We start from the raw sequence: 144,179 nt of genomic DNA, 5'->3' as shown, positions 1-144,179 counted from the left end.
TAACTATCCTACAGAAATAATGCTTGGGAGGAGTTCCTGTTTCTCAGATTAAGAAGCCTCCCCAGCAAAACCCACCCAGGAAGGAGAGGAGAGCCCTAGACGATTGTCCACAAAGCACCAACTCAACGGTTCCATCTCAAGTTTCTTTTCCAGTGGGCCACTGATTGGCTGCCCAAGGGATAAAATGCATATGATTTGGCAAAAGACACAAACCCACTTCTGAAAAATAAAGACAAAAAAAAACAACCTTAAAAGCAGCCAGAGAAAACTGACACTTTATCTTTAGGGAGGAAATAATTAGGATGACAGCACACATTTCTCTCTTCAAAAATCATGGAGGCCAGAAGAAAGTGTTACAATATATTTCAAGTGTAGAAAGAAAAGAATTGTTGACACAGAATCCTATATCCAATGAAGATGTCTTTCAGGAATGAAGGGAAAAATAAGACACTCTCAGATGAAGGAAAACAGAATTTGTTGCTGAAAGACCTATACTAATGGCTAGATAAAGGAAGTCTTCTAAACAAAAGGGAAATGGGGAAAAAAAGGAAACTTGGAACATCAGGAAGGCAGGAAGAACTCAGTAAGTAAAAATGTGGGTAAATATAATAGATTTTCCTTCTTTTGAGTTTTCTAAATTGTTTGATATTTGGAGAAAAATTATAACACTGTCTGATGAGGTTCTAGATGTACATACAGAAAATATTTAAGACAATTATAAGAAGGTAAAGGGACATAAATGGAAGTAAAGTTTCAATACTTCACTCAAACTGGTAAGATGACACTAGTAGCCTGTGATGCGTTATAGATACATAATGGAACACCTAGAACAAGCCACTTTAAAAGAGATATACTTTAAAATACTACATATAAATCAATATAGAATTCTTTAGAATAGTCAAGCATTTCATAATAAGGCAGGAAAATGAAAACAAAGACATGAAAAACAGAGAGAATAAGCAGAAAACAAAATGGCACATTTAAGCCCTAAAACATCAATAATTCCATGAAATGTAAACGGTTTAAATACACCGATTAAAAGAGATTGGCAGAGTAGATTAAAAAACATGACCCAACTGTAATCTGTCTACAAGAAACTCACTTCAAACATCCTATAGGCAGGTTGAAAGTAAATCACACATGGGGTGTCACTACACGCCTATCAGAATGGCTAACATAAAAAACAGTAATGATGCCAAACGCTGGCAAGCACGTGGAGAAACTAGATGACTCAGACACTTGTGGTGGGAACGTAAAATGGTACAGCGACTCTGGAAAACAACTGGACAGTTTCTAAGAAACTAAACACTTAGTTTTCTTGTAAAACTAATCTATCATACACCTCAGCAATCGCACTCTTGGGCATTTATCCCAAAGAAAGGAAGGCTTATGTTCACACAAAGGCCTGTATACAAGTGTTTATAGTAGCTTTATTCATAATAGCCCCAAACTGGAAACAACTCAGATATCCTTCAATGGATGACTGCTTTAAAAAAAACAACAACTGTGGTACATTCATATGATGGAATACTACTCAGCAATAAAAAAATAATACACTACTGATACCCACAACAACCTGGATGAATCCCCAGAGAATCATGTTAAGTGGGAAAAGCCAATCCCTAAAAGTTACATTCTGTGTGATTCCATTTATATACCATTCTGAAACTACAAAATTATAGAAATGGTGAACAAATTAGTGGTTGCCTGGGACTAAGGAGGGGGTGAGGGTGAGAGGGAAGTGTGTGTGGCTATAAAGGGGCAACATGAGGGATCCTCGTGGTGATGGAAATGTTCTGCATCTTGACTGTATCACTGTCAGTGTCCTGGTAATAGGATTGCTTTATAGTTTTCAAGATGTTACCTTTGGGAGAAACTGAGGAAAGGGCACATGGGATCTCTCAGTATTATTTCTTACAAGAGCATGTGAATCAATAATTCTCTTAAAAAGTGTTTCTTATGTCACACTCTTTTTTGTAACAAACACTTGATACTGAGAATAACATATCCAAACCTTCAAGAATCCCCAAATATCAGAAAATGGATGTGCACCTACAGGCCTGCTCCCACATCACACTTCCTCTGGAATCACAGCTCCACTGGAACATCTTCAGTTCACCTCACTACATTTTCAACTTTTGCTGGAGTTTTATCCTTCCCTTTATGTTTATTTCCACAGAGCCATCCTTATTTCCCAGAGTCACTGCACCCAAGGACGAATCAAGAGTCATGGATCTGCTTCAGGGGGCAGCAGATGCCAGGTCTCGGGATGCTCAAATCTTGGCAGAAAAATGCCAGATTGCTGCAAGCATTAGTGAGGACCATAGTGCCAAATCTGGAGATGTCTAGGGCATGCCACGCCACTTTCTCTTTTCTGCATGAAAAAGAGGGGTCATTAATATCTATTCAGAAGTGCCAAAAACATATATGATGGCAGAGAGCAATTATTCAAAGGTGAAGACAATGAAGGCCTTCTGTTTATGGCATGATTCTCTCAATCTGAAGTTTGAATATTTCAGGGTAGAGCTACATCCTAGACCTTCATCTCACACCATTCAACCTGCAAGTTAAACATTAATCACACCCTGCTGAAAGCTCCTTACATTTATGTAAGGTGTTGTCTTAGTCAGCTCGGGTTGCTAGAACAAAAATACCATAGACTTGCAATCTTATCCACAAGAGAAATTTATTTCTCACAGTTCTAGAGACAGGAATTCCAAGATCACGGTGCCAGCATGGTTTGGTTCTGGTGAGAGCCCATTTCCTGGGTTATAAACAGCTGTCTTCTCACTGTAGCTTCACGTGGTAGAAGCGGCTAGAGAGCTCTCTGGGGTCTCTTTTATAAGGGCACTAATCTCAGCCGCTTTCTAGATATTTATTTTTATACGAGAAAAACCAGGATCTGCGCCTTGCTGCTGTCAGAACCTCACCACAGCATCCAGAGGGGTGGTACTTGCTGGTGGCAACAGGGAAAAAGATGAATGTTTCTCCCTCCTGACTCACACTGACTGGGGGTGGGGTTCTCAGCAGGAGCAGCTCAGAAAGACTGCTTAGCGGGCACCCAGGGCAGCTGTTCATAGGGCCCCATGGCTGTTTCTGAAGGCCCTCTGAGCACCTCCCCAGCTGAAGTCCCAGCTGGACGCCAGAGCTGTTTTTTTAACCCTAACAAGATCTGTCATTAAACGTTACCCGAGCCTGACTTCGCCTCTTTCCCTCCGGGCCTTGCTAGTGGAGGTCAAAGGTCACATCATCCTTCCACACAGGCTCCTGGGCCTCCGGCTTTTGTTTGCCAGACCTCATAGTGATGATGAGCAAGCATCTTGGTCCTTGGAAGACACACAAGAAACCAGCGAACCATGGTCTTTAACGAACGGGGCCCCTCCAAAGCCAGCCGGTAACAACCACTTATGATATTTACAGCTTTCTGTCCGTGCAGATTAAACATAGGGAACGAAAAATGGAACTCTTTTGTCTGGTAAACTTACGTCATTCCTTGTTAAGACAAATTGCGAACAAACCTAGATTTTGTTGGGAAACAACTTTTGCTTCTAAAGACAGTCTTGGATGATGATGGGAGTGTTTCTGGGGACAAGGACATCCTGTACAATATTATTCTTAAGTGACAGTGTTCTATGATAATTTCATAAACGCTTTAGCTGTATTGTTTTCTAGCAACAGACTATATTTTGGCCAAGAGCAATATTTCTCACTCGTTCATTGGCAATTATTGTTGAAACAGATACCTTGTGGGTGCATTCCTCAGCAGAGAAACAACACCAAAGCAACAAGAGCTTGGCAGCCTGAGTTATCACTTTTTATTTGAATTATGGACATTTTTCTAAAGATAAATCAGCACTTTGGGTGCTGAGGTCGAGGAAAGTGTTCAGTTTACTGTCTTTGCAATCTGAGAACCATGGCGTTAAGGGCAATGGATTTTGGCAGAGAAACTTTTTTTTTTTCAAAGAAGGCATATGTGCAAGCCCAATATGTCAATTTAAACCCAGAAGTGCTTTGATTCAAACCAAGTAGGAGACTCGAGCTCACCTGACCAGCAACCCTACTCCTCATGCCCACCCTAACCCACTGCCCCCCCCAATGGGGTCCCCCAAAGAGGCTCTGTAGAGTATGGCTTGAAAACCACAGGTCTGTCAAATGTGCTTGCACTGGTTGCTAGAAGACCTTGATGCCTAATAGACCTGCAAAGCCGTGTGAGCTTGGGGAGGCTCCATGGTCTCACTGTGTCTGGCTTTCTCATCTGGTAAATATGGATCCCTTATTCCACCTGCCCAGTGGGGCTGGAATGGATTCGGAATAGTGAGGAAAATCTGCCCATAAGCCCATGGCATCCCACCACTGCCCATAGGGTTGTTTCCTTTTTTTCTTTTAATTTTTTTTTTTGGCCACAGCAATCGAACCCATGCCCCCTGCAGTGAAAGCACGGAGTCCCAACCACTGGACCACCAGTGAAGTCCCCTAATGGTTGTTTCTTAAAATAACTTTATATAAGTCACCCATTGAAAGAATACAGCTCAATGGTTTTAATATATTCACAGAGGTTTATGACTATCACCACAGTCAATATTAAAACATTTTCATCTTTGCTGTGCAAAAGCTTTTAAGTTTCATTAGGTCCCATTTGTTTATTTTTGGTTTTATTTCCATTTCTCTAGGACATGGGTCAAAAAGGATCTTGCTGTGATTTATGTCATAGAGTGTTCTGCCTATGTTTTCCCCTAAGAGATTTATAGTGTCTGGCCTTACATTTAGGTCTCTAATCCATTTTGAGTTTATTTTTGTGTATGGTGTTAGGGAGTGTTCTAATTTCATTCTTTTACATGTAGCTGTCCAGTTTTCCCAACACCACTTACTGAAGAGGCTGTCTTTTCTCCATTGTATATTCTTGCCTCCTTGGAATCTAAAAAAAAATAAACGGTTCTGAAGAATCTAGGGGCAGGACAGGAATAAAGACACAGACATAGAGAATGGACTTGAGGACACGGGGAGGGGGAAGGGTAAGCTGGGACGAAGTGAGAGAGTAGCATTGACATATATACACTACCAAATGTAAAATAGATAGCTAGTGGAAAGCAGCTGCATAGCACAGGGATATCAGCTCGGTGCTTTGTGACCACCTACAGGGGTGGGATAGGGAGGGTGGGAGGGAGATACAAGAGGCAGGGGATATAGGGATATATGTATACATATAGCTGATTCACTGTGTTATACAGCAGAAACTAACACAACATTGTAAACCAATTATACTCCAATAAAGACGTTAAAAAAAAGAAAATATTTTTAAAGGAAAAAATAAATAAATTTTAAAAAATAAAACATTTTCATCACCCCGAAAAGAAACCCTGTTCTCATTAGCAGTCACTCACCATTTCTCCCCACCTCACATGCAGCCTCAGGCAACCACCAATCTAATTTCTGTCTGCACAGATTTACCTATTCTGGACATTTCATATAAATGGAATCACATAATATAGAATCCTTTGTGACTAGCTTTTTCCACTTAACATGTTTTCGGGGTTCATCATTAGTTCATTTCTTTTTATTGCAGAATAATATTCCATTGTATAGATATACCATGTTTTGTTTAGCCATTCATCAGTTGAAGGACACTTAGATTGTGCCCATGTTTCAGCTATTTTGAATAATGCTGCTCCGAACATAATTGAACATTAAAAACATGTACAAGTTTTTTGGTTTTTGTTTTTTGTGTTTTTTGTGGACATGTATTTTCATTTCTTCTGGATATGTACCTGGGAGTAGTTCTATGTTTAACCTATGGTAACTCTATATTTAACCTTTTGAGGAGCTGCCAGACTTTTCCAAAACAGCTACACCATTTCACATTCCCACCAGCAGTATATGAGGGTTCCAATCTCTCCACATTTTTGCCAACACTTGTTATTATTTGTCTTTTTGATCATAGCAGTCCTAATGGATACAAAGTAGTACCTCATTGTGATTTTGATTTGCCTTTCCCTGATGGCTAGTAATGTTGAACATCTTTTCATGTGCTCACAATTAGTCTTTATTTTTTAAGATAGTGGCAGGAAATTTAATAGTGTAAGATGTCAAGATAGATGAAACTCTGTAAGCATCAATTGTTTGCTATGTCTGTCAAGTATACTTCTCAGAGTTTTGAAGACCTGAAAATATTTTTACTTAAGTTATGGGAACTATCTATCTCCCCCAGCGCTCCCCGCAATTCACCTAACTTCATTACTATGCCCTGAACTGAACCAAACTCTATTGCAAAACATGTATTTCTACAAAACTCTGAAAAACAGATGAACTCCAAAATCGTGCCAATAATTCACTTTCTCAATAAATCCTAGCATGCCAGGTGACCTGAATTTCACAAGGCTGACACTCTGCAAAGCCCTAGAGTGCCATTCACAATGTCAGCTATGTGCCTGGAGCCCCCTGGAGCTGGGCAGTGCCCACCTTGTGAGGCAGCCTTTCCCAACACACCTCTAACAGGAAGTGTCCTTGAGAGTTACTCTTTAGTCAAACATGGGAGTGATTTGCACTGACCTAAGGGGCATCTGCAAAATGGCCAAGTCGGGTGAAGGGCGGAGTGAGATCTGTTTTGTTCATCTAACTGTTGATTTCACAGCCTTGCTTGGAGCAATGGCCACCCCAGCATCCTCAGAAAGCTCTTTCTCAGCCACAGCCAGTTACTAAAGGCAGCTCTGTACAGAGGTTAGGAGAGAGCACTGGCTCTGGTACCCAACGAGTCTTGATGAAAGCACCTACCACCACCCGTCAGCTCTGCGATCTTACAAAGATTCCTTCATCATTCTGAGTCTCAGTTTCTTTATCTGTACAACTAATAATACATTGCTCAAAGAGCTGTGAGAATGAATAACACAGTGTATATACAGAATTTTGCAGCGTGCTTAGGACACAGTAGGTCCACAACAAATGTTGCTATTATTGTTATTTTTATTACCAACCGTCCACTAATGCATAAGGATTTCTCACTTCCAGGTACTTACACTTATGGTTTCCTCTGCCCAATATACTGTCCCATACGCTTTGCCCAAGTAATTCGTGTTAATCCTCTGACCTAGGTTTATAGGTACCTTCCCTGTACCACCAAGAGTAGGTGCCCCTTCCATGACCTCACAAGCACCCAATCTTACTCATAATATGGTCACTATTACCCTGTCTCTAATTGCCTGTGTGCTTGTCTGCACCCTCCAGCAGACCCTGGGCTCCTGTACTTGCTGGGAATTTCATAAATATTTGTCCAGTTTCTGCCTGTGCCTGACTCTGAGTTACAGTCTCTTTGCCATCCTCAGTACCTCCATGAAAGGAAAAGAAAATAACAGTGATTGAGTTCACCACGTGCCAGTACTGTCCCTATGTTAGTTCATATAATCCTAACAGAAGACTAGGTGAGGCAGGTATTCCTTGCTCTAAGGATAAGAAACGGTTGGCATGGGAGTTTAATTAACTTGATTAACTCACCTTAACTTGTCTAAGGTCCCACAGGCACCGGGCTGGGGTTGGCATCCAGAGTAGGTGCTTCCTGCACTATCCCCACAAAGATTCTCCCTGTCTTCTTTAAGATCTAGTTCCCAGTACTCCACAGGGCTCAACTCAGCTACTGCTGGTTTGGTGATGAGGAACCAGGAACCATGTTGTGGGGTGGGTGGAAGAACACATTTTTTCCCTTTATCCTTTATTACAAAAACACTCAGTTATTTATTAATATCTGTTCCATTTGTTTAACTGATTTTGAATGTTTAGAAGGAGGTGGAGCAAATCCTTTCTGGGGCCCTTTCTCAGGGAGGAGAGTTCGGGTAGGGTTAGAAACGGGGCTGAAGTCTGGAGATCAGGGATGGGTGCCTGGAGGCCAAAGATGGGGTGGACTGGCCAGAGGAAGGCAAAAGTTTGGCAGGAGACTGAAGACAAAAGCTCTGGTTGTGCATCTGACCAACCCTGCAAACCCCACACCCATTTTCTGAGAGGCTTCGTGGTTTGAGACGATCGCACATCTGTGGGTCTGCATGCCACAGCATCCTGGGACCTTCTCTGTGCTGTCCCAGCCCTGCTCAGCAGACAGGACTGTGCATGCAAAATTGCATGGAATTGTAAAAGCCTGGGGTTCATGGGCAACCTTCCCTCCTTATCTGGAGACCCTTGTAGAGGTGGCTCCTCCCAGGGAAAGACTGTGGATATAAACAAGGACTCTTTTTTTTTTTTTTTTTTGGTCAAAATGAAGGACTCCAGAAGCAGCACATCAGCACATCTGTATTGGCAGTGCATCTGCTATGAGCCAGCATCTGCTTTGTGCAATGTGATTGTTAACGAACTGAAAAGGATCCCGCTGCTCTTATTTCCAGGGCACAGGAAGCAAAGTGAGGAATTTATTTGTTCCTTAGTTATTTTTTCAACAAATCCATATTGAGCACCTCCTCTGTGCAAAGTAGAGTAGAAAAGTGGAATTAAGTTACGGTCTGTACTCTCTAGACAACGTGGGAGAAAAGGCAGTGTGGTTGAGGAATTATACCGTTGATGTGTCTCATGCATGTTGAACACTCGGCAGGGGAACTTATATTCTGCAAACTATAAGACATTGTTGAGAGAGTTTATAAGATCTAAATCAATGAGAAAACATCCATGTTTATGGACTGGAAGACTGAATATGGTTAAGACAGCAATACTCCCCAAAATGATCTACAGATTCAATGCAATCTCTATCAGAATCCCAGCTGAATGCTAAAAATTCACATGGAAACAAAGGAAACCAGAACAGCCAAGACAAACTTAAAAGAGAACAAATTTGGAGGACTTACACATCCTGATTTTTTACACATCCAGAATTAAACCCATGTATCTACACAAAAACTTGTACATAAATGTTTATAGTGGCATTATTTACAATAGCCAAAAGGTGGAAACAACCCAAATGTCCACCAAGTGATGAATGGATAAACAAAATGAGTTATATCCATACAATGGAATTTTATTTGGCCATACAGAAGAATGAAGTACTGATACATACTATAACATAGATGAACCTTGAAAACAATATGCTAAGTGAAAGAGAGCAGTCACACATAACAAAACACATAATATTCCATTTATATGAATTGTCCAGAATAAGCAAATACAGAGAGACAAAAGTAAATTAGCTTAGTGTCAAGAGAAATGGAGAAACTGAAGTATGACAGCTAATGGGTATGGAATTTAGTTTTGAGTTGATGAAATGCTTCAAAATTGATTGTGGTGATGCACAACTCTGTGAATATACTAAAACCATTGAATTGTACACTTTAATTGAGTCTGTGAATTATATCTCAATAAAGCTGTAACAAAAAAAGCCAGAAATGAACATTGCCTTAGAGCACTTTATGCTCTTTTTAAAAAATGTCTTCTAATCGCATCTAGCTAAATTGTACATTAGACCCCTTACATCCCACAGAAGGACAGAAGCGCACAACTGACTTCTCCTGGCTTCTGTACCTGTAAAAGGGGTGAGAAGAATGTCTGCACTATCTCTGACTTCAATACTCAGAGTCTTACACAGGGTTTATCCATCATACGCAGTGGACTCCTGAGAGTCCCTGTTGCCTTGGGTGAAAAATGTAACAGGGTATTTTTGTTGCGTAACAAGGACTGCTGTTTCCAAAACACACTGCTTGGTACAGAACTCTGGGGGAAGGAGATGGAAAATGTTAATGGGCTCAAGATACTTCTAAGGAGGAAACTGACCAAGACTTACACCTTTTCCCTCGAGAAGATCAATGATATTAGACCTGTGTAACACAATGGGTTTTAGCAGAGGTTCTCAGGCAAGAAAGGACACCAAAAAGAATCTCAACAAGAAGGAAGGAGAGTCTAGAACAGAGACTGCCTCAGGGGCAGACTCTTGGTTAGGGTAGGGGTAGGGGTGCTTGTAGAGCCCATCCAGGTATCCCTCATGGCCCCAAGACAGGAGCAGGCAGAATGATAAAGAACACCCAGGGTCATGGGCCTATAAGGTAGAGGGAGAGTGTGAAATTCCTTGAGAGGGGGAGTCTGGAATTCCTGCCCAGAATACACATAAGTATATTGTACAAAATGGTATGACTGGTTTAGGATATGGTAAGTGGTATGACTGGCTTAGGATATGGTATTGCTGGTTTAGGATACTGAGATCTCACACTTAAGGAAAACTCTGTCAGCAGGCAATTCTCCAATGCTGATTTTAATAAGGTGTTACCTCCTAATTATGTAAAGATGATTATCTTCCATTGAAGACAAATTAGCATTGTGATATTACTGGAAGCAGCATGAAATGGATATCAACTTCATTATTTCTGGGACAGAAATTAGAAATGGAATTAAAAGGGTTTTTTAATGTGGTCATTGCCATGACCACTACAGTTGTCATTATTAAGCTGCAGCAAGTCAGCACATACACAGACACACACATGGGCCCACAACATGAATCCGGTTCTGCCTACTTCAGGGCAGGTTCTTTTGCACGTTGCATGATTTGTTCTCAAATTTCTCATGTGCTTACTCAATTCACTCTCCACTTTTTTACTTTCAAATTCCCAAAAAACCTAATTTGAAATCTTCATTTGACCTCATGAGCGTAGACACAAACACTGATGCTGATATCACGTGATCATAATCAACTAAAGATCTTCTAGAGCAAAGGTAGTGAACTCTTTCTGTAAAGTACCAGATGGTAAATATTTTAGGCATCGTGGGCCATACACTTTCTCCACTATTTTCAGCTCCACCATTGTAGCATGAAAACAGCCATAAACATTACATAAACAAATCAGTATAGCTGTGCTTCAATAAAACTTGCTATACAGGGACTTCCCTGGTGGCGCAGTGGATAAGACTCTGCGCTCCCAATGCAGGGGGCCTGGGTTCGATCCCTAGTCAGGGAACTAGATCCCACATGCGTGCCTCAACTAATAGTTCGCATGCCACAACTAAGGAACCCACATGCTGCAACTAAGACCTGGTGCAACCAAATAAATAAATATTTTTAAAAATAAGTAAAAATAAAACTTGTTATACAAATAAACAGGTAGTGGGCTGGATTTAGTCCATGAGCCATAATTTGCTAACCCCTGTTCTAGAATATCCTTAAACTACCCTAAATTTTATGTTGTAATTAAAATGGTAACATGAAATTTTAAAGTGTTCTTGGAGAACTGTTGAACTCTTGAGAATGTGGACCTATGGACTTGTTTGAGAAAAACTTGCCTGAGGAAGCCAGAATATAAACACACAGACCAGGAATGGGGAACCTTGGCCCAGTTTGAGAGACAAAGTATACACCATGAAAATAACCTCAGGGACTTCTCTGGTGGCGCAGTGGTTAAGAATCTGTCTGCCAGTGCAGGGGACGTGGGTTCGACCCCTGGTCTGGGAAGATCCCACGTGCCGAGGAGCAGCTAAGCCCCTGCACCCCAACTACTGAGCCTGCACTCTAGAGCCCACAAGCCACAACTACTGAAGCCCACGTGCCTAGAGCCCATGCTCCGCAACAAGAGGAGCCACCGCAATGAGAAGCCCATGCACCACAACGAAGAGTAGCCCCCGCTCGCCGCAACTAGAGAAAGCCCGTGCATGGCAACAAAGACCCAATGCAGCCAATAAAATAAAATAATAAATAAATAAATTTATTAAAAAAAGAAAGAAAGAAAATAACCTCAGATGGTCCCTGAGGATAGAGGCTTGGACTGGCTATGCCTGTGTCCCACACTAGATTAAGTATAATGTCCTAGCAACAGATAGTGCTCAATAAATGACCATTAAGTGAATCAAGTGAAAATCTATAGAGGACCTTCTGGTTCAAACGCTGACATTTAAAGAGGTTGGAAGTCATCAGTCCTGTACTCACAACAAGAAAAAAAACTAAGCAAATTGAAAACCAACAACCTTTCTTAGGAACATCAGAGAATTTAAATCACAGGACAAACCATCATCTTGAAATCTGGAGAGACAGGTGCATATGCAAAATGAAAGCTGAGATCAGCTTACCTGAAGCAGAAGCCACTAGAAGCAGTGACCAGTAGGAACACTTTAATGGTAATTTTGAGGAATTAATGGAGGCTTGAGTGTGGACAATTTGAGATTTAAAGACCCTGGTGGGGGTTGGGGGCAGATTTTGGGGGAAGGAGGTTAGGCTACCTTTTCATGGTTTTTACTTCAAAGATTCCTACCAGGTTCTCACAGTGAAGATTGGAGGACAATTCCCTCCTGTTTCCAGGAGAGGGAGGAGGGAAGTAACGATTTTTAATTATACCAGGGGAAAAGTAACACTTGTGACGTAAGTCCAGAGCATTCTCCATAAGTAAGACCTGTACTCTAACAGAAATTGACCTAAGAGGGCTTCCCTCATGATGCAGTAGTTAAGAATCTGCCTGCCAATGCAGGGGACACGGGTTCGAGCCCTGGTCCGGGAAGATCCCACATGCCGTGGAGCAACTAAGCCCGTGCGCCACAACTACTGAGCCTGCGCTCTAGAGCCCGTGAGCCACAACTACTGAGCCCACGTGCCACAACTACTGAAACCCACGTGCCTAGAGCCCGTGCTCCACAACAAGAGAAGCCACCGCAATGAGAAGCCCACGCACTGCAACAAAGAGTAGCCCCACTCACCACAACTAGAGAAAGCCCACACACAGTAACGAAGACCCAATGCAGCCAAAAATAAATAAAAATTAAAAAGAAATTAATTTTAAAAAAAGAAGAAATCGACCTAAGAAAAGGGAAATTAGCCACCTCTAACCCCCTCTAGTCTTCTTGTCTCATATAAGGGGAGGGAGAAGGCTAAGGAACATTTCTGAAGGCCACAGCCCAGGGACTCAGGCCCACTAAAAACCTGACATTTAATCACAAAATTATAAAACACCTCCTCCCACCCACATCCAATCACCACACCAGCAGGGGTCCACTACAATTACAGTGGCATACAACCGAGAGCTGCAAGACACAGATTCTATTTAAGAAGTGTTTAGGGAGACATAAAAACAACACAAGAAGGAAAAAAAAAACAAGGAAACCAGAAGAAAATGGAGCCTCTGGCACCTACAGCGGCAGAAGACATTAAACATAGCACAGCTCATGCTAAAAGCCTAATTATCTCAGTTTCTTTACCCAATATATCATGTCCAGCTTTCAGCAAAAAAAGGAGATGACATTCTAGAAAGCAAGGAAAAACACAGCCTGAAGAGACAAAAGAAGCATAAGAGACTTAGGCATAACATAGCTTTTGGAATTATCAGATAGGGAGTTTAAAACAACTATGATTAATATGTTAAGGGCTCTCAAGGAAAATGAGACAACATGCAAGAACAGATGGGTAATGTAAACAGAGCAATGGAAACTCTAAAAGGAATCAGTGAGCTTGAAGATATGTCATCTCTAAAAAGAAATGCAAAGAGAAAGAATGATTTTTTTAAATGGAACAGAATATCAAGGAACTGTGGAACAAGTACAAAAGGTAGAACAAATGTGAAGTGGAAATACTAGAAGAAGAAGAAAGAGAGAAAGGAACAGAAGATATATTTGAAGTAATAATGGCTGAAAAAGTCTCAAAATTAATGACAGACAGCAAACCACAGATGCAGAGAAGCTCAGAGAATACCAAGGAGAATAAATACCCAAAAAATCTATATCAAACTACAGAAAGCCAAAGACAAAGAGAAAAAAAAATTTTAAGAAAAATAGAAACCTGATCTGTAGAAGATCAAAGATAAAAATTACACTGGACTTCTCTTCAGAATACATGCAAGCAAAAAGAGAATGGAGTGAAATATGTAAAGTATTGAAGGAAAAGCCATCAACCTAGAGTTCTGTATCCAGTAAAATTATCACTGGATATACAAAGAACACAAAAAACTCAACAATAAGAAATGAACAACCCAATTAAAAAATAGGCAAAATATCTGAACACACCCCTCACTAAATAAAAATACAGACTTTAAATAAGTACATGAAAAGATGACATCATATATCATTAGGGAATTGCAAATTAAAACAACAGTGAGCTACTAATGCACATCTATTAGAATGGTTAAAAACAAAACAAAACAAAAAAGAACCGACAGTACCAAACGTTCCACACTAATGCAAGATGTTAATAATAGGCAAACTGTTTTGGTGGGGAGGGACTGCATATGGGGACTCTCTGTATTATCTGCCCAATTTTTGTGTAAATTGAAAACTGTTCTAAAAACTGAAGTCTCCTAATTTTTAAAAAACCAGTACAGGGTAAATTGAGGATGCATGGAAGATTCACAGAGTAAAAGAATGACAAAGATCAAATGGGTTCAGAGCTAGAAGAGACCTTAGGATTGGTCATTTGTTCATCGCATATTTATTGGACACTTACAGAGTGTCACTCTCTGTGTGAGGCACGGCAAGTACAATGAGAACAAGACAGCCCCATCGCAGTAGAGTACGAAGTGAACAAGGTCAAATTATCCCACTTTTGATACGTGTGTGTGTGTGTATGTGTCAGGGTTGGAGGATAACTTTGAGAGGATTGTCACTAAGACATTAACAGTAGTTATTTCTGGATGGGCTTTATTTCCTTTTACTGGTTCATATCATTTCATAGTGTTTCTATGATACGCATGCTTTGCCATTGTAATAAGAAAATAAAATAATAAAAGTAATTTTTCTTTTATTCTAAAGATGCCACTTTACAGAATACTCCCAGGCAAAGGTGAATTTGGAGCCAGGATTGTGAAAACATACGAATTGGAGTGGGGTGAGTGGGTGGGTGGAGAAAGGTCATTTCTTGCAGGGAAAGTACACAGAGAGAGCCCTGGGTATTGCACAGAATTGTCTTTGGTGGCCCCAGAGGACACGCCCAGTGGTTTCTGCAGTGGATTTCACTCAATGGCAGCAACCCTTGACCACCACTAACCACGGCCAGTTTTGTGATCCTGAGAGTTTTTAACACTTGCTAATTTCCACTGAGTTTCCTCTACCCGTGTTTTCCAAAGGGTGTTTCACAGAAGACTAGTCCCCCAGGTATCAGTAGGTGGATTTCCATGGTAAGATGCTTTTGATAAATGCTAGATCGAACAAAGAAGAGCACAATTATTGAGAGCAGAACGTATCAAAGCCCTTTTTATTCTATGATACAATATGTAACTCCAAAACAGAGTATACAGTATTTCCCAAATTTATTTGAGAAAAAAATCACCCTCTCTACTTTGTTTGTTTGGGTGGGGGCAAGAGAATTTTACAGAATGGGTGTCATCATTTGTTACACACTTTGAGAAGTGTTACTCTGCCATACGTCATAGCAGTGATTCATGCGCCATGATTTATCTTCTTTGTCACTATAACCCCTAGTACCTTTAGCACCAAGCACAGCAGCTAGTACACAGAAGACTCTCAAATATTTGTTAAGTAAGTGAATGAATGAAGTTCATTAAGAAAAATTGACTTAACGACACTCTACACCTTCTGTTTCCCTTCCAGATTTTACTTACACTTCCCTACAGAGACCATCCCAACTTGAGCAATCCACATAGGCGTGGAAGAATTAAAAATCTAGACCCTTTCACCAGGACTGTCTTTCCCAAGGGTTTCTGTCACTGACGAATGAAATTCTCTTCCCAGCTGAGAGTCAGGGACAAATCAAGGAAGATGGGTCTGTGGTTCATCTTACTGCTCCCCCTTCAACAAATTCAACTTGCTTCACAACAGTCAGCTGGGAATGGCCTCCAAAGAAAACAACCAGTTGGATTATATGAATGCGTGACTGTCAGAGCAATAAAGCCTTGCTCTTTCCCCTTCCCCTTCAAAAGTTTAGCAAGGACACGCTTTCCCCCACATAGCCTGCATAGCCTGATAACAGCTGTCCCAGAGGATGGATTGCATATGGATTACAACTAATTGGGGTCAAGAAGAGATTGCCCACAGTTTTGCCCAGAGCTCTTCTTGGGCTGAGAAAGTGTGTGCTCCCTCAGATATTTTCCTACCCCCTATGGTACTAGTTCCTACCTTCTACGGATTTCTGTCATTGAACAACTAAGAAGCTATTAATTTCATTTCTTCTAAGGACTGAAGGAGCTCCTTAGTCCCTCAAAATACAACAGAGGAAAAATCTGTTCAGCCAAAATTCAAGCCTAAATTTAAAATCCAAATATTTGAAGTGATCATGATGTCCACATGCTACAAAATACAACTTTCTTTTAAAAAGAAAATCCTGGTGATTGTACTATTTTATGTAGAATGCTGTTCAGTCTAGAGCCATTTCACACCCTCAAAACTTTATACATGCAAGGAAAGCAAACAAAGTGAAAGTCACTCAGTTTACTCTTATTTCTAAGATGAGTTTCAACCTCCCTGGTTTTCAACACTCTTGCCAGTGTCCAGACTACTAGATGCAGCCACAGCAAGGGATTTCCTCAGTCACATAGAGAACCTGGAATAAATTACTCTGGAGGAATGGGTGCCATTTCTAAGTTTGTGGTCGGCTTCACTGTATTTAAAGCAAAGGTTATTAGACACTAATGCTGCACAGATTTCCTAAATATTCTGTATTGCCAATGGCAGAGCCAGATGTGAACCATATCAGGAGAGACATGCATGACAGCGTTTTCCTAAATGCCCGTGATGAATTATAATTTGCAAAGGGGAAAATTGCAGCTGTGTGGTGCCAGGGTAATTTCCTCCAAATACCACTCCCATCAGGTCATTTTCTCATCAGGGAGAGCTAGGGCTCTCTTTTGTGTGAAATCTAAAGGCTGGTATTAAAGACCTCAGTCGTCTGCCTGCCCTACCTTGAGACCAGCCAAAAGGATCCCTACACCCCAGGACGACCTCTTTATTCTCCTCCTATATACTTTGCTTGGGTGGCTCCCTCTGGAATCCAGAGCTCCAATGTCCATCAAAACCTGGCTCAAACCTCATTAATGTCAAGGCGCCTTCCCTATCCAGCCCCTCTCCGTGCTGATCCTTCTCCTGTATTTGGTATTCCCCGTAGTTATCCATAAGTCGTCACTATGACTATTGGTGGGGCCGCTGGAAAGCTTAGCATGGAATATGTGCCCCCTTAAGTCAAGCGTGTGGAATGGACTCCCTGGTGTGCATTTTCTGCACTTCCTCCTTACCACCTTCACTGTAAGCCTCACCCTTGATTTTGCTTTGCTTTTTCATCACTTCTAAGTTGTTACTTTGCTTTCATTTATCTATTTTATGTGGTATCTTCAATCTTTTCTGGATCAAAGCAGAGTGTCAACGTGATTTTTTGGACCTTATTAGCATGTGCTTTTCCCTTAGTACATGTCCTGTTGGAGGGTCTTACCTCCCACTACTTCATATGCTCCTCTGAGGAAAAAATTATCTCAGAAGCAAGTTATCATCTTGTTCTAGATTTTTTGTTTGTTTTTTTTGTTTTTTTTCTAAGCATGTTAAACACGAGGTTTATTTTAAGTACGAGTCCACTGTGTGCTACACTGACAATAGATACAGGGCCAGAATAAGTTTGTAAGTATTCATACACGTGTAAAAAAGACTACAACTTACACATACTTTATTTACTTGATTGAAAGCCTTATGGTACATAAAATGCTTTCTATAGTTGATCTCAGCTTTGTTCACACCGAAGTGAGTTGTGTCTGGGTTTTCTGTGCTCAAGACTACTCAACTGCTGCTCTGCCGCTGTTGGTTTGTTTTCTTTCAGGATCAAGGTGGGTACTTTCATATAAAATCTTGTTTTTAATTCCTTCTCTGGCAAGTCTTTCCTGGACTCTTAGGTTTGCATAATTATACCTACAATGGAACCAGCGTCCTAAAGTCACCAAGATAAATCCTCCTACTCCAACGTCACATGACCTAACTCTACCTTCCCCGTCCGGGGCTCCCCGGGCTCCCGCGCAGCCGCCATGGGGATAAGTCGGCGCCTCCGCCCCGCCCCAGCACCGCAGTTCTGTTCTAGTTTTTTGAAAGTAACATTTTTTTTTTGTTCTTCCTTTGATTAAAATATTATATGTACAAGATCCTTTAAATATATTATCTGAACCCAGAATTATCATCTTTTGTTATACCCGAAGAACCACGTAATCAGGAAAATTAAATGGTTGGCCCAAGGTCACCCAGCTAATAAAGACCCAAGACTCAAACCCAGGTCTGCCTGACCCCATATCCCTTGGCTCTGCATGCCCTGAAACTGCCTAGCCCCACAATAGGCACTCGGTGCTCTGTACTAATTGATTTTTTTTTTAATTTATTTATGTATTTATTTATTTTTGGCTGTGTTGGGTCTTCGTTTCTGTGCGAGGGCTTTCTCTAGTTGCAGCAAGCGGGGGCCACTCTTCATCACGGTGCGCGGGCCTCTCACTATCGTGGCCTCTCTTGTTGCGGAGCACAGGCTCCAGACGCGCAGGCTCAGTAATTGTGGCTCACAGGCCTAGTTGCTCCGCGGCATGTGGGATCTTCCCAGACCAGGGCTCGAACCCGTGTCCCCCTGCATTGGCAGGCAGATTCTCAACCACTGTGCCACCAGGGAAGCCCACTAATTGATTTTTGAAGTACCACCAGGAAAACATGGTCTAGAAAGCAAAGCTATGGAAAGTTGAACTTGTAAAACTGAGTTGTAAAACAAATTGGCTTCATAAAAAGACTGAAGAGACCCTAAGCAGGTCTCTCTGGGAAAGACAAGTCAGACCTATGAAGGTAACCAACATATAGGCTGTGGGGTGAACATAATACTGAAAGAGATACCATGTGCTGATGTCCAGGTTTGGATACAGAGAAAAGAATGGATGGGGCATACTCGTTTGGGTTTAGGTCCAGGGCAAACTGATCCCGCTGTGCAACCATCACAAAATTTCTAGGGTTTCAATGAGGGTAACCTTGGTGGTTATCTCCTGAGGGGGTCTGACAAAATGGTATAGACAGACTTTTTACATCTGAAGCCAGAATACAGAATCTTTGTTCACTGAGAGCCTTCACATATGTTATCTTCTCTATAACTCTTTCCCTAGCTCCTCCTCTGTTTCATGTTTATATAATATTTACCACATGGTATTATACCAATGTGTCTGTATCTGTCTTCCCCACTAGACCATCAGCTATTCAAGGACCATAATATAATCTTTTGGAAACCTCATACATATGCACTTCTCCCCAAACTGATCTAATGATTGGATACAATTCCTATAAAAAAGTCAAATAGAATTGTTGAGGAATTTGACCAATAATTCTCAAATTTATGTGGAGAAGCCAAGATCTAAGAGTAAACAAGGCACTCCTGAAGAGGAATATCAAGACTTATTACAAAGCTGAAGTAATGAAGACAGTGTTTGCTGGCACAGATATAGACAAACTGCTCACTGGAATAGACTAGAGAACCCAGAAACAGCGACAGAAAGAGGAGATGGGGGTGGGTGCTTGAGATATGATGGAGAAGGCACTGCAGATCACTAAGGAAACAACGAATTCTTCAGTAAATGGTACAGGATCCACTGGTAACTATATGGAAAAAAAAAAACAAAAAACTGTAATCAGATCCTGCTTCATACTATACAGAAAAATCAAATCCTGGTGGGTCTTCAGACTCAGATGTAAAAGGCAAAACTCTAAAATATTTGAAAAAAATGTAGGAGAGTATCTTTAGGACCTCACGGTGGCAAAGATTTCTTAAACAAAACATGAAAGTACAAACTACAAAATAAAAAATATTATAAATTTGGCCTCTTTCAAATTAAGAACTTCTGTTTCACAATAGATCACGTGATGAAAGTGATCAGAAAAGCCACAAACCAGGAGAAGATATCTGCAATATGTATAACCAATAAAACATATGTAAAGAGGATTTCTTTTAATCTTCAAAAAGTCCAATAATTAAATGAATAAATACAAAGCCAACAGCCCAGTAGAAAAATGGGCAAAAGACAGGAACAGGCAGTTTACAGAGTAGTAAACTTGAGTCGTCCATAAATACATCAAAGAACACTCAATCTCATTAGTAATCAGGGAGACAAATTAAGACACCAGTGAGATACCACTTTTCGCCCACTGGATTGGCAAAAATTAAGAAGTCGGACACTGTCAAAATCTTGGAGAGGGTGTGAGTCAATCGGAATTTTTATACACTGTTGACAGGAGTCTAAACTAGACCAACTCCCTTGGAAAACATAAATTGAACGTTCACATACTTTATAGCCTAGTAATTCTACCCTAGAGAAACCCTTGCACATGTGCCTAAGGGTCATTTGATTCTACTTCTTTCTCAGTATAAACTCTAGAGAAGCTTTTGCACAGCATTTATGTATAGGAACATTCACAGCAACATTGTAATAACAACCAGACAACCCTTGTCCAAAGTAGCTAGAGAATGAGAACAATTATTTATTCATAGTTGTGCAATAAAATGTTACATACCATAGCAAAAGTAATGAACTCCTTGCCACATGGATGAACCTTAGAAACATTAATACTGAGTGAAAAAAAGCAAATGAAAAGAAGACTGGGTATGGTATAGTGTAATACCATTTTTATAAAGCAAGCAAAATTAAATAGTATATTATTTGATGTTGTATACGTATGGGCTTACTTACTTTTTAAAACCAGGGGTTTATAGAAATAAAATTCAGAATTCTGGTCACTTCTTGAGGTAGGCAGGACGTGGTACAGGAAAGGAGCCCACAAGCTGAAGCAATGGTATTGGCTGTGATCTCTAAGGCCCACAGATCTTCCTGTTGCTATTCTTGTTCATCATTACCTGTGTGATAGTTACATTCTTTTGCCAATATCAACTATGACAAAATAATTATAAAAGGAAAAATCAGGTGGCCAGGCTTTTCTGAGAACACGGAAACAAGACTCTTCCAGTAACTGATGATTTTGCCGGTGCCCACGGGCTTGCCAACATCTAACGTTAGAGGTGCACAGGGCAGCGAGGTCATCTAGGCCCATCACTAACTTTACAGATGAGGAAACTGAGGCTCAGCAACCACAGGCGACTGTTCCGTGATCACCTGGCAGAGGCAGGAGCCACATCCAGGTCTTCTGACACTTCCTGCCTTGCACCAAGTCCCCAGGCCATTCCTTTGGTCTGGTGGATAATAAAAAGAAAAGGAAGCTCTGATCTTCTTTATCTTTGCCTCTCTAAGACCTGAAACACGGCCTGACAATTTGTTGGCTCTCAAAATATCTGTTCACTGGATGTTATGGAATTCTTGATGCATTGTCCACAAGGTGTCCCTCAAGTGGTAAAAGGTAATTCTCTCTCCTGGTTCAAGAGCTTCAAACCAAAAAAAAAAGATTCCTGGAAGCAAAACAGAAGAAACTATCAGTCCTGTCATTAGCAGGCATTCCCAGAACTCACACGTGTGGGCACACGGGAGGAGGCATCTGAGGGAAGGGAGGCCAGAGATCTCAGCAGTAGCCGTGGATGGATTTCCCAGCTGGTCCCAGCAGGCCAGCCTCGCGTGACTGACTTCTGTAGCTTGAGGTGTAGATTTCGGAAGAAAGAAGCCAAGCCCTGTGAATGTGTCTTTGTTGCCTCAGAGGCGAGGAGTTGCCAGGATCTGTGGTTTGGCTGTGGAATGAGCAGTGGAAGCACTTTCTCTTCCACTAGATCTGCAATAACAGGCTGGCTGCTCCCAGTCATGTACGTTCCTGGCGAGGCAGGCGGTTTCCATCTTACTTCACTGATGGCTTCCCTGAACCTCGGGTTTCCCCAGTCCCAGAAGTCTGTGTGGTGAAAGTCCCCTCAGGTATCATCATCATTATACTTTTTTTTTTTTTTGGAAAAGGTTTATTGAATACTCACCTTTTATTCATTCACTTTTAAAATATTTGTTGGAACCCTACTATGTTCTATACGTTTTAAACGTTCGTTTGTTAATATGATTACAACCTCAAGTTGATTTTATCCACACATTACAGATGAAAAGGCTGGAAGCCATGTGAGTTTTGATAAGAAGTCCGCAGTTGCAGAGTTGAATCGGTTAACTCTTGCTGGGGAATAAACTGCCCCGAAATACAGAGTGTTAAGATAATAGAAACACGTTAAGCTTAAAATTCTGTGCATCGACAATTTAGGACGGTTCTGCAGCGTTGGCGAAGTTATGTTGTACATTGGTGGTCAGCTCTGGGTTGGCAAGAAGCTGAACGGTTGACCGGCTGGTAACTGGAGTCCCTCGGGCCTCCTCCACAGAATCGCCCATCTTCCAGGACACTGACGTGGCCTTGTTTTCACTGTGGATGCAAGAATCCAAAAGCAAATCAGACTAATTCAAGTATCATTATTCTTCCTCCCCTGGTGTTTCCAGACCTTTCCTATCACCAGAAGGCTGAGCCAGGATCCTCGTTTGTGGGGACTTGGCAGCCTCCTTCTCTAACTCAGCAAAGGCTCTTAAAGGCTCTAACTTCCCGTGAATTTTATTTGGTCACTAATATTATACCTGTTTACATTTCAGCAACTTTTGTCATTGCAGCATATTTCCCCCGATATTTTGTATCTCTACCTTGGGCTCTTGATTACTCTTGAAATTAATTCCAAAATGTTTTGTCATAATTGTTTAAGATAGACTCTGTTTTTTAGAGAAGTTTTAGGTCCACAGCAAAATCGAGTGGAAAGTACAGAGAGTTCCCTTATAACCCCCTGCGCTCACACATGCGTGGCCTCCCCACTGTCAACATCCCCAACCAGAGTGGCACATTTGTTACAGTTGATGAACCCACCCTGATACATCATTATCACTCAACGTCCTTAGTTTACATTAGGGGTCACTGTTGGTGTTGTACGTTCTGTGTGTTTTGACAAATGATGGCATGTATCCACCATAATAGTATCATACAGAATAGTTCCACCACCCTAGAAATCCACTGTGCTCCATCTATTTGTCCCTCCCTCCTCACTAGCCCCCGGCAACCACAGATCTATTTTTTACTCTCACCATAGTTCTGCATTTTCCAGAATGTCATAGTTGGAATCATACAATATGTAGCCTTTTCAGATTGACTTCTTTCACTAAGTAATAATATGCATTTAAGGTTCCTCTAAATCTCTTCATAGCTTAATTGTCCATTTCCTTTTAGCATGAATAACATTCCATTGCTGGGGTGCACCACATCCATTCACCTACTGAAGGATGTCTTCATTGCTCCCAAGTTTCGGCAATTATGAAAAAATCTTCTATAAACATCAGTGTGCAGGTTTTTGTGTAGACATACGTTTTCAGCTCATTTGGGTACATACCAAGGAGCACAATTGCTGAATCGTGTGAAACTGCCAAAGTGTCTTCCAAAGTGGCTGTACCTAACTGAGTCACTTTGCTGTACAGCAGAAATTAGCACAACATTGTAAATTAACTATACTTCAATTTTTTTTTAAAATGGCTGTACCACTTTGCATTCCCATCAGCAGTGAATGAGAGTTCCTGTTGCTCCACACCCTGGTCAGCATTCTGTACTGTCAGTGTTTCGAATTTTGGCCATTCTAATGAGTGTGTAATGTTGTTTTAATGTCAAAATTTTATCAGCTAGACTGTAACATTTTTCTGGAGCTTGTACTTTCCTTGATATTTGTTTTTCCTGTTCCTTTCCTTCTTTCCTCTTATAATATCTTTGTACATTACAAGATGTTATGGTGGTTCCTTTTTAATTTCTTTTTATAGAAGCAGGTGAGATTTTCCTGTATTAGATTTTTGCTTTCTTATATATGTTACTTGCCTGTGTTAGTCCACCATTTACACTGAAAATTGTGACGTGGAAGGAAGGGGAGAGATAAGGCACTTCCATAGTTCTTTGCCTTTCAGTCCTTCCTTACTCATCAGGAAGTTGAGAGTGTAGGTAGAATGTGTGCATATCAGAAGTAAAGTGGGGGACTTCCCTGGTGGCACAATGGTTAAGAATCCACCTGCCAATGCAGGGGACACGGGTTCGAGCCCTGGTCCAGGAAGATCCCACATGCCACAGAGCAACTAAGCCCGTGCGCCACAACTACTGAGCCCACGTGCCTAGAGCCCGTGTTCCACAACAAGAGAAGCCACCGCAATGAGAAGCCCTCACACCACAACAAAGAGTAGCCCCTGCTCACCACAACTAGAGAAAACCTGCGTGCAGCAACTAAGACCCAACGCAGCCAAAAATAAATAAATAGATAAATAAATTTATTTTTAAAAAAAGAAGAAGAAGTAAAGTGAAAAGAGCTGAGCTCATTGTGTGCAGTGTTTCTACTGTTCTGGTAAAGACCAAATATATCTGCATGTGTGAGCGACAAAATATGAATTGTGTAATTTCAGTGATTGTGCATATAAGTTAAATGCTCTTATATTTAATAACTTAAAACAGGCATTGCACAATATAAGGATGAATGGTAAAATTCACGCTAATAATATTAAATTTTAACTTTACTTACAAAAACATTAACTAGTAAATAAAAAAATCATAAGTCGAAAGAGAGAGAACACAGGAGAAAGGAAAAGCTTTATATTTTAGGACCTTTAATGGCACTTTTCCCCTGATTTTTGAACAAAGGTCTTGCATTTTCACTTTGCACTTGGCCCAACAAATTAGGTAGCCAGTCCTGCATAGGAGGTTAGTGCTGAAAAGACGCTACAGATTATCTAGCTCAATCCCTTCACTGGACAAGGAAGATGAGGCCCAGAGAAGTGAAGTGACATCTTGCTCAGGAAATGAAAAGGGAAGGGTAGGTTGGGAGGAACTTCATCCATCTTCAGACCTTGAGGAGTGAGCTAGGGGTTTACTGAAACAGGCTAAATCCAGAGGGACCCCCATCTCCCGATCTGTCCTTGTCCAGGTTTCCTGGTGCCCACTGGCTCCCATGATGATCCGAGAGTTCCCAGAGCCAGCCTTGTCTCCAGGGTTCAAGGGCAGTGGAGCCAAGCTCCCAGAATTCTTTGCAGCTCTGTGTATTTTGGCCACATTCTGACCATCCTGGATTCCCCCACTAGGCATCACTCCCACACATTTAACGGCCAGACAATATCTTACACCACCAATTGTGTCCCGCCAGCCCTGGGCACCTGGGGACTTTCAACAGACATGTGTTCTGTTCTTGGGAATGTTAGGCTTCTAGTAAGTCCATAAGGCTTTTAAAAGTTCGGGAAATGCTGTATAGCACAAGGAACTCTTCTCAATACTCTGTAATGACCTATATGGGAAAAGAAGCTTTAAAAAGAGTGGATATATGTATATTTATAACTGCTTCACTTTGCTGTACAGCAGAAACACAACATTGTAAATCAACTATATTCCAATAAAATTTTTTTAACATCTTTATTCGAGTATAATTACTTTACAATGGTGAGTTAGTTTCTGCTGTATAACAAAGTGAATCAGCTATACGAATACATATATCCCCATATCTACTCCCTCTTGCGTTTCCCTCCCACCCTCCCTATCCCACCCCTCTAGGTGGTCACAAAGCACCTAGCTGATCTCCCTGTGCTATGTGGCTCCTTCCCACTAGCTATCAATAAATTTTTTTTTAAAAATAAAATAAAATAAAATGGATACTTAAAAAAAAGTTTGGGAAATGAATTGTTCAAGGTGGGGTTTAGGGGGAACAGGGAGTCATGGTGCAGTGTCCTGAATCTTCCTCCCTTGGACAAATGTCTTCTTTTCTATGAAGAAAAAACAGTAGGGGAATGAAGAGAGTGCTAGGAGGACTGAATTGGGAAAGATGTGATGTCTTTTCCTGTTTTTCTGGTAAAATCCTTGTTGTGAGGCTTGGAAATGCTGATTTTGAAAGATTTAACAATTTCTTTGCTGGCAACTGATTGAGTAACACATGTAACAGTAGTCTTTTATCAGATGTCATGTCATATGATATTCAAGCCGGCACCACATACACACACACACACACACACACACACACACACAAATTTTGTTTTCACTTCTACAGGGAATAAGAAAAAACTGGACACTTTTCCTCAAATTACAGTGAGATATTTTTACCCTCCCCTACGTCCCTAGAGCCCACGTCATTCCCAAAACACAGCAATGTTTGAAAGGACACCATGTACCATTTCATTCCTTTGGATGGAAACATGATTTTGAACTCCACCCGGCCTTCCCTCCACCTTCATTAAAATTCTAGAAGTACATTTTCTTCGAATGATATGTTTTCTGGGATTTCTTGATGTTGCCTGAAAACTATTTCTTTCAAAACGCTTTGGCCCAGGCCATGGCTAGCATGCAGTGACAAAGCCGATTGGGACCGGGGTTGCGTAGAAGGGAAAAGGGCCTCCTCAGGGGCCACCACACCCTCTCTCAGCTTTCAGGCTGCTCATACTTTCTTGGGGAACATCCTTTCCAGCCACCACCAGCCACAGGGTTTACAAACAAGCTCACAGCCTCTGGCTTCCATGCTGTGGGGATAGTTTCAGGCTCCACCCCTGACCCTCTGGTCCTCCTGGATCGCACCTCTCCCACGCAGCCCTCCCACCAGACCCTTCACTTTGGTCGGGCTCTTTCTGTCCACTGACTCCTGTGTGCTGGACTTCAGGATTCTCATTCACTTCCTGAGCTTCCTCACCAGGACTCAGAATTCAGTCCTCCCGCCCCGTTCTCTTCATGCTCTTGCAAGAACCAGTTCAAGGGAATTCCCTGGCTGTCCAGTAATTAGGACTCGGCGCTTTCACTGAAGGAGGCCCAGGTTCGATCCTGGTTGGGGAACTAACATCCCAAAAGCCTCCCAGCATGGCCAAAAAAAAAAAAAGAACCAGTTCAAATGCAATGGCCCCTCCAGGCCTCCCTCATTGCTCCAGAACATCCTAGAGCATCTGAGCAAGGCCAGGATTCTAGCAATTATCTTCGCCTCATCTTTGCTTCTCCCACTCAGGAACAAGGACATATTTTTCTATGCCTCCCCGTCCTCCCCAATGCCTAGCTCAGAATATGTATGTAGGTGTTCAATAAAGATTAGCTGTACACTACCAAATGTAAAATAGATAGCTAGTGGGAAGCAGCTGCATCGCATGGGGAGATCAGCTCGGTGCTTTGTGACCACCTAGAGGGGTGGGATAGGGAGGGTGGGAGGGAGACACAAGAGGGAGGAGATATGGGGATATATGTATACATATAGCTGATTCACTTTGTTATACAGCAGAAATTAACACACCACTGTAAAGCAATTATACTCCAATAAAGATGTTAAAAAAATAAATATAAAAAAGATAAAATAAAATAAAATAGAAAGATTAGCTGTACAAATTATAAGTTCTCCACTGCAAGCACAGAGTTCTTTAACATACCTGCACAAAAACTCAGTAAACATACGTGGTGGGAACTTCGATTTCAGTTCGATAAATGTCTCTCAGTTGTGTTCTCAAACGCACCCACCCACTCCCCCCGGCATCACTGCAAAGGCCATAAGGGAGGTTGTCACACCCCTGAGATCTGAAAAGTCACGTGGGCTGCTCTGCCCAGCTGTAGGGCACTCAGGGCTGCTGTTGAGCTTTGAATAAATCCTGGGATTATTTATAATTGAACATCAGTCTCGGCGAGCCTTCGGAGCCATGAAGGAGTTTATTATTCGCCATCCCACATGCTTCCCTCTGTCCTCTCGCCTCCCCCTCCGGCCTGACATCCTCCCACACTCACAGCAGGCTCTCCGGCTTGCGGGGGCCTCAGGGCACCTGCGCTGGCCAGCGGCCACCTTCCCGCCGGATTGTTCCAGGAGTCCGGAATCACAGACCACCCTGAACGCCCACACATACCCTTCCGACTGGGATGGAGCATCCAAGGGTGAGAATGGCCAGCTGAGGCGGAAACTCCACAAGACTGACTTACTCCAGGCTTATCTCAGCGGGGGCCTGCAGAGTCCGGACAGAAACGGACGCCACTGGGAGGGCCTGGGTGGGAGCTCGGTCCTGTCTCCACCCACGTGACCACCTCCCTCCGCATCCCCTGGGCCTGGGCCTACCCCGCCCATGAACATAGCAAGCTCTTAGGCCTCTAACGTGAATCATGCCCAGGCCAGGTGACTAGGAAAGTGAAACCATAAAGAACATTAGCCCTGGAGAGGCAGGTAAAGATCCTCTAAGAGGGTGAACGTAAAACTATTCTAGCTGCAGAGCCCTTTCTTCAAAAGAATCTTACCAGAAAACCCAATGAGCAAAACGGCTGAAACCCCAGGAAGAAAAGCCCTTCGCTTTCGCATCTATGGAGCCAAGGTGTTTTGATTTTATCTCCCTTCCATCTTGACCAGCTGGGGCCCGTGACATCTTGGAGCCCACCTACGGTGTGCCCTCAGAGACTCTAAAGCCAGGCCAGCAGGCAGCCTTCTCTTGCCCGTGCAGGAATGGTGTTTATGGAAAGCCGTAGAAGATGGGCACATTGATGAAAGCGTTAGAATGTTCTCTCTTGAGAGTGGTAGAAGCCCAGTACAAACAAGCTTAATTAAGATGCGGCTTCGTTGTAAAGATCCTGGAGCAGGGCTTCCCTGGTGGCGCAGTGGTTGAGAATCTGCCTGCCAGTGCAGCGGACATGGGTTCGAGCCCTGGTCTGGGAAGATCCCACATGCCGCGGAGCAACTAGGCCCGTGAGCCACAATTGCTGAGCCTGCGCATCTGGAGCCTGTGCTCCGCAACAAGAGAGGCCGCGATAGTGAGAGGCCCGCGCACCGCGATGAAGAGTGGCCCCCACTTGCCGCAGCTAGAGAAAGCCCTCGCACAGAAACGAAGACCCAACACAGCCAAAAATAAATTAATTAATTAATTAAATTAAAAAAAAAAAAAGATCCTGGAGCATCCAAACAAACACATGTCTGGTCTCAATGCCTAGAATTGGGCCTCGACGCCATGAAGACCCCTCTCTCTCCGCCTCCCCTCTCTCCCCGCCTCCCCTCTCTCCTTACCACTACTTGGCTTCATTACTCCAGTGAAGATGGGTTTTCTCTGAGTGACTGAAAACATAGCCTGGGGGGCTCTAGATTCCCAAACATCCCTCCAACCTCCCTGAGTTAGGATGACTTCACCACTAGCTCTTAGAACAGGGCCTCCGATTGGCCCAGATTCTGTCATGTGCCCATCCCTGAACCAATCACTGTGGCCCAAGGGATGGGTACATGCCTAAGTCCTGGCCAAGAGCGTGGAGTTCTGGGATTGGCAGCCCCTCAGAACCACAGGGAAGCGGGACTGGGAGAAATAGTTCCCCAAAGAAAGTGGGGGCCCCTGTTAGGTTAATGATCATAAACAGCCCAGATTCTCAACATTAGTGCCAAAGACTCTCTTGGAAACAGGGCCCTAACCCCAAGGAATGATCCCCATGAGTTCAACTTCAAGCATTAGAGACTGGGGCAAAGAGGGCCTTGCAGAGCCCCCGGGACCACCCACAGAGGGAGCCCTCTACCCTCCCTGCCCACACCACCAGAGCTAAACCCAAGCATTAGCTGGGAGCATGTGTGTTACTTTTCCATTTAAACTTAATTCAACTTGAAAGGACTCTTCATCGTATCTTGTGCAAGTGAGCAAGGGAGAGTGTTGGTTCAGTGGTGCAATAAATAACCTCTCGTTATGAGAAACATGATGCCTCAGTCCCTAAGCCATTTGGTAACCATAATCTGATATTACAGAAGCTTTTCTTGTGAGACCAGAGATATCTGAGCCACTTCCCTTTTCAAACAACTTCAGCTAATGGCTTTCCATGCTATTAGTGGAATGAGTCCAAGCCCTCTTTGATTTGTGGTCACTTGATTGGATCCTGAAAGGGGAGGCTCAGATTTGCAAGCAGGAATAATTGCCTGGGAACACTGCAGAGTTATACAATTCCTGTGGAGTTGGAGGAACCACTCATTTGGAGAAACTTGACTCCTCTACAGAGATGAAAATATTTGTCAAGGTTTCTCACTCCCATGCTGGCCCCTTCCGCACTCTGACCGCTCACTTCAGCCCTCTCTGCCTCCCCAATGTTCCTGATGCTGAGAATGTTTTTCTTAGAAAGGAGGGGGCTCTTCTTGGATCCTACTACACAATGCCAGAAGCCATTTAGAAAGTGATGCAGCCGTACAGCATGGCTGGCAGGTCCAACCACCGTATCCTTAGGCAAATGTCAGTCCTGGGAGTGCAGCTAGAACTCTGCCTCTGAATTTCAAACTCCAGTCACTGTAGGGCAGGTAGAGTGGAAGCACAGCAGTGTGTGTGGCCATGAAACAGAGCTTCTCTTTCTAGTAGAAAGAGAGACACCATTTTGTAAAGTTGCCTGACCACCTGCATGCTTCTGGGCTAACCCGCAGGCCCATTTTAGGAGTCCTTGGTCCCATTTGATCTAAAAGAAAATGATAGTAGATCTTGACACTGTACTAAGTACACTTCACAGGGTGGGAGGGAGAACACCAGTGGGACAGCATTTGTTTTGACATTAGAAACCTGGCTTCATTTTCTGAACCATAACAACCAGAGGTTATCTCAGGCTTGGAAGGGACTTTTTCTTTCTCATAAGCTTTTGATTTTGGAATAAATTTAGATTTACAGAAAAGTTGCAAACGTAGTGCCAACATTTCCCATATACCCTTCGCCCAGTGTCCACTAATGATAACATCTTTCCTGACAGCGCTGCCTTTGTCCAAGTTAAGAAATTAACATTGGTACCCTGACATCAGCTATACTCCGGACAGTCAGATTTCACCCATTTCTCCATTAACGTTCCAGAATCCCACATGGCATGCAGTCATCATGTCTCCTTCGTCTCTTCCAATCTGTGACCGTTTTTCTGTGTTTCCTTGTTTATCATGACCTTGACCATTGTGAAAATTACTGGTCAGGTATGTCATACACTGTCCCTCGATTCAGGTTGTCTGATGTTGTCTCCTAATAGACTAAAATTATGGGTTTTGAGGAAGAAGACCCAGAGGTGAAATACCTGGGAGGAATTTTTTTTAAACAGGTAGCTCAGAAGTTACAAACGAACCCGCCTTCAAGTCAAATCATGTTTTGTTCGTTCTATCTGTATCTTTGAGAAATTCTGTGCCAATTTTGTGCTGAAGTTTTTCAATTTAGATTTTCAGCTTCTCTTAAAAAAGTAGAAAGAGCTGGTGACTGCAGGCTTCCATGACGGTTAGAGGTGGGCGCCAGGAAGCTATGGCCCGCCGTGGGATGCGCCCTCTTCAGGCGCCATCGGTCCTGTGGCCTCCCCAGCTCTGAGCCTCAGCATCAGCTGCCATTAGTCTTCATGTCCACGGTGTTGACTTTCTTACAGTAAAGAGGTGGCGTCTATGTTTCTATCACAGCAGAAGTGAACCCAGACGGCCCCACGCTTCAAGAGAAAGAAAGCAAGAGCAAGAAACATGGTGAGTCGAATCTCAAAGAAACTGCATGTTTCCTAATGACAGGAAAGGGTGTGAATGCACACCCTGAAAACTGCCTGTGATCCTCTGTGACTATCGTTCACATGACACAGCCCTCGCCACTCATTTGGCAGCAAAAAGAGGGGTTGTGGGTCAAGAGGGAAGCCAATCAAAAGGGAAGTAGATGTATGAAGGGAAAAGATGCTGCCCTGGGTTCCCTTCCCCAAGGTCAAATTCATGTCACTGCCCGGGGATGGCCCTGTCACCTACTGGACACGGCCATCCAGTAGGGTCTACGCAGCTGGGCCTACCCTGGGCAGGAATTTCCAGCACTGCCAATGCCACCTCAGAAGAGGTCCTGCTAGCAGAGAGAGGATCTTCCACATCTGTTGTACCCTCCCTAACCTACGGGCCTGCTGGAGGCACAGTGAGGGTCTGTCTGATTATCCTCTACACCCCACCCTGCTGTCTGTGAGTCAGACATCCTCTGGCACATGAGCTTGAATTCTGAGTCCCAGCCTTCCCCGCTCCCTGACAGGTCCCCCAATCCCTCCTGCTTCTCCTCCTCCCCTTTCCTGTCCCACCCCATCACCCCAGCCTTGAAGGCTTTAGGATCTGAAGAGTGTGACCACACCAGGTGTTGAGGTGGTGACCAAACCAAGTCTCCAAGCGCCCAACTAATGTGCTGAGTCCTACCTGCTGCATCACCAAAGCAAACCTGGGGGGAGCAGGACCTTGAGTGGAAGGAGTGAGCACTGGACCAGGAGTCAGAGGATCTGGATCCAGTCTTGATTCCAGTGCTGTGCAGTGTTGGGCAAATCACCTAACCCCTCTGAGCCTGAGCTATCTCAGCTATCAAGTCCAGTGACATTTCTGTGATGTATAAATATGATCGAGGGACTTCCCTGGTAGTCCAGTGGTTAAGACTCTGTGCTCCCAATGCAGGGGGCCCGGGTTCGATCCCTGGCCAGGGAACTAGATCCTGCATGCCACAACTAAGAGTCCTCATGCCACAGCTAAAGATTCCGCATGCCACAACTAAAAGACATCTTGCATGCTGCAACTAAAGATCCCACATGCTACAACTAAGACCCGGCGCAGCCAAATACATAAATAAACAAACAAACAAACAAATAAATAAAGATGATCGAGCCACAGAGTCAGTTTCATGACTTGTTTCCTTCGCTCTCAAGCCCGAGTTATACCCTTCTCTACATGCCCAGAGCAGCCCAACTTTCTCCACCAGTGCCCCAACCTCACATTCCCTGCACCCCTACTCCTAATAGAACTGCCCTGAGGACAACATACTCAGATTGGAACATGGGGCCCAGCTCACACATGAGGACTTGCCTGAGGCAGGGGTAGGTCTGAGGGCTCTTTTGTGGCCCAGGACAGACCCTAAATCCCAGAGTTGACAGTGGGAGTGGTGTCTCCTTAAGCTGACTCAAAGATACTTCTCTCAGATGAACAGAGGAGGCTGAGCCATAGGCTTTAAAAATGTTCCAGAAAAATAAACCTTCATTGTTATCGCTGGAGCTGAGGCCCAATAGTTAGTGGTCAGATCAGGAGGCCTCCCAGGACCCTCCGTGGACATGGGCTGCCTCTGAAGTGCTGGGAACTTACCAAACCAGGAGATGGCCAAGCTCACAATAGGCAAAAGGGCAAACAAATCATATGGGCAAAGTGACAAAACCAAGAGAGGGAGACAAAGCCCACTTTGGGACTGGCCAGTGGGATCCTGGTAAGAAAAGATTCCTCATCCAGGAACTCGGATGGTGTTTGTCATAAGATTATGAAACACTGTGGAACTTGTTGTTCCTGTAATTTGTCTGCTTCAGAGGAGCTAATGTTTATTGATTTTCTTCTCTAAGAGGCAGAATCATCAATTTGGGTTGCCACTGTTGAAAGTTCTCAGGTTTCTGGAAGAAGCTTGAACAAAAAGAATTAGGCATCTCTATACTTGTTTTATTCTTAATCACAGAGGTTGCTACCGTGACAGGCTTCGCAGACATCCAAATCCTTATTCTTTTTCAAACTCTCAGAGGTTGAAAGTGTCAGAAGGAATTAACATTTGCGGAACACCGAACATGTGTCAGGCACTGAGCTGGGCCCTTTAACAAGACCACAGGAGGACTTCCCTGGTGGTCCAGTGGGTAAGAAGCCGCACTCCCAATGCAGGGGGCCCGGGTTCGATCCCTGGTCAGGGGCCTAGATCCCAAGTGCTGCAACTAAGACCTGGCACAGCCTAAATAAATAAATATTTAGGCACTTGGGATCTTCATTGAGACATGTTTAGTTGCAGCATGCGGACTTTTAGTTGCAGCATGCATGTGGGATCTAGTTCCCCGACCAGGGATCAAACCTAGGCCCCCTGCATTGGGAGTGCAGATTCTTACCCACTGGACCACCAGGGAAGTCCCAGTAAATAAATATTAAAAAAAAAAAAAAAGCAAGACAGCAGGGAATTTAATCTGTGCAGGATCTCCAAAAATTATTATTATGCCCATTTCACTGAAGAGAAAACTGAATCGTAAAAAATTAAATAGCTTGCCCAAAGTTCCACAGATAAAATGGGGCCAAAGTGAGATTCTGATCCATGTCTGTGCGTCTCAAGTTCCTAATCTTTCCTTGGCTCATACCGCCTCTTTGTGACTGGTTTTTCTCCAACATTTTACATATTTTGTTGTCCTATTGCCTTATTTGAAACTTCCAAAACAATACTAAATAACGATACAAGTGGTCAATGCTATTCGTTCCAGATTTTAAAATGGCTTCTCTATTTCATAGTTTGATACAGTCATCAGCATGTTTAAAAAGTTTTATTCTATCCCTAACTTACATGGAATTTTTATTAGTAATTGTTGCTAGATTTTATCAAATGCTTTTACTTTCTACTGCTATAATAACACAGGTTTTTTCTCTTTTAATCTAACACAGTAAATTTTTTGATGAATTTCCAAATTTTAAACTATCTTTATAAACCTGAAATAAATATGGTCTTAATTTCCTTTCATTCTTTTTGTAACTTTCCACTGGATTGTGCTTACTAATTTTTGTTTAGTATCTTAGCTTCTACATTCATAAGTGAAATTTTCTAGTTTTCTTTTTCTATCCTTATCAAGTTTTAATATTAATATTACCTGGGAGCTATTTCCACCTGTTTCTCTGGCCTATGATAGTTTAAATAGTAACCTACCACAGTTTCATGGATGCTGGCACAAAACTCCTGGATCAGAGACAAAAGGCAGTTTGTTACCCACAGCAATAGCAGTAGTGACAGATCAGCATTTTGGTGCCAATTTCCTAAGGGCAATGTGAAGAGGACCAGATGACACCTGCACATGCAGTGGTTGGAGTACAGGAGAGAAGAACCCTGGGTTTAAGGAACCTGATAATTTTATAATGGGCACTAAGCATACCTGCCATTTGCTCCATTGCGAGACACACTCTGTCTTCCAAGGTCATAAGTAACCTGCCCTTTATTCTGAAGGGAACCACCATCTCTACCTTCCACAGTCGTTCACTGTCCAAACATCCTGGAAAAGATGGCCCAGTAGTTCACTCACAAATGCACAAAAAGGTGAGAGACCCATGGAGAACTATTTCCCAACAGTGGACAGCTGAGGCCAAAAGGACAAAACATTAGGACTTGTTTATTCTTAGACTGTGGGCATATGAAAGCCATTACCTTCTTTTCTGTCTTTTTCTATATTTTTTTAAACACCCCTTGCCAAAAAAAAAAAAAAAAAAAAAAAAAAAAAACAAGGAAAGAAAGAAAGAAAAAAAGGAAGAAGAGCTTTCTCGTAATGGAATCACTACTTCAAGATTTGGTGAGTGTTCCAGCAGAATATGGTGACTTCCCTTTAGGGACATTGCAGAATTCCTGAATTGGATGGGTGGGGCAGGGTAAGGCCCTTCTAATTCAAAGAATCTACAATATTATGTCAACTTTGAAGGCATTTCAGAACTCCTTAGCTATTCTTACTCAGTACCTCTGCATTTCATCATATTCATAGGTGAACAGGGACAGATGATTGGAAATCTCACACACACACAATTTCCAAATAACTCATGGCTGGGATTATCCACATTTCTTAATCTCTTTAGTCTTTTCTTAATGAGGTCAGTGGGAGGGCTGTTATTTTTGCTCCTAAAGCACTGGTGTATGAAAAATGTCATGGTCACAGGAAAGTCAGTGGTGAACAAGATAAACATGACCCTGTCCCACAGAACTTACTATGTACAGGAGAAGAGAAATAATTCAACAGAATAATAAGATTTGATTGGCTCTCAGATTCACTAGAAATTGATTTAGCCCTCTCCCCTTCCACCTCTACTCACCCACTCGGTCTCTAAGGAGCCTTTGCCAGAGGGAGTTGGTGTAGTTTTCCTGTGTTTGCCCCATAGAGAGTAATAGAACAGGAGGCCCAGGGAAACCATGGATTAATAAAAGATCCAGTCAGGTGCTGGTTGATAAAAGGTATCTGCTCAGGTAACTCTCCTCTCTTTAGCTCAGATTTTCCTTTTCATAGGAAATTCCAATGTCTAGCTTCACAGCTCGATTGAATACTTATTGCTTTAAAGGACCCAGCAAACCTAACATACCATTAAAAAGTCCAAAATTAGGATATTCTCTCGAGGTCTTTGCCCAAAATGCAACACCCCACATCCTTGGTCCTTTCCTTTCTTCTGCCCCTCTGATGCCATTCTCGTGGCCATAACAGTATGTCAAACACACACACACACACACACACGTGTGCATTTGCTTTCTCTACATTTCTAAAATTTCCTCTTATTCACTCCAAAAGGATGTAGGAGTGGCTACTACTTCTGAAATAGGAATAAGATTAGCTAATGAGGATGGTCTTTTTACCCATCCTCTCAGCAAAAATCAAAACACAGCTACAGTTCAATTTAAGCAAATACTTACATGAAAATTCAGATTTATAGAAAATATTAAATTGAATTAATGTTAAATCCATTGAATAGCCTTTATTTTTGAAAGCATTCAGAGTAGAATTCCTTTACTTAGCAAGCGTCCCTCACAACTATTTCCCCAAAATATTTACTCTGAAAGAGAAAATGTACCTGCAGTTTGGCTTTTTCCCAGATTTGATACCAGAGATACCGAAAGTCAGATAAGCAATGAGCAAAATGCAAAACCAGATTCTAGTTTCCTTCAAAAACTGAAGTGACAATTCTAATCTGCTGCCATCTAAAATGCTGGGCTGCCGCAAATGATTTTGAAAGATGGACTTTATCTGCCCCCTGCTGTACTCTGGGTAAATGACAGGACATCCTAATTTAGCAGCAGGAGACAGAGCCAGACATGGTGTGTACTAGCACCCCTTACTAGAATAGAAAGGCTATGGCAAAAAGACGGTGCCTGGGCTTCACCACTATGTCTCCAGCATGAATTGTAGCTGGAATGTAGCAGGCATGACATTAATATGTGCCAAATGCTTGTACATACAGGAAAGGAAGCTGTGCTTACATACTCTGTTTGCATAAGCATAATACCAAGCGCATATAAGCCCAAGGGGGGAAAAAAATGTTTTGCAATTCTCTGTTCATAAGTGTTTGAAATAAACTGGTGGCAACTGGGCATGACTGATGTCCTCTAATAATTCCACTGGGCTAAACAAAATAATAAATTGGAATATTCAAGCTTAACAATAAAGATAGATTTTCTAAATGTTGCTTACTGCCAAGAAATAAATCTTTGAGAGCTTAGGATCTGAAAGCCACAAGGTTAAAAGACCATATGATTATTTCCAAGATGGAGAACTGGTTGAGATATCATAAAATTCGCTGTGTTATCCCTTTCATCCCTTTCTCCTGCTGCTACCAGCCCTCTTAGTCATTATCCGTGTATCTCTCAAACACTAGTGAAGGCAAGGACAAAAATAATAGGCATCTTCCTTAGTTGGGGGTGGATTTATTGAATACGAAAGAATCACATTAGGGCTAAGATTTAGACATTTGATATACCTCCATACCTACCCTGAAGGTTAGGCTTCTCCGATGAGTCAAAAAATCAGTGTATGCAGAACAGTTCTAAAGGGAAGATAATTAAGTGCCAATGGATGTGATATAGAAAATGTCGAGGGGCTTCCCTGGTGGCGCAGTGGTTGAGAATCTGCCTGCCAATGTAGGGGACACGGGTTCGAGCCCTGGTCTGGGAAGATCCCACATGCCGCGGAGCAACTAGCTCCGTGAGCCACAACTACTGAGCCTGCGCGTCTGGAGCCTGTGCTCCGCAACAAGAGAGGCCACGATAGTGAGAGGCCCGCGCACCGCGATGAGGAGTGGCCCCCGCTTGCCACAACTAGAGAAAGCCCTCGCACAGAAACGAAGACCCAACACAGCCAGAAATAAACAATAAATAAATAATAATAAATAAAAAATTAAAAAAAAAAAAAGAAAATGTCTAAAGAGAAATGTTTCCACCAGGGGAATCTTTCTACCAGTTGAGACTGACACTTGGCCATTTCAGGTTCCTTGCACGACGCCACTAAACCAGCAAATAAGATGGGGTGCAGTGGGGAGTGCTGACCATTTCAGCTGAGGCCTTTGATCTTGGGGGTTAGGGAAAATAGGAGTGCTTCCTTAGACATGCCGGAGCAATGTACACAAACTGAGGGGTCCTCCTTGTACCTCCCCACGGAATGCTGCAAGTTAGCAGGACTAGAGCAACCTTAGGGAAGTAGAGGGCCACCAAGAACTCAGATGCTCAGGAATAAAGGTTAGGGTCACTCCACCAGGTAAAGGCAGACCAAGTTGTGGCTGAGGGCAAAGGTAACATGGAGTGGGTAAATATCAACTGTAGCCTTATATTTCCCCTTGCAGGTGAGTTACGTTATATAAGAATATATGTTAAATTTTTCCCCTCTCCCTTCCCCAGATATATAGTGTATATAGCCTCTGTGGATTTATTTTACAATTTATCCATGGCTAACAGGGCATTAAGTAAAGAGTGTATTTAAATTAGAAGAATGAACATCAAAATTCTGAATATGGAGCTGAATGCAATCAACTGAAATTTGGGGCTTCCCCTTTTGAGGAGAGAGTAGCATATTTTGTATAAGGGATTGTTGCATTGTGTTCTGCAGGCTGGAGACTTAAGGATGGAGGGAGGGTGTACACTGATGTTGGGCCTCCAGAGGGTGACCGCGGTGGACATCTGTCCCTACCCCGAATCTTTCAAACAGCTTCTTCTCGCTTGGATAATTCTCCAAGTATAAATCCTACCTCCCTCATCTGGAATAACTTTTTAAAACTACATTGAAATTTTGAAATTAATACAACAGGTGTGTTAGAGTCTACCAATCAGATATACATGTGTAAGACTTTGTTTTGAAAGTGAATTTTCTGAGAAAACAGAGAAGGTCCAGGCCAGCAAAGGCAGCCAGTTCTGAAGTCAAGTGGTGACGGGACTGTCTTCACCGTCCACAGCAGAGTCCATGTGTTTTGGCTGGGCTCTGTTACATTGTCAAATCTGAGGTGTGGTTCTGAGAGTTGTTCCTAGAAGCTCAACCTAGCTTCTCCAGAAATTCCACAAATTTCTAATAGCCTTTGTGAATCCCTTCCCACGTAGACTAGCTAGAGAGGATTCTATCGTTAGAACTAAGACATCTGATTAGGATAGAAAAAGTTAGTAGCTACGTGCCCAAGGCAGTTTGCTTTGCCTCTCTCAGCCTCAGGTTTGTGATCCTTGAAAACTTTCAAGCACTGTTGTAAAGACCAGAAATAATACAAAATGTCTTATATGTAAAAAAAACTCTATGGAGAACAGTATGGAGGTTGCTTTAAAAACTAAAAATAGAACTACCATGTGACCCAGCAATCCCACTCCCGGGCTTAATTCAAAAACACACATGCACTCCAATGTTCATTGCAGCACTATTTACAATAGCCAGGACATGGAAGCAACCTAAATGCCCATCAACAGAGGAATGGATAAAGAAGATGTGGCACATATATACAATGGAATATTACTCAGCCATAAAAAGAAACGAAATTGAGTTATTTATAGTGAGGTGGACGGACCTAGAGTCTGTCATACAGAGTGAAGTAAGTCAGAAAGAGAAAAACAAATACCGTATGCTGACACATATAAATGGAATCTAAAAAAAAAACCAAAAAGGTTCTGAAGAACCTAGGGGCAGGACAGGAATAAAGACGCAGACGTAGAGAATGGACTTGAGGACACGGGGAGGGGGAAGGGTAAGCTGGGACGCAGTGAGAGAGTAGCAGCTGCATAGCACAGGGAGATCAGTTCGGTGCTTTGTGACCACCTAGAGGGGTGGGATAGGGAGGGTGGGAGGGACAGGCAAGAGGGAGGGGATATGGGGATATATGTATACGTATAGCTGATTCACTTTGTTATACAGCAGAAACTAACACAACATTGTAAAGCAATTATACTCCAATAAAGATGTTAAAAAAAGAGAAAAAGAAAATGGAGTTAGAGTAGGTAGTGGTTCTCAGTCCTAAGTGCACAATAGAATCACCTGGGGAACTTTTAGAAAATGGATAACCAACAAGGACCTACTGTATAGCACAGGGAACTCTTGTCAATGTTATGTGGCAGCCTGGATGGGAGGGGAGTCTGGGGGTGAATGGATACGTGTCTATGTATGGCTGAGTCCCTTTGCTGTGCGCCTGAAACTATCACAACGTTGTTGATTGGCGATACTCCAATATAAAATAAAAAGTTAAAAAAAAAAAGGAAGAAGGTATCAGTGTTTATCTCCAACAAGTTCAAAGTATTCAAGGTAATTGGTTTTTATATTTTCTAAATTTCTTGCATTTTATAATGAAAGGAAAAAAAAGATGTTTTTATTTGAGGGGATTGTTTAAAGAAATGAGTTAACAATATAGTCCCAATTCCCACTGTTCACAAGTGGAATTTGGTCTGTCTGACCCAGTCTGTTTCTGGTGACAGGAGCATGACATAGGCCTTGAAGTATTAAAAAAAATCATCCAAAACTTGGAAATAACCAAAAGACAGTTACAGCATGTCCTTTCAAGGTCATCCTGGTGCGTTGTTTAACATGCCTGCCAGGGTATTTCTTAATCTAGGGCAATGGTTCTCAAAGTGTAATCTAAGGACCCCTGAGGGTTCCCAAGACAGTTTAGGGATTTTGTAAGGTCCTCCCTTTCCAACTACATAACTGTGTGAGGCCAAATTTTCCTCATATACTTCAACCAAAACAACATATTGCAACATATGAATGCAGAAATTGATATAAGGATTCAGCTGTCTTCTGATAAGCCAATTAAGTGTTCTGTTTGCAAAAGTGTAAAACAATGCCTTTTTTCTCAAAATATATCTGAAGTTATCTTTCATTAAAAAAATGTTAACATATAATGGGCTTGTTATTTTTATTTTTAAAATACAGTTGACCTTTGAACACGCGGGTTCGAACCGCGCAGGTCAACTTATAAACGGATATTTTTCCGTAGATACCAACTGCTGTGCTACATGATCCATGGTTGGTTGAACCCAGAGATGTAGAACCCAAGACGAAGGGTGGACTGTAAAGCTACTCCTGGATTTTTGACGGTGGGACGGGTGGGTAACCCTAACCCTCACCTTGTTCAAGGCTCCACTATTACTAACATTTAAACATTTGCGTTTTGGTTTCTAATAAGGTGAATATTGATAGATTACTGGGATCCTCAGTTTTTAGGAGTATTAAGGGATACTGAGAACAAAAGTTTGAGACTCGCTGAGCTACATGTTTGACTTTGCTGTTCACCTTGGAGGGCTCAGATCACTCAGCACACTCATTTCAAAACACCCTTCCTGGCAGACCGCATAACTCCTGTTCCTCCAATTCTGCTTCAGACCAGCTTTGCCATCTTAACGGTTTCCTCATTAAGGAGGTGAATACATTTGACTAATACTCATTATATATGTACGACAGTCGAGTTTGATCTTTTGAAGATTATACTTTGATAGGAGGTGTAATCTCTGCTGATTCATAAAGACATTTACGATTTAGCCCTGGGGTTCTTTGCTTTGCATTCAAAGGTGGATGAAGCAAGGAACACTATGAAAATCTCTTGTTCTTAAACATTTCCCTAATGAAATGAAATAAGACAACTGCGATGATCAGCTGTGCCTAAAACTACTTTGTTCCTCGAGGAAAGTATTTAAGAGAGAACCAATCCAAAGCTTGGGAAGCAGAGTGGCAGTTTTAAAAGAATGTCTAAGGTTAAAAATGTGTCTGTAATTTGGGAGAGACAATATTCACTTTAATATGGAAGAATATACTTTTTTTTAAAATTTATTTTATTTTTGGCTGTGTTGGGTCTTTGTTGCTGTGCATGGGCTTTCTCTAGTTGCGGTGAGCGGGGGCTACTCTTCATTGCGGTGCACAGGCTTCTCATTGCGGTGGCTTCTCTTGTTGTGGAGCACGGGCTCTCGGTGGGCGGGCTTCAGTAGTTGTGGCTCATGGGCTCTAGAGCGCAGGCTCCATAGTTGTGGCTCACGGGCTTAGTTGCTCTGCAGCATGTGGGATCTTCCCGGACCAGGGCTCGAACCCGTGTCCCCTGCATTGGTAGGCGGATTCTTAACCACTGCGCCACCAGGGAAGCCCTGGAAGAATATACTTTTAATCTACTGTTAATAGCTGTCCTTTCCAACACAGGCTCCACCTCCCTCTCAGGTAAACAACATAAGAACATAATTTCAGCTGTCTGCAGAAAACTTTCCTAGTCAGTATAAAATCAGCAGAAATTGATTACCCTACTACCCATTAGGAAACACTTCTCAAATCCTTCAGCTCCAGTGTGCATCAGAATGATCTGAGAGGCCTATCAGACATACAGATTTGAGTTCATTGTACAGTGTGGGGTTCGGCAATACTGTGCACTTAAAACAAGCACTCCGGGTGATTGATTTAAAAATACATAAAACCACACTTTGAGAAATTATCTAGACAATTAAAACCTGCTGAACTGATCTCTTCCATTTTTCTAAGAATCACCGTGTATCCTTAACATCTACATGCCAAGTCTGTCTACATGGTCCGTAAGGCACTTCACAATCTGACTGGTGTCTCACAACTTCCTCTCCCACCACTCCATCCATCTCTGCCCTACAACCACCTCCTATCCTGGAGCCCAACTGGCCCACTGCTGCATTCCTCCTTGCTGTTGACCTCTTTCCCTCTCCCTTCCCCTGCCTGTGCAGGACTGTTGATTTTTCACAGCAGTGCAATAGTGTGGACAGTTCCTGGCTATTTGGATTCTAAAGCCAGTAGACCTGGCTTCCAATCCCAGTACCCTTTAGTAAAAGTGGCCGACCCTGGGGGGGCCTGTCCCTACATACCCATCGAGTCCCTGTACAGGAAGCACTGTCTTGAAGAGGGGAAGCAGCAGCTGGAGCCACAGGCGGCAGACCTGGCTGAGGAGCTCCTGCTCACTGACAGCAGCACCATGTGGCAGACGGTGGAAGAAATGGGCTGCTTAGAAGTGGAGGCCAAGGCCAGGATGGAGAACTTGCAAGTGGCAGTTCCAGGTCGGGCCCTAGCTCTGACTGCTGCTGGTGGCCCAAAAGCCAGCCAGCCAGCTTATCACCATGGCAACGGACCCTACAATGATGTGGATATCCCCGGCTGCTGGTTCTTCAAGCTGCCTCACAAGGATGGTAACAGCTGCAATGCTGGCAGCCCCTTTGCCAAAGACTTCCTGCCCAAGATGGAGGACGGCACCCTGCAGGCTGGCCCAGGAGGTGCCAGTGGGCCCCGTGCCTTGGAAATCAACAAAATGATTTCTTTTTGGAGGAATGCCCATAAACGTATCAGGTCCCAGATGGTGGTGTGGCTGCCCAGGTCAGCTCTGCCCCGTGCTGTGACCAGGCACCCAAACTATGATGAGGAAGGTCGCTATGGGGCCATCTTGCCCCAGGGGGTGACCGCTGGCACCATCACTTAATGGACTGTAGAGCCCACGTGGCTCATTGCCAGCAACGCCCGACCTGACCGAGTAGGCAGTGAGTTGAAGGCCATGGTGCAGGCCTCACCCGGCTACATCCTCGTGGATGCTGACGTGGACGCACAGGAGCTGTGGATTGCAGCTGTGCTTAGAGATGCCCACTTTGCTGGCATGCATGGCTGCACGGCCTTCGGGTGGATGACACTGCAGGGCAGGAAGAGCAGGGGCACCGATCTACACAGTAAGAGAGCTGCCACAGTGGGCATCACCCGTGAGCACACCAAGGTCTTCAACGATGGCTGCATCTATGGGGCGGGGCAGCCCTTCGCTGAGCGCCTCCTAATGCAGTTCAACCACTGGCTCACGCGGCAGGAGGCAGCTGAGAAGGTCCAACAGATGTATGCAGTCACCAAGGGCCTCCGCAGGTATCGGCTGTTAGATGAGGGCGAGTGGCTGGTGACGGAGTTGGACCTCCCTGTGGACAGGATGGAGGATGGCTTGGTTTCCCTACAGAATCTACGCAGGATCCAGAGTGAAGCTTCTAGGAAATCACAATGGAAGAAGTGGGAGGTGGTTGCTGAACAAGCCTGGATGGGGGACACAGAGTCAGAAATGTTCAATAAGCTGGAGAGCATTGCGATGTCTGACACACCACGTAACCCGGTGCTGGGCCGCTGCATCAGCCGAGCCCTGGAGCCCTCTGCTGTCCAGGGGGAGTTTATGACCCGCCGTGTGAATTGAGCGGTGCAAAGCTCCGCTGCGGACTACTTACACCTCATGCTTGTGGCCATGAAGTGGCTGTTTGAGGCGTTTGCCATTGATGGGCGCTTCTGCATCAGCATCCACGATGAGGTTCGCTACTTGGTGTGGGAGGACTGCTACCGTGCTGCCCTCACCCTGCAGATCGCCAACCTCTTGACCAGGTGCACGTTTGCCTACAAGCTGGGTCTGAATGACTTGCCCCAGTCAGTCGCCTTTTTCAGTACAGCCAATATTGACCAGTGCCTCAGGAAGGAAGTGACCATGGAATTGTAAAACCCCTTCCAACCCAACTGGGATGGAAAGCAGATACGGGATTCCCAAGGGTGAAGCACTGGATAGTTACCAGATAATTGAACTCACCAAAGGCTCCCTGGAAAACTGAAGCCAGCCTGGACGGTAGCTCTGCCTGGAGGCTCTGTATTTGCTCCCCGGAGCTTCATCGGGGCGGTGCAGGCTCCTAAACTCAGGCTTTCAGCTGTGCTTTTTGCAAAAGGGCTTGCCTAAGGCCAGCCATTTTTCAGTAGCAGGACCTGCCAAGAATGATTGCCTCTAATTGACGGTGCAATTGAGTTCAGAACCAAGATGCCAACGTTGGTGCAGGCTGTAGGACAAGGGAGCATTGTTGCTTGTTGGGTAAAAAGAAAGCAGAAGCACCAAAGTTCACATTAACTCAGGCATTTCACTTCTTTTTCCCTTTCTTCTTGGCTGGTTCTTTGTTCTGTCCCTCATGCTCTGATGCAGTGCCCTAGAAGGGGAGAGAAGTAACGCTCTAAATGTGATAAGCCTGCTCAGAGGCAGTGGAAATAAAAACAAAGATCCTTTATCTTCTCACCAAAAAAAAAAAAAAAGTGGCCAACCTCTGTGAGCCTCAGATGACTCGTCTATCAAAACAGAGGTTAAAATACCCACCGCAAGGCTATTATTACACCAGCACTGGCGGTATATTTCGTTTAGGTGCTAAATGTGTTAGTTTGGGGGTTTTGCCTCCTGTAAAACCGTCAATCCTCCCTGGAAGAACTAACTGCTCTCTCCTCTGTTCTAAGCAGTGCTAGCATTCCTAGAGATACTCGATGTATATACAAACCCTTATCTCCTTACTGCACAGGTCTGTAAACCCAATTCTGTTAAGGACTTAAGAGCAGATACTTAAGAAGCTGCATTAGATCAAATCAGTATACTAAAGTTCTAAAGATAATCCAAATCCTTCAGGGTAACCTAACCTCACTCTACCCCAAAGTTATTATACCAGATATTTTTTACTTAATAATCACGTTCCTTAGCATTTTGAGGCCAAGGGGAAAGAATGCAAACACTGATACTTTCGGGCCCATAGCTGTCACGTAACCACCTCGCTCATGTATAGCGGACGGTATGTGTTTAAATACAGAAGGTGGGTGAAGCGGATGAAGTTGAACAGTCCAGCCCATGTTAAAATACTCTGAGCATTTACCATATACAAAAATACCAGATAATATGAACGATTAAAAGATGCATGAAGTATGGTTTCTTCTTTCCAAGGAGCTTAATTCAGTTGAGGAAAAAAGAACTTACTGATACTGCTTTTCTCCATAGACAAAATAACAATGACCACCACCCTCCAAGATTCATCATGTTTTTTCTCTTCAGGAAGCAGAGGCTGTAAAATTAAGAGTAGGTATGGTTTGGAAGATAGGTGCACGTTTCACAAATATCATCCCCATAGAAGGGATTCAGAAGAATGTCCACCAGGATTTTGATATATGTTCTCATCTCATCCTCCTCACAACCCTGAGAGGTAGGTATTACCTCCATTTTATAGATGAAGAAGGTGAGGCTCAGCTGTTAACCTAAGTGTTTGCCCAAGTTCCCAAAGCTTGGAAGTGGTGGTGCTGGGAACAAAGCTCCATTTTAACTCCAAGGTCCATCTCCTTTTCCTGGAGTTGAAATTCAAGTATTCTTCCAGTTCTAGGTTACATGAGTGTTTAGGGGGTCTTCACATTTTGTGTTTGGGAAATCTAAACTATGCCATTTTAGATGACCTTTCTTGCTTGCTGTCAGTAGCTATAGACCCATTTTCCTCCACAATGGCCATGTTGTTTGCCATATAAACATATTTGTCGGAAAGTTTAAAATTAACTGTTATTTAAATAACAGCCCAAATTACTCCCATGCCCCACCAAAAAAAAAAAAAAAAAATCGTTATGGACAAGCTTCAGGAAGTAGTTATCAGACAGACTATTGGCCAAATAGAGCCAGCAGATGGAGCCTTAAGACAAGCAAAACTGAGTACAAATTTTCTATGCTACCTGCTTCTCTTCATATTTGATTCACCAATCCTGTGAGAGGGCAGGAATTGCCATAAAAAGTAAGGAAACTGTTAGCAGAGATCCAAGGTCTAGTGCTCTCTCCTCGAAACCCCACTTACCCTCAGAAGGGTCAAAGCAACCATGTGAGCATTAAAGAATTACTTAATCAGGCTTCCCTGGTGGCACAGTGGTTGAGAATCTGCCTGCCAATGCAGGGGACACGGGTTCGAGCCCTGGTCTGGGAAGATCCCACATGCCGCGGAGCAACTAGGCCCATGAGCCACAGCTACTGCGCCTGCGCGTCTGGAGCCTGTGCTCCGCAGCAAGAGAGGCCGCGATAGTGAGAGGCCCGCGCACCACGATGAAGAGTGGCCCCCGCTTGCCACAACTAGAGAAAGCCCTCGCACAGAAACGAAGACCCAACACAGCCAAAAAATAATTAATTAATTTATTTATTTATTTTAAAAAAGAATTACTTAATGGCCTAGAATAATGTCAGTTATATGAAAAAAATATATCATGTAGAGGGTAATTCTATTTTTGTGTAAAATAAAAATTGAGTATGTTTTATGCAATATAGCGACATGTCAATAAGCACAGGGAAAGATTTCCACAGCACACACACCAAATATATGGTTACCTCTGGGGTGTATAATCAAAAGGACCGGAAGATTTTTACTTCTCGCCTCATGTGACTTGTTTTTTTAATGTAGTATTATGGGTAATTTTCACCTTGTTTCAGTATTAACAGAATCTTTTTTCTCCACCTTTAGTACCTTTCGGAATGCAGCTAAGACAGAGCTTTGAGTTAGGAACGTTATTCATCTGTATCTGAAACCTTCCACTGACTCAAACCCTTGGAGGTATGGAGTTGCAGAATCCTGGTTTGCAAGCCTGAGATACCCGAGACACCTTTTTTGATAAAGTGGTTTCCTACCACACGACTGTTGTACAAAAAGTGCTAATGTCTATTTAAGTGCTTGATTGAGCTATGCAAAGGCTATGATCCCCTCTTCTCCTAAGCTTTTTTACACTCATCTTTAGGCACTTTTAACCTGGTCAACTGCTAGCTTTGGCACTGAAGAATCGAAAAAGTCACAAACCTAAAGAGAACATAATAGGAGCTGTATCGCACTCAAGTATGTCAAGGGTAGATCAATTCTTCAGCCTAAATTCCAGCAAACTGCAAATCTGGAGAGAAAAATTCCTAGGATCTAATAGAAGACTTAGGTAGAGAAGGTGGCATTTCTCTGTCCTGCTTGGGAAAGCTCTAATGTAGCTTTGTTTGCCCAAAAGCCAAGTGGAAGGATTCTCTCTGACAGAGGCTCCAGACTGAATCCAAGTAAGACAGTCATTTGCTTAGTAAACTCTGGCCAAGTAAGATGGCTGCCTGAAACAGCTGCCAGCTCTCCAAGCTGATTCTCACCATCACCCCACAACTAGGACACAAAGGGAAAAACATTTAGGCGCACAGATCAATTATGGTCAAAGTACGGGAAAATTCAAGCCAGGAATGAAGCTGCTGAAACCTAAGAGCGTGCGCAACAGACCCAAGCGACCCGCACTAGCAGAGAAGCAGCCCGTCAGAAAGTTTTCCGTAAGGTCTTTTGACCTCAGTGGACCATTAACAGCAACGTCAGTGTTTTCTGAAATTTCATGCTATATTTTAATAGGTTCTTAACCAAGTTAAGACAAAAAAAAAATTTTTTTAACCCCACAATAATGAAACAATGTAACTAGCACAGGCAGCACCCACACCTACAGCAAGGGTCAAGTCCCTAGCCAGCCCAATTCCGGAAGTAAAACAACTAAAGGAAGCCCTGCTCAAAGTTCACCGAAAATATAAACCCTCAAAAATTAAATACTGCTCTTCAGTTTCACAAGCAGAATATGTTCAGTGAAGCAAGGATGACTAGCTATCTTCATGAGAGACATCTAAGACATACTCAATAGTAGGGGCACAAATGATTGTCCCTTCCACAAAAGTAAATTATTTATGTCTTAATTAGGAAGATAGACTGTGTGTTATTAAGTTTCTTTTTTAAAAACCTACCTTATAATATAAATTACTAAAAAATTATACCACAGAAAATATACTAACACAAAACTTATTTCAGCAAACAGTTTTGAGTTTGTCTTTAGTCCCTTTTATTGCTTCTTGCTTAGCAATGTTCAGAGTCTTCCAGCTGAAACCAAAGTACTTTCTTAGAATCCTTTATATAGAATTGTATCTTTGGGGAAAACGCTCTTTCCAACAAGAACTATTAAGAAATCCAATGGTTTAGATTTCACAACTCTTTTGCTTAAAAATAAATAAATAAATAACCAACCTGTCTGTAATTTCAGAAGAATTGCTATTATACAACGAACTTTTTATTTTTTCCATTCATAAAAACAGTCCATGGCATTCATAAAACAGGGTGGTAAAAGAAATAAAAAGAGACACATTTCAGGTGGATTCTGTTTAAGAACAGATGAGTTGGTAGCAGTTTAATACAGATGGAAACAAATACAGTCCATATAAAAACAGGATTTGCAGCAGGAGGCGGACAGATCAACCAAAGCAAAGTTAGAGCTTTCCGCCATGCAACTCAACATCTGAGTTCTGTTCACTTAAAAACCAAACTAGACGCTTTAATAGGTGTTCATAGAGAAAAAGTATTACAAAATGTTAGCCTTACATACACCACAAAAAAGAGAGAAACAAAATTAATAAATCCCCTAGGCTAATCACAACAAGTTTTCCCTAACAGAGACAGACACAGAAAAATAACTTTTTACAAGCTTAGATTCGAGGTATGAGGTACGATACCTTACAGCTCTCACTTGGGTGTTTCCCACTCATGCTCTTTTCAGTATAAACAAATAGGTTTATGTAACGGAATACATATTTGAAGAATTCCTTAAAAAAAAAAAATCACAAGTTCCATTTTATATATACAAATTTTTAATTATGTACTGAAAATAAATTACAGGAAGGAACTTTAAAATGCAACAGAGGACAAAGTCACAATAAACATTCCCATTGAATTCCCTTGGGGGGAGGGGGTGGGGGGGAGGGTGGTGAGATTGCAGTGCTCAAGAAGATAAATATCACAAATATATCAAAAACTTCAAATTGTCTATGCATTCACACACTGACATGAGCCACAAACATTCCTTCACAGGGACTGTACTCATTAGCCTACCACAGAACCAGATTTTGTCATAAACTACAAAACTTTTAATACAAAATCGTATTTATATATTTATAATTCATATACATGCCCCCTACCTGTGATTTTAGAAAATAAAAGCTACACACTGTATAGACACTCTTAACTCATAGCTGTAGGCAACATTTTTGGATGGAATTTCTCCCCCAATAAATTAACGGCATATTTTATGTACATGAAGGCTAAACTGCATAAAGACAGTTCAGTTTCCCAGATATGCATCTCCTTTTAGGGCAGGTTTATAAATTTTAAAAGGCAAGACAAATGTACACCTCAGAATCACTTTCTTAGCTACAAGAGTTGTCATGTAATTTCTGTGAAGTTTCTGATACATGCATTTATGTAATACTGGTATTGAAGGCAGTGAAGCAATATATACTTTTAATGTCGTGGCTCAATAAAGGCTTCATTGTCATTCCAAACTGATTCTTGATACAGTGATTCATAACTTCTCTAAAAATTAAAATTTCAATGGGACACTGTGTTAAAGAGACTCTAAATAGATTTCTTAAAATATTTCCCTGAAATATCCTTTACATAAGACAAATTTCACTAACATTAGATTAAGTAAAAAGGGAAAAAAAAGAATTAAACATGGTACAAGTGTGCATGAAAACTAATGCTCCTCAGCCCATCTTCATGCCTTAGGAGCCATGAACAGAATGCTTAAAACCAACAAACAATTTCACACTCTGTGGCAGCCATCTGTGAAGCCAGTTATACTAAACTACTTCTACAGTTGATTGTAAACTTTGGTTTATTTTTATTTGAGTTCTCATTGTACAGCAAGCGTGAAAAAAAGAAAGAGTGGAGTCCATGAGTAGATGAACTGTCAGTCTGTCTTTAATCTGGCATGATGAGACACCTGGTCAGTCAGGCCTGCTTTGATAGAGTTTGTTACAGACTGCCTTATGTTTTCCTCCATCAAATTATCACCCAGGGGCTTCAATACCTGTGGTATGAGAAATGTGCAAAACAAATAAAAACATGAGGTAAAAAAAGGGTTACATATAAAAATAGATATAAAAATTCAATTCAAAGCAATGAAGAAAATAACCAGGAATGTGGGAAATAAAAAGGTGCTTCTCCCAAAAAAAGTTATGATGCTACAAATAATGCAGTTAGACATTTTATAATGCAAGAAAAATTACTTTCCTCCTATTCAAACCATTTACAACTCCTATGAGATGGATGTGCAATTCCATACCCTATATGCAGCATCAAATCTGGTATGTATACAGCATTTATGCAGACCGGCCCAGACGGTCCTGCTTATTGTCCTACATGTATAAGTGTGAACACTTCGGATAGAGAAAAAAGTTAAAAATACTGTCTAATTTTTCTTCTTGTTATTGTTGGATGACAGTCTCTGTCGCTGTGCTGATGAAAGAGCACGATGAACCATTCGACGTCTAGTAACTTCAAACAGTTTGGAAAACACCTAAAACATGGAGTGATTCGTTAGGAGAATGACTCAGAGTGCCTTGAAGTTAAAGAACTTAAGACTACAAGAATTTGAGACTTTGTAGGTTTCTCACCTTCCTGGGACTCCTCTGAAGCAAAAGAAAAGAGAAATGCAAAAAAATTTAGACAGGTGTTGACACAGCACAGATCTTCTGACTAGTGATCATCTTACCTCAACTATACTGAAAATAATTTTACACACTTTAGATTCTTCCATTTACTTGTTTTGTAATAATGGCACCTCTAAAATCCTAGAATCAATGCTGTACGGGAGATGAGTGGTTTTCAAAAGAAGACAATGTACAACTATCGAAATTCATGTTGCAGAAAATTAGTAATGGTCCAACATTTTTAAAGTAGGTAATATTTTAAGTGACATTGTGATAGCTTTTTTTTTTTGAGGTTGTGATAGCTTTTAATCCATCTTCTGTCAGAAGATATCAAAGGAATATAAAGAATGAGATTATTTTTAAGATATAAAAATTTAAATTTTACAAATATCCAGACACAAGCTTCCAAATCAGATCTGAATAAATAGAGCATTTCTATAAAGAAGAAATATAAAATCCAAATTAATATAGTGGGTCACTGTATAAAATAATAATGACATTATTAATAGAAAAGTCAACATCCAATCAACTTTTCTTTAGTCTTTGAATTTAAAGCCAAAACCAACATGGACCTGCATATCTTAGATCTTCAAATAAGCCCAATACTTCATCAGCCCAGAAATGGTATCTGAAAACACCTTTTATAACTGTCCATCAGTAATAACTGTAGTTTTCACTCTGGTCCTTGACATGATGCTCAAGTATTTCACGATGATCATTTTAATGACAACATCCTTAAATGAAATTTTCTGAACACAGGCAATTCCAGACAACAGTTGGCTGATATACAACAAGGCTTTCCTTAGTAGATACTTGTCAGGCCCAACTTTGAATTCTGGCTTGAGGTAAAAAAATCATGATTTGAATTCTGGTTGAGATAACGGATTATGATTAAGAAAAGCTGGTTCTCTGTTTGTGGTGCTTTGCTTTGTTCATTAGTATTTCCATAGTATAGAGGTCAAACAAAGTTTCTTGGATGTAAGAATTCCCTATAAGATCGTTCCTTGTAGTACATCAGTAAATCACTACTAACTTCATGGAAGGCAATGAAGACTCAATATTTTTCCTGGAATATAAGCATGCCTTGGTTCTTGCCAATATTAGAAACTTCTTTTGCTTTCCTAAAGCAAAAGAATTACACTTCTAAACTTCTTTCCTTACCTTCATAACTCTTGCACTAATTATATTTTCTTTTCTTAAAAAAAAAAAAAAAATCCTTAAAGACTCTGGCCCTGCCCACTTGTCTGGTATAATCAGGCCTATGACTAAGAATCTATCCAAAGGATATTACAGATGTAAGCCAACCAAAGCACACTATAATTACAACTTTAAAGGGGAAAAAAAACAGTTCATACTTTATATTCAAATTATGCATCTAAACAAAAAGGAAAATATACTTTTACCATTCTCCATATAAAGGAAAAGTAGGTATGCAAATACTGGGGGTGGGGAATGGGGCACTGGAAGGAGGGGTGGGGAGTCACAGGGATAAGATTAGTCACTGAAAAACCAAAAGACAGATACCAACCTGTTCCCATAGTGTTTCAGCAATCTGATCAATCATTGTTCCAATTTCTCTGAACTCCCCAGAGTATTTAACATATGCCCAAGTACAAAGAGACGTCAGTGCTAACCCCATGACAAGGTTACACAAGACGGCTATAGAGTTTAGGCCAACGAAGCCAGTCAGTCCTGAGATTATATACATAGCAAACATGACTGCAAACAGTGTGGCAGGGGTACGAGCAGCATAGAAGATATTTTTGCCATCATTGTGCTTTATAAAATTTGCATAGGTTTCTTCTATTTCAGCCTCAAGCTGGTCCTGATAACGACGGCAGAATTCATCTCCACCCATTTTTTTTACTGAACGAAACTGTTTAATCGCCACTTCCTTGAGATCCAGGTGTCTTCGCTCCAGATCTGAAGGTGCAATGTAAGGCTTGTCCCCACCACATACCTGTACAGGCAGGGTTACATTAGGACAAATTACATGCTGGAAATAATTCACACTTGAAAGAAATTCCCTGATCATAATTTTTAATCTCAAAAAGTCAAACCACCTACGTGGTTTAGTTTTAAATCTGTTCATAATACTTCACACATTATCATAACCTACTTATTTCTTATATGTTTAACTGACTCAAGCAAAATAAACTTTCCAAAATTAATTATATTGGTATTAATTATATAGCAATAAAGACAAAAAGAATTATACTGCAATCTGTACCTGACTTCACCTGATCCAGCAATACACCAAAAGCGTACAGAAGATTGCTGGCAAGAAAGTGGGTAAAAGATAACATAAAAGGGAACACTCTTGCACTGTTGGTGGGAATGTAAATTGATACAGCCACTATGGAGAACAGTATGGGGGTTCCTTAAAAAACTAAAAATAGAACTACCATACAACCCAGCAATCCCACTACTGGGCATATACCCTGAGAAAACCATAATTCAAAAAGAGTCATGTACCAAAATGTTCATTGCAGCTCTATTTACAATAGCCAGGACATGGAAGCAACCTAAGTGTCCATCATCGGATGAATGGATAAAGAAGATGTGGCACATATATACAATGGAATATTACTCAGCCATAAAAAAAAAAACGAAATGGAGTTATTTGTAGTGAGGTGGATGGACCTAGAGTCTGTCATACCGAGTGAAGTAAGTCAGAAAGAGAAAAACAAACAAATACCGTACGCTAACACATATATATGGAATCTAAGGAAAAAAAAAAAAAAAGGTCATGAAGAACCTAGTGGCAAGACAGGAATAAAGACACAGACCTACTAGAGAATGGACTTGAGGATATGGGGAGGGGGAAGGGTAAGATGTGACAGGGTGAGAGAGTGGCATGGACATATATACACTACCAAACATAAAATAGATAGCCAGTGGGAAGCAACCGCATAGCACAGGGAGATCAGCTCTGTGCTTTGTGACCTCTAGAGGGGTGGGATAGGGAGGGTGGGAGGGAGGGAGATGCAAGAGGGAAGAGATATGGGAACATATGTATATGTATAACTGATTCACTTTGTTATAAAGCAGAAACTAACACACCATTGTAAAGCAATTATACTCCAATAAAGATGTTAAAAAAAAATCAAAAAAAAAAAAGGGATAACATAAAAAAGGTACTTTAGTGTTTGAGTTAGCAAGCTTAGCATAGAAATTGCTATTGCCCTTCAGCTGATGTTGCTTGCATCAGAAGCTACTAATAGCAGCACTCTGAATCATGTGTCAGGAAATATTTCAGTGTGGTCTGTGTAATAACTTACTACCCGTATCCTGCACTCTAACCATGAGAATTATATTCTTAGTTTATTTCCAGCAGAGATGATAAAGGGAAATTTGGGAATGATGTAACCTGACAATGTATAAGGAGCACAAATTGGTTCAATTATTTTAAATATAAAAATCTTCTATCTTACTCTAGTGTCAAATTTAAATTTGTTACAAACCTGCTCCATACTTTTGCAATAGATCTCTCTTGCTCCTGCTACTGCAGCAAGATTATTAGCTTCAGCTGTTGCCTAAGAAATAAAATAAAATGTGCCAATTTTATGTGAAATACCTGATAACTATAAATTCTGATTAAGACAATAAATTATGTACAATGACCAAGTCTGAAAATGAATCAGAGAAAATATTATCAACTTCCAGTTTTCCTTTCTAATGGAAGGAAACACCAGTATAAAGGATATAATAATTGCTTCTAATAGGACTACCTGCTTAATTTTGTTTTGCTTAGGTTTGTTAAAGTGGGTTTGTAGAAAATACCACATATGCCCAGGGAATTATAGAGAATTAAACTGATACAACCCTAAAATGTGTCAAGTCCCCAGGTGCAAAGAATCAAGAATTACTCATATGGTCCTCTCTCTCATAATCAGTATTATACACAAGATACATTTTTAGATCCACAAAACTGCTCATTGTATGGGTTTTATGAAAAAAGTTTAATCCACTATAAAACTGAGAAACTGCCCAAAGTAGCAAATTTTTTAAAAAATGAATTAGGTTAAAATAACACTGTCCCTAAAGAACACCTTTTTAAAAAAAAGGAAAACAAAATCTATATTCACCAGAACCAGACGTCTATCATTAATATCAAGAGAAAATAAGCCTTATTTCAAACAACATTCATTGTCAAAGACTCAGAGAGCAGAAGCAAGGCCCTTGCTTTGGCAAGGCCCATATGAAGCTATCTTCTGAAGCAGAAATTCTCCTACACTTTTTGAGCAACTGAAGAGAAGACACCGAGGACCCTCATTTCTGGTGTGCAAGGTGTGCAACCTGTAGTCACAAAAACTCATTAAAACTTCAGGACCCATGCCTTAAGTATCTAAAATGTATTTGCACGGAAAGAAACACTACCCCATTTCCAGCATTTATCTCTAAAGCAAAGATTTTTTTTTCTCCTTCGTAAATAAATGTATGTACAACACACACACTACCTGAAGCATGGACTTTGGATGTGGAAGTTCCTCTCCTTGATAAATTTTAATGTAAGCCTAAAAATACAGAAGACTCATTATATTCATAGGTTATGCAATTTGGCTCCACATCCCCAAAGAAAGAAAAATCATTAAATAGAAAAATGATTCACACTATTATAAGGAAAGTCTAGGCTTTAAAAATCATACACTCTCATTCCAACAGTTACCCCTATTCTCAACATTATTAAGTGTGTATGTTGCTAAATAATATCCTAGAGAAATGTCTCCAAATATAACTCCAACTTGGCATAAATGTCTCATATTTAAAAGTTATATATAAAATGCCATCTACTCTATGAAAAGAAATCCATAATTCTCCCCTACTGCCAACATTTCAAATAAATATGTAAGAAAATATTTTAACTCAGTATTTTACTTTGACCAGCTTAAAGTATATTTCAGTTCAAAGGAAAAGAAATTACTGAATTTGTGGTTTAAGAGTAAGAAAGAAAGATGAAAGTTTTTAAGTAAGTTCCATATAGGAACCTTTCACCTCAACTTTCTACTGACTCTAAATTAACACATAACTGAACAAAGATAGTATGAAAGTGATCAAGTGTCCATTAAATAATACAAAAATACACTCTTAGTTAACTGTATTTCCCTTCCGCCTATTTACAACTACAATGAATAAATACAAACCTCTACAATAGCCTTGCTCTGGCAAGCAAAAGCTATAAAGATTAGAGAACAGCAGAGGGGGGAAAAAAAATCTATGCATAATTTACTTGAGCTCAAACCCAGTCTGGATACTTTCAGCTGCTCTTATCAAGTCCCAGACTCTGAGAGAAGGCTTTTGTGAGAACTCAGGATACAGAATTATGCTCCCAATACCTAATTATCATTCTCAAATGATAGAGTGGTATCATAATATTACGGTGAATGGTTCTTCTTTCCATATCAGAGCTGGAGAAAAAGTAGGATAACTCTACAAAGATATAAAATCACTGTCTAGAAGATACATGTTGTCTGTTACAATCTTAAATATTCTTAAATACTGATACATCCAATTCAAGGCAAAAAAATATAAATTTTACTTTTTTGCTTTAAAATAAAGATAAGAAATTTCTTGTACATACAGATGAGTTTTAAGTCAGCTATATTTCTAACTTAGACAAAGCCATTTAATGTAAGAATTTTCCTACCTTAAAGTATTCTACAAGATCTCTACAAGTGACTTTAGATCCACTTATCTCTTTTTCTACCAAATTTTCTGGGGCAAGCAGCAATGGAACCAGATTTCGAAGCTCTCGTTTAAACTCTTCATCAATATCTAGTGGACATGAAATTAGTCAACATGTTAGTAAAAAAAAAAAAAAAAAAGTAAAGTCTCCATTGGTAAGAGTTAATAAAATTCTATTTCATAAAATAAAAATACGCTACTTAAGTGTAGATTCATTTCAAAAAACTCATCCAAACACATCACACTGTCACATCTCCTAGGAAAAAATATAACCACCCCTCCACTCTACTACCGCACTTCCCTCATCTCCCAATAATTCTTTCAGCCCAAATAATAAATGAAACTGTGGCCTACCAGAACAAATTCCACATCAAGTATTTTAACTAAACTATCCTTTCCAAATGGCAAGCAATTCATGAAATTGTATTAAATTTTAATACTAAATTTTGTTTCTCCAGCCATACTGTTAAAAGTTTTGTCAATCCTCATGCCTTTTGCCATCATGCTCAAAATAATCCTAAAACATACACAAAAAAATTACACCATCACCCCCAAACAGACTTAAATCTAATTACATCAATATAATACATTGGTAATGCTTTCTAGCAGACTGCAATCAGATGAAATACTGAAATGTTCTTAGCCTTCAGTATTTTTAGGACATCACTGCTGAGCAACAGACCACATTATAAAATGTTAATCAATATGCCAGGTGTTTGCAACAAACCAATACATTACAATCACACCATTAATAATGCATCAAAATGTCCTCCAGTATAAAAGAGAAAATTTAATGAACCATGTATTGTTTTTAACTTTCAGCCTCTAAAACTTAAGTTCTGATTTTAGCAAGAATGGGAATTCCCACCTTTCAATCTCCCATCAAAACTAGGATTAGTTGCAACTTTAAGACCAGGATGTGGCAAAAGGAAGCAACCAAGATTTGAGAAACAATTGTGAATGTGCTTCCTTACATTCTGTAGCTCTTCATGTTGATTTTGTTTTACCTGGGGACATAAGGAGACAAGGTGAAGGTGCAAACAAGAGAAAAACACATTTTTTTAAGAAAACACACATACGTGGAACACCCTAAATAAATGTTCCATTGTTAAAATAAAAAAAAAAAAGAAAACACACATACGTACTCACATGCATGCACACTAACTCAGATGCTAGTCTAGATGGGTGTTTCTTGACAATAAAATTTTACTAAAGACCCATTTCTAACCATTTGATAAGACCCCACTCTGTCTTAAACCAAAAAAGATTTTTTCTTCCCATGTTAGCTGCCAAGGATATGAATAAATACAAATAATAATTAATCATAATATCTAACACCAGAACAACAGGTGTGGTTGTGATTTATAAACCAGTAAATAAATTAAGAATTTGCCTTTAGGGCTTCCCTGGTGGCGCAGTGGTTGAGAATCTGCCTGCCAATGCAGGGGACACGGGTTCGAGCCCTGGTCTGGGAAGATCCCACATGCCGCGGAGCAACTGGGCCCGTGAGCCACAACTACTGAGCCTGCGCGTCTGGAGTCCGTGCTCCGCAACAAGAGAGGCCGCGATAATGAGAGGCCCGCGCACCGTGATGAAGAGTGGCCCCCCACTTGCCGCAACTAGAGAAAGCCCTCGCACAGAAACGAAGACCTGACACAGCCATAAATAAATAAAAATAAATAAATAAAAATTAAAAAAAAAAAGAATTTGCCTTTAAAGTACTTATAATGGCAAAGAGAAAAACAAAGTACTAATTTGCCTACAAATAAAAAGGTCAGCCCCTGAGCAAAACAACAGATAAGGCGAAAAGCTCCAACGCAGTCCAAAGAGCCTTAAAAATTTATTAGGATTTCAGCACTCACTCCAAGTGATTATTTATGATTTATGCTAGTTTATCAGAGTTTTGCAGAAGAGAGAACTGCTATGCATTTTCTGGAAGGAAATCTTAATGTTAGATTTTTACTAACTACTTATCCCAATATAACTCACATATTCTCCCAAACTCTTCTCAAAAACCATTCTAAAAAACATGCACCATTCGTAATCAAAAAAATCTGGAAACTACTTAAATCTCCATCAAGAGTAGAATGGAAAACCTGTTGCCTGTTCATACAATGGAATACTGCATAGCAATGAGAGTAAGTGAACTAAACTACATGCAACAATATGGATTAATCTCAGAAATGTAATACTGGGCAAAAGAAGCTGGACACAAAAGAATACATACTGTATATGATTCCTTTCATAAAAAGTCCAAAAACAAAGCCTGTTGGAGGTCAAAAGAGTAATGAAGGATTTGGGGGGGGAGGGGGCGGGAGTTAGTGGATACAGGCAGCCGCTTCTGGGTGGTTACATGGCTATGTTCAATTTGTACAAACTCCTCAAGCTGCACACTTATGATCTGAGCACTTTTCTGTATCGCTTCAATAATATATTTAAAAACCTCCTTATCTTTGAAGTACATAATTCTGAATTTAGTTAGCATGCCTGATGTGCTGTGGGTTAATTTCTTCTGAACAAACCAGAGAAAATGCTGATGAATGAAATTATCTCCGACAAGTCTAGAAATGCCTTTCAAATAATCCAAGAAATGAGGAGTTGGTTTTGATCTCATTTTAGGATTAAGAAAAATTACATTATACCTTAAGTCTTTGAATGTGGCTGCGAAATTAAATGCATTTTTCCATAGGAAACAAACGAAATTTTATTACCCCAAAGAGCTAAACCTTCTACTTATGAATAAAGGTATTTTTATGTATCTTTTGTGGACATCAGTAGGTAGGTAGTATCTGACCTGAGGGTTTCCCAAAGTACTTCCATAGGAGGGTACCTTTAGGAATAAAGGATCCTGTCGGTGATGTTATTGTCCAGGAATGACTTGCTGTGGCATTTTGCATCGGCCAGGCCAGGGGTTTGGATATTTGGGCCCTACTCCCAGTTATCAATAATTAGTTAAGTGACCAAAGGCAAGTCACTTTTCTGGGTCCCAGTTTTGGGGTGTGTGTGTGTGTGTGTAAAGGCTATACTAGATAATGTTTAAGATCCCTTTTTTCTCTATATGCTGCCACTCTACGAGATAGTATTCCTTGGAAAGAGAGTCTCACATCATCTGTATTCAATGCATCCACACTAGATGATCCAGCCTGTCCCAAATGCTCAGAAGCTCAGCTGGGCCAGAAAGAGACATGCATGCAACCTGAGCAGATCAAAAAGTTAGTCTACTTCAAACTTTTATCCTTTGAATATTGATTTACTGAAGGGGCAGTTGGCTCTGGAGAGAAATATCCATTCCTTAACTTCTACTTGAGGGCATTTCTATTGTCCTCTTTCACAGGAGTGCTACCAATTTACTTCTCATCAATTATGTATGCAGTTATCTGGGTTAACCTGGGATACTCAATTTGTTCCAATGACACTTAGAGGTTGGTAGTCTAAGCAGCAGTCCAGACAGGCCACACCTTCCCCTGGGGCTTGGTGCTTATGCTCTCCTCTCTAAGAAATGGGGGCTTACCTGCAATCTCTTTTCAAGGAATTGTTTTCCACCTTCCAAACCATATGAATGTTCATAAGGATAACTCCAGTCTCGAATCAAAAACATTAATGTCTACAGAAAGAAGGGAAACAAATTGAAATCATTTCTTATAAAATTTTACCAAAAATTACTACTTTAATAACTGAAGCACCCCTTACTCCCCAAAATCAATCCTTATCAAAAGTTACAGTAACCAAATGGCTTAATACTACTCATAGTTATATCAAGAGCCTACATAAGCCAACAATACTCCCAGCTCCTATACCAAGAAACTACCTCCATTTGAGAACCTCACTGTGTATAAGGAGTCACCACAAGCAATAATACAGGATATTTAAAAAAGAAACAAAAGACATATCAGGGTATACAGATCATAATTTTAAGTCAAGATTGTGTAACTAGAAGACCAACTAACCTAATTCTAGACCAATTAGTTCTTTTCACAGAATTTTTTATTCCCATATGCTTAAGTTCCTCAACTCAGCACTACTAACACTTTGGGTCAGATAATTCTTATTATCACGGCTGTCCTACATTTTGTAGGATGTTGAACAGCATGTCTGGCCTCTATAAACTAGATGCCAATGGCATGAACTTCCTCCCCAAAACTGTGACAACCAAAAATGTCTCCAGACACTGGCAAATGCCCTCCGGGTGGCAAAATTACCCCAGTTCAGAAAAACTGATATAGGCCAAATAGAGTATATTTCATCATATACACAAAATGACACCATAACCTGCCCAAATATTTCGTAGAAGTGATCACCTGAGCCAGACAAGACGGAGGCAGAATCAATGTAACCCACTAACAGAATCACCAGTGACGCTATCACACAGGAAGGACTTCACACACTGATGAGCAAACGGGGTGGAGTCATTCTCACCTACTATAACACAACTAGCCAAATAGTACAATGTCTACTTACAAATTACACTTATTTCAAAAAAGAATCTATCTGAAATTAGCTCTGTTTTTTTTTTAAATCTCTAATGATAAGACTCCACAGAAGCAAGCAGAGCATATGCTTCTCAAATCAAGGTTAATTTCTGACTTAATATTCTGTACCTAGCATTTAAAAGTAATGAAAAAACACATGGGGGAGAGATATAATAAGTTCTGAAATTTTTCTATTTGAAACAAAAATAAAGAATAACAGGTCTAACCTCAACTTGTAATATACCACACACACACACACACACACACACACACACACACACACACACGCACATGTACAACCAATAACATTTTCTAGTAGTTTATCACATATAAAAGAAATTTACATGACTGTCTCAAGTTTTGGAAGTAATATCCAGTTAAGAGAAATATTATTAACCTCTTTAAGTAAAAGTATTAAGAACCAGTCTATATTCATTTGTTCTATTTCCTATCCTGTAAGCTGCTACTGATAAGATGGTGATGACATTACCATAAGTTAGTTTCAATTCCACTAGATCTGTTGTTAAAAATTAGTTTCGCATAATGTCCTCATATCTCCAGAGATACAAGATGATAGCTTTTCATAGATAAATTTTTTTTTAATGATAAAATATTTATTTACCTGAAATGGCTTCTGGTAGATTTCTTCCATAGCAAGTCTGCCGTATTCTGTAAATAACTATTAAATCAAATTATTTAAAATAATGCCCCCGAAGAGGTTGAAAGAAGACATCTGTAAAGCTATTCTGTATCAGACGACTAGATGTCAGAGCCTTTAAAATCATTTGAAAGCCAAGCATTTAATTTTTTAAGACTGCGTATACTTTAAAATTTCTTCTAGTTAAGAAGTCGTACGTCTGTTTAAAACCGTATAATAGTCAATCTTCTTACAATATTACAGGTTCTTGGTGTAAAGTCACAACAAAGTGGGAATTAAATTTTCAATACTTTGGCATACATTCTTTGAGACATACATACTTGCAAGTGCTGAAGATCATCTTCTTGAATATTTTGAGACAAATTATACACCTGTTAAAACAAATTTTTGTTTTTATTAGTGTTTTACTTTGAATACCCAGCTGTGTATAACTTTACTTGTGGAAATGAAGGCTATTTTACACCTGAGCACGAATGAATGACTCAGTCACTATCTTAACCAGTGGTCCATGAAAAGAATTTTCTTTTTTCCTAACAGTCAGGATAAAACATTAAGGGGGAAGCAGTGGTGGTAAACTATGTAAAAATCATGAATATACGCATATGGGGCCAAGAAGGCAGCAGACATTTAAAAAAAAAAAGTATATTACATAGTAAGTTTCTTTAATGTTATGACATGATTTTTTTTTTTAAGTGAAGAGTTTCCCCAACTACCCAACTGTTTTTCTAAGTCAATGAATGTGAAGGGCATAGTTCTATTGGTTTGGCCCAAAAGTTCGTTCGGGTTTTTCTCTGTAAGATGTTACAGAAAACCCAAACGAACTTTTTGGCCAACACAATACAAAGATAAATTCCGCCTTGGAGCATTCATAGTATATAGTTTATGGTTTATTCAGTGGGTGCCTCAACTAACTTGACTCTAATATTATGGTTATCGTTTTACTTAAGCAAACTCAATCTAAATAACTTAACATGAAAATTTTACCAGACTGTGGTAGCTAAAATACACACACACACACACACACACACACACACACACCCGTAGGTAGCACTCTTCCACTTTCCAAGGCCCATAGACCAGAGCTGATAACGGAAACTTAAGTACTCTCAAGAAACAGCAATTGGAGAAAAGATTCACTAGGTCCAATCCTTCTGAGTCAGGTCTTTAAAAGATGACCTAGACCACCAAAGGAGAAAAGTGGGTGTCCAAAGTTGTCGCCTCTGCTAGGAAATAACTTATATCTAAGAAAACAGGGTTACTCCAAATATAGAACAATTTGTTCTAACAGCAAATAAGTGATAATCTAACTTAATCACTTGGAGGTCAAGAATATAAACAGCCAATATAGCCCAGCAAACCTAAAATGATATTCTCAGTTGACTAATTCCAAACAGGTTCTTAAAAAGTAATTAATGATGAGGTGATTAAGCTCTAGATTTAAACTTAAAAACTGAAAGCATAACCAACCTATTCTCACCCATATGGGCCTTAGCTTTTAGAAAATAGGACCAGATCCTTTCATTGTCAGGGCCAGGTTGTAAATAGCAAACAGAAAAGAAGATTTGTTTATTGTGGATCATTACTACTTAGCATACTGTGTTGTACTTAATAGATGCTCAGTAATTATTTTTTGAAAGAATAAATGACAAAGGGATCAATTTGTCATTGATCTATCAGCCAGATAACTTACATAAGGAAGGAGAGAAATCTAGCCTCAAGAATCAGGAAAGAAGCAATAATAAAAACTAATTTTAGGGACTTCCCTGGTGGTCCAATGGTTAAGGCTCTGCACTCCTGGGACTTCCCTGGTGGCGCAGTGGTTAAGAATCCTCCTGCCAACGCAGGGGACACAGGTTCGAGCCCTGGTCCGGGAAGATGCCACATACATACATTTATTTATTTAAAAAAAAAAAAAAAAGACTCCGCACTTCCAATGCATGCGGGCACGGGTTCGATCCCTGGTTGGGGAACTAAGATCCCATATGCCGCACAGTGCGGCCTTAAAAAAGAAAAAAAAATTATCTTCTTGATTATTTAGTTTACAAACCGCTTTCTTATGCATTATCTCATTTGGACCTCATTTCTGACTGCACACAAAACCACATATGAGATAGGCAAGATGGGCAAAATCTTTGTTTTACGATAAGGAAGTGGCTGAATGGCTTTATGTGGTTGTCCAAAACCAGTTCTCTTGCTATCATAAAGTTGAATAAACAAGAGAATACCATGGTATAAGTTTTAGGACAGAGAACTTATAATTTAATGCAAGCCACAGAGCCAGCTAATCTGAAGGGCTATAATGTGATAATATAAACACAAAGATGTGGCTCCTGCTTGCCTCAAGAAAATGGCAGTTGTGCTGCCCTGCAAGATCAGAGAAAAAGAGGTAGGACAAACCGAAAAAAAGAGACCCTGAGGGTCCCCAATAACATCACTTAGTTTGTAGTGACAGATATTCCCATCCCTATAATAAAAAGAAGCCACTTCTCTTTTATCTCATAATAATTCCAAAACTTGTTTCCACTCTGACAGCTAGATACTTCGAATTGAAGAAGAAAGGAAATGGGAACTTTAATAGAAACTGGTCATACATTCCAGATATTAATGGAAAGCACAAAAATTCCAAGACACTGTGACAGTATCACCTATAATCTACCATCCATAAGAAATATTTCTTATCTCAGGAGAAGCACATACTTTTTAAAATATCTGCAAATATTCATCTTGATACATCACCAGCTGGACCTAACCACCATACTTCAATAATTCATTTTTCAGCCAGAGAAGTATCAACCACAGATGAGCTCAGGAAACAGAAAGTAAAGAAATAAAAAATGACCTGTGGTGGTTTAACTCAGTGCAATTAGTCTAAATTATACAGAAAAGAGATGGCCTAGCTTGAAGAGACTAGAACTTGATAGAACACCAAACATAACTAGGGTATAGCATAAGTGAAAAAACAGAAAGGATTTTACCCCTTTCTAAATGAAACAGGTACTTTAAGTCCTTAGTTTATTATATAAACATCATTAAGGTTTCCTCAATACGAATTAATTATTATGTCTCTACCTCCATTAGTTCAAATAATCATGTACTAGTTGTCATACATATCGAGTAGAAAACTAAATTTAATTACTTGTTTTTGTTGTTTGTTTGGTTGGTTTAGCCAAAAAATAAAGAAACACTCTATATTTTACTGTATATGACATTGAATTCAATATCAACTGAATATCCTTGAATTCAATTAAGGATAACATGCAATAATATATATTCCTTTAAAAAGAAAAAAGCATAGATGCTATGATGAAATACCAAAGGGATTGGCTATTGGTTCACTGCTTCCCTGGTAAGCACTAAAAGTATGAAATTTCACATTGTAAGCCAGAACAGCAAGCATAGAAATGTAAATGACCAATACTAAATGTAAATAGTTTCTCTAATTTTAATCCTTTTTTTTCTTCAATCAAAAGGCATTTTGAGGAGGAGCAAAGGTATTAGGATTGTCTGACCTGATCATACCACAGCTCTCTGTATCTCACCTGGACAGAGCTAGTCATAGTGCTCAGAGCAAACACTGTTGCACAATCTTTGATAGTTGACTGGCTATCAAAGGCACCCTGGGTATCCATTAGCAGCACAGCCACCTAGGAATTTAAAAGTTTAAAATACTAAGTAAAAAATTCACCAATAGTGACTATAAAAGTCAAATATAAAATGGTTAATATCAAAATCAGTAACTAAGTCAAGAAAAGTACTCTAAGTATCTCACACATTTTGACATAATAATCCACATATGTTAAAGTTATCAGATATTAATAGTTCTGTGTTGTTTTGCTCAAGAAAGAATATGGAAGAAAAAAATAGTAAAAAACTACAAAGAGAATCTTACTTTTGTTCCGTTAGGTCTGTCGATCACAAACACTTCATTCCAGACTTGTATGCCTGTTGTTTCTCTTTCACAACCACCTCGCCATGTAAAGCCAGTCAATGGTTCATTGTTTCCACCAATCCAACTTTGAGAATCCTGTTAAAGTCAAGCATAGATAGAAAATAAAACACACAAAAATAAGAACTCAAAAGGAATATAAGAAATCACCCACTCGTCACAACATTGTAAATCAACTACACTTCAATAAAAATTAAAAAAAAAAAAGAAACCATCCACTCATTTTATAGATGAGGAAGGTACATCCAGGGAGATAAAATATACTGTAACATTACACAAGTAGTTACAAAAACAGTCCCAAATCCCATCTAGGGTGTTTTGACTAAGAGAGATGTGGTCTTCCTCCAAACCTGAACCTTCTTGAATAGCTCACGTTTTCATACTCTAGGTTTCTAGATAAGTGGGGTCACACCCACTTCCTCCATTTTGGAAAGATTTCCTATGTTTAAAAATCATAAAAAATAGATACTAGCTATTTCGATACCTCCTTGTACAAAACTAAGTTCCAGACAGAATGGCTGTCAAAACAGCGTTGCTCTCTTAGAATAGCTTATACTAAAATGTTTTCACACTGCCTTAATTTTCTCTTTAAAAAATATCAACTTTTGGGCTTCCCTGGTGGCACAGTGGTTACGAATCCACCTGCCAATGCAGGGGACACGGGTTCGAGCCCTGGTCCGGGAAGATCCCACATGCCGCAGAGCAACTAAGCCCGTGCACCACAACTACTGAGCCTGCGCTCTAGAGCCCAGGAGCCACAACTACTGAGCCCACGTGCCACAACTACTGAAGCCTGTGCGCCTAGAGCCCATGCTCCGCAACAAGCCACCCCAATGAGAAGACCACGCACCACAACAAAGAGTAGCCCCTGCTCGCCGCAACTAGAGAAAGCCTGTGTGCAGCAACAAAGACCCAACGCAACCAAAAATAAATAAATTTATTAAAAAAAAATATCAACTTTAGGGCTTCCCTGGTGGTGCAGTGGTTAAGAATCTGCCTGCCAATGCAGGGGACACGGGTTCGAGCCCTGGTCCGGGAAGATCCCACATGCTGCGGAGCAACTAAGCCCGTGCGCCACAACTACTGAACCCCGCGTGCCACAACTACTGAAGCCTGTGCACCTAGAGCCCATTCTCTGCAACAAGAGAAGCCACAGCAATGAGAAGCCCTCACACTGAAACAAAGAGTAGCCCCCACTTGCCGCAACTAGAGAAAGCCCATGCGCAGCAACGAAGACCCCAAGCAGCCAAAAATAATAAATAAATAAAATAAATTTATAAAAAAAAAAAATATATATCAACTTTAAAAATAACCACAAGACTTGTTTGAAACCTGATTCAAACAACCCAGCTATAAAACTCTTTTTCGAAACCAAAAGGGAAATCTGAATCCAGACTGGGTATATTAGATGGTGTTAAGTTGGGGTAAAGACGATTGCTTGGTGTGATAATGGTTTTGTGGTTGTATTAATAACAATAATAAAGTCCTTAACTGTTAAATATTCAAGTATTTATGGTGAAAGAATATGCCTAGCATTTGCTTTAAAATATTTCAACAAAAAAAAAGAATAAAAGGGCAGAGAGAAAAACAGATGAAACAAGACCAGCAAAATGCTGATAGGTATACTGGGGTTCATAATACTCTACTATTTTGGGGTATATTTAAATTTTTCCATAATAAAATGCTTTAACGTATCTCACAGGGCTAGACTGTTATAATTAAATATTATAAAATTATATAAAAGTTACTATACCATAAGGTAATTTATCTAGAAAATTAAATCTGGAATATAATAAATGAGTTAACTTTGACATATATTAAGAGCCCTAGGGACTTCCCTGGTGGCACAGTGGTTAAGAATCTGCCTGCCAATGCAAGGGACGCGGGTTTGAGCCCTGGTCTGGGAAGATCCCACATGCCGCGGAGCAACTAATCCCGTGTGCCACAACTACTGAGCCTGTGCTCTAGAGCCAGCGAGTCGCAACTTCTGAAGTCTGCACGCCTAGAGCCCATGTTCCGCAACAAGAGAAGCCACAACAACGAGAAGCCCGTGCACCACAACGAAGAGTAGCCCCCGCTCGTCACAACTAGAGAAAGCCTGCGTGCAGCAACAAAGACCCAACACGGCCAAAAGTAAATAAATAAAATAAATAATTTTCTTTTAAAAAGAGCCCTATACTTTAAGTATACGTAAAGCCCATATACCCTTTTCTCAAAGTACCTCCCCCCACAGGAAAAAGTCCTTTGTTTCAGAAATACTTCTAATAAGCTTCACTATATAGTCCAAAACAGATATCAAAGCTCAAATTAGGGGTGGAAAAAAGATGGGTATGGTAGGCTCAATGAGGGATGAAGCAATTTATGAAAATGATACAAGGTGGGGAAAAAAAGTGTAGTCCAAACCATCACTACCTAATGTGAAGATCCATCTTAAACTTCAAACCATCTATAATTATTATTATCCCACAAAACCCCCATCCCCAGTAGGTTACCAATCCTATTAACTACAAAATTCTCTTGGATTCTCTTCCTCACTTTCAGTATCTTCAACTTTTGACCCTCATCCCTCTGTTGGTCACAAGGCTGCCTGCCACATGGCACAATTCTATTCACATTATATACTATGGACAAGCCCAACAATGGTCTTGCCCCTGGGCTATATTTTAGATGCCCCAAATAGCCTGGAACCTCCCTGTCGTACTCTCCAACCCATCCTTCCCATAGTCACTTAATTTTCTCAACAAGAAACGTAATCTTGCCATTGTCCTACTAAAAAGTCATCTGTGGCTCCCCATTTATTTACAGGACCATCTAGAGACCTGTTGCATACAATCCACCTTTAATTTACTTTTTCTATCTCTGCTCCTGATAGTACTCATTAGTTCCCCAAACACACACACACACACACACACACACACACACACACACACACACCCCTCTTCCAGTTTCTACCACTCCAAAAAGGTCACTATTCCCAAAAACGTATGTTGTTTAGCATCTCTATACCTTTGTTCCACCTGCTGTCTGCCAAGACTGAGCCAGCTGTCAAGAAACTCTGACTTTTGTGAACTCTTAAAGCATATTACCGACACTGCAGGTGGTTATCTTTAAATAGCTTTGCAATGCAGTTCTTGTGTGAATACTGAGAGCACGGGCTGTAAACTTCATTTTTGTTTACAGAACTGTTCCTACCAAAATGCCTTGCCCTATTCTAGGCTCTCATATGTGGCATCTCATTCCCCAACAATGTCAAAGTGGTAGGTATTTAATGAACTGATTATTTTTAAAAGGTCCAACCTACACAAGTAACTTAAAAGAATCTACCCTATTAGAGAAATCTGTTTTTATTCTACATCTTGTTTCCCTATCTCTCCTATGAGAATGTAAGTTCCATGAAGAAAGAAAGTTTTGTCTTTTTTTTCTCTCAAAACATAGAATAGTACTCCCAGAAGACAGAATAGTGCCTGGCTTGCAGTAGGCACTCAAAATATTTGCTCAATAAATAAATACATTAAAATTTTTAATTATTAAGCTTCAATGTGTTCCCTTTTGAGCATGTGTAAGAGATACCTAAGAAATATGATCCTTTTAGGGACTTCCCTGGTGGTGCAGTGGTTAAGAATCCGCCTGCCAATGCGGGGGACATGGGTTCGAGCCCTGGTCCGGGAAGATCCCACATGCCTCAGAGCAACTAAGCCCGTGCGCCACAACTAGCCCGTGTGCAGCAACAAAGACCCAATGCAGCCATACATACATAAATACGTTTACTAAAAAAAAAGAAATATGATCCTTTTAATTATTCCTAGAAACAATTACACGAACAAGAGAGTAAAAATAAATTTTAAAAAGTATAGATGACTGATATCATAGGCTAAGATGTTTGTTAACCTTACCCTCTCCAAAGAAACTTTAAAAAGAACTGGTGTCTCATTTAAAAAATCTATTGACTATATATCATCTCTTCTTAGTTTACCCTGTAATGGAAATGTTTATTAAACTGATTAGTCAATAAAAGGACGAAAGAAAAGGTAAGTCAGAGAACCTAGCTAATTAAAACCACTAAGTTTTGATATTTCAAAACATGAAATTAAGAAGTCCTGCTATTTCTCTAACATATTGAATACTGATAAATTTAATATATTCATATATACTCATTCAACAAATATTTACTGCACCCCTACCATGTGCCAGCCACTGTTTTAGGTTCTAGGGACACAGCACTGAAAAAGAACAAACATTCCTGCCCTCAAGGAGCATTCTAATGAATTCTAGAAGCAGTCTTGCTGATAACAGATACTATTTGCTGTCATAAGTTAGTAAAAGCAAACTTAAGAAGTTGAAAAACAGTAATCTGATACCATTTACTACTGTAGGGACAAAAAGGCCTTAAAACTCGAAATTTCTAAAATGATTTTAATCCTCCAGTAAAATTAAAAAATCTTATTGAATAAATCTCAGTTGCAAAAGGCAATATGAAAACACCTGAACTTTAAATGTAGTCAAATATTACAGTGAATAAACATAAACCCTTGCCAAGAAGACTTACCAGTGTAATATAATTATCAACAATAAAGAACCCAGGCTTCCCTGGTGGCACAGTGGTTAAGAATCCACCTACCAATGCAGGGGACACAGGTTAGAGCCCTGGTCCGGGAAGATCCCACATGCCACGGAGCAACTAAGCCTGTGAGCCACAACTACTGAACCCGCATGCTGCAACTACTGAAGGCTGTGCCCCTAAAGCCCGTGCTCCACAACAAGGGAAGCCACCACAATGAGAAGCCTGCACACTGCAACGAAGAGTAGTCCCCACTCACCGCAACTAGAGAAAGCCTGCGTGCATCAACGAAGACAACGAAGACCCAACACAGCCAAAAATAAAATAAACAAATTTAAAAAAAAACAAAACAAAAAAAAAACAATAAAGAACCCCTACCTACTCTAAATAATAAGAAACAAATTCTTATTTCACCATAGGAAAGATAACATTCTCTAGCAACAAAGTGAAACAATAGCTGGTAAACTTGAAACACAGACTTGGTAGTCCAACCAGGTCTATATGTATCAGACCATACACCCTGTTCCCAGTCTTACTGACTCCAACAATGGGCAGGCCAGAAGAATAAAGGCCCATTCAAAAGCCACAGTAACTCATCACAGCGAGGAGGAAAAGGGATAAAAAGGATGAAATTAAAGACCCAAGTAACTGTACAATAAAAGAGCAGACCCTTCCTAGTTATGAAGTATTCCCCATAAAAACATAACAGATGGGACTTCCCTGGTGGCGCAATGGTTAAGAATCTGCCTGCCAACGCAGGGGACACAGGTTCAAGTCCTGGTCTGGGAAGATTCCACATGCTGCGGAGCAACTAAGCCCGTGTGCCACAACTATTGAGCCTGTGCTCTAGAGCCCATGAGCCACAACTACTGAAGGCTGTGTGCCTAGAGCCCGTGCTCCACAACAAGAGAAGACACCGCAATGAGAAGTCCACGGACCGCAACAAAGAGTAGCCCCCGCTCGATGCAACTAGAGAAAGCCCGCAGCACCAAAGACCCAACACAGCCAAAAATAAAATAAATAAATAAATTTTAAAAACATAACAGATGAAAATCTTAATCTGTATAAAACTAGTGCCTGGGCTTCCCTGGTGGCACAGTGGTTAGAAATCCGCCTGCCAATGCAGGGCACACGGGTTCGTGCCCCGGTCCGGGAAGATCCCACATGCCGCGGAGCGGCTAGGCCCGTGAGCCACAACTACTGAGCCTGCGCGTCTGGAGCCTGTGCTCCGCAACGGGAGAGGCCGCGACAGTGAGAGGCCCGCGCACCGCGATGAAGAGTGGCCCCCGCTCGCCGCAACTGGAGAAAGCCCTTGCACAGAAACTAAGACCCAACACATCCACAAATAAATAAATAAATAAATTTATAAAAAAAAAAAATAAAAAAAAAAAAAACTAGTGCCTAATTCTGGAGATAGGTTATTAACACTAAACACACAAATCAGTGGATAGAATGAGTTAATATAAATATTCTGACCACCAAACATAATTTACAGTTTTCATTTGAATATGTAAGAATACTCTGCAAGTCCTGGAACAAATTAAGCAACATTAGACTCTTAAAACAGTTTTAAAACTGTCTAACATCTTAACCACCTCCATGTCCAACTCCTCCCTTTTGGGGCTGGACAAACAAATGACATTATGACTGACCCAAGGCACTAGCTCAAACAAGGACAACTATATCAACTTAGGTACACACCAAAGAAGTTTAAATAACCTTTTTTTTAAGGTTCTGATTAAAAGGTGACCTTGACCTGGATGACATTATGCTAAGTAAAATAAGCCAGATACAAAATAACAAAATAGTATGATTCTACTTATATGAGGTACCTAGAGTAGTCAAACTCATACAGAAGGTAGAAAAGTGGTTATCAAGGGCTGGAGGAAGGGGAGGAATGAGTAGTTTAATGTGCACAGAGTTTCAGTTTGGGAAGGAAAAAGTTCTGGAGATGCACTGGTGATGATGATTGCACAATAATATGAATATACTTAATGCCACTAAACTGTACACTTAAAAATGATTAAAATGGTAAATTTTGCTATGCCTTTTTTAACCAGTTTTTTTTAAGTGTACTTGAGTGCTACTAGAACAGAAAGGCGAAACACCTCTATTTATTAAATTAAGGTTTGGCATGGAGATTTGACTTCACAGTCTTCCACTGGACTTCCAGCCTCAGTGCTCCCATATATAAAGCTAATGTAAAAAGCACACCAGCCTCACAACAAGAAAAAAGCTCAATACGAAAATCAACAAACTTTCTTTCTTAGATCAGAGAATTGAGGTCACAGGGCAAATTGCAAACCAAAATCTGAGAGACAGGCAAATACAAAGAATCACAAGCTGAGGTCAGTTACCAAGGAGCAGAAGCTACTGGAGCAACTGGAAGAAACATTTAAATGGTAATTTGGACAAACTGCTGGAAGCTAAGAGTAGACTAGCTTGAGACCTAAGTCCTCTCGTGGAGGTTCAGGCTTCATAGGCCCCCACCTTCTTGGGTTTTACCTCAAGGAGCTCCCTGAGGTTTTTTTTTTTTTTTTTCTTTTCTGGCCGTGCCGCACAGCTTGCAGGATCTTAGTTCCCTGACCAGGGATTGAACCTGGGCCACCAGCGGTGAAAGCACTGAGTCCTAACCACTGGACTGCCAGGGAATTCCCTGCAACCATTTTCAAATACACTCAGGAAAGTAAGCACTGATAGCAGTCCCCATTAACAAAGGCCTGCCCTCCAAGACAAACTACCTTATCAGAGCTTTATCTAAGCCTGGGAAAGGGCAATTCATCAACTCCAGCCCCCTCTATCTTTCCTGTCTCAAGTAAGGGGAGAAAAAAAATTGTTAAGGCTAAGAAACACTGCTGAAGGTCACAGCCCAGGGACTCAGGCCCACTTACAAAACTGAGATTTAATCATAAAATGATATAGCTTTCCTCACCCACACCTTACCACCACATCAACCAGGCTCCACTACGATGACAGTGGATTACAACTGAGAGAGCTGCAAGACACATTCTATTTAAGGAGTTCTTAGAGAAACCCAAGGATAATGGGGGAGGGGGAGAAAACTGAAGTCTCTGGGACCTAAAGCAGCAGAAAACATTAAACACATCTCTGAGCTAGAGCTAGATTAACATAACTCCTCACACTAAAAACTTAACTGTCAGTTCCTATTTTCTGATATTTCATGCCTGACTTTTAACAAAAAAATTACAAGCCATGCCAAAAGGTAAGGAAAAACAGACTGATGAGACAAAGCAACCATCAGAACCAAACTCAGATATGATGCAGATTTTGAAATATGAGATAGTAAATTTAAAGTAACTAGGATTAATATCTTAAGGGCTCTAATGAGAAAAGTAGAAAATGTGCAAAAACAAGTAACGTTAAGCAGAGAGATGGAAACTCAAAGAATTAAAAGAAAATGCTAGATATAAAAAACACTGTAATAGAAATAAAGAATGCCTTTAATATACTTATCCACAGACTGGACACGGCCAAGGAAAGAATCAGTGAACATGAACATATATCAATAGAAACTTCCCAAATTGAAATGCATAGACAAAAAAGGATAAGAATAACAGAACAGACCACTCAAGGACTGTGGGACAATTGCAAAAGGTGTAATATAGATGTAATGGAAATACCAGAAGGAGAAGGCAGAAAAGCATAAAAGAAACATCAGAAGTAATAATGGCTGAGAATTTTATAAAATTAATGACAGATACTAAAAAACAGATCCAAGAAAGTCAGAGAACACCAAATAGGATAAATACTAAAAGATCTATACCAGGCATATCACAGTCTAACTGCAAAAGAACAAAGACAAAAAGGAAATCCTGAAAGAAAACAGAGACAAAAAACACTTTACCTGTAGAGGAACAAGGAAGGATAAGAATCACTTTGGACTTCTCACACACAAACAGGAAGAGAATGGAGTGAAATATTTCAAGTGCTGAAAGAAAAAAGCCACCAACCTAGAATTCTGTATCCAGCAAAGTTATCCTACAAAAGTGAAGGAGAAATAGTCTTCCTTAGACAAAAACTGAGGGAGGTTGTCACCAGCACACCCGCCTTGAAAGAAATGTTAAAAGTTCTTCCAAGGGAAAGAAAATAATATAGGTCAGAAACTCAGACATATATATAAAAGAATGTCAAAGAAAGACAAGAAAGTAAATCTTTTATTCTTCTTTCTCTTAATTCATCTAATAGACAACTATGTGTATGAAGTGCTAATAGCAACAATGTATTGGATGATTATGGTACATAACACAGAGGAAATTAACAACAACATCATAAGGCATAGGAGGGAGGCATTGGGAATACTGTCATAATGTACCTGCTCTACCCATGAAGCAGTATAGTAATATTCTAAAGCAGACTTAGACTAGTAGTAAATGTATATTGCAAACTCCAGGCAACCAGTTTTTTTTTAAAATGTTTAAATAAGTATAATAGATATACTAAGAAAGAATAGAATGTGGAATCATACAAAATAGTCAATTAAAGCTAGAGAAGGCAGAAAAAATTAAAAAAGAACAAACAAGTACAACAAATAGAAAATTACAAACATAAGAAATAACAATCCAATCCTATCAAAAATCATTTAGATGTGCATGATTGAAATAAACCAATTAGATGACAGAAACTGTCACTGTGGATTAAAAAAAAAGACCCAAATATTTGTTGTCCACAAAAAACCCAGTTTAAACATAAAGAAAAGGAATGGAGGAAGATATACCATACTGACACTGATCAAACAAAAGCTAGAGTAGTTATACTAATTTCCGACCGAGCTGACTTAAGAACAAGGAAATTATCAGGATAAAGAGTGCTACTACATAATAATAAAGGGGTCAATTCTCCAGAAAAACTTAACAGTTATCTTTAATGTGTATGCAGTTAACAACAAAGCATCAAAATACGTGAGGCAAGAACTGAACTGCAAGAAGAAACAAGACAAATCCACTATTATACTTGGAGACTTCAACACCCTTCAATCAGTAACTGACAGACCCAGAAGACAGAGTATCAGTAAGGATATAGTTGAACTGAACAGCACCAACAATCAAGTGGATCTAATTGACATTATATTGGGTTGGCCAAAAGGTTCATTTGGTTTCTTCCATAAGATGGCTCTAGTAGCGCTTAGTTGTCTTTAACTTCATTCGAAACAATTTTGTTAGACTGTATTGTGACAGCTGTCATACCAGCACGCCTTTAAAAAAAACTTATCAAAGTTGGTGAATTTTTGTGTACCCAATTTTAATACTGAAGATGGAAGAAAAAAAGCCACATTTTTGGCATATTATGCTTTATTATTTCAAGAAACGTAAAAATGCAGCTGAAACACGAAAAAAGATATGTGCAGTGTATGGAGAAGGTGCTGTGACTGATCCGACGTGTCAAAAGTGGTTTGCGAAGTTTCGTGCTGGAGATTTCTCTCTGGACGATGCTCCACGTTCGGGTGGACCAGTTGAAGTTGATAGCGATCAAAACGAGACATTAATTGAGAACCATCAACGTTATACCATGCGGGAGATAGCCGACATACTCAAAATATCCAAATCAAGCGATGAAAATCATTTGCACCACCTTAGTTATGTTCACCTCTTTGATGTTTCGGTTCCACATAAGTTAAGCAAAAAAAAAACCTTCTTGACCATATTTCTGACGTGATTCTCTACTTAAACATAAGGAAAATGTTCCGTTTTTAAAACAAATTGTGACAGGTGATGAAAAGTGGATACTGTACAATAATGTGGAACAGAAGAGATTGTGGGGCAAGCGAAATGAACCACCATGAACCACATCAAACACCATTCTTCATCCAAAGAAGGTGATGTTATGTATATGGTGGGATTGGAAGGGAGTCCTCTATTATGAGCTACTTCCAGAAAACCAAACAAAAATTCCAACAAGTACTGCTCCCAATTAGACCAAATGAAAGCAGCACTCGACGAAAAGCGTCCAGAATTAGTCAACAGAAAATGCATACTCTTCCATCAGGATAACGCAAGACCGCATGTTTCTTTGATGACCAGGCAAAAATTGTTACAGCTTGGCTGGGAGGTTCTGATTCACCCGCCGTATTCACCAGACATTGCACCTTCGGATTTCCATTTATTTCGGTCTTTACAAAATTCTCTTAATGGAAAAAATTTCAATTCCCTGGAAGACTGTAAAAGGCACCTGGAACAGTTCTTTGCTCAAAAAGATAAGAAGTTTTGGGTGGATGGAATTGTGAAGTTGCCTGAAAAATGGCAGAAGGTAGTGGAACAAAACGGGGAATACATTGTTCAATAAAGTTCTTGGTGAAAATGAAAACTGTGTCTTTTATTTTTTACTTTAAAACCGAAGGAACTTTTTGGCCAACCCAACAGAATCCTTCATCCAACAACAAGAGAATACACATTCCTCTCAAACTCATACAGAACATTCCCCAAAATAGGACATATACGGGGCCTTAAAACACACCTTAAAATAAATTTTAAAGAAAAGATCATACAAAGTATGCTCTCAGACCACAATTGAATTAAACTAGAAACCAGTAATAGAAACATAGCTGGAAAACCCCATAATACTTGGAGTTTACACAACACACTTCTAAGTAACACATGGGCCAACACACTTCTAAATAACACATGGATCAAATATTTTGAACTAAATGAAAATGAAAATACAACCCATGAAAATATGTAAAATGCAGTGAAAGCAATAGTTAGAGGAGAATTTATAGCATTGGGTGTATATATTAGGAAAAAAGATCTAAAATCAATCATTTAAACTTCCACCTTAGGAAACTAGAAGAGTAATATAACCTAAAGAAGCAGAATAAAAAATACAGCAGACACCAATAAAGCTGAACACAAGAAAACAGGATAACAACACAACAGGGAAAAGAAATTAATGGAACCAAAGCTGGTCCTTTGAAAAGATCAATAAAATCAATTTGAGAGATATCAGAAATCAAAGAGGAGTCAAAACTACTACTTTCATGGACATTAGAAAGATAGTAAAAGAATATTAAGAACAATTCTATGCCCACAATTTTGATAGCTTAGTTGAAATGGACCAATTATTTGAAACACACAACCTACCAAACCCACATGAGAAAAAAATAGATCATCTGAATAGACCTGTATCTACTAAAGAAATTTAATCAATAATTAATAACCTTCAAAAAAGAATGAACCAAATTTAGACAGTTTCACTGGTAAGTTCTACCAAACATTTAAGGAAGAAATGATACCAGTTCTCTATAAGCTCTTCCAGGAAATAGAAGCAGAGGGAACACTTCCTAACTCATTCTATGAGGCCAGTGTTATCTTAATACCAAAACCAAATAGAGACATAACAAGAAAGGAAAACTAAAGATCAATATATCTCATGAACATAGATATAAAAATACTCAACAAAATATTAGCAAATTGGGGGCTTCCTTGGTGGCGCAGTGGTTGAGGGTCTGCCTGCCAATGCAGGGGACACGGGTTCGAGCCCTGGTCTGGGAAGATCCCACATGCCACGGAGCAGCTGGGTCCGTGGGCCACAACTGCTGAGCCTGCACGTCTGGAGCCTGTGCTCCACAACAAGAGAGGCCACGACAGTGAGAGGCCCGCGCACCGCGATGAGGAGTGGCCCCCGCTTGTCGCAACTAGAGGAAGCCCTCACACAGAAACGAAGACCCAACGCACCCAATAAATAAATAAATAAATAAATTTATTAAAAAAAATATATATATATATATTAGCAAATTGAATCCAACATTGTATAAAAAGAATTATACACCACAACTAACTATTCCAGGGACACAAGGCTAACTCAACATTCAAAAAATTAATAATGTGATCCAACACATCAACAGGCTAAAGAAAAATCATATGATCACATCAATAGATGCAGAAAAAGCATTTGACAAAAGCCAACATCCATTCATGATTAAGAAAACAAAAACCCTCTCAGCATGCTAGAAATACAGAACTTCCTGAACTTGATTTTAAAACATCTACAAAAATATTCTACAGCTAACAACATACATAGTGTGAAAACCTAGATGCTTCTCCCTAAAGATTAGGAAAGAGATAAGGATATTTGCTCTTATCACTTTGTACTCAACATTGTACTGGAGATTCTAGCCAGGACAATTAGCTAAGAAAGAGAGAGATAAGAGGTACTCAGATTGGAAAGGAAAAAGGAAAACTGTATTTACAGGTGACATGATCTTATATATAGAAAACATTAAAAAGTCCACTAAAAAACTATTGGAACGGGTACTTCCCTGGTGGTGCAGTAGTTAAGAATCCACCTGCCAATGCAGGGGACACGGGTTTGAGCTCTGGTCGAGGAAGATCCCACATGCCGTGGAGCAACTAAGCCCGCGTGCCTAGAGCTCGTGCTCGGCAACAAGAGAAGCCACTGCAATGAGAAACCCATGAGAAACCCGCGCACCACAAAAAAGAGAAGCTCCTGCTCGAGGCAACTAGAGAAAGGCCGTGCACAGCAACGAAGACAAAACGCAGCCAAAAATAAATAAATAAATAAATAAAAATAAATTGTCCACTTAAAACAATTTAAAAAAAAACTATTGGAATGAATAAATGAGTTGAACAAGGTTGCAGGATTCAAGATCAATATAAAACAATCAATTGTATTTCTGTAAACTTGCAACAATCTGAAAATGAAATTAAGAAACAATTCTGTTTATAACATCAACAAAAAATGAATAAATTTAACAAAAGAAGTGTAAAACATACTCTGCAAACTACAAAACATTTTTGGAAGAAATTAAAGAAGATCCACATAAATGGAAAAACATCCCATGTTCAAAGATTGAAATGCTTAATATTAAGATGGCAACATACCCAAACTGACCTTTTAGATTCAATCCAATCACCAACAGAATCCCAGCTAACCTCCCATAGAAACTGATAGACTAAGTCCAAAAATCATATGGAATTGCAAGGGACCTAGAATAGACAATCTTGAAAAAAGAACAAAATAAGAGATCTAATTTCCTGTTTTGAAAACTTACTACAAAGCAAAGGTAATCAAGACAGTCTAGTACTGGCATGAGAACAGACATACAGACCAATGCAACAGAACTGAGAGTTCAGAAATAAAGCCACATGTCTATGGCCAACTAGTTGTCAACAAGGGTGCCCGGACTATTCAATGGGGAAAGAATAGCCTTTCCAACAAATGGTGCTGGGACAACTGGATAGGCACATACAAAAAAAATGAAGCTGAACCCTTACCTCATACCATTATCATTCATTATTATATATTAATGTATTATATATAATTAGTGAATATGTTATATTAACATATTCATAGAATTATAGCATTATTCATAAGCCAAAAGGTGGAAACAACCCAAATGCCCACTAACAATGAATGGATAAATAAAATGTGATATATGTATACAATAGAATATCATTCAGTCTTGGGCTTCCTGGTGGCACAGTGGTTAAGAATCCGCCTGCCAATGCAGGGGACACAGGTTCGAGCCCTGGTCCAGGAAGATCCCACATGCCGCGGAGCAGCTAAGTCCGTGCGCCACAACTACTGAGCCTGCACTCTAGAGCCCGTGAGCCACAACTACTGAGCCCATGTGCCACAACTACTGAAGCCCACGTACCTAGAGCCCGTGCTCCACAACAAGAGGAGCCACTGCAATGAGAAGCTCATGCACCACAACAAAGAGTAGCCCCCGCTCGCCACAACTAGAGAAAGCCCACACGCAGCAATGAAGACCCAATGCAGCCAAAAATAAATAAATAAAATAAATAAATTTATTTTAAAAATAAATAAATAACCGATTAATTCCAACATGACATGAAGGAATTTTATTCTAGAAAAACTTTTAATTCACTTCTCAAGTTTACAAAAGACTGATTTCTTTCCTTCTGTATTTCAAGCAAAAACAACCTATTTTCATAATACAAGTAGCAGCTTAAAAAAAAAAAAACTGTGTAGGAAGCTGTTTACTTTGCAAGAAAATGAGACCTAAAAATCAGAATTCCCCCTGTAATTTGGAAATGTTTGGCAACAATCTCAGAATATTCTTGGTTTTAAGAACTTAGCTACTGAAGTTTTTGTTTTTATCCAACAGAAAAGAGCTCACATTCAGCTGTTATGATTTCTTTACTAACTAATCAAAATTAAAACACATATCTATTTTTAAATCATGAAGTAAAATATTTACATTTGGCTCCTTTAGTGAACTGCCCCTTTACATAAATTGACTCAGGTCAATACCGAAGACATACAAAATCAGTACAGTAGGTCCTCCAGATGTGAAACACACAGATACAGTGGGCTGACTGTACTACGCCATTTTATATAAGGAACCTAGACATCCAGGGATTTTGGCATCCACTGGAGGTCTTGGAATCAATACCCCCCCCAATCCCATCCCCACTCTGGGATACCTAGGGACGACTGTATAAAGCCACTGTTCATCTCCTACCTTCTTCAATTACCATCCCATCTTTGCAGGCATATAGGTTAATGAAATATTCCAAAACTATCCCACTGTTTTTTCTCCTTTACTTTCATCTCCTAGGAAAAGCATGACCCACCACTAAGTCAGTATAAGTAGAAGCCTGTTATTCCTCCAAATCAAACACTGTTTAATGTGATTTTCAACTGACAGAATAAGATTATTTACATCAGGAATCCTATATGGAAACCTTATGAATGAAAATTAATAAAGACATTTAGCTTAGAAACTACTAACTACGTGTGCAGCCTCACGCCCTCTTTACCATTCTGTGGCTTCAGTATCTTCCCCACAATGGAGGAAATTCTATGAGTTCAGAGATTACAAATATATGACACGTGTGGGCTGCTACTCCCCCCTCTGAACAGCCACTACTAATTGATCAGAGATCAAATAAGAAATGGCACCTAAGGTGAAACTTGCTAGACAAGTGATCTATGCTTCCTTCCCCTTCTAACATTCTGTCTGTGACCTACTTGGAATCAAATACATTTGCAGTGAACAGCTCAGACACAGACAGAAACAATATACACAAGCTAACTTAAGGAGTTAGAGCCTCAAAATACAGAAATTCTTTATCACCTTTAAATGTACAGACTTTTTTTTAAAGAATAAGTCACTATTTATACATTTCTCTATTTCAGATGTAAAATTCTGGAAAATAATCAAGTCTAAGTGGAAAAACCTTAAAATACTATATCTTTCTCAATTTCCAACTTGTGTAAAATAGTGTTCTTTATCATGAACTACATTCTTGATACTCAGGCATGCTGGAACATGCCTGAAGAGCTCCCTATGGAAAGAATATTGAAAAGCTTCCTGAAAATCAACTAGGAATGTTTGCTTTATTACTTATCTCAAGTAGGATGCATATCCAGTTACAGATTTACACAGAACTCGTAAAGGTGAACATCCTGACAGATGTTTAGACAATTACATAATTCTGTCAAAGTGTTATTTCTAGCACATTCATGTGGCCTTCTGAATGTCTAAAGCCTCCTCCTATAAAGCCCTTCCCCCTACGTGCTCCACTACAAATTTCCAATTCCTCTTTCTTGGTTCCTATCAAACTCTCATTCCCTCAGCCCAACTTTCAACTGTTAGAAAACTACTCTGACTCAAGCGGAAAAAAAAAATTTTTTTTTTTTTTGCTTTTGTTCAGGGGAGAAAGTCAAAGTCAAAGTCAAGGACGGGGAGGGAAATAATTGTCTGGTACCATCAAAAAGTGAAAATGTGTAGAGAAAGGGTGATTCATCAGTCAAAATAGAAAATAAGTTCTTACTATGGGCCAATTATTGTACCAGGCATGGGAGATATGGTAATCAAGATAAGGCCCACTCCTGACAGTAAACTAGCCAGGAAAAATAAATAACTAAAGTAGTATCAATGAGACATAGGACCTGTGCCATATGGTCATAACATAGTCTTAGAAACCAAGGAAGGCTTCCTATGAAAAAAGATTAGCCAACAGTACAGCAACATTTGAGAGATAACACGACATACTCGAGGAACTGCAAAAACTATAGTATACCTGGCATACAGAGACAAGGGAGGAGGCTCAGAGATCATGGAAGTCACTTTAAGGAACTGAACCTTATCTCAAAAAGTAAGTCTCTGAAGGAGACTTATTTGAGGAGCATAAGTATACCTCTACAGAAGTCTCTATCAGCCTACTTCACCCACTGCTGTAAAGGCGATTGAGAAGGGGAAGGTGTGAGGAAATAACAAAAAGCGAGAGACTGAACAGTGCTTCAGAGACTTTAGAGTATACTCAGACATCTTAGGTTAAAGCTACCATGCTGGGAACACGGATGCTCAATCATATGCCTCAATATGTACTACATGCAAAAAGGGATTATGGAGATGAAGAAGAATCAAGAGCTCAAACAAACTTACATTACTGTCTTTACTGAGAAGTCTTATCAAGAACTGTATTTTCGTAAAATTAAAGATACAGCTCTTACTGTTTTTTGTCTATTATTTTTAAACAATATTGGTTGGTAATTTTTGTTTTTAACTCAGTTCAATTTAAAAGACACTATTCACCTTGTTATACATATATCTAAGCATGAAGTCCAGTAGAAATGATTTCCCTTTACGAAAAGCTCCTGCCACGGATACCACTACTATGTTAAGATCTCGTATGTGCTCCTGTAGCAATATCTGCTCCAAAGCTTCTTCATCAAGCTCAAAGTTATGGTCATCTTCATGAGCAAGAACAATCTGTACTGGACATGGTTTCTTCATAACCTCATCAGAGTTTACTAGGTCATCATCTTCATAATTCTCACCTAGAGTTAAAAAAGAGAGAAACAGGTTACCTTAATTCCTGCATTCTAAACTTTTCCTAAAGGATCACAACTAACGCAAAATTTCAAATAACTTCTCCTCCATTAAAGGTCATTTGGAAATAGTTACAAAAAGTGATGCTCAAACACACACTGGATTTCTCACTCCCTCTATAATAGGACCAAGAATACCAGTCAGTTTCCTACTATATATAGAGTTAAGCAGGAATACTAAGTAAGACCTCTATCTCAATCAGGTCTTAACAGCTAAATGTGAGCAGCAGCTGTTCTTGAACACTGTATTATTCTGTAAACAACTTTTGCTACTGTATGCACACAGAAACTAGATATAGTGAGTGGAAAATCAATTTCACCTAATAATTCAGATTCCAATTTCCCTATAGGCATCACCTGGAAATTACTCCAAGTTACAAAGATTAAAATATACATATAAATTGTAAACATTATTTTCCATTCTGAAACTTAAAGGGTTAAGGTCCTAAGAAATTTCCAAAAATGACACGATAAAGCTAATGGTTCCCTAATTTAATAAGAGTTACCTAAAAGTATAGCATTCCTTATTAAAACAAAGCACAGGATTAATGTTTTAGTGGAAGACATAAGAAGAACAGTCAATGAGGTGCAGAGTTTCATCTGTCTCTAGGGCCCTTTTTCACCAAACACCACAGAAACCCCTTCAAAATTATACAGCTCTTAAAAAACAGCTATACAAACTCTTTTGTTCACTCAGCACACCAAAAGAAGTTAACCTTTGCAGAAGAACTTTACTGAATAGTGATGAACAAATAACTATAGAATATGTAACAGGAGAGAGAGTTTTTTAAAGTTTAGGTTTCTGTTTTGTTTTCTGTTTTTTGTTTGTTTTTAAACCCACATAATAGCTAGTTTCAGAGACTATGTACCTTGTCTGCCTTTCTTCCCTATCAATTGCTTGATCCCACTAGCAACACTCCTGGGGACCTTATCCTCTCCCACGTCAACAATTTTAAGAGACTCTCCCCTTGAGATTGTCTACTAAGTGCCAGTTTCCAATCTAAGGAGACATACAGTATCTACTGTGTTCGATGCAATGACAGCCCCTCCTCACCGAGGAGACAGCCAGTCCACTGAGAAGTGGCACATTATTAGTACACCAATACCTTATCCACACAAACACTATTCTCAGCGCAAAGATTATATACCTACATTAATGAATTTTTAATTTCTTTACAGAAAGAAACATCTAGCTTATTTGATTTGCAAAGACTATTAGAGCCTTTACCTTCACATCACAAGGCACATTTAACTGTACAAAGCAAAATCAACACTATTTCAAAAGGTGTTGCAAACAGTAACAATATAATGTAATATAAAGAGCAGTCAATTTCAAAGGAAAATTTTTGAAAGTAAAAGCAATCAGTATTTAATTAAAAAGGATATTATCACTGCTTGTTTCAGTGCTATACAGATATAGCCGGGTATGCTATTTGAATGCACAAAAAGTAAACCTTCCAGGAAAAGTACAACATAGTTAAATTCCAATTTAATATATTACCAAACAGTATGCAAATTGTGTGATTAAAACCTTCCAAGCCTAATTAGTGGTTAAGAATGAACCAGGAGGGACTTCCCTGGTGGCACGGTGGTTGAGAATCCGCCTGCCAGTGCAGGGGACATGGGTTTGATCCCTGGTCCGGGAAAATCCCGCCTGTGCTCTAGAGCCCATGAGCCACAACTGCTGAGCCCACGTGTCACAACTACTGAAGCCTGAGGGCCTAGAGCCCGTGCTCTGCAACAAGAGTAGCCACCACAATGAGAAGCCTGCGCACCGCAACGAAGAGTAGCCCCCGCTCACCGCAACCAGAGAAAAGCCCACGTGCAACAATGAGACCCAACGCTGCCAGAAGCAATAAATAAATAAAATAAATAAATTAAAAAAAAAAAAGAATGAACCAAGAAGCAAAACTGCCTAGATGCGTGTCATTTAACTTCTCTATGCCTGCTTCCTCATCTGTAACATGGGGATAATAATAGCACCTACCACATTAAGTTGTCATCAGGATTAAATGATTTGAAATATGCTTGATACATCGTAAGCATTACAGGTGCTTGTCATTAGGGTAACAGTAATTTTAAAATAATCAATCCTACAGAAAAGCTTTTATTTACGCCTTAAAATGCTAAAACTCTACAGTGACCTTCAATTGACCAGTGTAGCTGTGTAACAACATCACCATCTACCCATTGGCAGGCACAAACCTGAGGGCTGTCCATGATACATCCCTCTTTTTCCTTTCCCCTAAATTTAACCAATAACGAAGGTCTTAAATTTGTCTTCATTCAAAATCTACTGATACCATCCCTATTCTCATCACCACCATCTTATCTCACTTAAAGTGGTATCGAACTGGTCTCCCTTCTTGCCCCCTCCTCCAAACCAGTCCTCACAGAGTAGCAACTGAATAATACGGTTAAATGTAAATGTGATTGGGCTTCCCTGGTGGCGCAGTGGTTGAGAATCTGCCTGCTAATGCAGGGGACACGGGTTCCAGCCCTGGTCTGGGAAGATCCCACATGCCGTGGAGCAAGTAGGCCCGTGCACCACAACTACTGAGCCTGCGCATCTGGAGCCTGTGCTCCGCAACAAGAGAGGCCGCGATAGTGAAGAGGCCCGCGCACCGCGATGAAGAGCGGTCTCCGCTTGCCGCAACTAGAGGAAGCCCTTGCACAGAAACGAAGACCCAACATAGCCAAAAATTTAAAAAAAAAAAAAATATATATATATATATAAATGTAAATGTGATTAAGTTACTCTCCTTAAAATCACTGATACAGAGCATTAACAACTAAAATCCTACACGTGCCTCATAAAATCCTGTACTCACTGCCAAATCTCTCCTGCCCCATTTGGTGCTATTTTCCCCTGTGTAAACTACAAATAGACAAACTAACCTTTTTTCAGATCCTTATGCTATTAAGCTCTTTCTAGACTCTTATTTCACCCATGATATTCCTCTGCCTGGAATACTCTTTCCCATGTTGTTACCCTAATTAATTCCTTAAGTTTCAGTTTAAATGTCATTTTCTCAGGAATATCTTCCCCCAAGGTTCCTAACCAAACTTAGTCCTCCTACACTCTCCCAATCTTAATCCACCCATCATTTGACTATTTATGTAAGTACTTATTTATTACATGTCTCCCCTCCTAGATTGCCAATCCTCTGCTTAAAACCCTCAATTAGTTCCCCACCATAACCAGAAAATAGAGGAAAAAAAATCTTCTAAATTCCTTACCATAGCCTCCACAGTTCTGTGTGATCTGGCCCCTGCAATCCGGCCCTCTTGCTATTCCTTGAACAGGCCAAACCTGTTTCCCACCCCAGAATCTTTGTCCTGTGTTCTCCCCCATCTGGAATGCTCTGTCCCTAGAAATTTACGTGGCTTGCTTCTCCATCATCTAGGTCTCAGTGCGAATGTTATCTCCTCCATGTGGCTTTCCTCAACCACTCAGTCTAAATTACAGACCCCTCTCCATCACTTTAACAAAACAGTGTTTTTTCCACAGCCCTTTTCAGTATTTAAAATAACTTTTTTCATTTGTTTACATGTGTGCCTTATATCTCCCCCTCCATAGAAAACATGTGCCACAAAAATAAGGATCCCAATCACCCTACTGACCACTCTCTTAGAACACGCTTGGCACCTAGCAGGTGCTTAATAAATATTTCTTGAATGAATGAAATTTACATATTTTACTCAGGAGTTTTACACATGTCCCTACCTATTTTATAAGCAAATTTGACAATCACATAATTAGTTTGGGGAAATACTTCTAGCAACTCAAGAGTAGTATATTTATCACAAAATTACAATTAAAAGTATGAAGTTCTACCAAGTAACACATTTTAATTAAAAAGAACTCAAAACTAATAAGTGCTAAAGTATCGTAATGACCAAATTTGGAGATTGCTGATTTTTTAAAAACCAACAAGTAGTCTTATTCTTAATGTAAAGAAAGCATTAGTTGGTTTCTTAAAAATAAAAATAAAAACAAACCATTTGGCAGGAAATCTTTGTTACCTGAAAATTTCACCTAAATTAATTGACTACAGTGGCCAGTTTTCTTTTATTAGCACGAATAAAGATAGATATTGCAGATATACAGGCAGCATGTTTGTCACTATTTCTAGTCAACAGACCTCTAAAGGGAAGTGTAGCGAATATGTTTCACAGGTATCATGGAGTACGATGACATGATTCAGCTACATTTACTCCCCCATCATAATTTCTCTACTAAATTTGGACTAACTACAGATAAAGTACTTCATTCTTCAAACACTGATACAGGCCACCATATAAAAGAGAATTATATACAAATTTCTTTAGAATACCTATAAATATTAATACTCTGTGTTCACCTACAATTAGAAGTCTTCTTAAATTTAGCATTACTTAAGATTTTAAACCGAAGTTAAAATCTATGTAGAGAATAGTGATTTTATCTCCACTCTTTAATGCCAAGAGATTGCTGGGAAAAGATTTCAGCCCTCCAATAGACTTTCCTAATTCACTGTTTCAAGTCAGTTCTCCCCGACGTGGATCTTTCAGGGTCAAAGCTGAAAGACACCTACAGACAATCAACTGTTTCTCAAATATTTCTCCATACCTTAACACTAAGCATACCTAACCTATTTACCACAAGGCCTGCAAAAAGACACTGTCTTAGTAAAAAAGTGGGGAAAGAGAGATGACTAGGTGGAACACAAGAGGATTTTTAGGGCCATGAAACGATTCTCTATGATGCTAATGGTAGAGCTATATCATCATACATCTGTCAAAACCCATAGAATATACCACCCCCAAAGTGAACCCTAATGTAAACTACGGACTTTGGGTGATAATCATGTGTCAATGAAAGTTCACTGATTGTGACAAGTGTACCACTCTGGTGAGGGACGCTGATAGGGCGAGAGGCTGCAGGTGTGTGAGGACCGGGGGTGGGGGGTCAGGGGTTGGGGGGTGCGCATGCGTGTGGCCAGACTCTACTTTGTGCTCAATTTTGCTGTGAACCTAAAACTGCTCTAAAAAATAAAAGTCTATTAAAAAAAAAAAGACACCTGTCTTTTTTTATTGCTATTTAATCATACTTTACCTTAAATTTGCCAAATTCATACATTCAGCACATATTCCAACAGGAAAATTTACACTTCAGGACTGACCTAGGTACATTTGCAAACTTCAATCTTAATCATAAACTACGACAATAAAAAGGTGCTACAAATCTGCATTACAATGTTCCTAACATTAGATTACATCAACCCAAAACTAAACTTGTAGAAATAGAAACAAGTAAAAAGTATTTCATTTTTCAAAAGCAGTGAAAGTATATTTTAAGTTATTATTCACATTCCAAATAAAAACTTGTAACAAATTTTTATGGAGAGTAGCCTGGACTCAGTGCACTCAGTCTATCTATAAAAATTAGCTATTCAACAAAAGCAAAGTGATAGTTTGATGTCTGGTACTTGGACCTCAACATTTATACTCCATAGCAAAATGAAAATAGTATCTAAGTATTCAAAAGTTTAATCCAGCCCATTTTTTAAAAAATTTATTTATTTTTATTTATTTATGGCTGTGTTGGGCCTTCGTTTCTGTGTGAGGGTTTTCTCTAGTTGTGGCAAGCGGGGGCCACTCTTCATCGCGGTGCGCGGGCCTCTCACTATCGTGGCCTCTCTTGTTGCGGAGCACAGGCTCCAGACGCGCAGGCTCAGTAATCATAGCTCACAGGCCCAGTTGCTCCGCGGCATGTGGGACCTTCCCAGACCAGGGCTACGAACCCGTGTCCCCTGCATTGGCAGGCAGATTCTCAACCACTGCGCCACCAGGGAAGCCCCCAGCACATATTTTAAAAAGCCTTAAAAAGGTTATACCATGGTAAACCTATTTGTAGATATTTATTATAAGAAACAAAGATGCTAACACAGATATATAAGTTGGCTGATCAGTGTTATTTATGGTAGTGAAAATTAACGTTAAATTTTTTTTTAATATTTATTTATTTATTTATTTATTTATTTATTTATTTATTTGGCTGCGCCGGGTCTCAGTTGTGGCATGTGGGATCTTCACTGCAGCATGTGGGATCTTTTTTTTTTAGCTGTAGCATGCAGGATCTAGTTCCCTGACCAGGGATAGAACCCAGGCCCCCTGCATTGGGAGTGCGGAGTTTTAATCACTGGACCACCTGGGAAGTCCCTAATGTTAAACGTCTTAAAACTGGAAATTGGCCTATTTTTTTTTTAAATAAATTTATTTATTTTTGGCTGCGTTGGGTCTTCGTTGCTGTGCCTGAGCTTTCTTTAGTTGCAGCAAGTGGGGGCTACTCTTCGTTGTGGCACATGGGCCTCTCACTGCGGTGGCTTCTCGTTGCAGAGCATGGGCTCTAGGTGCGCGGGCTTCAGTAGTTGTGGTCCATGGGCTCAGTAGTTGTGACACTCGGGCTCTAGAGCGCAGGCTCCGTAGTTGTGGCGCACGGGCTTAGTTGCTCCACGGCATGAGGGATCTTCCCGGAGCAAGGCTCAAACCCGTGTCCCCTGCATTAGCAGGCGGATTCTTAACCACTGCACCACCAGGGAAGTCCCAGCCTAATATCTTAACTACATGTTGACATATTATGCAGCTTTAAACCACATACACACATTTTAAAAAAATCAAAGATAGTCTTCAAATCAGTATAAAATAAGTGGGGAAAAGGCAAATCACAAAGTAGTACAAATCTTCCCCAATTCTGTTTTGCCTTGTTTTTAAAAACACAGGTACACTTACTTGGGAGTTGCGGGGGAGAGAGAAACAACATTTGAGGCTTCTTCTTCCAGTCATTAGAGTAACTGCTACCAGACTGGCCCTCTGCCACAAACTATAAATCTAAACAAAATATATGAGGCACCTTTTTTCAAGCACTGGACAACAGGCAGAAGAGAGTAATCCTGGAGAAAAGGTCACACACACACACCCCTCCCATCCACTGCCACACTCTGCTAAGAACAATTTCCTAAACACAGCATGGGGAACCAAAGCACAAGCAAAGATCTGAGTTCAGGACTACTAAAAGCAGTTGGAAGCTGTGCAGCAGGACGGAGAAAAAGGAACTATGCAGAGGTAGAGCCCAGAAGTCCTTGGCCAAGGGTGATAAGCTTCACAGGTGCAGGGGAACACACTATGCAAGGCTTACCAAAAAGCAGCAACTACAGGGTTGTAAGAAGAACAGAGATACCAGAAGTCAAACAGTACTGGGACACTGTGGCATTTTGGCCCAGCCATGATGAACAGATGAACACTTCAGGCATCAAGCTGAAACACCAGAAAGGCCACATCTTCGAATCAAAGACCCTGTTCTAGAGTAAGGCCTACTGAAGATACACCCAAACAAAGCCTAATACTAAGACTTGAAAAGAGGGGAGACACTTTGGAGATTTAGTCACCCTCAAGTTAGGAGGATTGCCTCTAAGCTTTCCACAGATCTACACTAAGAAGTATAAAGCCAAGCCTCCAAAAGCTCAAGAGCAATTAGTAACTGAACTGCAAGTGACAACAAAAACTAGATAACAGAATCCAGAATCTCCACAATGTGTAACGTAAAGTATATGATCAGAAATTATTAGAAATGCAAAGAAAGAAGAAAATGTGGCCCACAGTCAAGAAAAAAAAGCGGTTGATAGAAAGCAATCCTGGGACTTCCCTGGTGGTGCAGTCGTTAAGAATCCGCCTGCCAACGCAGGGGACAAGGGTTCAATCCCTGATCTGGGAAGATCCCACATGCTGCGGAGCAACTAAGCCCGTGAGTCACAACTACTGAGCCTGAGCTCTAGAGCCCGCGAGCCACAACTACTGAGCCCGAGCTCTAGAGCCCGTGAGCCACAACTACTGAGCCCGCGTGCCTAGAGCTCGTGCTCCACAACAAGAGAAGCCACCTCAGTGAGAAGCCCGCGCACTGCAACAAAGAGTTGCCCCCACTCACCGCAACTAGAGAAAAGCCCGAGCACAGCAACAAAGACACAACACAGCCATAAATAAATATATAAATAGATAGATAGATACATAAATAAATAAATGCAATCCTGCAATGGCCCAGATGTTCAACTTAGCAGATAAAAGCTTTTAAGAAGACATTGTAAATATGTTCAAGGATTTAAAGGAAAATAAGTTCTTAATAAGTGAATACTTAGGGAGTCTCAGCCAATAAATAGGCTATTAAAAAACAAATGAATATTCTAGAACTGATAAGTACAATAATTAAAATGAAATATTCACTGGATAGACTTAACAGCAGATTGCAAACAGCAGAACAAAGGGTCAGTGAACTTGAAATCAGACCAAAGTTCTCTAATTCAAAGAAGAAAAAGAAAAAAGAATGAAGAAAAACTAACGGAGTCTCAGGGACCTGTAGAGCTACATCCAATATGCAGTTAGAGTCCCAGAAGGAGAACAAAGAGAAAAAACATTGAAAAAATATTTGAAGATATAATAGTCAAAATGTTACTAAATTTGGTGACAGAGACTTACAGATCCAAGAAGCTCAGCAAACCTCAAGTAGGGTAAACACAAAGAAAACCACATCAGTCAGACTGCTAAAAACCAAAGGGAAAGGGAAAATTTTTAAAGAAGTGGTGTGGTGGGGACTTCCCTGGTCACGCAGTGGTTAAGAATAAGCAAACATGGGTTCGAGCCCTGGTCTGGGAAGATCCCACATGCCGCGGAGCAACTAAGCCCGTGCACAACTACTGAGGCTGCACTCTAGAGCCTGCGAGCCACAACTACTGAGCCCACGTGCTGCAACTACTGAAGCCCGCGCACCTAGAGCCCGTGCTCCGCAACAAGAGAAGCCACCGCAATGAGAAGCCTGCACACCACAACGAAGAGTAGCCCCCACTCGCTGCAACTAGAGAAAGCTCAGGCACAGCAACAAAGATCCAATGCAGCCAAAAATAAATAAATAAATTTATAAAATAAAAAAAAAAGAGTGGTGTGGTGGAGGGAATAATTCAAATGACTGCTTCTCATCAGAAGCAATGGAAGCCAGAAGACAATAAAACAATATCCTTAGAGTGCTTAAAGAAAAAAAAGAATGTCAACTCAGACTTGTATATTCAGTGAAAGTATTATTGAAAAATAAAAGCAAATAAAGAAAATGAGCAAAAGAGCTAAGTGAATTTGTTACCAGCAGATGTGCACTACATGAGATGCTAAATGATTCTTCAGGCTCAAAAGAAATGATACCAAATGGAAAGCCTCTTCATTCCCTCCTATAGTATCCAAAGTAGTAAATAAATGGGTACAAAAATAAAAGACTGGTTGTTTCCCCCAAGTAATTTCCTTAAGAGATAACTGATCATTTAGAAGAAAAATAATAGACTGTAAGGTGGGGTTTTTAAAAATTAAGACAAATGTTGTGGGGACAAATAATTAAATTCATTCTAAGGTTATTATGATTTTGAAGTGGAAACTGGTAAAAACACTGATTCTAAATGGACTTCGATACATTAAAGATGCATATTGTTAGCTATAGAGCAATGACTAAAAAAATAAAGAGGTATAGCTAAATAAGCCAGTGAGGAACCAAAATGAAATATTAAAAAATATCCAATTAACCCAAAGAAAAAACAAGACAAAATGAACAAATGGAAAAGAAATAGGAAGATGGCAAACTTAAACCCAACTAAATCAATGACTAAATTAAATGTAAATACACTAAACATTCAAAAAAGACAGAGATTGTCAGACTGGATAATAAAAGCAAAACTATATACTGTGTATAGTAGGGGCACTTTTAATATAAAGAGACAGAGATAGGTTGAAAGTAAAAGGTAGGAAAAAAGATACACATGCAAATAACCATAGGAAAAATGGTGCTGCTATATGAATGTCAAAGTAGACTTCAAGAGTAAAAGTATTTTTAGATATAAAATGGGTCAACATCAGAAAAACATAAAAACCCTAAATAAGAGATTTAAAATACATGAAGCAAAAATTTAGACAATTAAAGAGAAAAATAGACAAATGCATAATCATACTTGGAGATATTAACAACCCTCTCTAAATAACTGCTATAAGGAGACAAAAAATTACCACTAAGACTACAGAACATGGGGACAGACACCAAAAACAACGGGAACTACGAACCTGCAGCCTGTACTGAGGCAAACACAGTAAGTTAAGCAAAATGAGAAGACAGAGAAACACACAGCAGATGAAGGAGCAAGGTAAAAACCCACCAGACCTAATAAATGAAGAGGAAATAGGCAGTCTACCTGAAAAAGAATTCAGAATAATGATAGTAAAGATGATCCAAAATCTTGGAAATAGAGAAAATACAAGAAACGTTTAACAAGGACCTAGAAGAACTAAGGAGCAAACAAACAATGATGAACACCACAATAAATGAAATTAAAAATTCTCTAGAAGGGATCAATAGCAGAATAACTGAGGCAGAAGAACGGATAAGTGACCTGGAAGATAAAATAGTGGAAATAAGTACTGCAGAGCAGAATAAAGAAAAAAGAATGAAAAGAACTGAGGACAGTCTCAGAGACCTCTGGGACATTAAACACACCAACATTCGAATTATAGGGGTCCCAGAAGAAGAAGAGAAAAACAAAGGGACTGAGAAAACATTTGAAGAGATTATAGTTGAAAACTTCCCTAATATGGGAAAGGAAATAGTTAATCAAGTCCAGGAAGCACAGAGAGTCCCATACAGGATAAATCCAAGGAGAAACATGCCAAGACACATACTAATCAAACTATCAAAAATTAAATACAAAGAAAACATATTAAAAGCAGCAAGGGAAAAACAACAAATAACACACAAGGGAATCCCCATAAGGTTAACAGCTGATCTTTCAGCAGAAACTCTGCAAGCCAGAAGGCAGTGGCAGGACATATTTAAAGTGATGAAGAAGAAAAACCTACAACCAAGATTACTCTACCCAGCAAGGATCTCATTCAGATTTGATGGAGAAATTAAAACCTTTACAGACAAGCAAAAGCTGAGAGAGTTCAGCACCACCAAACCAGCCTTACAACAAATGCTAAAGGAACTTCTCTAGGCAGGAAACACAAGAGAAGGAAAAGACCTACAATAACAAACCCAAAACAATTAAGAAAATGGGAATAGGAACATACATATCGATAATTACCTTAAATGTAAATGGATTAAATGCTCCCACCAAAAGACACAGACTCGCTGAATGGATACAAAAACAAGACCCGTATATATGCTGTCTACAAGAGACCCATTTCAGACCTAGGGACACATACAGACTGAAAGTGAGGGGATGGAAAAAGATATTCCATGCAAATGGAAATCAAAAGAAAGCTGGAGTAGCAATTCTCATATCAGACAAAATAGACTTTAAAATGAAGACTATTACAAGAGACAAAGAAGGACACTACATAACGATCAAGGGATCGATCCAAGAAGAAGATATAACAATTGTAAATATTTATGCACCCAACATAGGAGCACCTCAATACATAATGCAAATACTAACAGCCATAAAAGGGGAAATCGACAGTAACACAATCATAGTAGGGGACTTTTAACACCCCACTTTCACCAATGGACAGATCATCCAAAATGAAAATAAATAAGGAAACACAAGCTTTAAATGATACGTTAAACAAGATGGACTTAATTGATATTTATAGGACATTCCATCCAAAAACAACAGAATACACATTCTTCTCAAGTGCTCATGGAACATTCTCCAGGATAGATCATATCTTGGGTCACAAATCAAGCCTCGGTAAATTTAAGAAAATTGAAATCGTATCAACTATCTTTTCCGACCACAATGCTATGAGACTAGATATCAATTACAGGAAAAGATCTGTAAAAAATACAAACACATGAAGGCTAAACAATACACTACTTAATAACCAAGTGATCGTTGAAGAAATCAGAGGAAATCAAAAAATACCTAGAAACAAATGACAATGGAGACATGACGACCCAAAACCTATGGGATGCAGCAAAAGCAGTTCTAAGAGGGAAGTTTATAGCAATACAATCCTACCTTAAGAAACAGGAAACATCTCAAATAAACAACCTAACCTTGCACCTAAAGCAATTAGAGAAAGAAGAACAAAAAAACCCCAAAGTTAGCAGAAGGAAAGAAATCATAAAGATCAGATCAGAAATAAATGAAAAAGAAATGAAGGAAACGATAGCAAAGATCAACAAAACTAAAAGCTGGTTCTTTGAGAAGATAAGCAAAATTGATAAACCATTAGCCAGACTCAACAAGAAAAAAAGGGAGAAGACTCAAATCAACAGAATTAGAAATGAAAAAGGAGAAGTAACAACTCACACTGCAGAAATACAAAGGATCATGAGAGATTACTACAAGCAACTCTATGCCAATAAATTGGACAACCTGGAAGAAATGGACAAATTCTTAGAAATGCACAACCTGCCAAGACTGAACCAGGAAGAAACAGAAAATATGAACAATCACAAGCACTGAAATTGAAACTGTGATTAAAAATCTTCCAACAAACAAAAGCCCAGGACCAGATGGCTTCACAGGCGAATTCTATCAAACATTTAGAGAAGAGCCAACACCTATCCTTCTCAAACTGTTCCAAAATATAGCAGAGGGAGGAACACTCCCAAACTCATTCTACGAGGCCACCATCACTCTGATACCAAAACCAGACAAAGATGTCACAAACAAAGAAAACTACAGGCCAATATCACTGATGAACATAGATGCAAAAATCCTCAACAAAATACTAGCAAACAGAATCCAACAGCACATTAAAAGGATCATACACCATGATCAAGTGGGGTTTATTCCAGGAATGCAAGGATTCTTCAATATACGCAAATCAATCAATATGATACACCATATTAACAAATTGAAGGAGAAAAACCATATGATCATCTCAATCGATGCAGAGAAAGCTTTTGACAAAATTCAACACCCATTTATGATAAAAACCCTGCAGAAAGTAGGCATAGAGGGAACTTTCCTCAACATAATAAAGGCCATATATGACAAACCCACAGCCAACATCATCCTCAATGGTGAAAAACTGAAACCATTTCCACTAAGATCAGGAACAAGACAAGGTTGCTCACTCTCACCACTATTATTCAACATAGTTTTGGAAGTTTTAGCCACAGCAATCAGAGAAGAAAAAGAAATAAAAGGAATACAAATTGGAAATGAAGAAGTAAAGCTGTCACTGTTTACAGATGACACTATACATAGAGAATCCTAAAGATGCTACCAGAAAACTACTAGAGCTAATCAATGAATTTGGTAAAGTAGCAGGATACAAAATTAATGCACAGAAATCTCTGGCATTCCTATACACTAATGATGAAAAATCTGAAAGTGCAATTAAGAAAACACTCCCATTTACCATTGCAACAAAAAGAATAAAATATCTAGGAATAAACCTACCTAAGGAGACAAAAGACCTGTATGCAAAAGATTATAAGACACTGATGAAAGAAATTAAAGATGATACAAATAGATGGAGAGATATACCATGTTCTTGGATTGGAAGAATCAACATTGTGAAAATGACTCTACTACCCAAAGCAATCTACAGATTTAATGCAATCCCTATCAAACTACCACTGGCATTTTTCACAGAACTAGAACAAAAAATTTCATAGTTTGTATGGAAACACAAAAGACCCCGAATAGCCAAAGCAATCTTGAGAACGAAAAATGGAGCTGGAGGAATCAGGCTCCCAGACCTCAGACTATACTACAAAGCTACAGTAATCAAGACAATATGGTACTGGCACAAAAACAGAAATATAGATCAATGGAATAGGATAGAAAGCCCAGAGATAAACCGACGCACATATGGTCACCTTAACTTTGATAAAGGAGGCAAGCATATACAGTGGAGAAAAGACAGCCTCTTCAATAAGTGGTGCTGGGAAAACTGGACAGGTACATGTAAAAGTATGAAATTAGAACACTCCCTGACACCATACACAAAAATAAACTCAAAATAGATTAAAGACCTAAGTGTAAGGTCAGACACTATCAAACTCTTAGAGGAAAACATAGGCAGAACACTCTATGACATAAATCACAGCAAGATCCTTTTTGACCCACCTCCTAGAGAAATGGAAATAAAAACACAAATAAACAAATGGGACCTAATGAAACTTAAAAGCTTTTGCACAGCAAAGGAAACCATAAACAAGACCAAAAGACAACCCTCAGAATGGGAGAAAATATTTGCAAATGAAGCAACTGACAAATGATTAATCTCCAAAATTTACAAGCAGCTCATGCAGCTCAATATCAAAAAAACAAACAACCTAGTCCAAAAATGGGCAGAAGACCTAAATAGACATTTCTCCAAAGAAGATATACAGATGGCCAAGAAACATATGAAAGAATGCTCAACATCATTAATCATTAGAGAAATGCAAGTCAAAACTACAATGAGATATCAACTCACACCGGTCAGAATGGCCATCATCAAAAAATCTACAAACAATAAATGCTGGAGAGGGTGTGGAGAAAAGGGAACCTTCTTGCACTGTTGGTGGGAATGTAAATTGATACAGCCACTATGGAGAACAGTATGGAGGTTCCTTAAAAACCTAAAAATATGGCTTCCCTGGTGGCGCAGTGGTTGAGAATCCGCCTGCTAATGCAGGGGACACGGGTTCGAGCCCTGGTCTGGGAAGATCCCACATGCCGCGGAGCAACTAGGCCCATGAGCCACAACTACTGAGCCTGCGTGTCTGGAGCCTGTGCTCCCCAACAAGGAAGGCCACGATAGTGAGAGGCCCGCACACCCCGATGAAGAAGTGGCCCCCACTTGCCACAACTAGAGAAAGCCTTAGCACAGAAACGAAGACCCAACATAGCAATCAATCAATCAATCAATCAATCTTTAAAAAAGTAACATTTAAAAAAAAAAAAACAACTAAAAATAGAACTACCATATGACCCAGCAATCCCACTACTGGGCATATACCCTGAGAAAACCATAATTCAAAAAGAGTCATGTACCGAAATGTTCATTGCAGCTCTATTTACAATAACCAGGACGTGGAAGCAACCTAAGTGTCCATCAACAGATGAATGGATAAAGAAGATGTGGCACATATATACAATGGAATATTACTCAGCCATAAAAAGAAACGAAATTGAGTTATTTGTAGTGAGGTGGATGGACCTAGAGTCTGTCATACAGAGTGAAGTAAGTCAGAAAGAGAAAAACAAACAAATACCGTATGCTAACACATATATATGGAATCTAAGAAAAATAAAAAGAAGGTCATGAAGAACCTAGTGGCAAGACGGGAATAAAGACACAGACCTACTAGAGAATGGACTTGAGGATATGGGGAGGGGGAAGGGTAAGCTGTGACAAAGTGAGAGAGTGGCATGGACATATATACACTACCAAACGTAAAATAGCTAGCTAGTGGGAAGCAGCCGCATAGCACAGGGAGATCAGCTCAGTGCTTTGTGACCACCTAGAGGGGTGGGACAGGGAGGGTGGGTGGGAGGGAGGGAGACGCAAGAGGGAAGAGATATGGGAACATATGTATATGTATAACTGATTCACTTTGTTATAAAGCAGAAAGTAACACACCATTGTAAAGCAATTATACTCAAATAAAGTTGTTAAAAAAAAAAAAGACTACAGAACAGATAGCCCTGTCCACATGGTAGATGAGCCACATGTAATTTTTAGTTTTCTTTAGTCACATTAAAAAGTAAAAAGAAGAAAACAATTTTAATATTACTTTATTTATTAACCCAATATACCCAACATACTCTCATTTGGACTCAAAATCAATATTTTAACATTAAGATATTTACATTCTTCTTTCATACTGTCTTTGAAATCTACTGTGTATTTACACTTACTTTCAATTCAGACACTAAATGCTTATCAAAAACACATGATCACTTAGATTGCATAAAATTTACAACTGAAGAGGTAGATTCACATACACAAGTTGTTCCAAACACACTTAAAGTTTTCCAATAACTGAATCAAACACCTAAAAATCATTTTCCATTGATATGTACATCCATACTGACAAAATTACTTGTTTTTAAAATATAAACTAAAATTAAATTTAAAATTCATTTCTTAATCACAGTACCCATTTTGCTTTTTTTTTTCCCCTTTAAATTTATTTATTTATTTATTTATTTTTGGCCGCATTGGGTCTTCGTTGCTGCGCACGGGCTTGTTGTGGCGAGCGGGGGCTACTCTTCATTGCGGTGCGCGGGCTTCTCACTGTGGTGCCTTCTCTTGCTGTGGAGCACGGGCTCTAGGCACACCGGCTTCAGTAGTTATGGCACACGGGCTTAGCTGCTCCGCGGCATGTGGGATCTTCCTGGACCAGGGATCGAACCTGTGTCCCCTGCATTGGCAGATGGATTCTTAACCACTGCGCCACCAGGGAAGTCCCCATTTTGCTTTAACATGCATATAATTGACCGAGGCTGACCATTTTTCCATGCATAATGTTTGTTTCCTCTTGTATGAACTGTCTATTCATAACCTAGGCAGCTTTAAGAAAACAAAGAGTGTAAATTACAACCCAGAAGTCCCTTTAATTCTATAGTAGCAAATTATTAAATGCTTAAACAGTGTATTTTGCAGATAGTTTTCAAAAAAAATGATGTGCTGCTTGCATATTTTAGAGTACAGTGGGGTACCTTGTATACAATACATAATTAATGTTGGCAACTAATCAAAAAGGTTTATAGTTCCTATATATTTGCTTACATAATATATCTATGATTTACTTCTTACAGAATGCTCAGTCAGGAACATTTTGCTTCAGTTTAACATTATAAAGCAAATTGTGTTTTTCCCATAGGAATAATGTGGTTCCCTCAACTGAAGGGGGGGTAAAAAGCTGGAACTGCCTATAAACACACAACAGATAGCAAAACTGGTTAAAGCCCCATCGCTGCCTCTCTTATAAGCACAAACAGGCAAAGCCTCAAATTGAAATGGCTTTACTTTCAATAACCCTACCCTGCTTTCATGACCTTTATTACAATTAAGATTCCCACAATAAAGGTCAAAATTCAAATTTATAACTATAAACACTATGACCAACTCGAAATTAAGGATCATTGGCTAATGAGCTGACGTTAATAATCCAGCAAAAAAATCTGGAGTCAGTGCTTAGCACAAAAAAATGTACTCTGCTCTCTACTTTTTTTATATTTTCTTCAAATTTTGGAACTTTTTTCCTTTAACTATGACCTCAAAAAAAAAAGTATATCATCAAAAGTCAAAAAAAATTTTAAGTAAAAAAATTATCACTCTAGAAATAAAGCATGGCATTTTAAATCTACAGAAGTGAGGAATAAAAGAGTACGAGTTATATTCCAGGTTCAAACTATCATGTTCAACAAAGTACAGTTGTGAAAGACAAAAAATATAACTGAAGAAACATAGATCTCTAAGTCAATACAATTACCATCATTTTTGTTAAAAGGGACAGACTGATTAACAATGTGGGAAAACTTTGATAGAATGTATGTATCAGCAAATCCATAAAACTCTGAACCAAAGAGACCATTTTCTTAAAGGCACTATGTACAGTCTTCAAAATGCTTAAAAACTGGATAAGTGAGCTATCAAAGGAATAGGTTTTTAGCTTCAAAGATGATTTGAGAGGTTTAGAAAGAAAATTGATCAGCACTGAAAATTCAGTGGGAACTGTTAAATGCCATTACAGATGGACTGAAGAATTTTCCAGTAATGTTACCTGGAAGTTAAGAAGGAATTCACTATTTGAAATCACTATCAACAAAACAAAGTTTTTCAGGAAGTGAATGCATAAGTAAAGCCAAGCAAGAGACAGCAATGCATAGTTTCAAGGCAAACTTGACCTAATTGTTAGAATCTCACTCAAAATAGTTCAGCAACAAAGCACTTTCAAAGTGGAAAAAGCAAGGAATCACTGAAGACAGCATTTGCTATTCAAAGTTTTAAAGCATCACCAAGCAAAATATGAACCAGATGATAATAACTTTGGATATATTTATAAGGTCTTTGGAATAATGCAGACCTCCTAAACTTGCTAAAGCAAATTCTACCAGGGAAAGAGGGTCTCCTGACTTGCATTTTTATCTTGCTCTTAAGAAAAGGCCCTGGGGAATTCCCTGGCCGTTCAGTGGTTAGGACTCTGAGCTTCCATTGCAGGGGGCACGGGTTCAACCTGGTCAGGGAACCAAGATCCCACAAGCCCTGTGGCACGGCCAAAAAAAAAAAAAAAAGTCAATCAATTAATTCAGCCAATCTAGTTCAAGAAAAAAAAAAGCCCTTAAAAGATTGTGTTAGTATTAAGTATATAATCATTACTAAGTAATAATATATTTATATTTATGCTAGATATCTAATTTATGCTCTTAATAAATGCCTGAAATTTTCTTGTCCAATTTTCTTTTCATCTGTTTTCAAGATCAAGCATGATATAGAATGAAATAGATTCCCTAAAACAAAACTCAATTAGAAACAATGCAAACTTACAGGAACTAATGATCTGACTTAACACTGTTTACCCAGGAACCAATTAAGTAGTAAGGTCTAAGGTCGTGCATAAAGAGAATCCAGGTGGTCTTCACTGCCTAGAAATGGGGACTTCAAAAAGGCAGCAATGCACAATGACTACTAAGACTACTGAGCGAAAAGCTGATGGGATAGATTATAATGGCTAGACTAACGCCTAACCTCCTGAATCAGTCTTAACATTACAAAGAGACAATCAAAAGTTTTGTGGTTTCTGATGCGATGCATCAGGAAGCATAAGACACCGTCAAAGATGTATGTCTGAGGAAAAATTTTTTAAAACATGAAACTGATCAAGCCTCTAGATCTAACTATGGGAAAGGAAAGATAAGAGACACGTTCACCACCACCACCACCACAGTGATGGAGTCAGAAAACTCTAGAACATAGGAAATTCCACTGGACAAACAAACCTGGACAAATAAATTGCAAGAGCAAAGGGGGAAAAGTGGGGAAAAAAGGGGGGAAAGAGACTTAAGAGCCGTATCAACCAAATGCAGTATGTGGGCCTTGTTCAAGCAAATCAACTATAACAAATTTGAAACAATCAGGGAAATATGAAGTCTGGATATTTGGTATTAAGGAATTATTTTTCTAGCATGATAATAGTACCACAGCTATGTTTTTTAAAAATCTTTAACCTTTTAAAGACACAAAACATTCATACAATCTGTTATTTGCTTCAAAATAGGCTGGTAGGGAGACTGGCTATGGAAAATAGATAAAACAAAGTGGCCATTATATTGATAATTGTTTAATTTGGGAGATGTATATACACAGGTTCCTTATGTTGTTCTCTTTACTTCTCTACATATTTGAAAATTCCGTAATAGTTAAGTTGTTTATTTTTTTAAGTGGTGAAGCTAACAAAGGCTTTATTAGGAAATGAAGTAGATCTAAGTACGAAAGATAGAGATACAGGCTACAGCTATTAGAAGCGAGAAAAAGTCTCTCAAATATTCTAGAACACTACTTCTCAATCTTTCTTCTGCTTCCACAGCATTTTAGTGATTGGGAGGGGCAGGAGGGTGGTGTGAAGGATCAAAACAAATGTTTTCAAAATATACAAGGTAAAGTGACTATAAAATTCTGAACCTACCCCATCACTCCCCTCACCCCACTTCTCCAGAAATACAGTTCTAAACACATATCAATTCTTGCCTCCTAAAAGCTGGAAGAAAAAACCCTATTCTAAGAAATGTATTACTAGTTGGCTAACTAAAAGAATATACTCAGTCTTTAGAAGGGAGAACTGAAAAGAATCAGGTTTAAAATCAAATGCATTAAACCCCTAAAAAGAAAACTTTAGGCCCAGATGGCTTCACTGGAAATGTGGTGAACTACCAACCATTTAAGAATGAAATTATACAAATTCTACACAGACTTTTACAGAAAAAAAAGGAAAGGAACATTTTCCAACTCATTTTATGAAGCCAATATAATTATGCCAATATCAAAACCAGACAAAGACATTACAAGAAAACAAAACTACCGACCAACATCCCTCATGAACAGTCATAAAAACCCTTAATCAAAATCCAGTATTCAGAATACATAAAGAACTCTTACAACTCAATAAGAACAATTTTTAAATGGGCAAGAGACGCTTCAAAGAAGATATATGAATGATCAATAAGCACATGAAAATATACTCACACCATCAGATGCTAAGGAAATACAAATTAACACCACAGTGATATACCACTACATACTCACTGAAATAGCTAAAATTTACAAGACTGACAAAAATAGAGTTGGTGGGAAACAACTAGCACTCATATATATTTCTGGTGAGAGTATAAAACGATACAACCACTTTAAAAAACTTTCTGGCAATACATTATATAAAGTTAAGCACATACCATACAACCAGCAATCACGCTCCTAGGTACTTAAAAGAGAAATTAAACATATGACAACAAATAACTCAAACACAAATGTTTGTATATTGGAGAAGCGGACATTTTTTAACTCCTACAAGTGTTTTAAGTTTTAAGCATCAAGAGACTATGCATACACTCCCTAGAATGTCAAGAAATTTTAGGACATTCAAGTTCTAGTACAGATGCTTGAAAATTAGCTTCAATAGAGCTGGAAGAACTGAGGCCTGGATATTGCCCCACGCCGCCAAGGTGACCCAGCAGATCTGTGACAATGTGCATGCTGTGAGCCACAATAGTGCTTGAGTCTCAGCCAATCTTCCCAGTGTAAACACGGCTGCTGCTTCCCTTTCCACCTTCTAAATCTCTAATACATTTCTCTTTCAGCCAATTCCAGCTCAAATCATTCAAGGAAACATGTTTCTGGCTCAGCTGATCTCACACAACCCCAAGTCACCATAGTAAGTAGCAGATGTTACAAAATCCTATAATCCATACAGTCATAAATGTATATTTCTTTGAAGCTCACTGATTCCAGATAAACCTGGGCACTAATTTAGACTTTACCTCCAACCAGCATGTCAACTTTAGGAAGTCACTTAAACAACTTGACTTTAAGATATTGCGCTGGCTAATTAAGAACATTTTGATGATATCTCTAAATTGCTTTCCAACTCCATTATGTCCTGACTCTAAGATCTACCTTCTTCTTATTTTTTAATTTAAAAGAACTGAGTATAGAAAATTCAACCAATAAACATGATCTTTGATCGTTGTGCATACCTGTATGTTAGTTCTAAATGTGTGAAGTTTTACAATACTTATTTTTTAGAGATACATACTGAACTCTTTGTGGAGGAAAAGACATGATGTGTAGGATTTGCTTCAAAATAATAAGGGAAAGAAGGAAGTGCCAGGGAAGAAAGGGAGTAAACATGAAACACAATAGGCCATAGGGACTTCCCTGGTGGTCCAGTGGTTAAGACTCCACACTTCCACTGCACGGGGGGCAGGTTCGATCCCTCATCGGGAACTAAGATCCTACGTGCCACACAGTGCGACCAAAATAAACAACAAAAAAAAGGCAAAACAATATAAAAGGTGAATTCTAAAGGGCTTCCCTGGTGGTGCAGTGGTTAAGAATCCGTCTGCCAACGCAGGGGCCATGGGTTTGAGCCCTGGTCCGGGAAGATCCCACTTGCCGCGGAGCAACTAAGCCCGTGAGCCACAACTACTGAGCCTGTGCTCTAGAGCCCGCGAGCCACAACTACTGAGCATGCGTGCCACAACTACTGAAGCCCGCGCGCCTAGAGCCCGTGCTCTGCAACAAGAGAAGCCACCGGAATGAGAAGCCCGTGCACCACAACAAAGAGTAGCCCCCGCTCACCACAACTAGAGAAAGCCTGCGCACAGCAACGAAGACCCAACACAGCTAAAAATAAATTAAAAAAAAAAACAATAGGCCATAAATTAATAATTGCTGAAGTTCGTAATTGTTGAATGTGGGAAATGGGTTCATTACACTATTCTCTCTACTTCTGTATGTGTTTGAAATTCTCCATAGTAAAGTGTTTATAAAAAATAAAATTAGGGCTTCCCTGGTGGCGCAGTGGTTGAGAGTCTGCCTGCCAATGCAGGGGACACGGGTTCGAGCCCTGGTCTGGTAAGATCCCACGTGCCGCGGAGCAACTAGGCCCGTGAGCCACAATTACTGAGCCTGCGCGTCTGGAGCCTGTGCTCCGCAACGAGAGAGGCCGCGGCAGTGAGAGGCCCGCGCACCGCGATGAAGAGTGGCCCCCGCTTGCCACAACTGGAGAAAGCCCTAGCACAGAAACGAAGACCCAACACAGCCATAAATAAATAAATAATTAAAAAATTAAAAAATAAATAAAATAAAATTAGCCTCAATACTTAAAATTAAATCTAATATATCACTCACAGGGCCTTCAGAGATTATGCAGCCAAATTCACTCTTTTTAAAGATAAGGAAAACACAAGACTAGACCACTGTTTGGAGGGAGAACTGGGCGTGGTCTTATTAATTTAACGTTATTTCCTCTATATTAGTGCTTCTCAAACTTTTAAAATGCATATGAATCACCTGGGGATCTTGTTAAAATGAATATTCTGATTCAGGAAATCTGGGATGGAGCCTGAAACTGCATTTCTAAATAACTTCATGGTGATGGCAACATCAATGGTCCTCTGAACAGAACAGAGTACCAAGGATCATGATATTTTAGAGGTATTTAGTACGTAAAGATCGTTCAGTTTACTTTACTTCATGTAGTTTCTAGTGATGCTACTGTTTTCACTGAAGGAAAAAAAAGTTTTCAAGCTAAACTATAATCCTCCATTTTTCCTGGGAGACTGCTAATACTCTGATAAAACTAAACACTCCAGTCAAAGTACTGTGGATTCCGTATAAAGTGAAAAGAGGCAGTGTACTTAGACATCCCTACTTTAAGAATATAAATGTACTAATTTGGTCTGGAGTCATCATCAGTCACCAGGGTGAGCTTTTAATAGCAGGCTTCCCTCTCCCTGCCCAAAAAGATGCCGCCTGGAATAAGAATACTGACAAAGACACAAACTTGGACTTCAAAAAAATTTAAGGAGAGAAGCAGCTACTACAAGAAAGGGTTTAACTATTTGCTCCTATAAAATAATGTTATTAATAACTTATAAAGTTAAATTTCTCTCATATAAAACTGGAACTATGATGCAAACTGCAAAAATAAAAACTATAAAGACTCCAGAACGGGCTTCCCTCGTGGCGCAGTGGTTGAGAATCTGCCTGCCAGTGCAGGGGACGCGGGTTCGAGCCCTGGTCTGGGAGGATCCCACATGCCGCGGAGCAACTGGGCTCGTGAGCCACAATTGCTGAGCATGCGCGTCTGGAGCCTGTGCTCTGCAGCAAGAGAAGCCACGCACCGCGACGAAGGGTGGCCCCCGCTTGCTACAACTGGAGAAAACCCTTGCACAGAAATGAAGACCAAACATAGCCATAAATAAATAAATAAATAAAATTAAAAAAAAAAAAAAGACTCCAGAAGACCTACTAATAATGTCAGATATCAGATACTTTCCCCCATCAGCTTTGCCCACTTGACCAACAAGACCATCCTAAATAACCAAGCTTTAAAAATACTTTTAAAGAGCATATAATGTAGTTCATATTTCCTTCTTTCATTACTATCAAATCAGGAGATAAACAAAAAGTTGTTTTCCTATAAGATTCAAACATTTTTCACTTGAAATCTACTGTTTCCACAGTAACCAGCACTGATGTCACAGAATCTTTGCTGTTCCCATTTAAAAAATACTGAAGATAAAAATGCTTTTACGCATTTATCTAAACAGATGAAGAAAATTGTAAAATAGATTACAAAATATTTTTCCCAAAGTTTATCATCGAATATTAACCAGCTCTTAAAGCATACATTTAAATAAGAAGTATACTCCATAGAATACATAATGGTTCAGGAGACTCTAAGCAACAAGACAAAAATTCAGAAAAATTCTATTTAGGTTCCGCAACTTAGAATCCTCAGTAAGGTTCTTCTCTATTTTCTTCTAAAGGAAAGTCTTGCAGAAAATCTCACCCAAGTCACCCAAAGGGTCTGGCATCGTTTGTACCTTTTTTCAAAGGGTGGGGAGATACACTCTTGTTCTGTGGTCCAGATTTTTAAAGAATTAGAGTACACAATACTGAAACTTTTTGAATTTAATTTTTCGATAAGTTACTTATATGCTAGAGGAATTCTTACACAAATGCACAGAAGAGACAAGGTTCCTTGTTCACTGAAGTATTGTTTGTAACTGCAGAAAAAAAAAACTGGAACCTAAATATCCACGGATAAATGAACCACGAAATAGAGAATTAAAATTAATGAACACGATTAAATGTGTACACATAGATAAAACTCAAAACCAATGTTGAATGAAAAAACAAAATCAAGCCACAAATACATAGTTCAAGCCACTTGCTAAAAATTTTTAAATATAGCACTATACCATATATTGTTTATGGAAAAAAATAAATATATATATTATAGGACTATTAAAAAACCAGGAAACATACATCCTAACTTCAAGATAGGTGTATATCTAGGGAGGGAGGGAGGGAGGGAGGGAAGAGGAAAAAAGAAAGATGTCAGGAGAACACTAACTGTGCGGTAACATTTTATTTCTTTAAAAAAAGGATTCAAAACAAATATGGCAAATATTATGTATCAGATCTACGCAATGGGCACTTGGGCATCTATTATATTTTCCTCTGTCATTTTTTGTAAGTTTGAAATACATTACAATTGTTGCTAACGAAGCATTTTAAGGTGCTAAAGAATTTACTTCCATAGGGAACGGAACTCAGTTACTGAATGACTGTAACTTTATGCTGGGCGCTGTGAGAGGAATCCTCTCAACAACTCTGCGACTTAGCAATTATCCCCACTTCAGAGAAGAAATGTGGACATTCAAAGAAGTTTAAAAAAGAAAAAAAAAATTTTCTTCCAAGATTCTACAGCTAAAAAGTAGTATAGGAATCAAGATTTCTATTTAAGTCTTTTTACTAAGCCCATGCTGTTTCCTCTATACCAAGCTGCCTTTCAACGTTACAGGATAGTTCTTATAAAGATCAATCTTTGTCCCCCAGTGGTAGAGCCATAGAAAGAAGATTCAAATCAGCCCATATTTTTAAACGATGCTTATCACTTAAAAGTAAATCCCTGATATTAGCTCATCTATTCTTATGAGTAAAAAATAACAAGTACAGATTATGTATGGGCTTAAAGGGTTTGGTTTTATTTGGGAAAGGTGGACTGATAAGCATCCTGTATTTGAGATTGTAAGGTCTGGATTAAACTGGCTTTCTGGACAAAAACTAGAGTAACCGAAATAATCGAAACTACAAAAATACATAACTATTCCTTGACATAGCAACAGGAAAAAAAAAAAAAAAAAGTTTGCTACAGAATAGTCGATTCATCTGAAATTTAATTATACATGGGTCTGAAACCAAGTTATACTGTCAATATTTAATAAGCCCCAGCCACACCATAGAACAGTGAGTCCCATGCACACTAAAGCTTAAAAGAACCACCTGGGTGGCTTGTTTGGACTACAGACTCTTGATTCTCATCTCCAAAGTTGATTTAGCTCAGATATGGGGGGTCCAGGAATCTACATCTGTAACAAGCATCCCACTAACAACCACCAAGGCGACTCTGATGCGGGTGAAGGACTAGAAGTGGGGGTGCATAAGCCTTTGTTCCTTCAATATTCTCTGAACACCTACAACATGGTTCTAAGAACTGCAGATTCAGGACCAAACAAAATAAACAACAAAGAAAATCCTTCCTTTAGGAATTTATTACATCCAAAAGGTGAGGAGATAGAAAACAAATATATGACATCAGCTGGTGTGAAGTGCTATAGAGAAAGATAAAACAGGTTAAGGGAAATGAAAGCCGGGGTTGCCATTTTACAAAAGAACAGTCAGGCAAGCCTTCTCTAATGAGGAGACATTTGAGCAGAGAACTGAAAGAAGTGGCTATCTGGGAGAAGAGGTGAAAACATTATTAGGAACTTGCTCATTCCTTGAAATAATTTACTGTACGAAATAATTTTAGGTGTTGTTCCTTTTACTACAGAAGAGAGAAAAACACTTAAAGAGTGCTTACTCTATACTAATGACTACATAATCCTCAAAATCACTTTGCGGGATTAGCTAAGAGTTTCCTTGTTTGTATAAAGGAGGACACTGAGGTTTAGATTAAGCAGTTTGCTTAAACAAAATTTAACATTTTGTAAGTAATCAGATCACGATGTACACCCAGGTCTTTGTAATTGTCAGATCCATCATTTTCCAACTATGCACATTCGTTAAACTCAGAAGTGAATTCTTATGTGCTCAAGATTTTTAGAAAGCTTAAAAAAGTTATAAAAATAGTTTGTTTAAAAGCAGAGAAGTTTATTTCTCATCTTTATCACAAATCTTGGCAACAGCTATTTTTCTCTTTATTTTTTCCAAAAATCTCCTTGTCAAAACTTAATGACTTATAGTCAGCAAATCATTTATACAGTCCCCCAACATTTGGGAAACAATTTTTTCTTCATAAGCTATGTAGAAGGGCAGGTTTTAAATTGCAGACTTTTAAAACATAAGATGCAATAAAATTATACTTTCCCATATTTAGTAAGATATGCATATATATGTAAATAAATGTGCAACTCATTGTTTCATACTCACTGATTCCAACAAGGCTCAGCACACCTATACAATGTGTCATGAATTGAGGAAGGTTCTCCCACCCTACCTACTTCAAACTAGTAATGAGAGAGCAAGGCACTATGCTAGATACTAAAGAAGTGCAATTTGCTACTAATAGTCCTTACTCTCAAAGTTCTGACACAAACAAGTATAAAAGGACAGTACAAAGAAAAAGAGCTATATTGGATTATTTAAACTAGGGTTATCAGTGAAGACACCCTGGAGAAGGCTGTATCCATGAGACTCAGATTAAGCTAACCGTAAAAGTTTAGGCTAAGAATGCTAGGCATTATCCTGAGGAGAGCCATGGAAAATTCTGAAGCAGAGTGATAGGATCAAAGCTGTGCTGCAGAGATAAACTGAAAGTGATGAGTGAGTAAGAAAGAAGTATAATGAGAGTCTAAAAACAGGGAAATCAGATATAAGGCAAATGGAAGAGCCTGAATGTAAGGTGAAAAGCGCAAAGTCAAGATGTGACAGTAAAAATAGAAAGCGATGCATGCAAGAGCTAGTTAGTTCTTCAACATCCTTCTTTGGAGTAGGCAACAGATAACACTAAATTATTCCGTATACATTCTCTTTTCTATAGGCCTTTATAAAGCGACAATGTACTAAATTTCCATTTCCAAAAGTATTGTTGGTACAGTGACTCCAAGGTTTTGTAACACAGCAATCAGGAATCCAACAAAACCAGAGTACATACGTTGCCTCAATTTAGGCAAATAGTTTAACCATTCTCTTTGTAGCCCCCAAATTAACTCTGTAGTAAGTTAAAAGATATTAAACTCATAGAAGAGCTATTGAAATTTGGGATAACCAGTTAACAAAGGAGTTATTTTTTAAAAAATACATACAAGCTTAAATTTAGAATAGTGTTTTCATGACAAATCTCAAATAGATATCTGCCAAGACTCTGGAAATAAGACACTAAGTTCCACTTTGCTCCAGCTCTCAACCTCAGATGACTTGTTATAGTTGCAGTTTAAAAAAAAGGAAAGAAAAGTAGAGTATATACTCAAATCCCAACCTTGGCTCAATACAGGCAAAATTCCTACTAAGAGAGCAGTTGTAAAAAAGAAATAGTGCCAAAAAGAGAAAAATAAACATCCTTCCAGCTAGATAAAATGTGACTAATTTGAAAAACAACAAATGGGATAAGAGTCAGAGGTTCTCACTATACTCTCCTTTTGTCCTTTCCCTAAGTTTGGCAATTTTAGAGTATGTGTCGGGATTCCTTGTGGCGGAGAAATACACATGCTCAAAAATAGGGGCAGGGAGCACACGTCTTTACAGTTTTTAGTCACATTTGGGGGGCTATTCAGTTTTTCTAGGAATTATTCAGTTATTTAAATCAATTCTTTCCTCTACTTGGCTACAGGAAAACTCATACTCCTTTTTTTAGTAAACATGCTCTAACACATTTGATCTTTCAATTGCTTCTATCTAATAGCTTTTAAATACTTTTTAAGCATCCTTTTTAGAAATATTCTTAGAAAGCAGAACAAGGGCTTTAACTAAAGCTTCCCAACATACTGCCTATCTTTCTATCTTCAAACAAGTGATATATCCTACAACTCTGCTAAGACCCACCCATTCTTCAAGGACTGATAAGCCCAACCTCCCCCATGAAGTCTTGCTCAACAATATTAACACACATTAATTTCTACTTCTGAAATTATAAACTTAATGATAAACTTTATTCACAAATATGCATAAGTTCTATCTGATCTCCCATCTATATAAAAGCTTAGAAACTGGGATCTGTTCTACACTTTTCTATGTAGGTATTAATTACAAGCAACAGAGAAGCCCTTTTATAAGGTAGGTGCTCAATACAGCAACATAACATCAAGGGGACAGAAAAGGTAGTTCTTTGTCCAAGTATGGTCCTCTATCTGCCTGTCCTACTCCATCTCTTTACTCCCAAAAGAAAACTAATCTCAGCCCCTTCACGTTCTCCTTTACCCTTGAGAAGGAATCACTTTCTTTGTACATTCAATACACGTCAGGTGTTTTAAGACATTATCTTTTAACCTTAAATTTCTAAAGTAGATTTTTTTGTTAAGGAAGCCAAAGCTTGGTGGTGGTGGTGATTTGAACCCAGCTCCTCAGCTTGGAAGCTTCTACCACACTACTGGGCACTGAAGCAGATGCCCATACTCTGGCATTATAAAGAGACAGGAATAAACAACTAATATCTCACAAAGAATTTAAAACAATAAAAACAGAAAAAGAGAAAAAAAAAAGAAACTCCAGCAGCATACCTAAATATTCAAAAGAGACTAGCACTAACTTAATAAGTTGAGAGTTGCCATGTAAGAAAAACACCCATATGGAACCATTTTAAATATTTTTTAAAACAAACTATTCTATTTCTTATATACTAGTATACTATTTTTAAAATAATAAATAATAATATACAAATAATAAATATAATAATAAATAATAAATATACCATTTTTAAAACATACTATTCATATGTTTGTTAAAAAACAGACATGAAGAAGAATTTGTATACAAAAGAGCTTTCACAAAGATAAGAGAAACACTGAGAGCTGGTCAAAGAATACAAAAATGCAATTAAAAAAAGAATTCACATTCAACTACCATATTAAAATTTCAACATCAACTGTAATTGAAGAAATGCAAATGAAACAAACAGAGAGATCCCCATTTTTCCTATGTGTTGGCATTTATTTTTAATTAACACCCACTTGTGAACAAGCACAAATCTAACCTTAATGGAGACAGAATAAATGGATACAACCTTTTTGAATGGATTTGCTGATGCGTGTCTTCAATTTTGAAAATGTACAGGCCATTTGACCCAGAAATCTACTTTTAAGACCTTACCCTATAAGTCAAGGTTTATCTATAAAGATGCTTAGCTAGCATTATTCATGAGAAACAACTCCATAACCAAAAGGAAGATTAGTTAAGTAGTAGAATAATGCCATTTAAAAAAATCATATTGTACAGATTTAATCATATAGAGAAATACAATATGAAATGAAAAAGTAAGTTACAAAATTACAGTAAGATCCTAATCTAGGAAAAATGAAACTATGCATTTTAAAAAGGATGTATACTAAAATGTTAGCAGTGGTTACCACTAGTTGGTATGATTTCTACTTTCTTCTTTTTTCCTTTATTTGTATTTTCCAAAGTGTCTACAAAGATTTACTGTTTTTGGAATTAAATTTTAAACTTTTATAACAAAGCATAAATTACCATATTACTCAATTAGGTTAAGAGCTGTGATCACAAGTCCTGTTCAATCACAAGTTTAGCTGTAACTTAAAAGGCAGTAAATTTCTGTCTTAATATCCAGTTGTAAGACATGGTATCTGGTACATTGCTCAACCTTCCCAAGGACTTTTAGCCTACTTCAGAATTTTTTGAGAAATACCCAAGTGTATGCAATAAAAAGCTTCTTGACTCTAAACAAAAATTCCACATAGCCTGCTCATATTGTCAAATCTATCTTAAAATTAAAGGGCTATAAAACAGCAATTTCTCATGATTAATAACTGTTTTTGTCAAAAAAACTAGTAAGAAGGGTGATTTTCGTGTCAAAATTTCTCTCCAACTTATCATTCAAAATTCAACTTCCCCCCACCATTCCAATAAAGGTGAACTTAATCCAGCTTTTAATATCTCATAAACCCATTCATTCAAATACAAAAAGAGCAGCTCGCTGAATGTGCCAATTTCACCCCCTTTACAGAGTTTCTTTGTAGAAGGCTTTAAAGTTTCTAAAGTGCCTTCATAGGTTATTATCTATTTAATAACCCAAAAAAAGACCTACAAGCTTGCTAGGGTAGATATTAACCATCAGGAAGGAAAAAATGTTATTCCATTCTGAAGGCCACAGGAAGTTTACAGTACTCAAAATTAAGTCTTTAGTTAAAATAAGTATGTTCTTATCACTACCCATGACTCTTCTATAAATGACTATTACATGAAGGGGAAAAAAAGCTTTTCATGGGATTCATGATTAGTGTGGTTTCAAGTCAATCACTTTTTTAGGCATTCTTGTGCATAAGAGACATAAATTAGATTTTGTACCTTTACTGTCTGAAAAACCCAATGTACTCTACTGGAAAACTGCCATGACCTTAACCACGAAATTAATTCACATTGAATCCTGTAACTGAAATAAACAATTTCAGAAGAATATTTTGCCACATGATTAAATGATTCTCTAAAATGCAAGTTTATTAAAATAGAGATAGCTGAGAAGCATGAATGCTTATTTTTATCTTATAAAAACTGAATAAAGACCTTTTTTTTTTTTAATTTATTTTTTTTTGGCTGTGTTGGGTCTTCCTTTCTGTGCGAGAGCTTTCTCTAGTTGCGGCTAGTGGGGGCCACTCTTCATCGCGGTGCGCGGGCCTCTCACTGTCGCGGCCTCTCTTGTTGCGGAGCACAGGCTCCAGACGCGCAGGCTCAGTAGTTGTGGCTCACGGGCTTGGTTGCTCCACGGCATGTGGGATCTTCCCAGACCAGGGCTCGAACCCGTGTCCCCTGCATCGGCAGGCAGATTCTTAACCACTGCGCCACCAGGGAAGCCCAACAAAGACCTTTTAAATCACCTATTTTAAAAATTAAATGTTTAGTTCAAAATCTCTTAAATAACCACATATTATAGTAATAAGTACCATCAAATAGAATGTTTGCCATTGGGTTAAGCACTTTAATCACATTTAATACAATAACTCTAATCATGAACACATTATCAGCATTTTACAGATAAAGTTAAAAATTTACCCACCATCCTTACCCACATTAAACCTCTGTCCACATTATAGGGAAAAAAAATTAGAAGAGACTTTGTGATTGCAAATATACACATATATAATAGAACAAGTAGTCAAACTGGCACATTCTTACATAAATATTACTGTGTCTTACACACAGCTCTACAATTTACAAAACACTTGTACCCTATCACCTCATTTGTTTCCCACTACAGCCCTTAAGGGATTATTATCACTACTGTATGTGAGGGGTTTCAAGCTCAAAGAGTTTAAACCAAGTCACTCAGCTTTTGATTCCTCATTCTTTTTCCACTACATGATCTTGATTCCCTGTGATTAAAGAAACACTGCCCTCACAATCAGAGTATTACACAATAAACAGGTAAAATGTGCTACAGAGCCTAGATAAACATCGTCAGTTACACATTTCCCCAAGTTATTAGTCACTGCTTATTTTGATGCCAATCATAGAAATACAAGTTATACAAATAACTTTATTAAACTGGTACCTTAGCAAGGGAATCCCCTAGATTCTACTTGTATTGCCCAGAAGACTAACTCCAAAGCCTACTTTATTAATTCTTCTACTTCTTTCTACAGTATCCATCTTTTGCCTTCCTACTTTAAAATTTCCCACTCCACTTAGTGACCTGCCCTATCTTTACTTTTTAACTGTCCCATCTTCTCATCAGTATGATTTCAGACTTCATTCAACAAAGTTTTACCCAGTCATCTCTAATGATATGTAATAATCTGCAATGAAGAAAGGCCCCTACCCTCCTCCAAGTCTGGTGAGGAGCACTAAGAGTAGCTCTGAGTAGTTTCTGTGGCTGTAGACCAGGCACAATCAGAGTAGCTCTGAGTAGTTTCTGTGGCTGTAGACCAGGCACAATCACTCCCTTCAATGGGAACACTTAATTCCCTCACAGGAAGGTTTTTTTTTTTTTTATAAATTTATTTATTTATTTATTTATTTATTTTTGGCTGTGTTGGGTCTTCGTTTCTGTGCGAGGGCTTTCTCCAGTTGCGGCGAGCGGGGGCCACTCTTAATCGCGGTGCGCGGGCCTCTCACTATCGCGGCCTCTCCTGTTGAGGAGCACAGGCTCCAGACGCGCAGGCTCAGTAGTTGTGGCTCACGGGCCCGCTCCGCGGCATGTGGGATCCTCCCAGACCAGGGCTCGAACCCGTGTCCCCTGCATTGGCAGGCAGATTCTTAACCGCTGTGCCACCAGGGAAGCCCCTCACAGGAAGGTTTTAAGAATAAAATCAAAGCAAGGTATTTAAAGTGCTTTATAAAGTATCAAGTATTATCCTACTGACATATTTTCAGGTTGCTCTTTTTTTCTGGATATCCACTTTTAAAGCTATGGAGAAAACCCTCAATAGTTCTTCTGTATTATGGGTGGTGAAAAAGAGTAAAGGATAGGAAGAAACTTACATGAGTAATGAATTAATTGGGGGACCAAGTTTAGTTATTCTATATTCACATCTCTCTTCCTTAAGTTAAATAATACCCGAGAGAGTAAACAATACAACCCCAAAATGGCTAGGCAATCAGAATACGATTACACTTTAAAAAGAAAGGAAAAAAAAAAAAAAAACTGTTTCCCTGCACCCACTCTGGAAAAAACTCCTTCTGTAACGCTATAAATCACTATTACAAAAAAGTTTAACTTCTATTCCCATCCCTTACATTTCTGGCTCTTTGACAGCCTGCCAAACAGCTTTGCTTACAATCCTGTGTGTCAAAAAGGTCTTCCAATTGAGCATAAATAACTTTTTAAAATGCATCTTACTACTAGGTCGCACAATTTTAAATATGTCTTGAACTCCAGCATCAAACTACATGACAGTCCTCCAGGTATACTCTTAGCAGCTGCTTAATAGCAGATGAATGGAAAAGACACAATTTCGGAAACAGTCTAACAATTTCAAGAAATTTACTTTCACTTGTGAATACTCAAAAACTTTATCCTAAAGTTAAAACACAGAGGTAAACTAAAAATGAAGGCACCGAAAATAGGTGCCTTGGACTTAAGGCCAGAATCTCATTTTAACTCATGGTTTATTTGCCCTATAATAAGTACCTCTTTACTGTAAGGAAGCTCTTTCTTCCCCAAATAAAGAATTTCAAAGGATTTCAAAACACTTCACTAAATAATCACATCCACAGATTCTTAGCATCCGACAAAGTCATTAAAATAGAAGAGTTCATAAGGCTTTATAAAGGTCTTACAATATAACCCTAGAAAGAGTAAGCACTTCTCTTTAAGAGACACAAAGCATCTTCCTAAGACTAAACTACTAGAGTGGCACCTGACTCACCCCAACTCAACTCTTATGACTTTATCCAGAAAGCAGAGGGAGACAAAGAGTTTCTACAGCCAAAATCAGATGAGTCCCTACTCATTCACAGCCTGTTTGCTCTTACTTTAAACACAAATCTCAAAAAGTTTACTTGGTTTTTAATGTATTAATGGGTGACTCAGAGCAAATTAGCAGAGAGAGGGACTATTTTAGGCAGTCATTTGATAGGAATGGCTATCAAGTGAAGGACTGACTCCACACACACACAAAGACAAAAACCTGTGAGTAGCAGACGGAGCATTTAATAAATGATGACCCCTATTGATCAAGTCTTAAGAATAGCATCTCGGGGCTTCCCTGGTGGCGCAGTAGTTAAGAATTAGCCTGCCAATGCAGGGGACATGGGTTTGAGTCCTGGTCCGGGAAGATCCCACATGCCACGGAGCAACTAAGCCCGTGCGCCACAACTACTGAGCCTGCGCTCTAGAGCCCGTGCTCCGCAACGAGAGAAGCCACCGCAATGAGAAGCCCACCACCACAATGAAGAGTAGCCCCCCTCGCCGCAACTAGAGAAAGCCCACACGCAGCAACAAAGACCCAACTCAGCCAATAAATTAATTAATTAAAAAAAAAAAAGAATAGCATCCCTTCTCACTGTGCCACAGCCTAAAAACGATGTTCATAACCCTGAGTCATAAAGCAATGCTTCTCCTAATAAGGAAAACACATAAAACGCTTTGAAACTACATCTAAAACGGCATAGTAGGTAAGTAAATAAATACGCACCACCCCCCTCTCCAGGGTCCGAAAGAGCTAAATTAATCATCCATCAGCATTCCAGAACAACTTATTACTTGAGAATTCCAACCAGAATAGGTCTAAGGCAAAACTCTCTCCTCTGGCAGCATTTTCTTCTATGTAAACAGTTCTGTCAAGTGCTTTGGTTGGCAAACAATAATAAAATCAGCTTTATTTCCTGTTCTTTTCCCCTTAGCAAAACTTATAGTTTGTCATCACCTCTGACATACATTCCACACGTCCAAGGTCTACCATGAATGACGAAGTATATTTCACATAAACTTTTCTTTTAAAGTGAGTCTTTTATCAAAATGTTTTACGTTTTACCTCACAAAACCTTTATCAGATTGTGGAGAGAAATTTGAAAAACACAGCTCATACTTAGTGTAGTTAATAAACTCTTATCTATGCCATGGCCATACTTACCTAACCGTAGGCTTTTACTATTTATAAGCCTTGGAAAAACTTCATGCCTTTAAGTAACATCAAAATTCTCAATCAGGATTTCAGGCGTTCAATTCACACCACAGTGAAAGATCAAATGCTAAACTCCTAAAAATAGGGCGTTATGAGTGAGAGGGACACACAACACTCCGCCGCCAAGGCAAATGCGTCTTCCAGGGGGCAGGGGCGCTCCTTGTACACGTACAGTAGGAGCTCACATTCAGCAAAACCGGGGAGCGAAGGATCAGGTGACTTCACACCACCGACACTTTCAGTCCGATCGGGCCTTACTGTGACCTCAATATTAGTAAACAGCTCATAACCCCAGTTTTGACAATTAAATCTGAACTTGCATCCTAGCCACGCGCTATCCGCATGAATGGGTTCGGGAACAGAGGGTACCCGGAACCCGAGCCCCCGGACACAGCCCTGGCCTGCGGACCGCGGTTCCCTCCTGGAAAGGTGTCTGGAGAACCTTCCAACCTGGCAGCGAGGTGTCTGCTCCCCCCGCGAGCTGCGCGTCCTCCTCCTCTGCTGGGCCCATCACGACCTGGTTAACCCTTCCTCCCTTTCCGCGCGAAGGACAGAGGACAGCGAGTGCCGGCCGGGTGACAGGTCGCCCGGAGCTCCCTAGGACCTCCCCGCGCCGCCGCCGACCTCCCAGCGCCCCGGGTCTGCGGCCCCTGCTCCAGGCCGCCCCCTCTGGGGGGGAGGACGCCGCTACAGCCACGCGGCGGGCGGGAAGGCAGGGGGCCGGGCCGGGCGCAGACGCGCGCGCCGCCCGTGCAACCGACAGCTGCGGGAGCCGCGGCCGGAGGACCGCCCTTTCAGGCCGCGCGCCGCGGGAGCTCGGGGGCGCGGCGGGGGCTAGGCCCTGCGGCCAGACGCGGCGGCGGGAGGAGAGCCGAGCCAGCGGCGGACGACGACCCCACACCCTGCGGCCGGTGCCAGCGAGCCCGAGCGGCCCGCGCCCTCTGCCCACCCGGGCCCTGCAGCCTACGCCTCGCCAGCCCGTACCTAGGAGGGTTGTGGACGAGACGTGGTTAACGCCGGTGTTTGGGTCGCTGGTTCGCCTCCGGCGCCGCAGCCCCTCGTGCGACTGCTGCCTCCGCGCTGCCTCGTCCCCCTCCGCCATCTTGTACCGATTTAAAATTAACTCCCCACTGACGTCAAACGCCGCCGCCGCTTTATCAACCTCCCGGGAGCCGGCGGAGCGCCGGCGGGTCCTAGCGCCGCCCTCAACTGCGCCTCCATGTCCTCCCCACGCCCTCCTTCGTCCCGCCCCTCGGCGCCCTCGCTCCGCCTCCGCCCTGCTTGCCTTGCAGCCTGCCGCTCGGTTTTCCCAGGCTTCCACCTTGGGGAGAAATTGGGCGGTGCCCCCACCGCAATCGTCTCACATTCCCACCGCCCTAAGCCCAGGACCACACCCCCTTAGCGCTGAGCGGGTCTGTGTAAAAGCCGAAGGGGCTCTCCAGAGAACCAAGTCCCTCCTTCCCAATCGAGTAACCCAATTCTCTTTGCAGCTCTTCTCCATAATCGTTGACTCGTGCACTGCACGTGAGGGTGCTTTCATGCTCCTTTCCTTCTCTCCTTTTTATCTCCTCCTCCACTGCTATTCTCCCCCCTCCCTCCTTCGCTCCCCCCGCCCCGCACTCCCAAGCTATTGCTGGTGCCCTGCTTTTCCTTTTGATCTTTCTTCGCACAGGTCTCTAATATTGTTTCCCATCTAGAGACCATCCTATGCTTTGTTTGGCATAGCTTCCTTCTACTTATGAGGCCCTCCTCCTATCTTCTTAACTGTGCATACCCTTACCCTCCTGCTCCTAGCCCCTTACAGGTGCAAACCAGAAAGCACTCTAATCAGAAAATGAATTGTAGCAGGTCCTTTCCTAACTGTGATGAACCTTCTTGTGGGGAATCCAGTGACATCTTATAGAAAGTTCCGGTCACTTTTAAAAATAAATATCTGCCTGTGGAAGCTTCTGTGAAACCTGGTCCCTATTCTTTTGGATTTTTTCCATTATCACCAGCTGCACTAGAAATTCCTTCTCTCTGGTAAACGCATGTGTCCAGGTGTCCAAATCGCTGCCTTGTGCAGGTCTTCTCACAGACTTTCATCCAGCATGACCTCTAGAAAAGCACTGTGTGTCACCAAAGCTTGCAAGGTGCCATTCTAGAGGGGTTTTGGGGGCTGTTTATTCATCTGTTTTCTGTATTAATGGAAAGGGATTTGGAGCTCCTCCTGGACTTCCTAACTCCCTGCATCCTGGTTTGATGCCCTGGGACAACCTAAGCCCCAAGCCATAAGCCCTGCTTGATGATGGATTTCCTTTCATAATCTCCCTATGAGGCATCTATTTAATATTGCCACAGTCTGCTTTATGCAGGGTATCATCTAAGGTGTGAGACAAGATGCAAAGATGAGTATTTTTTGCCATCAAAGAATAAACTTCCAATTACAAATTAGCAGTTAACTTAGCCCTGAGCTCACCCCATTAGGGAGGTGAGGGTTAAGGCTGCACTACTAGTCAAGTGACCTCCTAGCCAGTGTCCTTTCCACTGTTAGACAGTTTATCCCATATGCTACTACAGTGCCCTGACAGGTCCAAATCTCCTGACTCCAAGGAGTGTAAAGAAGCCAAACGCAAATACAGTCAAGAGATTGAGCGTTGTCCCATGGTCACCTCAAATCCATATGTTTAAAAGGCCTTCCTCCATTTTCCCCCGTCAGCCATCCCTCTTCAATTTCTTATCACAGTGAAACCTCGGTGTTACTGCAGACTTCTCCCTCCCTCTACACCTATCAAGTCCCAGTGAAGTCAATTCTGACTTCTAAATTTCCCTCCAGCTCTTCTCCTCTCCATCCCCTCAGCTTCCCTCTTGATTCAGACCCCATTACCTCCCACTGGACTTATTATAACAACCTCCCTGCTGTTCCCCCTTCTCCTGTGGGTCCTCCACACAGACTGGCTTGAGTTTTCTTAGATGCAAATCTATTCATGTGATTTCTCTGCTCAGGATAAAGTCCAAGCTCTTCAAAATAGTTGACAAGACTTTTCATGATTTGTGCCCTACCTATGCATCAAGCCTCGTTTTTCACTACTCTGTCATTCCTTTATTCTTTCATTTAACAAATGAATTTTGACACTGTTGTGTGTGCTGAACAGACAAGGACAAACAAGACAGACAAAGTTGGTTTCCTTGGTTTTTGTTTCTTTCCACACCCACACAGGCCGCCCCACCACAAAAAAGTGAGCATCCAAGAGCTCAAAGATCTGTCTTGTTCAGGCTATAGCTCCAGCACCTAAGCCAGTGCCTAGTACATAACAGGGTCTCAAAAAATAGTTGTGGAATAAATGAATGAATAAACGAATGAATGAATGGGTTACCACCTGATTCTACCACTGATTCACCTAATGTTTCTAAACTTCCAGGTCCTCATTTTTATAACTAACTATATAACAGGATTCTTATGGGATCAAATCAACGTATTGAGAGCATTTTCTTGACTCTAAAATAGCCAACATTTATGGAATGTTTACTGCTCAAAGTACTTTACATATGGTAAGTCATTTAATCCTAACAGTAATCCTAAGCGGTAAATGCTAATGCTATTCTCATTTTACAGATGGAGAAACTGAGGCACCAAGTGGTGAAAAACTTGCCTAAGTGGCAGGACTGGCATTTGAAGGCAGGCAATCTGGGTCCAGAGATTATGCTCATATCCACCGTAATAGTGTTCAGCTTATAGACTGTGAATTCCTGGAGGGCAGAATCCATAGCTTATCCACAGCCAGGTCTTTGGGATTCTGCTTTCAGTTAATGTAAATTGTATTAAAAGCTATTTCTACCAAATAAACAACTTTTAAATTTTTAAAATCCTATTAATAAATGGGCAAAGACATCCACAGACAATTCACCAAAAAGAATTATCGCAGTGGACCTTAAACATATGAAAAAAGGTTCAGTTTTACTCATAATAAGAGAAATGCAAATTAAAACAACACTGAGACACCATTTCTCACCCGTCAGGTGTCAGCTTGGCAAAAATTCAAAAGCTTACGATTACACTCTGTTGGCAAGGATATGGGGGAATGCAGGCACTCTCCTACATTGCATTCTCGCTGGGAATGCAAAATGGTATAACCCCTATGGAGAAGAACTTGGCAATATCCAACAAATTTCATTCCCATTTACACTTCGACATGCCAATCTCACTTCTGGGCATTAACCCTGAAGATACAACTCCAATAATCAAAAAAAATTTTTTTTTGCAGAAGATTATTTACTGCAGCGTTATTTGCAGTTGCAAAATATTGGAAACTATCTAAATATCTAAGTGTAGGTGATTGGTTAGTAAACTATGATAATTACTCATGATGAGCACTTTTTAACTGTAAAGAAAGAGGAAGATCTCTATGAACTGATATAGAGCGATTTCCAAGAGACATTCTTAAGTGAAAAAGCCAAACTGCAAAAGAGCCTATGTAGAGCCTACCTTTTGTGTGAGAGGAATAAGAAAACATACAATATCTACTTGCCTATCCAAAAAGAAACTCGGCGAGGTTAAATAATAAAGTTAGTGGCCTCCAAGGAGTTGGGAGTGGGGGGAATAGATAGAAGTAACACAGAACACAGTACGCCTTTTTATCTAGTGTTGACTTTTGGAAACATGTTCTACATGATAAAAAAAATAAAATTAAATCAACAAGAAAGGGAAGGGGGGGGCTTCCCTGGTGGCGCAGTGGTTAAGAATCCGCCTCCCAATGCAGGGGACATGGGTTCGAGCCCTGGTCCCGGAAGATCCCACATGCCACGGAGCAGCTGGGCCGGTGAGCCACAATTACTGAGCCTGCGCGTCTGGAGCCTGTGCTCCGCAACAAGAGAGGCCGCGACAGTGAGAGGCCCGCACACTGCGATGAAGAGTGGCCCCCACTTGCCACAACTGGAGAAAGCCCTCGCACAGAAACGAAGACCCAACACAGCCATAAATAAATATAAATAAATAAATAAAATTTAAAAAAAAAAAAAAAAAGAAAGCGAAGGGGGTTCTAAAACTGAAAGCAAACCAAATAAATGTTAACAGTATTTAAATGAATAACAGAACCAAACTGAAGAGGGAGGAAAAGAAAGCCAACTAATCCAAGTAACCTACAAACATAGTATTGAACTACAAATATTTCTTGGTCCTGGTCAGGGTGGAGGGAGAACAGCAAACAAGTCCTGAACTCTTTTTAGTAGGCTTGTTTTTGTAGAGGTATGGGCAAAGCAATTCTGAACCTATTTTCAACGTTTCATAGAAGTAAACAAATGAGTAAGTGTGTTTTATTGTTGAGAGCCAGGGTTCTTGATGGGAAAGAAGGGACATACAAATAACAAAAGGTGGAGGTAAGATAGACTCTATGGGATGGATTAAATTGGAGGTATTGATACCAACCAAAGGTTTCTAAAATATGTGTATGAATATGTGTGTGTATGCAAGTGTAAACATTCACATATATGTGTTGCATATGTACAGATGTGTATATACATGCAAATATTTCCTAGCTCTGTCCACAGAAAAGGCCTAAGCAGAGACACCCGGGTAGTAATGATCATACCTAGTGCCCACTCTTGATCTCTAATATTATTCCCTTCTAAAAAGAAGTGGAGTCATTGGAGAAACGGCTGGTTCCAGAGCTGGGGTAGTGTGGGTACAAGGCGAACCATGAGCATCATCTTTGTGGCAGAAATTAAGGAGGTAGTCAAAAATATGATGGAGCCTATCTCAGAGAGAATCTTTCTGAGTCTTCTAGGGAAGGAAAGCACAGGGTACTGGGGATATGAGATGTGACTGGAACCAACCCTAGGATATTTTTCACCTTCATGGAAATGGTGTAAGACAGAAGGAATCTTCCTCCCTGTAAGAGGTAGAGATTTGGGTATCTATTAATGGAAACTATTGCCTTGATTTAGGGGCATCAGATGGATAGGGCAGGGTTAGAGTAGGGGAACAGGTAAACAATTATAAAACAGTGTCCACCATAGAAGAGATGCTGAATATTGCTGCGGCTAAAAGATAAATTGCTCTCTCAGAATGGAAAAGGTTGTGTTAGGGGCAAACTGCATCTTTGTAGACCTTATCCTTTCAGTGATGTGTTTACTAGAAGTATAATTTAAGGTACCCACCATGTTTGCATACCATTGCTCCTTCGTGTGAAGAGATGTGCTCTTTTGTCCAAGAATGGTTGACAGAAGATGAATGAGCCATTTCCCGGAGGCTATGTGAGACCAGATCTGGGCACAGGCAGGACTGCTTCAGGGGCCAGTAGACAAAAAGAAGAACAAGGCTGGGAAATTCCCTGGCAGCGTTGGGAGCACTAGTGAGCTTGACCCAATCACTGGCATCTCTTGGTGGACTTTGCAGGCTCCTCTCATTGACCTCGGGGGCAGTGGCCACTGATTGACCCCAGAAGTCGTACAGTGACTGTGGCTAACAAACCGATTTGCCACATTGGCTTTGGCTTTCTTTGGGATTACCATTTTGAGGGAGGGGCCAAAGAGGAAATTTTTTGCAAGGAAGGAGGGAAATCAAAGTTCTTGCTGGAGAAGTTGTGAACAAGAAGAGGGACTCTGAATTATTGATTGGCAGGGAAATTTTATTTATATACAAAGCTGATATGCCAGGGTCATTGACTTACATCTTATAAAGGAGATCAAATCAAGAACATCAAGGGTTCCTTGAGGCTAATACTAGTAGCACCCTGGACATGGGTGCACGCCTCTCTGACACAGCCGTGCTGAACTCATGTTGAGAATTGTGGACATCTTGAAAGGCACTTGCTCCATATGGAACACTGTGGGCAGATGGGTTTCCATCCAGCTTGCTGCTTAATATTAGGTGTCCATTGTTCTCTGAAGCAAGGGACAGCTGTCCCTCATGAATGTGAGAGGGAAATAATGACCCTTCCAATCCATATTCATCCTCAGACGTAATGATATGAACTGGGTACATGAGCATCAGTGTCACTTAGTGACAAGAACACCAACTCTGGAGTTCAAACCCCAGCTATGCCACTTGGTTTAATGACCTTGAGAAAGTTAAGTAACCTCTTTGATCCTCAGTTTCCTCTGCTGTAAAGTAAAGGTCTCTTCCTAGCATTTTTTCATGATGATCACAGATAATATAGATAAAGTATTTAGCCCAGTGGCTGGCAGATGGCAATAAATGATAACCATCATGATTATTACTCCAATCAAGTCTAAGAAGAAATTGAAGAATGGGAGCATAATTAAAAATGATAATACCTGTTCATAACTTCATTTAATCTATAAAATACCTCTATGAGGCAAGCATTATTGGTACCATCAGCCTTTTACAGAACAAGAAACTGGGGCTTTAAAAGGTGGCATAATTTGTTCAAGCCCACATGATTAGTAAATTGAGGAGTTCAGATCTAAATGCAGCTCTGTCTGCCTCCAGAGTCTGTGTTCTTAACTGTCTATCTCCGGATAACACATGGTCTAGGGGCTAGATGCTGGAAACGCTATAATCATAAGAACCATTTATGCCGACCACTAAGAAGCTAGAAATAGCTTCTGGATGTCCAGGAAACTGTTTCAGGTAGCTGGAGTGGAGGTAAACACCACTCAAAGTCCAGCCCAAAGGAATTCCCTGGTGGTGCAGTGGTTAAGAATCTGCCTGCCAATGCAGAGGACACGGGTTCGAGCCCTGGTCCGGGAAGATCCCACATGCCACGGAGCAACTAGGCCCGTGTGCCACAACTACTGAGCCTACTCTCTAGAGCCCGCGTGCCACAACTACTGAAGTCCGTGCACCTAGAGCCCGTGCTCCGCAACAAGAGAAGCCACCACAATGAGAAGCCCGTGCACTGCAACGAAGAGTAGCCCCCACTGTCTGCAACTAGAGAAAGCCCACGCACAGCAACGAAGACCCAACGCAGCCAAAAATAAATACATAAATACGTAAATAAATAAATTTATTTTAAGACAAGTCCTACACAGGGGCACCCATGAGCACCGTGACAAGCACTCTCCTTGACACAATGGAAACATTACTTGCGTGATCGACTTCTATGGAATTCAAGGGTATCTTGTGGTCACTAAAATAGTCTAGTAGTGGGAGTAACAAAAATCCCAATTCGTGAACTGGACTTGCTTGAGAACATTTTGAGAAGTAGATAGTGACTGGTTTTTAAATTAAGATCAGCATACAAAAGAACACTGGCGAGAACTCTTTAGGAACTATACTATATTCAATAACATCTTTTCAAAAATAACGATGATGGAGTGAATGCAGCCACCAGGATACCGAAAATGTGCTAGAAGCTTGAAGCAAACACTGCCATGTGCTTTCAACTCCTCTGAGAACAGGGCAGTGAATGATATCCACCCCAGACAGCCCATCCAGACACACTTAACAGCGCCCCACATCACTCCAGCCCTCAGGAATGCCTTTGAAGTCAGTGGGAAAACCATGCTTCACAGAAGGAACTACACATCTTACTTAGCCTCTTTTAAGATTAAGACAATATCCACATTGGCCTTATTACAATCAACATATTGTATTTGTAACTGGAGAGCAACGAAATCTTTCTTTCTATCTCACACCCAAACATAATTCCAAACTCCCCAAAACTGGCTGGCTAGTTGGCAGGCAAAACACTCCACCTTGACGATACCCTTAGAATTAATTGTCCCTGTTGTAACCTACTTAATCTTTGGATTCACTGCCACCAGTGTAGTTTCATCATCATATTTTGACTGTTAAAGCTGCACCTCACCTGAAACACTTCCCCCCAGCCCAGTGCCACTTCTCCGCACCCCCAATCTTCTTGAGGTCTGTCTTCAGGTATAAACACTCAGAAAATGAATTCCTTCTTTCTTTTCCCATAACAGTTCCTTGATCAAGCTGAGATATCTGCAGGTGGTACCACTGCCACCTGATCTGACTGACGAATATTTATCTTTCAAGCTTGTCCTGATCACCCTCTAAGAAGGTGAGCTATTATAAGACATAATGAAATGATTGTTATTTTAACATTCAGTTTTGGGGTAATTTGTTATACAGCAATAGATAACCAGACCACATGCACAGAGTGTACTACCGATGTGTGAACATGAACATATATACATAGAAAAGTATAAACTAATATCAATACATAACAATAATAAACATTGAACTCAGGATAGTGGTTATCACTCTGGTATAGTTACTTGTTTGCTTTTGCTGTCTAGAGCACTGGGGTTTTTTTTTTTAATAGATCTTTATTGGAGTATAATTGCTTCACAATACTGTGTTAGTTTCTGTTGTACAAAAAAGTGAATCAGCCATATGCATACATATGTCCCCATATCCCCTCCCTCTTGAGCCTCCCTCCCACCTTCCCTATCCCACCCCTCTAGGTCGTCACAGAGCACTGAGCTGATCTCCCTGTGCTATGCGGCTGCTTCCCACTAGCTAACTGTTTTACATTCAGTAGTGTATATATGTCGATGCTACTCTCACTTTGCCCCAGCTTCCTCCCCCTCCACGGTGTCCTCACGTCCATTCTCTATGTCTACGTCTTTATTTCTGCCCTGCCACTAGGTTCATCAGTACCATTTTTTTTTTATATTCCTTATATATGTGTTAGCATACGGTATTTGTTTTTCTCTTTCCGACTTACTTCACTCTGTATGACAGACTCTAGGTCCATCCACCTCACTACAAATAACTCAATTTTGTTTCTTTTTATGGCTGAGTAATATTCCATTGTATATATGTGCCACATCTTCTTTATCCATTCATCCGTCCATGGACATTTAGGTTAGAGCAGTGGTTCTTAATTTGTTGTTGTTGTTTTGTTTTATTTGACAGTGATACAGATAATAAATGGCATTCACTTACAGGTCGTGTTCCCGTAGGCATGCACAAATATCCACTGTTGGCCACTGTCAATTAGACTACTGGCTGTGCAGCTCCCATCAGGAGCAGATCCAGGATTTGTGGGGTCTAAAGCATCTACAAATTTGGGGAACTTCTTTAAGAAAACAAATTATGAATCAAAAGTAGATTTGAAAGTAAATATTTAGAATAAGAAAAGAAATCCCAAGAAATCCCAAATTTTATAAAGTTAACATTCCACAAATGTACAGAAAATTTATATTTTTATTGATTAACCTCATGGCATACATCTCATACTTTTTTTCTGACTTTTTTGGCTGCATGGTCTTTGATTGGCTTTTCATATTATATGAATTGGGATATCATTTTCTGAAGAGAAAATAAAGACAATTTAGTTTTTTCTCCAACATAGTTAATAAAATTTTCATTTATTGAAAGCTTAGAAAAGTCTCTTTTAGCTTCATAACATTTTATTATTGATATGTAAACTTTTAGGATTATTGTCAAATTTGGGAAAATCTCTATCAGGTCTCTTTCATGTAGGAGCTTCAGATTTCAGGGCATATCAAGTTTTCTTTTCAGTGACTAATCTCACATACTCTTTGAATTGAAAATGCATGGGGCATTTATAATTGTATGTGCTGCATTTCGCAGTAGAGGCTTAACAGGAGAGAAATTCCATTTTTCATCATCATGGATGAGTACAAAATCCTCTTTTTACATTTTTACCCATCTAGCGGTTGGAAGAATTTTCCAGAGGCTAGTTTCTGGCTCCCTACTTTTCAAACATTATTTTCCCTCCACTCCCCACATATACACTGTTGGTGCTGGGCATGTGCAACACTTTTACTCCTGACCTTGCACATGTTCCTATCTCCTTTGAGTCTGAGAGCAGGAAGAGAGACAAAGGGGACATGTGATCCTGTCTGCCCTGTTAGGGCTTATATCAGGAAGTCGATGTTAAACAGAAAGCAGAGAGAGTTTGTGCCCTCTCCCCCATTTAGTACTCAGGGAGCAAACTGCTCCACTGAGCGTCCTGGCTCCTTCAAGAAATGGTCATAGCAGATTAAAAACGATGGTGCAGAACTTCCCTGGGGGTCCAGTGATTAAGACTCCACACTTCCATTGCAGGGGGCTCAGGTTTGATCCCTGGTCAGAGAAGAAGATCCTGCATACCAAGTGGTACAGCCAAAAAAATAAATAATAAAAATAAAAACGATGGTGCACGGAGGTTAAGTGGAAACAGGTCTTATTTATCCCTTCTGAGCTCCCCTTGGCTGGGGCCTAGAGGCCACCACATACACCACGGAGGACTAGGAAGGTAGCCGATTTGGAAACCAGAGGTCATCGTTGTGAGTACAGAGGGTTCACCCTAAGCTAGGAATCAGATGGAGGTTGTAGGCGAGATTCAGACAGGTATGCCACTCCAAGGTGACCTGAACCAGCAAAAAAAGAGCACTGGGTCCAGGACACACCAAAGAACAAAGCACAGGCAGGTCAGCTCCAGCTCCGCAGATGAGTGCAAGGTGCCTAGGGACCAGACTAGCCAAGCCACCTCACAGCAGAGTCCAGCAAGGCCCCGAACAAGAGCACTGGGACCCAGACGTGTATCTGGGACCCTCCCCTTGCCAAGTGGTCGACCGAATAAGCTCTCCACTCTGTCTGCAACCCTGTTTGTTCCTTTAGTGCCTTAGGAGCAAGTAGAAACAATGGAACCTAACATACTAGAATTAGATTTTCAAGTCACAGGGGAAGATCCCTGGAATCCTCTACTAAGACTTATAAGAGCACAAGGAAAAAAATTTTTTTTCAATTTCTTTAATTTTCTATCTATATGAGATGATAGATGTTCACTAAACTTATTGTGACAATCATTTCATGATGTAAGTCAAATCATTATGCTGTACACCTTAAACTTATACAGTGCTGTATGTCAATTATATCTCAATAAAATTGGAAGAAAAAAAATAAAGTGCATTTCTTGTACACAGCACACACAAAAAAGTAACATTTATCAGGTACTTGTATGTGTCTGGTAATTCATGTTACCATAATAAATATATTTATATTATATTACTTTTCATTTTCAGTTAAGTTTCACAATAACTCCAAAGCAGAGGTACTATTACTATTTCCATTTTATACCAAGAAGCCTGAAGCCAAGAGAAATTAAATAATTTGCCCAAGGTTATCCAGCTTATAAAATAGTGGAGCTAGGCTTTGAACCCACTGGTAGAACTCAGGAGTTCACACTTGGAACTACTAAATTCTGTTCTCCTGTAGCAACTTGAGGAACTCCAGGTGTACGATACCACTAGCTCCTTGGGGTTGGCCTGACTATCCCCCACTACATGTCCCTTCCTTGTCACCACGTGACATCAATGGCAGATCTCAGAATATAAGATTGCTGCTCCAATGTATCAGGTGTAGTCTGCTTCTCAAATCCAGAGCCCAGACTGCTTCAGAGGAGGGTCCCCTGTCGCTGGAGAAGAACTACACAGCAGCTGTCACCACCCTGTGGATACCACACTGGGGCATGCTGGCAGTGGCTGACCACGCCTTCCATTCCAGAAGCCAATGGTGCATTTTAAAGACACGCTCACTTCCAGCACAACCATGTTTTAATCCATGGAAATTCATCCTTAAAAATAACCACACTTGCTAAGGATAACCCAGAAACTGGAGCAGCAAGGGGTCTAGATTGCAATTCTGACTCCGTGATAAGAACAGTTGAAAACATATTTAACCTTTATGGACTTTCATTTCCACCAAACTGAAGGGGGTGCAACATTACTACTATCATTTATAGGCTGCTTGATTTGTTTTTTCTTGAGCAAGTATTCGTGTTCAGGGTTCTTCTCTGCCCAGCCTTGCCACCTCCTCCAACACTCCATCAGCATCTGCTTTCTTCAGAGCTCTTGAGGACAAAGCCATATCCTTGCTGGCAGAGAGAGCTAGGATCTGTGCCAAGCCTGCCGACTGCTGATGCTCCTAGAGCCTCTGGTCTACTGGGTACCATGACTGAAAGATTCCATACAGAGACAGCGAGATCAGGCTCCAACCAGCCCTGCCATGCTTTGCTCTAAGCAGTTCTGCGTGTGCCTAAAGATTCCCAAAGTCTTTCCTGAAGGGAGACTTTGCAGTTTTTTCCTCCCACCTCTTGCTGCCTCAAAGTCCCATGAAGCCATTTCCTCAGTTTCTGGTCTCACCCCTCTAACCAAGGTCTCCAGCAGCTTCCAAGAGGACAGGCAGGGAGCCGATGCTGTGCCTCTCCTCTACCTCCCGCCCCTCAGGCCCTACTCTCAACTAATCTTACCTGTCCTCCCATCAAGGGCACTGGATATTTGACCAACCCAGCACAAAACGATGCACATTAGTGATGACAATGGGTGCAAAGCTGAAAAGGATTTGAAGGAGAAATTTTTTTTTTAACATCTTTATTGGAGTATAATTGCTTTACAATGGTGTGTTAGTTTCTGCTTTATAACAAAGTGAATCAGTTATACATATACATATGTTCCCATATCTCTTCCCTCTTGCGTCTCCCTCCCTCCCACTCTCCCTATCCCACCCCTCTAGGTGGTCACAAAGCACCGAGCTGATCTCCCTGTGCTATGCGGCTGCTTCCCACTAGCTATCTATTTTACGTCTGGTAGTGTATATATGTCCATGCCACTCTCTCACTTTGTCACAGCTTACCTTGAAGGAGAAATATTGTCCTCACTAACTATATTTTGGCCCCAGCTCTGTACGGCAAAATTGTCCTGTAACAGATGTTAAAAATAAACATACTTAGGGATTTCAGCATGGATTAGATACTTTCCTTCTGTTCTTGTTTTACAAGATACAGAACCAAAAAAGGGTATGTCCATCTGGGAAACATCATTTAAAAATTTTAGATCATGGACGTATTTAAATCTGAAGGTCATGACCAACAGCACCCTGGATCCCATGCTGGGACTCTCTCCTCGAATACATTCATGTTTTCTTTTATTTCATCCTTCACTGATGATGACTGATAGGATTTATCAAATTCAGGTCAATGAAAAAAACCATGGGAAGCTCACCATGACTGTAGGTAGGGTACTGTTCTTTACAAGATAAGCAGGTTATTTCCCACAATAAAAGTTGCAGTTGTAGGAGAGAACACAAAACCTCTCAGTGTAATACTTCAACAAGGAAAATGATTACAGAGTGGTTTTAATATCTTTCATGATGTTTATTTGAGGCCTGAGGAGCTGGTAGTCATTCTGGGGGGGGAGTTAAGTAGTATGTGCAGAAGACTAATACACGGCTATTTTCCAAAATAAGTCAGAAGAAATTCCAGGTGCACACACAGATGCTTTGGGGAGGGTGGAAGGAAAATAATGGGCCTCTGGTGAAAAGAAAGGAAAAGGGATATTATGGGATAAAAGAGCTAGTTGTCAGCAGTCAAGAATGGGAAAGTGAGGCTAAGAGGAAGTTAGACTTATAAAGGTGAGAAAAAGCCCATTGTGGGTCAAGAGCAAAGAAAGAGAAATTAGGCAACAAAAATTCAGGAACCAAAAAAGAAAAGAGAGAGTATAAATGGGATATACTGGAGTCCCATATGAGTCTGGTCGATCTGCATCTACTCACTAAATGATGGTGTTCCCAAACCCCACAAGCAAGGAGATGAAGAATAAGAAGATCTTGGTTTCTAGTCTATCCTCTCCAATATCCACCAAAGCAATCTGGCCAGCTATTCTCTCTTGGGTGGCAGGGGAAAGGAGAAGGATGCAGACCGCAAAGGTGGGAAGGAAATATAAAGGACAACAGGCAGCAAATATCTTAATAAGAGAGACTTGGGAGGTGCTGCTGGGGAAACACGGAGAGACAGGATCTATAGTGAGCTAGGATCTGGGAGACAGCCTCAGGGCGTCTTGCACTGGGTTTGCAAATGGTGATGCAGTGAAAAGGCAACTTCCTAGGCTCATCGATCCTTTGATAATTTTTAGATCATTTGCAGTTCAATGAGTGAGGGGGATTTAAATCTAGGACAAAAATTTCCCTTAGGCTTTCTCTCAATCTCAATGCTCAGAATTGCTACCCATGCTGATTTCTAAACTAATCTCTGACAAGGAAAATGGACTTACCATGACTGGTTTGATGTAATTAAGATCCACCCTGCTTTGGGTTGGGAGCAGATTTCTCTGAAGCACACAAATTGCCGGATACCTGAACAAAGTTGGGATATTGTTAGCAAGGATGAAAGGAGGAGTGGTCAATGGAGAAGCAGCTCTGTCTGTCATAGATCAGAACATGGGGCATGACTTCCAAATACACCCTGACCAGCAGCTCCTCCTCTTCTGCCCCAACAATCCACTTGCCACAAGGAAAATAAACTTAGCCCCACACCCCCCAAATTTGGGCATAACTGAAGTAATGAAGGCTAGGAGCAGCCTGGAAGCCCTGAGACTCACTCAAGAAGTCTACAATTACCAGAGAAATTAATGTGGTCATAAGCAGCTTATATTGAAATGTGCCACCAGTTGAGAAGCGTAAGTTACACTACTGATGGTGATAAAGAACCTTCCAATTCTCAGTAAGTACCAGTCATGTGCTGTTCCTATTCAGCCCTTGACCTGGCATGTTTATAGAGTTCTTGGCTTTCTATGAGACCCTGTTGCATGGTTGAAAATCCTGTTTATCTTATTGTCACACGTATCCTTATAATACAGATCTTCTTCCACTCACGATGGAATAAATCCATGATAAACCCATAAACCTATCTTAAGTTGAAAGTATCATTAAATTGTAAAGGCATTTAATACACCTAACCTACAGAACATCAACGCTTAGCCTAGCCTACCTTAAACGTTCTCAGAATCCTTATATCAGCCTACAGTTGGGCAGAATCATCTAACACAAAGCCTATTTTATAAGAAACTGTTGAATATTCATATAATTTATTGAATACCGGAAGTGAAAAACAGAATGGTTGCATGGGATCAGAACAGTTGTAAGTGTATCGGTTGTTTACCCTCATGATGGTGTGGCTGCTTGGGAGTTGCAGCTCACTGCCACTACCCAGCATCACTGAGAGAGGACGGTACTGCACATCACTAGCCCAGGAAAAGATCAAAATTCAAAGTACGGTTTCTACTGAATGCATACCACTTTCACACCATCATAAAGTCGAAAAATCATTAAGTCGAAACATCACAAGTCAGGGACCATCTATATAGTCCTCTATAACTTGAAGTGACTTGAATAAGTTGGGTTTTTCCCACCAGAAAATCAGTTTAACCTGGAGGCTGAGGCTTGGGAACTGGATAAGACCTGCAGATTTGTTTTGTTTGTTACACAGTTGGCCTGCAAAATGATTTTTTTTTTATTTTGAATTAATTATAAACATTGGAAAATCAGCAAATTACACACTTTTTTTTTTTTAATCTGGATTTCAGGCTTTTCTTGAAAAATCAGAAGATCTGGCCCCCTGGGCCAGCCTACCTACGTAGTTACCATTGTCTGATGCTGATTAGTGTATCCCCCTTTGGAAGAGAAATAGATTGTCCAGCTTGCTACAAACCCCATTTCATATTCATGCTGCCTGCTTGATCTACCCCAAGCATTTGAACTTATGGCACCTGGCTACCTAACAAATATACCCATGGAGTAACCTAATGGACCTGAATTTAATAAACCCAAGAGTCATAGCCAGTTCAATCTGAGATTGAAAAGCAAATACATACACGAAGGGAGAAACATATATGTATGTGACATGTGATCTCCTATCAGGAGATTTGAGACATGAGGCCCATCCCCAGAGGAAAAACATTCTGAAACTCATAGCCCCCCCTCCCTCTCCCCACAAATCTTGGCAAGCTGCCCAGCCCGGATAAGAGAGAGTCAAACAGCCCATTGTTTTTGAGTCTAGTCTACAACAATCGCTGTGTCGTGGGAGGCCCCAGAGCACTAGATCTGATTACCTGCTGATCATGATTGCAGATTGCAGAACAAGCCTGTTCCCATCAGTGACTGTATACAATTACAATCTGATATGCTTTGGGGATCTTACCACAATATTCTTTTCAGGGATTTCTCATTTCTTCCACCATCCCCCAGACACAAGCACACACACTCTCTACCTTGATATGCCTGACAGCAGGGGGCCCAGATGGAGTCTGGAAAACTGGCTTAGTTTGATCAGCACGCTATACATGTTTCTCAGGATCCATCTTTTCTTCCTTCTTTCATCCCCCCTTCATGACCACGCCCTTTAAAACCCATCTTCCCAATGAGAGAGTCCAAAACTGAAAGAAAGGGGGTGGAGGGTGGATATTTCCACCAATTGTTTTCAATAAGTGCCTAATTCCAAACTCAGTCAGAACAGTTAAAATGTACTAACATAACATCTCAGGATCTCAGTCAGAAAGAGCCAATATTCAGTATGAACAAAAATGTGCATAATGTGACACACTGCTGCGTGTTGAAAGGGACAACCGCATACAGATCCTTCAGCTGATGAGATGACAGAAACAGTTCTTAACAATTAGGACAGATTTTTTTAAAAATCAGCAAAAAAAGGAACTAAGTATCCTAGAGATTACTGTGGCCTTTGGAGAAATTTCTTTCAAACTGGATGCAGCCATAGGGAAATCAGGTTAGTGTAATAAGATTAGACATTTTGAGTCCAAAGCACCCCTTCAAGCATGGAAGGGCACAAACAATGCTCTCTCCTGACAACCCCGGGTAAGACAGTCTTCTGTCTGTTCCGCTTTCTAGGGGACTTAGGTACATGCCTCAGGAAAATCCTGTTGAAAATAGAGGGGCTCATTCTACATAAAAAGTTTTAGCGCTTGGAATGCAGGCTCTAGAAGAACATGAAGGAATTGGACATTTTCTAGAATTCCTCTCTCTTGGTCCTTTTATCACCCTAGGAAATACCTGAAAGTGGAGTGACTAGGCAGGGAACCATGAACAGAGAGACATTGGTGGGTTTGCCTCCATCACTTAGTTCAGCTCAATTCAATCAGAATTTACTGGGCGCCTACTCTGTACCCAGCACTGTGCTAAGGGCTATAACAACTATGAAAGGAGCCTATGACAAAGCCCTTGACCTCCAGAAGCTTGTCATCTTTTGGGTGGGCTGAACCTATATACATGAAGGAATTAGGGAACAACACAAGAATATAACTGAGCATTAAAATTGATCTAAAGTAGTAAATCAACTATACCCCAATTAAAAATAATTTTTTTTGATCTAATGTCTACCTAATCTCAGGCTCCTTATCTACCATTTCACAAATATATTTACAAAACTATAACAAATTAAATTAATTATAGTTTAAATATATTAAAATCCATCATAGGTCACATTCTAGCAGAGCTAAAACAAGAAGATAGATAACACCAACTGTTAAGACAAACATGGGGACTTCCCTGGTGGTCCAGTGGCTAAGACTCCACGCTCCCAATGCCGGGGGCCCGGGTTCGATCCCTGGCCAGGGAACTAGATCCCACGTGCATGCTGCAACTAACAGTTCGCATGCCACAATTAAGGAGCCCACATGCAGCAACTAAGACCCGGCACAACCAAATAAATAAATAAATATTAAAAAAAAAAAGAAGAAGAACACGGATCATTTGGACATCTCATACATCAACGATGGGAGAAAAAGCTGGTAAAGCCACTTTGGAAAACTCTTTGGCTATATCTACGAATATATCTTATGATCCAGCAATTTTACTTCTGGATTTATGTGCAAATGAAATCCATATATATTTTCACCAAAAGACATGTGTAAGAGTGGTCACAGCAACACTGTTTATAATAGCCCCAAACTGGAAACAACCCAAATGACCATCAATAGTAGAATAGATGTGCAGCACAGTCAGGTAAGAAACTATTATAAAGCAGTGAGAAAAAACAAACTACAACCGTATGCAATAATATGGATGAGCCTTACCAACATAATGTGGAACAAAAGAAGCCAGACAGAAAAAGATGACTACATACTATATGATTCCACTTGTTCAAAGTTCAAAAGCAAGTAAAACTAATCTATTGTGGTGGAACTCAGGATAGTGGTTACCATTATTCTGGGAGAGTAGTTAATTGAGATGAGAGCTAGGAGGAGGATGTGGGGGTACTGGTAATGATCTATATCTTGATCTGGGAGCTGATTACATGAGTGTGTTCACTTTGTACAAATTCATTGCACTCTATATGATTTGCACATTTTTGTAAGTAATTTGTCAATTAAAAAATCCATACAAGGGTCACATCAAGTATCACAAATGCATCAACATTTTCCTAAAGATTTCTATCAGTGGAGAATTAAAGCCCAAAAGAGTTGTAGAAATTGACTTTCAATAGTCTCTGATGAGGACCAGGAATTTCAGGATTCTCAACTCCCTGTTCTGTCACTGATTCTCCAGACAGTTTTAGGAAAACATTACTTCCAATGCCTCTGTTTTAAAAAACAGCAAGGTTGGCTTTCATTCTTCATTCACCATCTAATAGATTTACCTTTATGGGTGAGATACATGAAATTGCCCAGCAGTCAGTACTTTTGACAATAAATCAAAATGAAAATTCAAGTCCCTCATCATTTTCATGATAGGTAACAAAATTCTACTGCACCTAAGGGATATATTGTTATTGTCCAAACTTAATCATTATCACTACATAATAATTGTCCTGATTCTCTGCTGAACCCACAGGTGAAGACTGGGCTGTCTGCCATGAACCTTTATGTGGAAGCCAAATCCTTTTTTCCTTCCCTCTCAGAGGAGTGGGGAGAGGTGCTCTCTCATTCCATACATGGATAGATTCTTTGGTTCTGAGGAGCCAGGAGAAGTAACAAGTCTTAGGAATATAAGCCAGCATGGAAAGAGAGTTGGTTTTGATGGAAAGAGACCTTGTGCTATCACTTAATAGCTAGAAAATTTTAGACAAGTCATCTCACCTCTCTAAATTTCAATTTACTCCTCTTTAATTTGGGGCCATATCAATCCCTCTCCTACTTACCTCCTTGGATTGTTTTGAGGTGGAAGTGAGAATACGTATTTAAAATTTTTTTGGAAACGAGAAAGTGCTATACAAATACAAAGTATTATAATTATGGGAAATGCTCTCAGTAAACTCTGTTGGGCTCTTTTTAAAATGAGTGTCTATGTGAACCACTGCAGGATATAGCACAGTGAGCAAGAAAAACAAGGTCCCCGCTATCAAGCAGCTTAAGTGGGGGGAGAGGACAGACAGGAAAAAGGCAAACAAAAAAATAAGATGCCTTTGATTAGTAAAAAAAAACACAAAATGCTATGAAGAAAATAAAACAAAGCCGTGAAATAGAGAGTGACTAGGAGGTTTCTTATTTGTTGATCAGGGAAGGCTTCTCTGAGATGGTGGCATTTAAGCTGTGTCCTGAACGTGACAATGAAGTTCTGGGGAGTGTTCCAGGCAGAGGGAACAGTAGATGCAAAGGTGCTGAGATGGGAGGGAGCTTGACAGTCTGACGACCAGACCGAGAGCCAGCGTGGCTGGAGCTGGAAGAGAGGCTCGAGGTGGTCAGAGGGCGGGCAGGGGCTTGACCACAGAAGTCATGGTGAGGGCGCGTCCCCTAGGGAAAGGGTGTAGGTAGAAAAGAGGGCACAGGACCAAGCGCTGTTTATAGCAGAGGAAGAACTGGCAGCAAAAGACTTTCCTCCCAGGGAAATAGCTGTGAAATCATAAAATCAGGCCTTCCTTCTGCCTTGCACAATTTAGGACAAACACCACACAGGTTCCAGAGGTGGCGTCACTAAGAAGCTGATGAGGATAAGCTACAGGGCGCCTCACTTGTACCAGGCTCTTCCAAAGCCCTGGGAGGCACCCTGGCATATTTGCCATCAAATTTTATACTCTTTTTCTTTAAAAGATCTCCCCAAATCTTCCTGTACCGCTGAATGCATCCAAATGCCATGGCAAATTTCTAGAATCAGAGCTGCAGCAACAAGTCAGGACCCAGAGGGTTGGAACTATGTCTCCCTTTGGTTACCTCAGGGTCCCCCGTCCAGTCCAGGAAGTCTGAGATTCTATTTCGCCTCTCTTTTCCTTAACGAGGCCCTGGAGCCAGCCTTTCCATAGTCTGGCCTCACTTAACCTTTCTAGCCTGGTTCCCTGTGGCTTCTCCTCCCTCCTCCCTCCTCCACCTTCACCGCCTTCCCCGAGCCTGTGCGAAGCTCTACCAACTCATTCCTCTTCCAGCCTCACACAGATCCTCTCTTGGCTCCATCTCCTTGCACGTGCTCTTCCTCGTGCCTTGAATGCTCTTTCCTCTCTCCTGCTGTCACACTCTTGCTGAACCCACATGCTCTGTAAAGCACCATGGTTCAGCTTTAAAGCTGTAAAGCAGGTAAAGCTGTAAAGCACGAGGGTTCAGTCATGTCTTGTCCCCCTCCTCTGATTACTGCTCCCAGGACACCGTGTGTATCACTCGATGAAGGCACCGATCTCACATAGTAGGGCTCTCATTTCCACGTCTGTCCTCCCCCGGATGCCCAGTCTGTCCTCCCCCGGATGCCCACCCGACACTGGACGGGTGGATTCCTTGAGAACATATTCTGTTCATCTCCTGCTTTCTCCTGCCCATGCCAGGACCCAGTACAACATCAAGTGGTGAATCAGTGGATGGCAACTTCCCAAATTCTTGGCAGGAGAGAACACGAGGGTTTGAGGAAACTTCTAGTTTTGCCAATAGACCTCTAAGCATGTAACACATTTATTTCATTTCATTTTTTTATAGACGCAGGCATCCCAGCAAGCCCAATATCTAGTACATACTAGGTGCTCAGTAAGTGGTTGTTGACTGCTTGGTTGTGCACTTACTCTCTCGCAAGGCGAGGCTGTGGGCACTCAGCTCCCCTGCTCCCGGGAGGAGCCCACACTCCAGTGCCAGGTGGAGCACGACAGTCATTCTAAACAAAAAAAGTAATAAGATAAACTCAGATAGTAGTAAGTGCTACGAAGACCATTTTAAAAGGACTACAGATGGGGAAAGGGAGCTAGTTTAGATAGGGCGTAAGGGATGACCTCTCTTGAGGTGTAAATGATAAATGAATCTTGTCCTTGGGGAAATTGTCTGCTTCTCTAAGGGGGTCTGGCTTGGTGAGAGCTTGTTCTCCTGGAAGCTTTTCCTGACGTCCTGCAAGAGGAACAAAGCTTTCTTTTCCAGAGCGGCCATTTGTCAGGCCGCTGGATTGCAGAGCTGGCCTCAGTGTTTACTAAACAAACCAATGTGATTATCCTGTCAAGATCTGAAAGAGAAAGACAAAAAAACTTAGCACAAATACAAGGCCACCTATTCAATTAAAACTGCAAACCAGGGCATCGAAAAGGCTGAATATAAAACAGTCAGGGAGAGTTTTAATAAGAGTGAGTTACATAACTTGAGACTTGCTTGAGACTCGAACAAAGGCGTTCCTATCTCAAGGTGAAAGAAAGGGATTAAGACTAGCGGCGGTTTCCAAGCACTTTTCCTATAAACTTTCTGCCAACAATGAAGCTCAGCGTTGGGAACTAGGGGTGACAGAGGCTACACAGCTAGCCATTCCTGGGGGTTAATCAGGGCATCTTCTGGGCAAGGCATGGTTCACCCGTGGTGGTAGAATTATGGGGTTTCAAAATCTTTACCATTTCACAATTCAAGAACTGTTCCAGCTGGAAGCATCCTTTGAAACCACAGGGCCAACCCCGTCCTGTTCTGGATGAGAATTCCCCAGAGGTCATCCAGGCAGTTACTACAGGACTGGACCCGCTGACGTCCAGGCTGTGGCCACTTCCCCTCCACCACACTACCTGCACCTACTGACACTTCCACGGGCCCGCGGTCGGCAACCGATGGCTGAGGTGACAACTGGGCGTGTCCCCTGCCCCCAACCAACTCAGTGACGCTAGCCCCCAACCTGCCCACCTGAAGCCTTCTCCTTCCTCCCTTTCCTTTCTCTTCTCCTTCTCTCTTTCTCCTCCTTCCCTTCCCCAACCTGGCTATGTCCTCAACCTGCTGGTGGCACAGAGGCACCTTAGCCATTGCTTTCTCTTCTTGGTGGCGCTGGAAGGCAGTGTAGTCCGGAAACAAAATGTTTCTTTCTCTTTCAGCCTCCTCTTCTCTCTCTCTTCCGGTCCAAGCCTTGCCCCACCTAGTGGCCCTTCCCCTGCCCACCCACCCTGGCCTTCCCCCCCCCCCGCCTTCAATTATCAGTACAGTACTAGAAAACCAGTCAGCTTTAAGGCAGAACCCTCCTCAAGATAATTGCATTTTAATAGGGCGCTCTTTAACACCCAACAGCTTTCAACAAGAAACAGAGTCCTGACAGTGGACACATTTAACAGATAAGTACTCGGAGACTGGGCTGTCCTGACCTCCCTTAGATGATAGCTCAGAGGCAGTCCGGTCTCCGTCCCACTGCTCGAAGGGCAATCAGAGCTACCCAATGCCCCGCACCACCTCCTTCAGAGACCAGTAATCCCATCCTGGGGTCCATCACCTGCCCTGGCCAGACTCTTCCTTTAGTGGAACCTACATTTGCCATGCTGTAATCCGAGGTCACGCCTTCTGGTGTTATTCTCCTTGGGACGTACAACACCGGTCAGCTCAGAAATCCTGACTTACACAAAGAGAAGAGGGCTACTTCTGAGCCACCTGTGCCAGGAGGTGGGTGGCTTAGCGCTTTAAATCCAGCAGAATGGTCCAAGCTGGTTCTACGGACAATGAAGTGCTTCTTCGTCTCAGGGACCTGCCGGACCAGGTTAAAGGAGGAGGCAGGCTCTGGCAGGACTGGTCGTTTCCCAGGGGTGCTGGGAATGACACAATCTCTTGCTGGATGCACAGGCCAAACTGGCAGGCTCCCTGGAATGGAATGAGGCCTTGGGAAAGAGCTCTTTCCCTGCAACTCTGCCAGCATCCCTAATCATTCTGGCTCTAGATTCGGGGGCCTTCAACGACAAAATGATAGGTCTGAAATTTACTTTGCCACTCCAAAGAAAATTGTAAGACTCCCCGTAGGCTTCAGAATTTTAGAAGAGTTAGTTTTGAATAACTGGCTTTTCCAAAATCCTGCCACATCAGCAAAGCACGCTGGAGAGAAGGACAACTTGCATTTCTGAGGGACCAGGTCCTGCGCTGCCCCTTTCCTCTTTACTGAGCAGTGGCTGTCTTAGATTTGCATCAAAACAAAGGGTACAAGCCTCAAACTGGGTGGCTGTTGCTGGGTCGTTTTGCATTTTTCCATCATCTGATTTAGAAAGCACTAAGACCTTTCTCGTTCCTTTTGGCTCCCTCCAAGTGGAATGGTCTTTTAGGTCCAGCATATTTCAAAATAAGTAATGGGTCAGAGAGAGCGTGTGTTTAAATTTCTAGTGCTGCTTTTAGAACAATCAAAGAATGAAATCTTCCCAGGGTGCCCAGTGTTCCCAGAGGGCAAACCCATACTATGAGTCAGCCAGGAAGAAGGGGTGGTTAAAACAGGGAGAGGGCTGCTTCTTCAGCAACATCTGAGCGCGGCGCCTGATGGCTTCTGATTGAACTTCTGAAAACTGCCATCCACCTCTACTGAGTGTAGCCATAGGAAAGCGCCACAGAATATCTCCATGGTGTCTCTTGCATGAATGTCATTGAAGACATGGTGTATTCATCGTGCAAGACCCTCTTTTTGAGGACCCTCAGGACAAATTTCATTCTGGTCCTAATAATGAGGATAGACATACATCTCGTGAACCATAATGCTACCTTATGGGATTTTGTGCATTCTTGCAAACAGTCTTCAGAACCCCGGTATATATCCTGCATGGATCCTGCATCTGTGGTTTACCACGGCTGCTCTGGGGAGAAACTGCCTGCCCAGACTCTCAAATCGCAGAGGACACCTCCCATGGACAGTCAACCCAGACCCAGGGCTTCAAGAAGCCTGACCTTAGCCCAAACATAACCCTGGATCTGAGTTTTTGTGGATATATCATTCATTAAATAACAAATAGTTATTTGACAAATATCTGTAGAGCACCTACTATGTGTCAAAGGATATGGCCATGAACATGACAGGCAAAATTCCTTATTCTCACAGAGTTTGCAATTTGGTAGATTTATCCAGCTGGGTCCACTTGAATTTATAGATACACCAATGAAATTAAGAGGCGGCTAAGGTGGAAACCTCAGAAAAAGACCAGAGGAGCAAAATAACAACAACAAAAAGCTGATCTGAGCCAGAGTGAATAAGAAAGACACTTAGAGGAAGTGAAAGAATTATATTTCTACTTGCTGTGTAATCTCGAGCAAGTGACTTAAACTTCCAAGTCTCGGTTTCTGCATCTAAGAAATGATGACACCGCAAAGGCTTATCATGAGAAATAAGTGAGATAATATTGATTAAGCTCTTAACGCATATTGATAAAGCTCGTGAATGTGCTCCATAAACACTGGCTCCCCCCACCTCTAATATTATCCAAGGAGTGCTGAGAGGAAAGGGGCCCTTTGCATGGTATTTTGGCCACATGGCCGATTTCAGTCCTACCAGTGGTAGAAATGGAAAGGTGGGGAGGAGTGAGATGGCCATTCTATAGGGACCATGCCTGTGATGTCACCCAAAGCCCTATTATCTCCAGTACACTCACACTTCAATTATTTCTAATCACAATCCCTCTTTTTAGGTAAGAAGGTAACTTCCATTGTCCTTTCCATTTTACTGATGAGAGCAGTTTCCATCTTACTGATCTTGGCCAATGTTAGAGAATTTTAGCACAGACAGAAAGTCCAGACCTTCTAACTTGCATCCCCTGTTTGTGTGTTATTTCTTTCGAAGGAAGGAAAAAAATCAATTTGGGTTACCTTTATACTTTTTAGGCAGTAGCAAGTAGTGTCACATGCCATGGACAAAAGTCTGAACAGTGCACATTCTAATTTTGGAGTTCTTTGCAACTGGCTTTCGTTATTACTTCTATAAAGTTCCTAGCCAAAATGCCTCATTAAATGTAACATCTAAGGGACTGTTGGTTGCAGCCCTGGGATGCACAAAAAGGAAAGTTAGGAAGATTCCAAAAAGATATGGTTCCCTCTTTGGCTCCCATCTCAGCCTCAGTGAATAGCCCACTTCTT

At 40.3% G+C, this 144,179-nt stretch overlaps 1 protein-coding gene, 2 long non-coding RNA genes and 1 pseudogene across 7 annotated transcripts; 2 read left to right on the top strand and 2 right to left on the bottom strand.

Annotated features, from left to right (window-relative positions):
- The first annotated feature begins 39,577 nt into the window (after positions 1-39,577).
- Positions 39,578-49,409, top strand: LOC309644177 (DNA polymerase subunit gamma-1 pseudogene; annotated as a pseudogene). Its single transcript has one exon. The product of its transcript is annotated as a DNA polymerase subunit gamma-1 pseudogene (transcript).
- Positions 49,181-119,405, bottom strand: ATL2 (atlastin GTPase 2). Of its 4 annotated transcripts, XM_082427764.1 has the most exons (14): positions 119,217-119,405; positions 82,898-83,142; positions 65,742-65,876; positions 65,392-65,496; positions 62,173-62,223; positions 61,817-61,873; positions 60,237-60,329; positions 57,594-57,732; positions 56,688-56,815; positions 55,501-55,557; positions 54,505-54,576; positions 52,569-53,000; positions 51,005-51,019; positions 50,425-50,907 (listed from the first exon to the last, which is right to left on the bottom strand). In XM_082427764.1, exons 1-14 carry the CDS (start codon positions 119,332-119,334, stop codon positions 50,800-50,802), a joined length of 1,755 nt encoding a protein of 584 aa, XP_082283890.1. In that variant the 5' UTR covers positions 119,335-119,405; the 3' UTR covers positions 50,425-50,799. The 4 variants fall into 4 exon arrangements, with proteins under 4 accessions (XP_082283887.1, XP_082283889.1, XP_082283888.1 ...); XM_082427761.1 differs by lacking the exons at positions 50,425-50,907; positions 51,005-51,019 and adding an exon at positions 49,181-50,418 and having other exon boundaries at positions 119,217-119,399; XM_082427763.1 differs by lacking the exons at positions 50,425-50,907; positions 51,005-51,019; positions 119,217-119,405 and adding exons at positions 49,181-50,418; positions 118,683-119,175.
- On the bottom strand, positions 87,272-99,710 carry LOC309644286. The gene is made up of 2 exons (XR_014254350.1): positions 91,935-99,710; positions 87,272-91,006 (listed from the first exon to the last, which is right to left on the bottom strand). It is a non-coding gene; the product is annotated as an uncharacterized lncRNA (long non-coding RNA).
- LOC309644273 lies at positions 114,497-118,306 on the top strand. The gene is made up of 3 exons (XR_014254337.1): positions 114,497-115,491; positions 115,537-115,583; positions 115,902-118,306. It is a non-coding gene; the product is annotated as an uncharacterized lncRNA (long non-coding RNA).
- Positions 119,406-144,179: the final 24,774 nt, after the last annotated feature.

Source organism: Balaenoptera physalus (assembly GCF_965194825.1).
Source record: "Balaenoptera physalus genome assembly, chromosome: 15".
Taxonomy (NCBI): Eukaryota; Metazoa; Chordata; class Mammalia; order Artiodactyla; family Balaenopteridae; genus Balaenoptera; species Balaenoptera physalus.
Note: the sequence above shows the minus strand (reverse complement) of the source record. Positions and strands in the feature narration are given on the sequence as shown.

Excerpts from the sequence above, each read along its gene's own strand:
- ATL2 (XM_082427764.1), bottom strand. The coding sequence starts at position 119,334 with ATGGCGGAGGGGGACGAGGCAGCGCGGAGGCAGCAGTCGCACGAGGGG. Across the intron at positions 65,877-82,897 it reads TTAGATATATGTATAACAAG|GATTCTCAAAGTTGGATTGG; the intron begins GTGAATAGTGTC and ends TGACTTTAACAG. Across the intron at positions 53,001-54,504 it reads ATTGCAAAAGTATGGAGCAG|GTATGTGGTGGGGACAAGCC; the intron begins GTTTGTAACAAA and ends CTGCCTGTACAG.